At 56.5% G+C, this 141,401-nt stretch overlaps 3 protein-coding genes and 1 non-coding gene across 6 annotated transcripts; 1 reads left to right on the plus strand and 3 right to left on the minus strand.

Annotated features, from left to right (window-relative positions):
- The first annotated feature begins 15,177 nt into the window (after positions 1-15,177).
- On the plus strand, positions 15,178-35,206 carry DNAJB2 (DnaJ heat shock protein family (Hsp40) member B2). The gene is given in 11 exon segments (XM_029064377.1): positions 15,178-15,230; positions 16,140-16,217; positions 21,951-22,060; positions 24,318-24,371; positions 24,467-24,583; positions 25,879-25,971; positions 26,481-26,592; positions 27,295-27,365; positions 30,050-30,111; positions 30,113-30,275; positions 35,110-35,206. Coding segments are annotated over 10 exon segments (858 nt in total). The 5' UTR covers positions 15,178-15,230; positions 16,140-16,152; the 3' UTR covers positions 35,121-35,206.
- Positions 35,207-37,684: 2,478 nt separating this feature from the next.
- On the minus strand, positions 37,685-86,531 carry PTPRN (protein tyrosine phosphatase receptor type N). Of its 3 annotated transcripts, none has more exons than XM_029064289.2 (23): positions 86,354-86,531; positions 82,922-82,972; positions 80,030-80,143; positions 75,992-76,088; positions 75,304-75,457; positions 72,934-73,225; positions 70,274-70,390; positions 69,907-69,944; positions 68,601-68,851; positions 66,988-67,074; positions 63,748-63,827; positions 62,694-62,758; positions 61,559-61,813; positions 60,389-60,604; positions 59,751-59,898; positions 58,125-58,198; positions 55,480-55,557; positions 53,861-53,980; positions 52,993-53,159; positions 40,489-40,542; positions 38,536-38,600; positions 38,269-38,342; positions 37,685-38,011 (listed from the first exon to the last, which is right to left on the minus strand). In XM_029064289.2, exons 1-23 carry the CDS (start codon positions 86,466-86,468, stop codon positions 37,940-37,942), a joined length of 2,784 nt encoding a protein of 927 aa, XP_028920122.1. In that variant the 5' UTR covers positions 86,469-86,531; the 3' UTR covers positions 37,685-37,939. The 3 variants fall into 3 exon arrangements, with proteins under 3 accessions (XP_028920122.1, XP_028920112.1, XP_039769460.1); XM_029064279.2 differs by having other exon boundaries at positions 68,601-68,854; XM_039913526.1 differs by lacking the exon at positions 72,934-73,225 and having other exon boundaries at positions 68,601-68,854; positions 70,274-70,376; positions 86,354-86,529.
- MIR153-1 (microRNA mir-153-1) lies at positions 47,032-47,176 on the minus strand. The gene has a single exon (NR_034745.1). It is a non-coding gene; the product is annotated as a microRNA mir-153-1 (primary transcript).
- An 18,150-nt stretch (positions 86,532-104,681) lies between the features above and the next one.
- On the minus strand, positions 104,682-125,225 carry LOC100076041 (aspartyl aminopeptidase). Its single transcript, XM_029064329.1, has 15 exons — positions 125,177-125,225; positions 123,887-123,980; positions 119,701-119,789; positions 119,469-119,582; positions 119,039-119,164; positions 117,290-117,420; positions 116,490-116,565; positions 114,243-114,350; positions 114,047-114,124; positions 111,634-111,708; positions 110,006-110,166; positions 109,696-109,735; positions 108,625-108,726; positions 105,160-105,327; positions 104,682-104,851 (listed from the first exon to the last, which is right to left on the minus strand). The coding sequence occupies exons 1-15, from the start codon at positions 125,180-125,182 to the stop codon at positions 104,801-104,803; spliced, it is 1,419 nt and encodes a 472-aa protein (XP_028920162.1). The 5' UTR covers positions 125,183-125,225; the 3' UTR covers positions 104,682-104,800.
- Between the last annotated feature and the right edge of the window lie 16,176 nt (positions 125,226-141,401).

Below are 141,401 nucleotides of genomic sequence, written 5' to 3' on the forward strand. Positions count from 1 at the left end.
TCCCGGTCTTCATCCCCATATGACAGATGAGGGAACTGAGGCCCAGAGAAGTGAAGGGCAAGTCACTTAGCTGACAAGTGGCGGTCTCCTCTCTGATCTCCCTTCCTCCCGTCTCTCCCCGCCCCGGTCTATTCTTCACTCCGCCGCCCGGCTCATCTCCCTGCAGAAAGGCTCTGGGCCCGTCACTCCCCTCCTCAAAACCCTCCGGCGGTCGCCCATCGACCTCCGCACGAAACAAAAACTTCTCACTCTGGGCTTCGAGGCCGTCCATCCTCTCGCCCCCTCCTACCTGTCCTCCTTTATCTTTTTCTCCCGCCCACCCCACAGGCTCCGCTCCTCCGCCGCCCGCCTCCTCGCCGTCCCCCGTTCTCGCCCGTCCCGCCGTCGACCCCCGTCCCTCGTCCTCCCGCGGTCCCTGAACGCCCTCCCTCCTCACCTCCGCCAAACTCTCTTCCCCTCTTCCAAACCCTCCTGAGAGCTCGCCTCCTCCGAGAGGCCTTCCCACACTGAGCTTCCCCTTTTCCCTCTGCCCCCCCTTCACCTCCCCTCAGCCGAGCCCCCTTTTCCCCCCTTTCCCTCCGCTCCTCCCCCTCTCCCTTCCCCTCCCCTCAGCACTCTGCTCATTTGGATAGATTTTTATTCCCCTATTTATTTTGTTAATGAGGTGTCCATCCTCTGGACTCTATGCATCGTGATGACGTTGTCTTGTTTCTGTCCGTCCGCCTCCCCCGATTAGACCGTGAGCCCGTCGTTGGGCAGCGATGGTCTCTCTCTGTTGCCCGATTGTCCCTTCCAGGCGCTTAGTCCAGTGCTCTGCACAGGGTAAGCGCTCGATAAATACTATTGAGTGAATTCACCCCCGTTTTACAGATGAGGTAACTGAGGCACCGAGAAGCTAAGCGACTTGCCCAAAGTAATGATGGGATTCGTTAAGCGCTTACTACGTGTTCTAAGCGCTGGGCTAGATGCAAGGTCATCAGGTCGGACCCAGTCCACCTCCCAGTCCAGGAGCAGCGTGGCTCAGTGGAAAGAGCATGGGCTTTGGAGTCAGAGGTCATGGGTTCGAATCTCGGCTCTGCCACTTGGCAGCTGTGTGACTGTGGGCGAGTCACTTCACTTCCCTGGGCCTCAGTTCCCTCCTCTGTAAAATGGGGATGAAGACTGTGAGCCCCACGTGGGACGACCTGATTCCCCTGCCTCTACCCCAGCGCTTAGAACAGTGCCCTGCACATAGTAAGCACTTAACAAATACCAACTTTATTATTATTATTATTATTATCCCACCCGGGCTCACAACCTTCATCCCCATTTTCCAGATGAGGGAACTGAGGCCCAGAGATGTGAAGCGACTTGCCCAGGGTCACCCAACAGATAGGCGACGGAGCCGGGATTAGAACCCAGGTCCTCTGACTTCCAGCCCGGGGCTCTATCCGCTAGGCGAGGCTGCTCCTCACTGCTCGGTGGGGAAGGGGCCGGTCCAACTTCGGGGGCGTCTGCGGGGCTGAGGCCCAGGCGGGGGATGGCGGCAGCCGGTCCGGGGTCCCGTCCGGCCAGGGTCCCTTCCGGAATCGGTCGGTCAGTCGTGTTTATGATAATAATACTAATGATGGCATTTGTTAAGCGCTTACTATGTGCTGAGCACTGTTCTAAGCGCCGGGGGAGATACAGGGTCATCGGATTGTCCCACGTGGGGCTCACAGTTTTTAATCCCCAATTTGACAGATGAGGTCACTGAGGCCCAGAGAAGTGAAGTGACTTGCCCGAGGTCACACAGCAGACAAGTGCAGCAGCGTGGCTCAGTGGAAAGAACGTGGGCTTTGGAGTCAGAGGTCATGGGTTCGAATCCCGGCTCGGCCACTTGTCAGCTGTGGGACTGTGGGCAAGTCCCTTCACTTCTCTGGGCCTCAGTGACCTCACCTGTAAAATGGGGATTAAGACTGTGAGCCCCACGTGGGACAACCTGATCCCCCTGTGTCTACCCCAGCGCTTAGAACGGTGCTCTGCACCTAGTAAGCGCTTAACAGATACCAACATTATTATTATTATTATTATCAAGTGGCGGAGCCGGGATCGGAACCCAGGTCCTTCTGACTCCCAAGCCCGGGCTGTTTCCACTGAGCCACGCTGCTTCTCTTATTGGGTCCTTTCTGTGTGCGGAGCACTGGGCTGATGCTAATAATAACAGTGTTGGTATTTGTTCAGCGCTTACTACGGGCAGAGCGCCGCTCTAAGCGCTGGGGGAGATGCGGGGTCATCAGGTGGTCCCCCGTGAGGCTCCCGGTTAATCCCCATTTTCCAGATGAGGTCACTGAGGCCCAGAGAAGTCAAGCGACCTGCCCCACAGTCACCCAGCTGACGAGGGGCAGAGCCGGGAGTCGAACCCATGACCTCTGACTCCCAAGCCCGGGCTCTTTCCACCGAGCCACGCTGCTTTGCTTGGGAGAGGACAATACCACCGTCAACAGACACAGTCCCTGCCCACAACCAGCTGACGGTCTAGAGACAGGCCAGACGGAGGGGCAGGGAGGAGGTCGGCACGAGAGGAGCGGAGCGTGCGGGCAGGGCCGGAGGAGGAGGAGGAGGAGAGCGGCCGGGGCGGGGAGGACGGGGCGACCCCGGGGACGGCCTTTAAAGCCGACGGTGACGGGTCTCTGTCTGATGCGGAGGTGGATGGGCGACCACCGGAATTTCTCGAGGAGCGGAGAAACCCGGACTGAACGTTTTCACAGAAAGACGACGCGGGCAGCCCAGTGAAGTCCGCACCGGAGCGGGGAGAGACGGGAGGCCGGGAGGTCGGCCAGGAGGCTGAGACAGTCATCGAGGCCGGAGGGGAGAAGTGCTCGGATTAACGGGGTAGGAGGGAGGATATATAGATAAAATCCAAGTAAAATCTAAATGGATATAAACGTACCCAGTCTAGACAATAATATAAACAGATATATATAATAGAACATGATATGTTTATGTAAAATACAAGCCCTCTGCCCTTCTCCTCTTTGCCAACCGAGACAACCGGAGCAGAGAGGAGAAGAAATAGGAAGGCAGCTTGGCCTAGTGGAGATCAGTCCTGGGAATCAGAGGACCTGGGTTCTAATCCCGGATCTGCCCCGTGTCCGCTGGGTGACCTTGGGCCTGTCACTTCACCTCTCTGGGCCTCAGTTCCCTCATCTGCCAAACGGAGATTCAATCCCTGTTCTCCTTTCTGCTTAGATTGTGAGCCCCACTCTTAGAACAGTGCTTGGCACATAGTGAGCGCTTAATAAATAGCATTATTATCATCTTGGGTCTACACTGGAGTTTAGAACAGTGCCTGGCACCTAGTAAGCGCTGAACAACTAGCACAAGGATTATTATTAGGGACAATGCTTGGGCATAGTGCCCTTTCCAAAGAAAAAGGAAAACCCCTCCGGCCTCTGCCCCTTTCCTCAGCTCTCCTCGTTCATAATAATAATAAGGTTGGTATTTAAGCGCTTCATTCATTCGGTCGTATTTATCGAGCGCTTACGTGTGCAGAGGACTGTACTCAGCGCTTGGAAAGTACAATTCAGCAAGAGATAGAGAGAATCCCTGCCCAACAACAGGCTCACAGCCTAGGAGGGGGGAGTCAGACATCAAAACAATCCTCCTCACCTATTCTCCTTCTCCCAATCCTTCCCACTTCCAGGGCGAAAGGAATCCGAGCTACCTGTTGCTTCCCATAAATACCTCCCTAAAACTCCCCAACTTCCTGCCAGGGCAGCTGCTCTCTTACACTGGATTCTCCCGAGCGTTCGGTCCAGTGCTCTGCACGCAGGAGACTGTCGGCTTCTTCAATCGAGCGGTCGTATTTATTGAGCGCTTACTGCGTGCCGAGCACTGTGCTAAGCGCTGGGGAGAGTCCCACGTGACATGTAACGGACACGTTCCCTGCCCACAAGGAGCTGACCACATTAATATCAATAAACAGCAGATGGGGATGGAAATGGTGCGGGGTGGGGAGGGAGGATGAAGGAAGGGAGCGAGTCGGGGCGACGCAGAAGGGAGCGGGAGACGAGGAAAGGAGGGTTTAGTCAGGGAAGGCCTCCCGGAGGAGGTGGGACTGCAGTAAGACTTGGAAGCGGACGGAGAGTGGCGGCCTGTGGGATCTGAGGCGGGACGTGGGCCGGGGGTCGGCGGCGGGACGGGCGAGGGGAGGCCCAGGGAGAAGGTGCAGCGTGGCTCAGTGGAAAGAGCACCGGCTTTGGAGTCAGAGGTCATGGGTTCGAATCCCGGCTCAGCCACTTATCAGCGGTGTGACGTTGGGCAAGTCACTTCACTTCTCGGTGCCTCAGTTCCCTCATCTGTAAAATGGGGGTGAAGACTGGGAGCCCCACGTGGGACAACCTGATTCCCTCGTGTCTACCCCAGCGCTTAGAACAGTGTTTGGCACATAGTAAGCGCTTAACAAATAGCAACATCATTATTATTAAGGTGGGCCATCAGAGGAGCGGAGCGTGCGGGCCGGCCTGGAGGAGGTGGAGAGCGGCCAGGGGGCCAGCTGATGGACGGCAAGGATCACGCCTACTACGTTCCTTCATTCGTATTTATCCAGTGCTCACTGTGTGCAGAACACTGTACTAAGCATTTGGAAAGTACAGTTCAGCAATAAAGGGAGACGACAATCCCTGCCCGCCCCGGGCTTACAGTCCAGATCCACCGTCCTCTCCCAAGCGTTCAGTCCAGTGCTCTGCCTTGAGACTGTCAGCTCTGCGGGCAATAAGCACCCAATAAATAGCCCAGAGGGACTGAATGACTGAAGGAGTAACTCTGGGCTTCCCCTGCTTCCTGTGCCTCCTTTCCCACTCCACCTTCTGTTTCCCCCCCGATACCAGCAAACAGAGAAGACCAGGAAAGAGACGGATGTGCTCTTCCCTTCACGGCAAGAACGAAAATAGAAATAATACTCATTGAGCACCCCCAGAATACCCTTCATCGCACTGGGCCCTTTGGAAAGTTCAACACAAAGAATAATCATTAATGATCGCGCTGTTTGTTAAGCCCTCGCTATGTGCCAGACACTGTACTGAGCGCTGGGGTGGGCACAAGAAGATCGATGGATTGATGGATTCATTGAATCGTATTTATTGAGCGCTTGCTGTGGGCAGAGCACTGGACTAAGCGCTTGGGAGAGGACAATAGGACAGTAAGCAGGCACATTCCCTGCCCATAACGAGCTGACAGTCTAGAGGGGGAGACAGAGATGAATAGAAATGAAGAGGAAAGGAGGGCTCATTCATTCATTCAATAGTATTTATTGAGCGCTTACTATGTGCAGAGCACTGGACTCAGCGCTTGGAATGGACACATCAGCAACAGATACAGTCCCTGCCCATTGACGGGCTCACGGTCTAATCGGGGGGAGAGGCACAGACAAAAACAATAGCAAGAATAATTGCGGGATTTGTTAATGTTGGTATTTGTTAATGTTGATATTTGTTAAGCGCTTACTATGTGCCGAGCACCGTTCTAAGCGCTGGGGTAGACACAGGGGAATCAGGTTGTCCCACGTGGGGCTCACAGTCTTAATCCCCATTTTACAGATGAGGGAACTGAGGCACAGAGAAGTTAAGTGACTTGCCCACAGTCACACAGCTGACAAGTGGCAGAGCTGGGATTTGAACTCACGAGCCCTGACTCCAAAGCCCGTGCTCTTTCCACTGCGCCACGCTGCTCCTATTATTTGTTAAGCGCTTAGCGTGTACCCCACCTTGTACTAAGCACTGGGGTGGATAAAAAATAATCAGATGGGACACGGTCCCTGTCCCACCTGGATAGGGGATGTGTTTTTTGGGGTTTTTTGGGGGGGTTGGGGGGCAGGAGAGCTGGCATTGGGCCATCTCCATTTTTTACTGCAGGTAATAATAATAATAATAGTAATAATGTTGGTATTTTGTGAAGCGCTTACTCTGTGCAGAGCACTGTTCTAAGAGCTGGGGTAGATACAGGGTCATCAGGTCGTCCCACGTGAGGCTCACGGTCTTCATCCCCATTTGACAGATGAGGGAATTTTGAGGGCCGGAGAAGTGAAGTGACTTGGAAAAGGCCTCTTGGAGGAGGTGGGCCTTCAATATTTATTCACTCAGTCATATTTATTGAGTGCCTGTTGTGTGCGGAGCACTGGACTAAGCACTTGGGAGAGGACAATACAACAAGAAAGAGACACAGTCCCTGCTTCCAGTCTGAAGGGGGAGACTGATATTAATATAAATAAATATGAATAAATGAGGGATGTGGGCCTAAGCGGTGCGGGGCCGGGAGGGGGGATAGAAGAAAGGGAGCGAGTCGGGGCGACGCAGAAGGGAGTGGGAGATGAGGACAGGAGGGTTTAGTCTGGGAAGGCCTCTTGGAGGAGGTGGGCCTTCAGTATTTATTCATTCAATCGTGTTTATTGAGCGCTTACTGCGTGCAGAGCACTATATTAAGCACTTCATAATAATTATGGTATTTTCATCTTTTTAATTTTTAATTTAATTTTAATACGGTACGGGGTAGAGACGAGCAAGTCGGGTTAGACCCAGTCCCTTTCCCACGAGGGGCTCACAGTCTCCATCCCCCATTTCCAGATGAGGTCACTGAGGCCCAGAGAAGTGAAGTGACTTGCCCAAGGTCACCCAGCAGGCAAGTGGTGGAGCCGGGATTAGAGCCCATCACCTTTCTTTTTTTGGTCGTTGGTATTTGTTAAGCGCTTACTATGTGCAAAGGCTCTGTTCTAAGCGCTGGGGGAGATACAGGGTCATCGGGTTGGCCCACGTGAGGCTCCCGGTCTTCATCCCCATTTGACAGATGAGGTCACTGAGGCCCAGAGAAGTGAAGTGACTTGCCCACAGTCCCCCAGCTGACAAGCGGCGGAGCCGGGATTAGAACCCGTGACCTCTGACTCCCGGACCACCCTGCTCCCTGCCTACAGGGCGCTGACGATCCAGTGCGGGAGGCCTGGACTAAAACTCTGTAGGAGAACATGGTAGAGGTTTCTAGGCATGCATCTGGGGAGAAGGCAATAAGTTTGAAGACACAGTCCTCGCCCTCGAGGGACTGACGGTCTCCGGGGCGCAGAGCACTGTACTGAGCGCTCGGGAGAGGACGCTATAGTAGACACGATCCCTGCCCTCGAGGAGCCGACGGTCTACTGTGTGCAGAGCACTGGTGGCTAGAACCCGGACCCGGGAGTCAGAAGGACCTGGGTCCGAATCCCAGCTCCACCACCTGTGTATCTGGGAAGCAGCAGGGCTTAGAGGAAGGAACGGGGGCTTGGGAGTCAGAGGACGTGGGTTCGAATCCCGGCTCGGCCCCTCGTCTGCTGGGTGACCTTGGGCGAGTCACTTCCCTCCCTCTGGGCCTCAGTGACCTCATCTGGAAAATGGGGATGAAGACCGCGAGCCCCACGGGGGACGACCCGATGACCTCGTATCTCCCCCAGCGCTTAGAACAGTGCTCTGCACATAGTAAGTGCTTAACAAATGCCAATATTATTATTATTATTACCAGATCATCAGGATTTGAGCATCAGGCAATGCCAAGTGTGGAGTTCCTTTTCTAGCAGAGGAGGAGCGGGTGGTCCACTGGAAAGAGGCCGGGCCTGGGAGTTCAAGGACCCGGGTTCTAATTCTGACTCCGTGACTCATCTGCTGGGTGACCGCTTCACTTCTCTGGGCCTCAGTGCCCTCATCTGCATAATGGGGTGAAGACCGCGGGCCCCACGTGGGACAGGGACTGTGGCCCACCTGATTTGGCCGTAGCCACCCCAGCGCTTAGAACAGTGCCTGGCACACAGTAAGCGCTTAACCAATGTCACCGTTATTTTTATCATTATTATTGTCATTACTATTAGGAGCTCGGGCCTGGGAGTCAGAGGACCTTGGTTCTAATCCCGGTTCCGCCACTTGTCCGTTGGGTGACCTTGGACAAGTCACTTCACTTGTCCGTGGGCCTCAGTTCCCTCATCTGTGAAATGGGGATTGAGACGGGGAGCCCCGTGCGGGACAGGGACCGTGTCCAACCCGATGAACTTGTATCTACCCCATTTCTTGGCATATAGTGAGTGCTTAAGAAATACCCTAACTATTATTATTATTAACTCCATTGTATTGGACTCTCCCAAGCACTTAATCCAGCACTCTGCACAGAGTGAGCGCCCAGAAAACACCATGGATTGACGGTATCCATGTATTTAAGGGATGACGAGATCCCTGCTGAAGCTGGAGAACTTGTTTCTATTCTAGTACTGAGAAGGGTGCTTGACATATAATAACGCTCATAATTAAGTGACTCTAATAATAATGATAATAATAACGTGAGGAATGGCAGCGAGCGCCCCGGCTTCCTTCCTGCAATGCCGCCTGGCATTCTGGGGCCTCCTTCATTCGTTCAGCCGTATTTATTGAGCGCCTCGGCCCCCATGGGACTTTGAAGCCTCATCTCTGCCCCTTGTCAGCTGTGTGACTGTGGGCGAGTCACTTTGCTTCTCTGTCCTCAGTGACCTCATCTGGAAAATGGGGGTTAACTGTGAGCCTCACGTGGGGCAATGTTCACCCTGTGTCTCCCCCAGCGCTTAGAACAGTGCTCCGCACATAGCACGTGCTTAACAAATGCCAACATGATTATTATCATCTCTCGCTCCCTCCTCTCCGGCCTCACCCCTCTTAGCGTGGCTCAGTGGAAAGAGCACGGGCTTTGGAGTCAGAGGTCATGGGTTCGAATCCCGGCTCAGCCACTAATCAGCTGTGTGACTTTGGGCAAGTCACTTAACTTCTCGGTGCCTCAGTTCCCTCATCTGTAAAATGGGGATGAAGACTGTGAGCCCCATGTGGGACAACCTGATTCCCCTGTGTCTACCCCAGCGCTTAGAACAGTGCTCGGCACATAGTAAGCGCTTAACAAATACCAACATTAATTACATTAATTAATTAATTCTTAGCATCTCCTCGGATTCGCGTCCCTCCCAGCGAACCTTCCTACCCCGGCCCGGTCCGTCAGGCCGTCGGTTGTATTTATTGAGCGCTTACCGCGTGCAGAGCACTGGACTAAGCGCTGGGGAGAGGACAGTACAACAGTAAACGGGCACATTCCCTGCCCACGAGGAGGTGACGGTCTAGAGGGGGAGACGGACGTGAATAGAAAGCAATAAATGAGGGGGAGGGACACAAGTGGTGTGGGGCGGGGAGGGGCGGGTGAATGAAGGGAGCGAGTCGGGGCGACGGAGAAGGGAGCGGGAGAAGAGGAAGCAGCGTGGCTCAGTGGAAAGAGCACGGGCTTTGGAGTCAGAAGTCATGGGTTCGAATGCCGGCTCGGCCACCCCCTCAGCTGTGTGACTGTGGGCGAGTCACTTAACTTCTCGGTGCTTCAGTTCCCTCCTCTGTAAAATGGGGATAAAGACTGTGAGCCCCACGTGGGACAACCTGGTTCCCCTGGGTCTACCCCAGCGCTTAGAACAGTGCTCGGCACATAGTAAGCGCTTAACAAATACCAACATTATTATTATCATTATTATTAAGAGGAAAGGAGGATGCGGTCTGGGAAGGCCTCCGGGAGGAGGTGGGCCTTCAGGAAGGCTTCGATGGGTGGGGAGGGTCATCGTCTGTGGGATTAGAGGAGGGACGGCGTTGCGGGTCAGAGGCGGGACGGTCGACAGCGAGGTAGATGAGATGGAGGGGCAGGAGGAGGTCGGCATGAGAGGAGCGGAGCGTGCGGGCCGGGCCGGAGGAGGAGGAGGAGGAGAGCGGCCGGGGTGACCTCGATGGACGCCTTTAAAGCCGACGGTGACGAGTTTTTTCGTTTGATGCGGAGGCGGATGGGCAACCACTGCGGGGGCTGGGGGGGGTCTTGAGAGGCGGGGAGACATCTCCCGGACAGGGGAGGCCTGAGGATTGGCGTCTTCTCCCCAGATTGGGGGTGCCAGCCAGGTACCAGAGAGTCAGCTGGCCCAGCGGGTCCTGTGACCAACACTTAGTACAGTGCCTGGCACACCGTAAGCGCTTAACAAAGACCATAATTATGATCATCCGTGCCGGAGGCCCCCCGGGCGCTCGCTCCGTTTCCACCCGGCTGCCTGGGCCGCGGGCCAACAGGCCGAGGCCTGGGCCGGAAAACCACGGCAACGACGCCCTGGGGGACCTTCCTAAAGACGAAGCCCCCCCCCCCCCCCGGGTCCCGCCTCCAGCCCCCCGAGGGTGATCGCCCACCTGCTGCCACATCCTGATCACCCACTTCTCCGCAAGTCACTTGGGCAAGGGCGGGAGGAGGGTGAGTTTAGGGCCCAGAGAAGTGAAGTGACTCACCCCAGGTCACACGGCAGACAAGTGGCGGAGCCAGGATAATAATGTTGGTATCTGTTAAGCGTTTACTACGTGCAGAGCGCTGTTCTAAGCGCTGGGGTAGATACAGGGGAATGAGGTCGTCCCATGTGAGGCTCCCAGTCTTCATCCCCGTTTTACAGATGAGGTCACTGAGGCCCAGAGAAGTGAAGTGACTCGCCCACAGTCCCACAGCTGACAAGGGGCAGAGTCGGGATGAGAACCCAGGACCTCCTGACTCCCAGGCCGGCGCTCTATTCGCTTCACCACTCATCCAATCTTTTAATAGCATTTATTGAAGACTTAGAGCGTGCAAAGCACCGTACTAAGTAGATAGAAGATAATCGGGTGGGACCCGGCCCCACACGGGGCTCAGACTAAGTAATCATTATGAAAAACGAATAATGGCTTTTGTTGAGCACTTGATAACGGCAAATTCTGTTCCAGGCGCTGGAAGAGATACAAGGGAAGCCGGTGGGACACGGTCCCTGTCCCTCGGGGGGCTCACGGTCCTAAGTAGGAAGAAGAACAGGAGAACTGAGGCACTGAAAAGTCGAGCTCCTTGCCCGAGGTCACACGGGAAGCGTTCGGCAAAGCCAGAATCAGACTTCCAGGGTCCTCCGACTTCCCGGCCCACGTTCTTCCTATTAGGTCGTGCCGCTTCTCCAGTTTTCCCGTCCTAAAAACGGGGATTAGGGAAGCGGTGGGGTCTAGTGAAGAACCCGGGCCTGGGAGTCAGAGGACCTGGATTCTAACGATAATAATAATAATAATGTTGGTATTTGTTAAGCGCTTACTAGGTGCAGAGCACTGTTCTAAGCGCTGGGGGAGACAGGGTGATCGGCTTGCCCCCCGTGGGGCTCACAGTTTTAATCTCCATTTGACAGATGAGGTCACTGAGGCCCAGAGAAGTGACTTGCTCAAAGTCACCCAGCTGACAAGCGGCGGAGCTGGGATTAGAACCCATGACCTCTGACTCCCAAGCCCAGGCTCTCGCCACTGAGCCACGCTGCCCGCCTGTTACGGTCCGGGTGACCTTAGGCAAGTCACGTTGCTGCTCGATGCCTCGGTTTCCTCATTTGTAAAATGGGGGTTCGATATCTGTCCTCTCTCCTAGGCCGTGGGACAGGGACGATGACCAGACTGTTTATCTCGCACCCATCCCAGCGCTTAGTACAATACCTGGCGCGTAGTAAGCGCCGGGAGAAGCAAGAGAGCCCGGGCCTGGGAGTCAGAAGGCGCTGGGTTCTAATCCCGCCTCCGCCGCCTGTCTGCCGTGTGACCTCGGGTCAGCCGCTTCACTTCTCTGGGCCTCAGTTTACCTCATCTGTCAAACGGGGATGGAGACTGTGAGTCCCACGTGGGACAGGGGCCGTGTCCAACCCGATCTGCTCGTGTCCACCCCAGCGCTGAGCACGGCGCCCGGCACATAGTAAGCGCTTAACAAACACCATCCTCATTATTATTAACAAATATGAGTTTCAAAAGTCACTTTGCTTCTCTACCTCAGTTACCTCATCTGTAAAATGGGGATGAAGCCCGAGCGCTCCCTATGGAACAGGGACAATGTCCCCCCTCTTCATCTCGTATCCACCTCAGCGTTTAGTACAGTGCCTGGCAAAATAGTAAGCACTTCAACACCCTGAAACAAAAAAGTCATTTCGCTTCTCCACCTCAGTTACCTCATCTGTCAAATGGGGAGTAATAATGATAAAGTTGGTATTTGCTAAGTTGAGAAGCAGCGTGGCTCAGTGGCAAGAGCCCGGGCTTGGGAGTCAGAGGTCATGAGTTCGAATCCCGACTCTGCCGCTTGTCGGCTGTGGGACCGTGGGCGAGTCACTTCACTTCTCTGGGCCTCAATTCCCTCATCTGGAAAATGGGGATGAAGACCGGGAGCCTCACGGGGGACAACCTGATGCCCCTATGTCTACCCCAGCGCTTAGAACAGAGCTCGGCACATAGTAAGCGCTTAACAAATACCAACATTATTATGCGCCAAGCACTTTTCTAAGCGCTGGGGGAGATACAAGGTGTGTGAGAGAGAGAGAGGTGTGTGTGTGTGGGAAAGGGGTGTGTGTGGGAGAGACATGTGTGGGTGTGAGAGGCGTGTGGGTGTGAGAGAGAAGTGTGTGTAGGGGACAGAGATGGGGGTGTGAGAGAGATGTGTGTGGGGGGGACAGAAGTGTGTGTGTCACAGAGAGGGGTGTGGGGAGGAGGGGTGTGTGTGAGAGAGACAGAGACGTGTGTGGGTCACAGAGAGGGGTGTGTTTGTGTGTGTGTGTGTATGTGGGTGAGGGGACAGACGTGTATGAGAGTTGTGTGTTGGGGGGGGTGTGAGAGAGGAGAGGCGTGTGTGTGTATAGAGGAGAGGTGTGTGTGGGACAAAGAGATGTGTGTGAGAGAGATGTGTGTGTGTGTGAGAGAGAGAGAGAGAGAGAGGTCTGTGCGTGGAACTGAGACGTGTGTGTGTCACAGAGAGGGGTGTGTTTGTGTGTATGTGTGTGTATGTGTATGTATGTGTATGTGAGTGGTGTGTGTGGGGACAGACGTGTATGAGAGATGTGTGTTGGGGGGGGGTGTGAGAGAGGAGAGGCGTGTGTGTGTGTGTATGGGGGAGAGGCGTGTGTGGCACAAAGAGATGTGTGTGAGAGAGGTGTGTGTGTGTGTGTGTCTTTCCCTCTTCAAAACCTTACTTAAAAATCACCTCCTCCAAGAGGCCTTCCCAGACTGAGCTCCTCTTCCCCCTCTACTCCCTCCGCCATCCCCCCTTTACCTCTCCGCAGCTAAAGCCTCATTTTCCCCTTTTCCCTCTGCTCCTCCACCTCTCCCTTCCCATCCCCACAGCACCGTACTCGTCCGCTCAACTGTATATATTTTCGTTACCCTATTTATTTTGTTAATGAATCGTACATCGCCTCGATTCTATTTAGTTGCCATCGGTTTTTACGAGATGTTCTTCCCCTCGACGCTGTTTAGTGCCATCGTTCTCGTCTGTCCGTCTCCCCCGATCAGACCGTAAGCCCGTCAAACGGCAGGGACCGTCTCTATCCGTTGCCGACTTGTTCATCCCAAGCGCTTAGTACAGTGCTCTGCACATAGTAAGCGCTCAATAAATACTATTGAATGAATGAATGAATGTGTGTGTGTGTGTGTGTGTGAGAGAGAGAGAGAGAGAGAGGTCTGTGCGTGGAACTGAGACGTGTGTGTGTCCCAGAGGGGTGTGTTAGTGTGTGTGTTTGGGGGGACAGAGACGTGTGAGAGATGTGTGTGTGGGAGAGACGTGTGTGTGTCACAGAAAGAGGTGGGGGGGTGCGGGGGACACAGACGGGGTGTGGGGGGGCAGAGGGGTGTGTCTGTGTGTGAGAGAGAGGTGTGTGTGCGTGTCACAGAGAGGGGGGTGTTAGTGTGTTTGTGAGAGACACAGACGTGTGGGGGGGGGCAGAGATGTATATGAGAGATGTGTGTGAGAGAGAGACATGTGTGTGTGAGAGAGATGTGCGTGTGTGTGGGAGGGGGATGAGAGGGGTGGGGGTCACAGAGGGGCGTGTGTGTGTGTGTGTGTGTGACAGAGGGGGGGGTGTGTGTGAGTGTGAGTGTGTGTGAGAGCCATCTCTGTGTGTGTGGGAGAGGGAGAGAGACGTCTGAGAGAGTCCTCTGTGTGTGTGTGTGGGTGTGGGTGTGGGTGTGGGTGTGTGGGAGTGAGGGGGGCCTGTCAGTGTGGGATCACTGAGTGTGTGAGAGAGGGGTGTGTGATCATTGAGTGTGTATGTGTGTGATCATTGTGTGAGGGGGGTGTGACCATTGAGTGTGTGTGTGGGGGGGGTGTGGGATCATTGAGTGTGTGTGTGATCATTGTGTGAGAGAGGGGGGTGTGTGTGACCGTTGAATGTGTGAGGGGGGTGTGTGTGTGATCATTGTGTGTGTGTGTGGGCGGGGGTGGGATCATTGAGTGTGTGTGGGGGTGTGGGGGTGTGTGATCATTGTGTGAGAGGGGGGGTGTGTGTGACCGTTGAGTGTGTGAGAGGGGGTGTGTGTGTGTGATCATTGTGTGAGAGAGGGGGGTGTGTGGGGTCGTTGAGTGGGTGTGTGGGGTGTGTGTGTGTGTGATCATCATTGTGTGTGGGGGGGTGAGGGCTGTGTGAGTGTGTGATCATTGAGTGTGTGAGAGAGGGTGTGTGTGTGTGTGTGTCGGGGGGGGGGAGAGACGTGTGTGAGAGAGATGTGTGTGTGTAGGAGAGAGATATAATAAATAGTCATAATAATGTGGATATTTGTTAAGCGCTTCCTCTGTGCCGAGCATTGTTCTGAGCGCTGGGGGTCGTCCCCCGTGAGGCTCCCAGTCTTCCTCCCCATTTTCCAGATGAGGTCACTGAGGCCCAGAGAAGTGAAGTGACTGGCCCACAGTCACCCAGCTGACAGGGGCAGAGGCGGGATTCGAACCCGTGACCTCTGACTCCCCAGCCTGTGCAAGAGACAGACGGGGGAGGGGGGGAGACGCGCGCGCGTGAGTGTGTGTCACAGAGAGGGGTGTGTTAGTGTGTGTGTGTGGGGGGGAGAGATGTGTGTGAGTCAGAGTTGTGTGTCTGGGGGGGGGGGATGAGGCGTCTAGACCGTCGTGGGGCCGGGCTGGTCTCTCTCTGGGGCCCAATGGTCCCTTCCCAAGCGTTCAGTACAGCGCCCCGCCCCCAGTCAGCGCTCAGTAAACACCGTTGAATGAATGAATGAAGGAAGGAAGGATGGAGTGAGTGAATGAAGGTATGTGTCAGAGCGGGGGGGGGGGAGGGGGGGTTGTGCGTGCGTGCGTGTGTGTGTGTGTGCGTGTGGGGGCGGGGCGGGGCGTCACAGCGCGCGACGCCGCCCCTCCCCCTCCGTGTCCCCTCCGTGTCCCCTCCGGGTCCCCCCCCGTGTCCCCCGGGCCTTTCGGTAGGTGTCCGGCCGGCCTTGGGTGTCGGGGGGTGTGTGTGTGTCACTGTGTGTGTGTCGGGGGGGGTGTCTGTGTGCTGTCAGGGCGTGTGTCGGGGGAGTGTTTGTGTTAGGGGTGTGTGTGTGTGTCATTGTGTGTGTCGGGGGTGGGTGTCTGTGTGCTGTCAGGGTGCGTGTCGGGGGAGTGTTTGTGTTAGGGGTGTGTGTCTGTGTGTCATTGTGTGTGTCCGTGCGCTGTCTGGGTGTGTTGCGCGTGTGTCTGTGTCGTCCGGGTGTGTCTGTGTGTGTCATTGTGTGTCCGCGCGCTGTCAGGGTGTGTTGGGTGTGTGTCTGTGTCGTCAGGGTGTATCTGTGTGTGTCATTGTGTGTCCGCGCGCTGTCAGGGTGTGTTGGGTGTGTGTCTGTGTCGTCAGGGTGTATCTGTGTGTGTCATTGTGTGTCCGCGCGCTGTCAGGGTGTGTTGGGTGTGTGTCTGTGTCGTCAGGGTGTGTCTGGGTCGTTGTGTGTGCCCGCGCGCTGTCAGTGTGTGCGTGTGTTGGGCGTGTGCGTCAGGGTGTGCGCCTGTGTGTTGTCCGGGTGTGTCTGTGTGTGTCATTGTGTGTGTCCGTGCGCTTTCAGTGTGTGTGTGTTGGTGTGCGTTGGGGGGGGGGTGTCCTTGTGCGTCGGGGGGTGTGTCCGTGTGCTGTCTGTGTGTGTGTGTGTGTCGTTGTGTGTGTCAGGGTGTCGTCAGAGTGTGTGTCGTTGTGGGTGCCTGTGCGCTGTCGGGGTGTGTCGGTGCGTGTCACGGTGCGTGTGTCGGGGGGCGGGGGTGTGCCAGTGTGTGTGATTGTGTGAGCGTGTGATGACGCGGCGGGTGCCCCCCCCCCCGTGCCCCCCCCCGCGCCCCACGCTGTGCCCTCTGTCCCCCAGGGGCGTCGATGCCATGGCCTCCTACTACGCCGTCCTGGACGTGCCCCCCACGGCCTCCCCGGAAGAAATCAAGAAGGCGTAAGTGCCGCCCCTCCCCTCCCCTCCCCTCCCCCCCCCCCCGGGGGGCGCTCACTACGCTCCGGGCCTCGGGTCCCGGCGCTCATCGGAGTGTCCCGGCAGCTCCCGACCGCCCCACCGACGCCTCCTTTGCGCCTCACATCGCTCGGTACGGTGCCGGGCACGTCGTGGCCGCCTAAACGATGCGGCGGTGCTTGTCGTTAATATTATTCTTACCGCCTCGTATCCGCCCGAGCGCTCAGCACGGTGCCTGGCACATCGTCGGCGAAATCGTGAGAGAAGCAGCGTGGCTCAGTGGAAAGGGCACGGGCTTTGGAGTCAGAGTTCATGGGTTCGAATCCCGGCTCGGCCACTTGTCTGCTGTGTGACTTTGGGCGAGTCACTTAACTTCTCTGTGCCTCAGTTCCCTCATCTGCAAAATGGGGATTAAGACTGTGAGCCCCACGTGGGACGACCTGATTCCCCTGTGTCCACCCCGGCGCTTAGAACAGTGCTCCGGCACATAGTAAGCGCTTAACAGATACCGACATTATTAAATCGTCATTATGGCTGTGAAATCCTATCTGCCCTACCGCTTCGCACGAGGCCTGGCAAGGCCGAGCGCTTAAGAAGGACGATCATCGTGAATATTATTGCTGTTATCCGGCATCCACCCTACTGCTTCCTTCGAGGCCCGGCGCGTAGCGAGCGCTGAAGAGGGACAATTATTATTAATATTATGATTATCTCTATTATCCGGCACCTACCCTACTGCTTCGTACGAGGCCCGGCGCGTAGCGAGCGCTTACGAAGCATGATTTTCGCCATTATTAATATTATCATTACTATGATCCGGTATCTACCCTACTGCTTCGTACGAGGCCCGGCGCGTAGCGAGCGCTGAAGAAGGATGGTTATTATTAATATTATTATCATTGCTATTATCCGGCATCTACCCTACTGCTTCCTTCGAGGCCCGGCGCGTAGCGAGCGCTGAAGAGGGACAATTATTATTAATATTATGATTATCGCTATGATCCGGCACCTACCCTACTGCTTCGTACGAGGCCCGGCGCGTAGCGAGCGCTTAAGAAGGATGATTTTCGCCATTATTAATATTATCATTACTATGATCCGGCACCTACCCTACTGCTTCGTACGAGGCCCGGCGCGTAGCGAGCGCTTAACAAGAACGGTTATTGTCTTTATCGATATTATTATTGCTGTATCCGATATCTACCCTACTGCTTCGTACGAGGCCTGGCACGTAGCGAGCACTGAACAACTACGATTATTCTTCTTATTAATATTCTTGTCACTATTTTCTGGTATCTACCCCGGCGCTCAGTACAATGCCAGTTCCACAGTAAGGGCTTAACAAATACAATTATTGTCATCGTTATTATTATTATTACTACTGTCTCGTCTCTACCCTACCGCTTAGCGCACTGCCTGGCACGTAGCACGCACTTTACAGTTACTGTTATGATTGCTGTTGTTATTGCTATTATCTTATTATTAATGTTATTATTACTATTTTCTTGTATCTGCCCTACTCCTTAGTACAATGCCTGGCACATAGTGAGCACTTAACAAGTACAACTATTATTATTAATTTCATTATTATTACTACCATCTTGCATCTGCCCTACTCCTTAGTACAATGCCCGGCACAGAGTAAGCACTTAACAAGTCCAATTATTATTATTCATATTATTATTATTACTACCATCTTGTATCTGCCCTACTCCTTAGTACAGTGCCCGGCACATAGTAAACACTAAAGTGCAAATATCATCATGAATATTATTATCACTAGTATCTTGTGTCTGCCCTACTCCTTCGTACGATGCCTGGCACGTAGTGAGCACTGAAGTGCAATTATTACTATTGATATTATTATTATTACTACTATCTTGTGTCTGCCCTACTGCTCAGTACAATGCCTGGTACACAGTAAGCGCTAAATGAAAACGATTATTGTTATTATTCATATTATTATTACTATCGTGTATCTACCCGAGTGCTTAGTACAATGCTTGGCTCATAGCGCTTACCAGATACCACAGTTACTGTTGTTATTACCTTCGTATCTGCCCTAGTGCTTAGGACAGTGCTTGGAACATCATAAGCACTTAAATACCACGATTATTGTTATTATTGTTAATATTATCACTGTTGTTTTATCTTTTATGTCCCCCCAGTGCTTAGTAGAATGCCTGGCGTGTAGAAAGTGCTGAAAAAATACCACAGTGATTGTTAATATTATTATTATGGCTAGCTTGTACGTGCCCTGGTGCTTAGTACAATGCCTAGCGCGTCGAAAGCGCTTAACAGATACCGCGATTGTTATTATTATTAATATTATTATTAACTTGTATGTGCCCTAGTGCTTAGTGCGATGCCTAGCTCATAGAAAGCGCTTAACAGATACCACAATGATTGTTATTATTAATATTATTATTATGACTAGCTTGTACGTGCCCTGGTGCTTAGTACAATGCCTAGCGCGTCGAAAGCGCTTAACAGATACCGCGATTGTTATTATTATTAATATTATTATTAACTTGTATGTGCCCTAGTGCTTAGTGCGATGCCTAGCTCATAGAAAGCGCTTAACAGATACCACAATGATTGTTATTATTAATATTATTATTATGACTAGCTTGTACGTGCCCTGGTGCTTAGTACAATGCCTAGCGCGTCGAAAGCGCTTAACAGATACCGCGATTATTATTATTAATATTATTATTAACTTGTATGTGCCCTAGTGCTTAGCGCGATGCCTAGCTCATAGAAAGCGCTTAACAGATACCCCAATGATTGTTATTATTATTACGACTAACTTGTATGTGCCTTGGTGCTCAGTACGATGCCTAGCTCGTGGAAAGCGCTTAACAAATACCACAGTGATTGTTATTATTATGAATATTATTATTCTTACTAGCTTGTATGTGCCCTAGTGCTTAGTACAATGCCTAGCAGGTAGAAAGCGCTTAACATATATACCACGATGATTATTGTTATTATTATCATGTGTCTACCCTCCTGCTTAGTTCACTGCAGGGCACGTAGCGAGGGCTTAAATGCCACAATTATTATTATTATTTTGTTTCTACCCTAGTGCTTAGCAAAATGCCTGGCACATAGCGCTTAACAAATACCGCAGTTATTGCTATTATTAATATTAGGATGATCTTGTATCCACCCCAGCGCTTAGTACAGTGCCTGGCACATAGTAAGCGCTTAACAAACCCCACAATTATTATTATCGCTATTATTATTTTGAATCCACCCTGGTGCTTAGTAACGGTGCTTAGCACATAGTGCTTGATAAATACCACGGTTGGTATTATTATTTTGCCTCTACCCTAGAACTTAGTACAGTGCTTGGCACAAAGGATGTAAATACCATAAATATTATGATTATTATTATTTTGTATCTACCGTAGTGCTTAGTACAGTGCTTGGCACATGGTAAGCGCTTAACAGATACCACTATTATTATTATTATCTTGTATCTACCCTAGTGTCATAGCAGAGTGCCTGACATGTAGTCAGCACTTAACAAATCCCATCGTTTTTATTATTATTTTGTATCTACCCCAGCGCTTAGTACAGTGCGTGGCATCTGGTAAACGCTTAAGAAATACCACCGTTATTATTATTACTTCGTACCTGCCCCAGTGCTTAGGACAGTGCTTGGCACATGGTAGGCACTGAAGAAATACCACCATTTTTATTATCATTATTATTTTGTACCTACCCCAGCGCTTAGTACAGTGCTTGGCATACGGTAAGCGCTTAAGAAATACCACCGTTTTTATTATTATTGTTATTTGTATCTACCCCAGCGCTTAGTACAGTGCTTGGCATCTGGTAAGCGCTTAACAAATGCCATTCTTCTTCTTATTATAATAACGCTGGCATTTGTTAAGCGCTTACTACGTGCCGAGCACCGTTCTAAGCGCTGGGGGAGACCCAGGGGAATCAAGGTCGTCCCACGCGGGGCTCCCGGTCTTCATCCCCATTTTACAGAGGAGGGAACTGGGGCACCGAGAATAATAATGTTGGTATTTGTTAAGCGCTTACTACGTGCCGAGCACCGTTCTAAGCGCTGGGGTAGACATAGGGGAATCGGGTCGTCCCACGCGGGGGTTCGCGGTCTTGATCCCCATTTTACAGAGGGGGGAACTGAGGCCCAGAGAAGTGAAGTGACTCGCCCACAGTCCCACAGCCGACGAGTGGCAGAGCCGGGATTCGAACTCATGAGCCCTGACTCCAAAGCCCGGGCTCTTTCCACTGAGCCACGCTGCTTCTCCAGCCACGCTGAGAAGTGAGGTGGCTTGCCCAAAGTCACAAAGCTGACAAGTGGCAGAGCCGGGGTTCGAACCCATGACCTCAGACTCCAAAGCCCGGCCTCTTTCCACTGATATTATTATCATTATTATCTTGTAGCTACCCTAGTGCCCTGGTAGAGTGCCCGCCTGCCTAGAGAAGCAGCGCGGCTCAGTGGAAAGAGCCCGGGCTTAGGAGTCAGAGGTCCTGGGTTCGAATCCCGGCTCCGCCACCTGTCAGCCGTGTCGCCTTGGGCAAGTCGCTTCTCCGGCCCTCAGTTTTCTCATCTGGAAAATGGGGATGAAGACCGGCAGCCCCCCGGGGGACCGCCCGACGACCCCGTTATCTCCCCCAGCGCTTAGAACGGTGCTCGGCACTTAGGGGGCGCTTAACGGACACCGTCATCGTTATTATCCTGTGCCGACCCTGTTGCTTAGTACAGTGCCCGGCACATAGTAGGCGCTTAACAAACGCCAATATTTTTATTCAGTAGTAGTAGTAAGCACTTAACAGGCACCATCGTTATTATCTCGTGCCGACCCTATTGCTTAGTACAGTGCCTTGCACATAGTAGGCGCTTAACAGATACCGACATTATTAGTAGTAGTGAGCACCTAACAGACACCATCATTGTTATTATCTGGTGCCCACCTAGTAGCACGGCGGAGTGGGGAGAGCGCAGGCCCGGGAGGCAGAAGGTCACGGGTTCTAATCCCGGCTCCGCCCCTCGTCCGCTCTGTGACCTCGGGCGAGTCACTTTCCTTCCCTGGGCCTCAGTTCCCTCCTCTGGAAAATGGGGATTAAAAAACCGTGAGCCCCACGGGGGACAAGGGACCGTGTCCCACCCGATTCGTTTGTATCCACCCCGGCGCTTAGTACGGTGCCCGGCGCATAGCACGCGCTTAGCAAATACCGCCCTGATTATGAGAGAAGCAGCGGGGCTCGGCGGCTAGAGGCCGGGCTTGGGAGGTCGGGGGTTCGAATCCCGGCCCCGCCGCTTGCCAGCGGTGTGACGGTGTGACTTAACTCCTCGGTGCCTCGGTTTCCTCATCTGTAAAATGGGGATGAAAACTGGGAGCCCCCCCGTGGGACGACCCGATCACCCCCGTATCCCCCAGCGCTTAGAAGAGTGCTTTGCACATAGGCAGCGCTGAATTGGCTCAGCGGAAAGAGCCCGGGCCTGGGAGTCAGAGTTCGGGGGTTCGAATCCCGGCTCTGCCCCGTGTCGGCTGTGGGACCGTGGGCGAGTCGCTTCACTCCTCTGGGCCTCAGTGACCTCATCTGGAAAACGGGGATGAAGACCGTGAGCCTCACGTGGGCCGACCCGATGACCCCGTCTCTCCCCCCAGCGCTTAGAACGGTGCTCTGCACATAGTGAGCGCTTAACAGATACCAACATTAAACGTCCCCCCACAGGTACCGGCGGAAGGCCCTGAAGTGGCATCCGGACAAGAACGTGGAAAACAAAGAATTCGCCGAACAGAAATTCAAGGAAGTGGCGGAGGCCTACGAAGTCCTGTCCGACAGTAAGGGGGCTCCCACCTCCCGCCTCCCCCCGCGCCCCCTTTCCTCTCCCCGGGGCACAGGTCGCGGGTTCGAATCCCGCCGCCCGTCAGCCGGGTGACCTTGGACGGGTCGCTGCAAGCAGCGCGGCTCAGGGGGAAGAGCCCGGGCTTGGGAGTCAGAGGTCATGGGTTCGAATGCCGGCCCCGCCGCCCGTCGGCCGGGTGACCTCGGACGGGTCACCTCAAGCAGTTCCAGGTCTTGGGGTGATCATCTCTGCCCCCCGCATCTATGCACTTTTGCCGTTCGGCTCAGAGTTGAAACAGGGAGGCTTAGAACAGCGCCCAGCGCTTAGAACCGTGCTCAGCGCTTAGAACAGTGCTCTGCACACAGTAAGCGCTAAACAGCCGGGCTCAGCGGAAAGAGCGCGGGCTTGGGAGTCAGAGGGCGTGGGTTCTGATCCCGGCTCCGCCGCTTGTCCGCCGGGTGACCCCGGGCCAGTCGCTTCCCCGCTCTGGGCCTCGGTTCCCTCATCTGTCAAATGGGGATGAAGACCCGGGAGCCCCCCTTGGGACGACCTGATGACCTCGTATCTCCCCCGGCGCTTAGAACAGTGCTTGGCACATAGTAAGCGCTTCACAGATGCCATCATCATCGTCATTATTGTTATTCTTATTATTCTCCTGTGTCTGACCTGATTACTTGTATCTCCCCCAGCGCTCACAACGGTGCCTGGCGGACAGTAAGCGCTTAACAAATACCCTCATCATTATTGTTATTATTGTTATTATTATTCCCCTTGTCTGACTTGATTAGCTTGTGTCTTTCCCAGCGTTTAGAACAGTGCCTGGCCCATAGTAAGCACTTAACAAATACCACCATTATTATTATTATCCTTATTATTCTCCTGTGTCTGGCCTGATTAGCTTATATCTTATCTCCCCCAGTGCTCAGAACGGAGCCTGGCACATAATAAGTGCTTAACAAATACCATTATTATCATGACTGTTATTATTCTGTGTCTGACTTGATGAGATTTGTCTTGCCCAATGCTCAGAATGGTGCTTGGCACATAGTAAGCGCTTAGCAGATACCATTATTATTATTATTATTATTTTCCCCTGTCTGACCTGATTAGCTTGTATCTCCCTCAGCGCTCAGAACAGGTGCCTGGCACAGAGTAAGCGCTTAACAAATAGCATTATTAGTATTATTATTATCCCGTGTCTGACCTGATTAGCTTGCCTCTCCCCCAGCGCTCAGAACGGTGCCTGGCACATAGTAAGCGCTTAACGAATACCATCATTATTATTATTTTCCCCTGTCTGAGCTGATTAGCTTGTATCTCCCTCAGCGCTCAGAACGGTGCCTGGCACAGAGTAAGCGCTTAACAAATAGCATTATTATTGTTATTATTATCCCGTGTCTGACCTGATTAGCTTGCCTCTCCCCCAGCGCTCAGAACGGTGCCTGGCACATAGGAAGCGCTTAACACATCTCCTCGTCATTATTAGAGAAGCAGCGTGGCTCGGTGGAAAGAGCCCGGGCTTGGGAGTCAGAGGTCATGGGTTCGAATTCCAACTCTGCCCCTTGTCAGCTGCGTGACCGTGGGCGAGTCACTTCACGTCTCTGGGCCTCAGTGATCTCATCTGGAAAACGGGGATGAAGACCGGGAGCCTCCCGGGGGACGGCCCGACGACCCCGTATCTCCCCCGGCGCTTAGGACGGTGCTCGGCACATAGGGAGCGCTTAACAGATACCAACGTTAGGATTATGATGATTATTGTCCCGTGTCTGACCCGACTAGCCTCCATCTCCCCCGGCGCTCAGATCGGGGCCTGGCACACGGGAAGCGCTTAACCAACACCCTCATCCTCGTCACCGTTATTGTTAATAATGTAATAATAATGTTGGTGTTTGTTAAGCGCTCACCACGTGCCGAGCACCGTTCTAAGCGCCGGGGGAGATACGGGGTCATCGGGTGGTCCCACGGGAGGCTCCCACTCTTCATCCCCATTTTCCAGATGAGGGAACCGAGGCCCAGAGGAGTGAAGTGACTCGCCCCCGGTCCCCCAGCTGACGAGGGGCAGGGCCGGGAGTCGAACCCGTGACCTCCGACTCCGAAGCCCGGGCTCCTTCCAGTGAGCCGCGCTGCTTCCCCAAATTATTAGGACGATTACTGTCCCGCGTCTGACCCGATTAGCCTCCATCTGCCCCAGCGCTCAGAACGGTGCCTGGCACACAGTAAGCGCCTAACCAGTGCCTCCTTTGTCGTCGCAGAGCACAAGCGGGACATCTACGACCGCTATGGCCGGGAAGGCCTGACGGGAGTGGGTGAGTGCAGCGGGTCAGAGACCCCCGGGGAGGCGGGCGGGGGGCGGCGGGGGGCGGGGGCGATCGCGCGGTCACCACGTCGCGTCCCACCCCAGCAGGGAGAGGGTCCCCGCACCCGGCCGAGCCCGGGGGTCCCGCCTTCACCTTCCGCAGCCCGGACGAGGTCTTCAGAGAGTTCTTCGGGGGCCGAGACCCCTTCGCCGACCTGTTCGGTGAGTCGTCCGCCCGGCGGGGCTGCCTACTGGACGCCCACCGGGCGCGGGGGCACCGTCGCCCGGTGGTATCCGTCGCGCGCTCGCCGGGGACGGGGCACCCGGACGGCGCCTGGGAGGGCGGGGAGCCTTGGGGTCGGGAGACGCGAGCCCCTGCCCCCGAGGAGCCGACGGTCCGGCGCGGGATAGAGCGCTGCGCTGAGCGCTCCGGGGAGGACGGTGGAGTGGACGCGATCCCTGCCCTCGAGGAGCGTCCGGCCTACCGTGGGCAGAGCGCCGTCCCGACCGCTTGGGCGAGCGCGGGACGATCGCGTCGGCAGACGGGGGCCCTGCCCTCCATGAGAATGATAATAATGTCGGTATTCGCGAAGCGCCCACTATGTGCCGAGCACCGTTCTAAGCGCCGGGGGAGATACGGGGTCACCGGGTGGTCCCTCGGGAGGCTCCCCGTCTTCGTCCCCGTTTTCCAGATGAGGTCACCGAGGCCCAGAGAAGCGAAGTGACTCGCCCACGGTCCCACAGCTGACAGGCGGCGGAGCCGGGTTTCGAACCCGTGACCTCTGACTTCCAAGCCCGAGCTCTTTCCACTGAGAGGTGATAATCTACCGTGCGCAGAGCACTGTAGAGAAGCAGCGTGGCTCAGTGGACAGAGCCCGGGCCGGGGAGTCAGAGGTCGTGGGTTCCGATCCCGACTCCGCCCCTTGTCTGCTGGGTGACCTTGGGCGAGTCGCTTCGCCTCTCTGGGCCTCAGTGACCTCATCTGGAAAATGGGGATGGAAAGCGTGAGCCCCACGGGGGGCAACCTGATGACCTTGCATCTCCTCCAGCGCTTAGAACGGTGCCTGGCACTTAGTAAGCGCTTAACAAATGCCATCATCATTATTATTATTATTATTACCGGGCGCTTGATTATTTTTGATTATTATTATTATTATTATTGAGCGCTCACAAGGGGAGGACAGAGTGAGTAGTCACAATCGGTAGGTAGGTGATAGAGGCCCGTGTTGTTTGCCGCGCGGCTCAGCGGAAAGAGCCCGGGCTTGGGAGTCAGAGGTCCTGGGTTCGAATCCCGCCTCTGCCCCTCGTCAGCTGGGTGACTGTGGGCGAGTCCCTTCGCTTCTCTGGGCCTCAGTTCCCTCATCTGTCAAATGGCGATGACGAGTGGGAGCCTCAGGGGGGACAGCCCGATGACCCCGCGTCTCCCCCGGCGCTTGGAACGGTGCTCGGCACACAGTGAGCGCTTAACAAATACCCACATTATTATTATTATTATTTATTATTATTATTATTTGCAGATGACCTGGGCCCGTTCTCAGAGCTGCAGAGCCAGGGGATTCGGACGCCCGGCTCCTTCTTCTCCTTCTCCTCCTACTTCCCCGCCCACTCAGGTAGGTGCCTCCAGTTTCCCGGGCCCCCCGCCCCCGCTTCCCCATCGGTAGTATTTACCGGGCCCCCGCCGTGGGCAGAGCGTCGAACCCAGCGTTTAGAAGAGTCCAGTACATCCGGTAGTATTTCTTGAGCGCGCACCCGCCGCGTGCAGAGCGTTGAACCCGGTGTTCAGAAGAGTCCGGTAATAATAATGATGTTGGTACTTGTTAAGCGCTTACTATGTGCAGAGCGCTGTTCTAAGCGCCGGGGGAGATGCGGGGTCCTCAGGATGTGAGGCTCCCGGCCTTCATCCCCGTTTTCCACGTGAGGTCGCCGAGGCACCGAGAAGTGAAGTGACTCGCCCACGGTCACCCAGCCGACGAGCGGCGGAGCGGGGATCCGAACCCACGACCCGACTCCCCAGCCCGGGCTCTCTCCACCGAGCCACGCCGCTTCTCGTGAATGAATGAATGAATGAATGAATAAGAGGCTAATGATCTTTCCCCCCCCCCCCACCCCGTCATTCCAGCCCCGCCAGACTTTTCCTCCTCGTCCTTCTCCTTCAGCCCCGGGGCCAGCGCCTTCCGCTCCGTCTCCACCTCCACCGCCTTCGTCCGAGGCCGCCGCGTCGTCACCCGCAGGTATCGTTATCACGGCGTCCGCTGAGCGCTTACTGTGTGCCGAGCGCTGTTCTAAGCGCCGGGGACAGTTACGCGGTCATCGGGTGGTCCCGCCTGGGGCTCCCGGTCTTCATCCCCCTTTTACAGATGAGGGACCTGAGGCCCAGAGAAGCCAAGTGGCTCGCCCAGAGACACACAGCGGACGAGAGGCGGAGCCGGGATCAGAACGCACGACCTCTGACTCCCGAGCCCGGCCTCTTTCCGCTGGGCCGCGCTGCTTCTCTGTAATAACGTTAAGCGCTTACCGTGTGCCAAGCACTGTGCTGAGCACTGGGGGAGATGCAGGGTGATCAAGCTTGTCCCACGTGGGCTCACGGGCGTAGCGCCCGTTTGACAGGTGAGGTCCCCGAGGCCCAGTGAAGCGACTCGCCCAGAGTCGCACAGCGGGCGAGAGGCGGAGGCGGGATTAGAACCCGCGACCCGCGACTCCCAGGCCCGAGCCCCGTGCTCGCCGAGGCCCAGAGACGTCAGACGACTTGCCCGGGGTCACCCAGCCGATAGGCGGTGGAGCCGGGATTAGAACCCGGGTCCTCTGACTCCCGAGCCCGCCCTCTTGCCGCTCAGCCTCGTCGCTACCGCACGCGGGGCGCTGTGCCGGGTCCGGTCCGGGGGCGGGGGGCGGGCGGGGAAGAGGGCGGGCCCTAACGGGACCCTCCGGCTCAGGATCGTGGAGAACGGACAGGAGCGAGTGGAGGTGGAAGAAGACGGGCAGCTGAAGTCGATCCGGATTAACGGTGAGGAGCCGGGGGGGTCCCCGCCGCCCCGTCCCCCGGCCCCGTCCCCCCGCCCCATCCCCACATTTGGGGGACCCCCCAGCCCCGTCCCCCCGCCCCGTCCCCCCCCGCCCCATCCCCACATTTGGGGGTCCCCCTAGACCCGTCCCCCCGCCTCGTCCCCCCGCCCCATCCCCACATTTGCGGGGGTCTCCCTACCCCTGTCCTCCCCGCCCCGTCCCCCCTGCCCCATCTCCACATTTGGGAGGCCCCCCCAGCCCCGTCCCCCCGCCCCATCCCCACAATTGGGGGTCCCCCTAGCCCCGTCCCCCTGCCCCATCCCCACACGTGGGGGGTCTCCCTAGCCCCATCCCCCCCACCTCATCTCCCCTGCCCAGTCCCCACATTTGGGGGGGGTCCCCCTTGCCCCGTCCCCCCTGCCCCATCCCCACATTTGGGGGGTTCCTTCCCTTCCCCCCCCCCCCCCCCCCCCCGGGTTGGCCTCCAGGTCCACCAACCCAACCGGGCCCCGGGGGGACGGACACCCGCTCCGGCCGCCGACCCCTCGAAGGGGCTGGGGGTCTCCGGACGCGCCCCCCAGCTCCGGGACCCTAGAGACGAGCCGGCCTCTCGGGCGCGGGGCAACGGCAGGACCCTGGAGGACGGGGGCGGGGGGGGTAGTCCGTCAATCGCTAGGATCTATCGAGCACCGACTGGGGGGCAGGGACACTGTGCTGAGCGTTCGGGAGAGCCCCGAGTCGTTCGTTCGTTTGTATCGATGGCATTTCACCCCCCCTTCTAATAATAATAATAATGTCGGTATTTGTTAAGCGCTTACTATGTGCAGAGCACCGTTCTAAGCGCTGGGGTAGACACAGGGGAATCGGGTCGTCCCACGTGGGGCTCCCGGTCTTAATCCCCATTTTACAGACGAGGGAACTGAGGCCCAGAGAGGTTAAGTGACTCGCCCACAGTCACACAGCTGACAAGTGGCAGAGCTGGGATTCGAACTCATGAGCCCTGACTCCAAAGCCCGGGCTCTTTCCACTGCGCCACGCTGCTTCTAATAATGTCGGTATTTGCTAAGCGCTTACTATGTGCAGAGCACTGTTCTGAGCGCCGGGGGAGACACGGGGGAATCAGGTCGTCCCACGTGGGGCTCACGGTCTTAATCCCATTTTACAGATGAGGTCACTGAGGCCCAGAGAAGTGAAGTGACTCGCCCACAGTCACGCAGCAGACGAGTGGCAGAGCCGGGATCTGAACCCGTGACCTCTGACAGACCGGGAGCCCGTCGTTGGGCAGGGGTCGGCTCTATCTGTGGCCGAATTGGACTTTCCAACCGCTTAGCACGGTGCTGTGCGCGCAGTAGGCGCTCAGTAAATACCGCTGAATGAATGATAATACCAATAATCATGATGGTATATGTCGGGCGCTCACTACGCGCTCTTCCGAGCTCCGGGGTAGACGCGAGCTTGTCGGGTCGTCCCACGTGGGGCTCGTTATTGAGCGCTGACGGGGAGCCGCGTGGCCTAGCGGCGAGAGCCCGGGCTCGGGAGTCAGGTCCTGGGTTCTAATCCCGGCTTGTCTGCCCTGGGGCAAGTCACTGCGCTTCTCTGGGCCTCAGTCCCCTCGTCTGGGAAATGGGGATGAAGGCCGTGAGCCCCACGTGGTCCGACCCGACGACCTTGTATCCAAACCAGCGCTCAGAGCGGCGCTGGGCACCTAGTAGACGCTTAATAGAGACCATCGTCACTGTACCGAGCGCTTGGGAGAGTCCGACGGAAGAAGAAACGGGCCCATTCCCTGCCCGCAACGAGCCGACAGCCTCGAGGGGGAGGCAGACGTGAATAGAAAGAAAGAAATTCGAGTTGGGGGGTACGACCCCCGCCCCCTGGGACCTTTAATCGCCTCCCGTGTACGGAGCGCCGTACTGAGCGCTTGCAAGAGGACGGTCGAGCTGGTGTTCATTCATTCGACGGTATTTACGGGGCGCCCACTATGCGCAGAGCACCGTACTAAGCGCTCGGAACGGGCAGGTCGGTAAGAGATAGAGACGGTCCCCGCCCTCCGACGGGCTCACGGTCCGATCGGGGGAGACGGGCGGACGAGGACGGTGGCGATAAAGAGAGTCGAGGGCAAGAACGTCTCACGGACTCGATCCCTGCCCTCGAGGAGCTTACGACCCCGCCTCTCGTCCGTTCGGTCGTATTTACCGGAGCGCTCGCCGCGTGCGGAGCGCTGGACCGACCGCTCGGGACGCGCAGTCGGGCAACGGATGGAGACCGTCCCCGGCCGGCGACGTGGAGAGCGCCGTACCGTGAGCCCGTCGCCGGGCGGGGACGGTCTCTCTCTGTTGCCGAACTGTCCGTTCGAAGCGCTCCGTCCGGCGCTCTGCACCCAGTGAGCGCTCGATGAATACGATCGAGTGAATGAATGCATGAGCGCCTGGGAGAGGACGGTAGAGACGCTTCCCGTCCTCAAGGGGCCTGTGCTCGTTGCGGGCGGGGAACGTGTCCGTCGGTCTGTCGTCCTCTCCCCGGCGCGCCGTCGGCGCTCAGTAAATGCGGTGGAACGGATCCATCCGGTCGAAAGTATTTACCGAGCGCCCGGGGCGGAGCGGAGCGGAGCGGAGCGACGGGGGAGGGCTCCCCGCGGCCCGGCCCCCAACGGGCGGCGGTCAGCGACCGTTTCTTCTCCGCCAGGCATCCCGGACGACCTGGCCCTGGGCCTGGAGCTGAGCCGGCGGGAGCAGCGGGCGTCCGCCCCCCCCGGCCCCCGGCCCGCGCCGCCCCCCGCCCCGCCCGGGCGCCGGGCCCTCGGACGGCGACCGGTCCGAGGAGGACGACGACGACGACGACGAGGACCTGCAGCTGGCCATGGCCTACAGCCTGTCCGAGATGGAGGCCGCCGGCGGGAAGCAGCCTGCAGGTGGGCGGGGGGCCCGTCGCCGCCCCCTCCGCCCCGGGGGCGCCGGGGCGGCGGGTCGGGCGGCGGCCGGAGGGGCGGGGGGCGCCGCCCCGGGCCCCGGGCCCGCTCCGGACGAGGAGGAGCAGGCGGCCCGCTGCCTCATCCTCTGACCGGCCCCGTCCGGACCCACCCGGGCCTCCTCCTCCTCCTCCTCGGCCCCGGGGGAGTCGGGGAGGCCCGGCCCACCCGCGCGGCCGGGGGCTGGGGACCCCCGCCGCCCGCAGCCCGCCGCGCCGCCGCCGTGCCCCCTTCGGTCCGGGTTCCCGCTCGCCATGGAGGCCCCCCCGGGGGCCGGCGGGGGCCGGGGGGCGGCCCGGGGTCCACCCGTCTCTGCTATTTATTTAGCGCTCACGGCGGGCAGAGCACCGCGCCGAGCGCCCGGGCGGGTAGAGAGAGTCCACAGGTCGACGGCCCATCCGTCGGCGGTATCCGCGGAGCGCCTGTTACGGGCGCCGGACGAGAGGTTTCGGGGAGTAAAATCTAACCGAACCGGTAGATCCGCCCCCTGCCCCCGAGGAGCTTGCCGTCTACCGGCGGGCGCTATTTATCGAGCGCTCGCCGTGTGGGCGGAGCGCTGTACCGAGCGCTTGGGAGAGTAGACTAGAGCGGAGTCGGCGGACGCGCGCCCCGCCCCCGGGGAACCGACGGTCTGTCGATCGGGGGTATTTACGGAGCGCCTACCGGGGCAGAGCGCCGCTTCGGGGGGAGTAAAATCTAGCAGAGTCGGCGGAAACGTTCCCCCGCCCCCAGCGAGCCGACGGTCTGCCGATCGCTAGTATTTACTGAGCGCTTCCCGTGGGCAGAGCACTGGGCTAAAAACGTATCGGCGTGGGTAGACACGTTTCCCCCGCCCACAGGGAGCGGACGGTCTGTCATTCAGTGGTATTTACTGAGCGCTCACCGTGTGGGGCGAGCACCGTTTAGGGGAGTAAAATCCAACGGGGCTGGCGGACACGTTCCCCGCCCCCAGCGAGCTGACGGTCTATCTGATACGAGTATTTATTGAGCGCTTCCCGTGGGCAGAGCACTGGACTTAACGCTTGGGAGAGTAAAATTGGATCAGGGTGGCTAGACGCGTTCCCCGCCCGCAGGGAGCGGACGGTCCGTCGATCGGTTGTGTTGACGGAGCGCCTTCCGTGGGCAGAGCACTGGACCGAACGCCTGGGAGAGCCCGGTAGAAGAGAGTCCAACAGCGAGCCGAGGGTGTCCGGTGGTCTCTCCGGTGGGGTCGGGGGGGTCGGCGTCCGCCCCGGGACCCGCGTCCGGCGGGGGAGAAACCGATCCGAACCCGGGGCCCCGGTTGGATCGGAACCCCGGACCCGCCCCTCTCTCGCCCAATCCCGCCGCCCCCGTCCCCGCCGTCCCCCTCTCCCCGCCGGGCCGCTCGCTGCCGTGCCGCCGCCGCCGGAGGACGGTGGTATTTATTCGGCGCTCACCTGGTGCCAAGCGCTGACCGAAGCGCCGGAGCGGACGCCAAGGAACGAGGTCACCGCCCCCGGCCGCTGTCGGGGCCCCGAGTCGGGGCCGGGCGGGAGGGCAGGGTTTTAATGATGTGGGTATTTGTTAAGCGCTCACTATGGGCCGAGCACCGTTCTAAGCGCCGGGGGAGATACGGGGTCATCGGGTGGTCCCCCCGTGAGGCTCCCGGTTAATCCCCATTGGACAGATGAGGGAACTGAGGCCCAGAGAGGCGAAGTGACGCGCCCACAGTCACCCAGCTGACGAGGGGCGGAGCCGGGATTCGAACCCATGACCTCGGACTCCCAAGCCCGGGCTCTTGCCACTGAGCCGCGCTGGGTTGAGTGGGGACGGGAGGGCAGCGGGGTTGGGTGGCGTGAGGGGAGTCCGGGCTGCTTTCTACACTAATAATAATGACGGTGTCTCTCAAGCGCCTGCTGTGTGCCAAGCACTGTTCTGAGCGCCGGGGGAGATGCGAGGCGATCAGATTGTCCCCCGTGGGACTCCCGCTCTTCCCCCCCCCATTTTCCAGATGAGGGAACCGAGGCCCCGAGAAGCCAAGTGACTTGCCCAGAGTCACCCGGCCGATACTACTGTTGGTATTTGTTAAGCGCCTACTACGTGCCGAGCACCGTTCTAAACGCCGGGGTAGATCCAGGGTCATCGGGTCGTCGTCCCACGCGAGGCTCCCGGTCTTCATCCCCATTTGACAGACGAGGTCACTGAGGCGCAGAAAAGTGAAGCGACTCGCCCACAGTCCCACAGCTGAGAAGGGGCGGGGCCGGGATTCGAACCCATGACCTCGGACTCCCAGGCCCGGGCTCTTTCCGCTGAGCCGCGCTGCCATAGTATGTATTGAGCGCTTACTATGTGCAGAGCACTGAACTGAGCGCTCGGGAGAGGAGAACAGAGTTGGTAGACGTGTTCCCTGCCCACGACAAGCGTAGGGTCTATCGACGGCATTTGCCGAGAGCTCGTCAAGCCTAATAATGATCGTGGCGTTGGTTAAGCGCTCGCTACGTGCCGGGCACTGTACTGAGCGCCGGGGTGAATACGAGCTGATCGGGTTGGGCACAGTCCCCGTCCCACGTGGGGCTCGGAGGCCTTGGTGGGGGGGGGGGGGGTCAGAGGTCATGGGTTCGAATCCCGGCTCTGCCCCCTGTCAGCTGTGGGACTGTGGGCGAGTCACTTCGCTTCTCTGGGCCTCGGTTGCCTCATCTGGAAAAGGGGGATGAAGGCCGGGAGCCTCACGTGGGACGACCTCATTCCCCCGTATCTCCCCCAGCGCTTAGAACGGTGCTCTGCACGTAGCGAGCGCTTAACAGATACCGACATTATTATCGTGATCTCGGCCCGTCTCCCCCTTTCGGGCGGCGAGCCCGTCGTCGGGCAGGGATCGTCTCTCTCTGTTGCCGGACTGTCCATTCCAAGCGCTCGGTACAGTGCCCTGCGCCCAGTAGGCGCTCAGTAAATGCGGCCGAGCGAACGAGTGAACGAATCCCCGTTTTACAGATGAGGAAACGGCGGCTCAGAGCTGTGAAGTGACTCGGCCGAGGTCACGCCGCCGACGCGGGGTGGAGCCGGGATGGGAACACTCGTGACCTTCGGACTCCCAGGCCGGGCTCTATCCACTACGCTGCCTCTCGTAGAGCGCTGCGCTGAGCGGTTGGGAGAGTAAAAGCAGAGTTAGGAGACCCGTCCCCCCGCCCACAAGGAGCTTAGAGGCCTATCAGTCGGTGGTATTTATTGAGCGCTCCCCGAGGGCAGAACACTGTACTGAGCGCTCGGGAGAGGCCAGGAGAACAGAGTCGACAGGCGTGTTCCCTGCCCGCAGAGACGGTCGCGAAGGGGAAACACTTAGTGGTGTTTCATTCGTCCGGCCGTACTGATCGAGCGGCGCGGCTCAGCGGAAAGAGCCCGGGCTCGGGAGTCACGGGTCATGGGTTCGAATCCCCGCTCCGCCGCCCGTCACTTGGGTGACCGTGGGCGAGTCACTTCGCCCCTCTGGGCCTCAGTTCCCCCCTCTGTCAAATGGGGACGAAGACCGGGAGCCTCGCGTGGGACGACCCGATGACCCCGCGTCTCCCCCGGCGCTTAGAACGGCGCTCGGCACCTAGTGAGCGCGCAACAAATACCGACGTGATCATTATTACTGTGTGCGGAGCGCTGTCCCAAACGCTTGGGAAGGTACAACGCGACGATAGCCGGTGACGTTCCCCGCCCGCAGCGAGCTCACGGTCCAGAGGGGGTGTTTACTGAGCACTTCCTACGCGCAGGGCTCTGTACTAAGCGCTCGGGAGAGTGCGAAACAACGGAATGAGCGGTCACGTCCCCTGCCCGGAGCGACCTCCCGGCCTAGAGGGACGTGACTAGAAATCAATTACCGATTTGGCCGGAAGCGCCGTGGGGTCGCGGGACCGGGCGGGAGAAAGGGGGGGGGAGATCCAAGTGGAAGGTGACGCCGGAGGGAGCGAGAGAAGAGGAAATGAGGGCTTAGGGGTATTAAGCGCTTACTATGTGCTAGACACCGTACTGAGCGCTGGGGTAGATAGGAGCTAATCAGGGCGGACGCAATTTCCGCTCCACCTGGGGCTCCAGGTCTTCATCCTCCTTTTACGGAGGAGGGAACCGAGGCACAGAGAAATGCATTCTCCTGTTGTCCCCCCGCGGGGCCGGACGGAGGATTATTGATAATAAGAATGACGACGGTACTTGCTAAGCGCTTACTATGTGCCGAGCGCCGTTCTGAGCCCCGGCGTAGAAACCCGCCAGTCGAGGTCGGACACGGTCCCCGGCCCTCACGGGTCTCACGCTCTGATCCCCGTCTTCAAGACGAGAGGACCCAGAGCGGCGAAGTGACTTAGCCGAGGTTCCCCCGGCGGGCGCGGGGCTGGGATTCGAACCCAGGTCCCGGGGGGGGGCCGGAGCGGGGAAGGAGCCCTATCTGGGGGAGGCCCCCTCCGTCCCCTCCGGGAGAAGCGGCGTGGCTCCGTGGAAGGAGCCCCGGCTTGGGAGTCGGAGGTCATGGGTTCGAATCCCAGGTCCGCCCCTTGGCAGCTGGGTGACCTTGACCGAGTCACTTCTCTGGGCCTCGGTTCCCTCGTCTGGAAAATGGGGATGGAGACCGGGAGCCCCGCGTGGGACGACCCGATGACCCCGGATCTCCCCCGGCGCTCAGAACGGTGCTCGGCACGTAGTAGGCGCCTACCAGATACCAACGTTATCGTTATTACCGTCGGTGCTCCCGGCTGTGCCGGGGGCGACGGCGAGGGTCGGCCCGGGGCCCGGCCGCCGAGCCGCGGCCTCCTGTCACCCCGTCCTCGCTCTCTCTCCCCAGGTGTGTTCTGAACTGGACGCCCGGGACCCAGAGGCGCACCTCCGAGACGCCGCGCCCCCCCCCCCCCTTCCCCGGCCCTCACACCCCGAACCCTTTCCCTCCCCCGGCCTCCTCCGGGGTCTTGAGCTCCGGCGGCCGGAAGGCCTCGGGGTCGGAGGGAGCGGGGAGCAAGGTAGTGGTAGGAATAAATCCCCCCCGCCCTCCGGGTCCCTCTGGAACCGCAGCCGATCAAGCCGGAGTATTTATTGTGCGCCTCCTGGGTGCAGAGCACTGTACTCTGAACTTGGGGGTGGGGTGCAGGAGGACGAGGAGCGATGATGATATCTAACGATCTTGGTGTTTACGGGCCCGGCACGGCAATCGGTTTAGTTCTGGTCTTCAGCGCTCACTTGGGGCCAGGCGCTGTACTGAACGCCGGGGTGGATCGCAGCGAGTGGGGTCCCACGCGGGGCTCAGTCTGCGTCCCCGTTTCCCAGACGCGCCCGCCGCGATCCCCGCCCTCGAGGGGCTTTTGATGATGATTACCGTGATGAAGGTGGGATTTTTTTTTTTTTTAAGCGCTCACTGGGGGCCGGGCACCGTACTGAGCGCGGGTGGATCCCGGCGGTTCAGATCGGACACGGTCCCCGTCCCCCGTGGGGCTCACGGCGCCGACCCCCGTTTTCCAGATGAGGGAATCGAGACCCAGAGAAGTGAAATGACTCCCCCGAGGTCACCCGGGGGACGAGCGGCCGCGTGGGGATTAGAACCCAGGGCCTTCCGACTCCCGGGCCCTACCCACTAGTCCATCCCATTCCAGGAGAGGTTGCGGGGGGGGGGGGGGGGGCCCGGCATTCACCCGCAGCCGTCCGGGGTCTTCGGTTCCATATGCCAATAAACCCGCTTCGTGTGATGTACTAAACGCCGCTCTCTACCCCGCCTTCCCCGGACCTTCCGCGGGACAGAGAGTCACAGAGCCAAAGCCAGGGGAGGGGGCGGCCTTTTGGGGCATTTCTTAAGCGCTTACGTGGTGCCAGGAACTGTTCTAAACCCTGGAGTCATAATGATAATAATTAATAATAATAATAATAGTGATGTTTGTTAGGCGCCTACTACGTGCCGGGTAAGCGCTGGGATCGATGCGAGCGATTTGGGTCGGACGCAGTCCCGGGTCCCCGTCGCCGGCTCGATCGCCGTTTGACAGATGAGGGGACCGAGGCCCAGAGAAGTGACTGAGCCAAGGTCACACAGCAGGCGACTGGCGGAGCCGGGATTAGAACCCAGGACCTTCCGACCCCCCCGCCCCGGCCGGTGCCCCGTCCACCAGGCCACGCCGCTTCTCACAAAGCAGACGCAGAGCAGCGAGGCCGGACACGGTCTCCGTCCCGCCGGGGGGGGGTCACGGTCTCCATCCCCATTTTCCAGAGGAGGGAACCGAGGCCCAGAGAAGTGAAGGGACCCGCCCCAGGTCACACGGCAGACGAGGGGCGGGAAAGGGAACAGTGCCCGGCACATAGTAAGCGCTTAAAAGAAGCGGCCTGGCTCGGTGGCAAGAGCCCGGGCTTGGGAGTCAGAGGTCGTGGGTTCCGATCCCGCCTCCGTCACTCAGCTGTGTGACTTCTTTGTGCCTCAGTGACCTCATCTGGAAAATGGGGATGAAGACCGGGACCCCCCCCCCCCCGTGGAACAAGCTGATGACCTCGGATCTCCCCCCAGCGCTTAGAACAGTGCTTGGCACACAGTAAGCGCTTAAGAAATACCATCGTTACGAAATACCGTAAGGAAGTAAGTCACCCGGGTCTTCCTGACTCCCAGGCCGGGGCTCTACCCACTGGGCCGCGCTCCTTTCACCGCATTCTCTCCCCGAGAAGCCGCGAGGCTTAGCGGAAAGAGCCCGGGCCCGGGAGTCAGCGGTCGCGGGTTCTAATCCCGCCCCCGCCACCGGTCGGCCGGGTGACGCCGGGCCGGTCGCTTCCCTGGGCCTCGGTGACCCCCTCCGCAAAATGGGGACGGAGACCGTGAGCCCCGCGGGGCGGGGGGGGACGACCCGGCGACCTCGGGTCTCCCCCCAGCGCCCAGAAGGGTGCTCGGCCCGTGGTCGGCGCTTGGCTCGGCGCCTCAGCGGAAAGAGCCCGGGCCCGGGAGTCAGAGGTCGCGGGTTCGGATCCCGGCTCCGCCCCTCGTCAGCCGGGCGGCTTCGGGTAAGTCACTCCTCTCAGCGACCTCATCTTCAAAGGGGGACGAAGAGCGGGAGCCCCACGGGGGACCACCCGGTCACCTCGGGTCTCCCCCAGCGCCCAGAGCGCCGCGTGGCACATAGTAAGCGCTTCACAGATACCGTCGTCCTCTCCGGCCCCCCTTCCCGCTTCACCTTCCGGGCCGAGCCCACCCTCCCCACCCTGCCGGGGCCTCGGCTCCGAGAGGGTGATGAACGGTGGCGAGGGAGACGTCCGGGCGGCGGGGAAGGCCTATCTCTCGGTGGCACCGGGTCGGGGGGACCCGGCCGGCGCCGATAAACCCCCCCCGGCGGGGCGGGGCGGCGGGCCGGAGGACGCGCGGGGCACGGCCGATAAGGCCCGAGGAGCCGGAGGCCGGGTTGCATCTGCGGAGACGACACGACAGCTTTATTCACGTCGATACAAAATTAGATTTCTCTAGAAATAGCTCCGATCCACCCAAGGGAGGGCGGGCCGCGGCGGGCCCCCCGAGCTCGGGGGGCAAGGGGGAGACGGGGGCAGAGGGGGTCCCGGACCCCCCGCCCCGTCACGCGGGCGGGGGGGAGGCCCGGCGGGGGCACACAGACACGGAGGGGCGGGCCGGGGGGCGAGGACGGGCCGCAAGCGGGGGCTGCTCACTGAGGCAGGGCTTTCAGGATGGCGTTGACTTCCTCCGCCACGGCGGTCAGCGCGAACTCAAACTGGTCCTGGGGAGGGACGGCCGGGCGAGGGGTCAACCCCGGACCCCCTCGTCCTCTCCCCCACCCCCGACCCTCTCAGGCGGGACGCGGGTCGTCGGCCGGAGGAAGGCCGTCACGCTGGGCCGCGGGCCCGGGCGGGATTTAGGCGAGGACGTGGGGGCCGGGCCGGCTCCCCGCCCCGGGACGGACACCCCCGGGGGGCCGCCGGCGACCGGCGAGCCCGGGGGAGTCGGGGGGGGGGGGGGGCGCCCGAGGGGGGTCACCTTGGTGCGGACGAGGCCCGGTCGCTGGTCCCGGATGTGTTCCAGGGTGGCGGCGATGTCGATCTCCTTCACCCCTGGGGGACGGAAGGCCCGGGGTGGCCGGAGGCCGGACCGGAGGCCCGGGGCGGCCGGCGGAGACGGGGCGGAGGGGCCCAGCCGGGGAAGACCCTCCCTCCCGGGCGCGCCGGGGCGGGACCGGGGGGGGGGTGGGGGGGTGGGGGGAGACCGAGGAGCCCCGAGGGCGGGCGGGGAAGGGGGACGTCTCACCCTTGGCCATCCGGTTGAGCACCATGTCGATGAGGATGTAGGTGCCCGCCCTCCCCGCCCCGTCGCTGAAAAAGACGGCACGGCGGGCGATGACCCCGGTCGCCTGGTTTGGGGGCGCGGGGCGGCGTTGGGGGGGGGGGGTGGGTCGTGGGCGTAGATGAAATAATCTCCCGATGGGGAGGCGGGCCGTCCTGCCCCCCCGATGCCTCCTCCAGGCCGGGGGGGTCGGGGCAGGCCGCTTGGACGGCGGGCATTGGGGGTCCGGGGGGTCTCGGGGGGTGGGGGGGGGGCAGAGAGGGAGGGAGGGGCCCGAGGAGGAGGATGAGGAGGAAGAGGACGTCCCACGATCGCCCTCTGGGACTCCGCCGTCGTCCCGTCCCCCCCCAGGCCCCCATCGTCCATCCCCGCCCACGCCCCCCTCCTTCCCCCCGCCAGTTGTCATCCATCCCCCCCGCCCAACACACAGAGTTCCCCCCATCCTTTGTCATCCCCACCCCCCACCCACCCACACATTCATTCATTCAGTCGTATCTATCGAGCGCTTACTATGTGCAGAGCACTGGACTGAGCGCTTGGAAGGGACAGTTCGGCAACAGAGAGAGACGGTCCCCGTCCATTGACGGGACACGTACACACCTAGTGCCCTCCATCATTTGTCTTCCTTCCCCACCTCACACACACACACACAACACACAGAGTTCCCCCTGTCATTTGTCATCACCGCACACACAACACACACACAGAGTTCCCCCCATCATTTGTCATCCCCACTACACACACACACATACACACCTAGTTCCCCCACCATTTGTCATCCATCCCCACCACACACACACACACACACCTAGTTCCCCCACCATTTGTCATCCATCCCCACCACACACACACACACACACCATATACACACAAAGTTCCCCCCCGGCGCGGCTCCCCGGGCTTGGGAGTCAGGGGTCATGGGTTCGAATCCCCACTCTGCCACTCGTCAGCTGGGTGACTGTGGGCGAGTCACTTCGCTTCTCTGGGCCTCAGTGACCTCATCTGGAAAATGGGGATGAAGACCGGGAGCCTCCCGTGGGACCACCTGATGACCCCGTATCTCCCCCGGTGCTTAGAACGGTGCTCTGCACATAGTGAGCGCTTAACGGATACCGACATTATTATTATTGTCATCATCATTTGTCATCCCCCCTCCCCCCCGCAGAGTTCCCACCATCATTTTTCATTCCCAACACACACACACACACACACACATCTAGTTCCCCCCATCATTTTTCATCCCCCCCCACACCTAGTTCCCCCTATCATTTGTCATCCACCCCCACAACACATACAACACACAAACACACCTAGTTCCCCCCATCATTTGTCATCACCCCCCCCCCCACAACACACACACACACACACACACACATAGCGTTCCCCCCATCATTTTTCATCCCCCCCCACACCTAGTTCCCCCTATCATTTGTCATCCGTCCCCACAACACACACAACACACATACACACCTAGTTCCCCCCATCATTTGTCATCCATCCCCACCACACGCAACACAAACACAGAGTTCCCCCATCATATGTCATATACACACACACACACACACACAAACACCCCTAGTTCCCCCCGTCATTTGTCATCCATCCCCACCACAGACACACACAACACACCCAGAGTTCCTCCCATCATTTTTCATCCCCCCCCTCCACCTAGTTCCCCTTATCATTTGTCATCCGTCCCCACAACACACACGACACACATTCACACCTAGGTCCCCCCATCATTTGCCATCCATCCCCACCACCCACAACACACAGAGTTCCCCCATCATACGTCATCCCCACCACACCCACATACCCAGTTCCCCCCATCATTTGTCATCCAGCCCCACCACACACACACACACAAACACACACGACACAAGCACACTCCCACGCCCGGCCCAAGCCATTCATTACCTGCAGTGGACGATGACGGGACAGGAGCGACCCCGGTAACACTTGTTCACCTTCCTGAAACACAAACGGGGCGTCGGCGTCGGTCGGGGCGGCCGGGGCCGGGGGCCGGGCCCGGGGGAGGCGACGGGGAAGGGGACTCGGTCCCCCCCCGCGCCCCGCTCGTCTCTGGAGGCCGGGACCGGGGGTGTTATTAGTATCAATAAATTAACAATGGTATTTGTTAAGCGCTTACCGTGGGCCAGGCACGGTACCAAGCACCGAGGTGGATACAAGCAAATGGGGTTGGACGCGGTCCCCGTCCCACGTGGGGCGCCCGGTCTTCATCCCCGTTTTACAGCTGAGGTCCCTGAGGCCCAGAGAAGTGAAGGGACTCGCCCCAGGTCACCCAGCAGACGAGTGGTGGAGTCAGGATCAGAACCCATGACCTTCTGATGCCCAGGCCTGGGCTCTACCCACTACATCATGCTGTGTTAATAATAATGATAACATAGTAATAATAACGATATAATAATAACTCCGCATACAGTACGCACTTAACAAACGCCAACACTACCATTGCTACTAATAACGACGACGGTATTGGTTGAGCGCTCATCATATGCCAAGCACCGTTCTAAGCGCCGGGAGGGGATACAAGGTGATCGGGTTGTCCCGCGTGGGGCTCCCAGTCTTCATCCCCCTTTCCCAGAGGAGATAGGCCCAGAGGAAGGGAAATGACTTGCCCAAGGTCACGCAGTCGACCGGCGGCGGAGCCGGGATTAGAACCCGCGACCTCTGACTCCCAGGTCCGGTGAGCGATGAAGGTGGGGAGGGTCAGATCCCAGGGCCCTCCGGCCCCCTCCACGGACCTGTGGCAACCTCCAGCTCCCTCCGGTTGCCCGCGGGGCCTCGCAGTGCTCCCGGGGGGCCTCCAGCGCCCTCCAGTTCTCTACAGTGTCCTCCGGCTCCTTCCAGAGACCTCCGGCGCCTTCCGGGGGGCTCCAGTGCCCTCCGGCACCCTCCAGTTCCCCCCGTGGCCCTCCGGTTCCCTCCGGTGCCCTCCGGCTCTCTCCAGTGCCCTCTAGCACCCTCCAGTTCCCCCCCGTGGCCCTCCGGTGCCCTCCAGCTCTCTGCAGTGCCCCCCAGTTCCCCCCATGGCCCACCAGTTCCCTCCAGCTCTCTCCAGTGCCCCCCAGCACCCTCCAGTTTCCCCCGCGGCCCACCGGTTCCCTCCGGCTCTCTCCGGTGCCTCTCAGCACCCTCCAGCTGTTTCCAGTGCCCTCCAGCCCCCTCCAGTTCCCCCCGTGGCCCACCGGTTCCCCGCAGCTGTTTCCGGTGCCCCCCAGCAACCCTCCAGTTGCCCCCAGGGTCCTCCAGTGCCCCCCAGTCACCCTCCAGTTCCCTCCCAGGGTCCTCCAGTGCCCTCCAGTGGGCTCCAGTGCCCTCCAGGGTCCTCCAGCGCCTTCTAGGGTCTTGGAGTTAACCCGTCGATCAAGCGTATCGATCGAGTGCCTCCTGGGTGCAGAGCACTGGCCTAAGCACTGGGGCGAGGCCAATCGAACAACAGACCCGCCCCTGCCCACCACGAGCTCACAGTCTAGAGCGGGAGACGGACATGAATACCGATCAATAAGTGATGGCTATGAACGGATCGGCCCGGCCCCGCCCCGCCCCCGGTCTGCCGTGTGACCTCGGGTGAGTCACTTCACTGCTCTGGGCCTCACTTTCCTCCTCTGGAAAATGGGGATGGAGACTGGGAGCCCCACGGGGGACGGGGACTAGAGCCCGACCCCCTTTGTTTGGATCCATCCCGGTGCTTAGCATGGCTCAGTGGAAAGAGCCCGGGCTTGGGAGTCAGAGATCATGGGTTCGAATCCCGGCTCTGCCACTTGTCAGCTGTGGGACTGTGGGCGAGTCACTTCCCTTCTCTGGGCCTCAGTGACCGCATCTGGAAAATGGGGATGAAGACTGTGAGCCCCACGTGGGACGACCCGATGACCCCGTATCTCCCCCAGCGCTTAGAACGGTGCTCCGCACATAGTAAGCGCTTAACAGATACCAACATTATTATACAGTAAGCGCTTAATAAATACCACTATTATTATTACTAATTATTATTATTAGTGCTCTCCAGGGCCTTCTTTCTCCCTCCAGGGTCCCTTAGTGCCCTGCAGAGTGCCCCAGGCCCAGCGTGGCTCCGTGGAAAGAGCCCGGACTTGGGAGTGAGAGGTCACGGGTTCGAATTCCGCCCACTCGTCAGCTGTTGACTGAGGGGCAGTCGCTTCCCTTCTCTGGGCCTCAGTGACCCCATCTGTCAAATGGGGATGAAGCCCGTGACCCTCACGTGGGACAACCTGATCACCTTGTGATCCTCCCCAGCGCGTAGAACAGTGCTTGGCACATAGTAAGCGCTTAACAAGTGCCATCGTTATTATTATCATCCCCCCACTCCCTCCTCTGCCCACCCCCAGGTAGGATTAAGCCCGGCCCCGGGCGGACTGGAGAGAAGAGAAAAGACTGGAAACACCGGGCGACCGAGGCCTGTGGGCAGGGCACGTTCATTCATTCATTCATCCAGCGGTATTTATTGAGCGCCTACTGTGTGCGGAGCACTGCGCTAGGCCCTTGGGAGAGTCCGGGACGACAATAAGCAGACACGTTACTGTAAACCCGTCACTGGGCAGGGATTGTCTCTATCTGTTGCCGAATTGTATATTCCAAGCGCTTAGTACAGAGCTCTGCACATAGTAAGCGCTCAATAAATACTATTGAATGAATGAATGAACATTCCCTGCCCGCAACGAGCTTACAGTCTAGTGGGGAAGACGGATATTAAATTTAAAAAATGACAGATATGAACGTAATGCGTCTGTTTATTGTATTGTCCTCTCCCAAGCACTTAGTTGGGTGGTCCACACATGGTAATAATAATAATAATAATGAATAATAATAATAAATAATAATAATGATGATGGCATTTGTTAAGGAGAAGCAGCGTGGCTCAGTGGAAAGAGCACGGGCTTTGGAGTCAGGGCTCATGAGTTCGAATCCCAGCTCTGCCACTTGTCGGCTGTGTGACTGTGGGCGAGTCACTTAACTTCTCCGTGCCTCAGTTCCCTCATCTGTAAAATGGGGATTAAGACTGTGAGCCCCACGTGGGACAACCTGATTCCCCTATGTCTACCCCAGCGCTTAGAACAGTGCTCGGCACATAGTAAGCGCTTAACAAATACCAACATTATTATTAAGGGCTTACGACATGCAGTAATAATAATAATTAATAATGATGATGGCATTTAAGTGCTTACTATGTGCAGTAATAATAATAAAAAAAATAATAATGATGATGGCATTTTTTTAAGTGCTTACTACGTGCGAAGCACCGTTCAAAGCAAATTCTGGTACTTGTTAAGCACTTACTGTGCCAAGCACTGTTCTATGCGCAGGAGCACTGTTCTAAGAAGGCGCTCAATAAATACCGTCGAATGAATGAATCAGTGAATGACTGAATGGGCAGAGACCTGGAAGGGGCAGTGAGTCAGCCTCACCCAGCATTGTGACGTCTCTATCGCTCAGTCAGGCAGTGGTACTTATTGGGTGCTTACGGTGTGCAGAACACTGGACTAAGCGCTTGGGAGAGGGCAATAAACAGACACAGTCCCTGCCCACAACGAGCTCCCTGCTTCCTCACTCTTGCCCCCCAACCCCAAGAAGCAGCACGACCTAACGGGTAGAGCCCGGGCCTGGGAGTCCGAGGTCCTGGGTTCTAATCCCGCCTCCGCCACTTCTCCGCCGAGTGACCTCCGGCCAGCCACTCTGCTTCTCTGGGCCTCGGTTACCTCGTCTGTAAAATGGGGGTTGAGACTAAGAAGGGATTGAGTCAGCCTACTTCGTATCTACCCCAGCACTTAATAACAATGGCCTCGGTTAAGTGCTTACCATGTGCCAGGCACTGTACCGAGCGCTGGGATGGAAACGTGGAAATCGAGATGGGCGCGTCCCTGGCCCACGTGGGATTCGTGGTCTCCATCCCCGTTTTCCAGATGGGGGAAACTGAGGCATGGAAAAGTGAAGTGACTGGTCCAGGGTCACACAGCTGCCCGCTTCAGGTCTCTGCCCGTCCGTCCATCCATCCAATATTCATTCATTCATTCAATCAACCATTCATTCAATATTCATTCATTCAACATTCATCCACTCATTCAATATCATTCATTCAATATTCATTCATTCATCCAATCATTCATCCAATATCCTTCATTCAATATTCATTCAATATCCATTCATTCAGTCAACAGTCATCCACTCATTCAATATTCATTCATTCACTATTCATTCATTCAACATTCATCCACTCATTCAATATCATTCATTCATCCATCCAATCATTCATCCAATATCATTCATTCACTATTCATTCATTCACTGTCCATTCATTCATTCAACAGTCATCCACTCATTCGATATCATTCATTCATCCATCCAATCATTCATCCAATATCATTCATTCACTATTCATTCATTCACTGTCCATTCATTCATTCAACAGTCATCCACTCATTCGATATCATTCATTCATCAATCCAATCATTCATCCAATATCATTCATTCACTATTCATTCATTCACTGTCCATTCATTCATTCAACAGTCATCCACTCATTCGATACCATTCATTCAATATTCATTCATTCATTCAACATTCATCCACTCATTCAACATTCATTCATTCATTCATTCATTCATTCCTTCAACGTTCATTCAATGGGATGTATTGAGCACTTACTTGGAACACTGCTCCAGCGCTTAGAACAGTGCTTGGCCCAGTAAGCTCTAAACAAGTACCAGGATCCTCATAGAACAGTGCTTGGCATACAGAAGGTGCTAAACGAATAGCCAACACCATCACCACGATCACTCTATTAGTAGTAGGAGTAGTATTACTCTATCGTATGATAGATGAGCGGGCCCACGCGGCGCCTGCGCTGGGCTCAGTAGAAGCAGCAGGGCGGAGTGGGCGGAGGCGGGGGGGGGGCCTGGGAGTCAGCAGGTGGTGGGTTCTAATCCCGCCCCTGCCCCTTGTCGGCTGGGTGGCCTTGGGCAAGCCACTTCACTTCTCGGTGCGCCTCGGGGCCCTCGGCCGACGGAGGCCCCGCCCGCCGGCACGTGACCACGTCGTCCGCGCGCTCAGGCCCCGCCCGTCTCGGCCCCGCCCACCGGCACGTGACCACGCCCCCTCCGCGCGCGCTCAGGCCCCGCCCGCCGCGGCCCCGCCCGCCGGCACGTGACCACGCCCCTCCGCGCGCTCAGGCCCCGCCCGCCGCGGCCCCGCCCGCCGGCACGTGACCACGCCCCTCCGCGCGCCCCCGGCCCCGCCCACCTCCCTCGCGCCGCTCCCGCAGTCCACGCCCCCACCTGCCCCCTCCACGGGCCCCGCCCCCAACGCCTGGCCCCGCCCCCTCCAGCCTCGCCCTCGGAGGCCCCGCCCCTTCCCTGGGGCGTCTCCCGCGACCCCGCCCCTCGGAGACCCCGCCCTCCGTCCCCTGGCCCCGCCCCCTCTCCGGCCCCGCCCCTCCGCGACCCTCCCACCGTCCTGATGATGTTGTTGGTATTTGTGAAGCGCTTACTACGTGCAGAGCACTGTTCTAAGCGCTGGGGGAGACCCAGGGGAATCAGGTTGTCCCACGTGGGGCTCCCGGTCTTCATCCCCATTTTCCAGATGAGGGAACTGAGGCCCAGAGAAGTGAAGTGACTCGCCCACAGTCACACGGCTGACAAGTGGCCGAGCGGGGATTCGAACTCATGACCTCTGACTCCAAAGCCCGTGCTCTTTCCACTGAGCCACGCTGTTTCGCCGTCCTCTGAGGCCCCGCCCCCCTCCCCTCAGGCCCCGCCCTCTGACGCCCCGCCCTCATCTCTGTGATCTTCTCCGTTGCCCAATTATCCATTCCAAGCGCTCAGTCCAGTGCTCTGCACACAGTAAGCGCTCAATAAATACAATTGAATGAATGAATCTCTGGCCACGCCCCATTCAGGCCCCGCCCCTCAGGCCCCGCCCCCTGACGCCCCGCCCTCATCCCTGTGATCTCTGTTGCCCAATTATCCATTCCAAGCGCTTAGTCCAGTGCTCTGCACACAGTAAGCGCTCCATAAATACTATCGAATGAATGAATGAATCTCTGGCCCCGCCCCCTCAGGCCCCGCCCCCTGCCTCACTCTTCTTTGGCCCCGCCCCCCGGCGCGCCGTCATGGCAACGCCCCTCTGAGGCCCCACCCTCCACCTCCGACCACGCCCCTCTCTAGCCACGCCCCCTCTGAGGTCACGCTCTGCCCCTGACCCCGCCCCCTCCCGGCCCCGCCCACCGAGGTCCCGTGGTGTCCGCGCGCGCCTTGCTGGTGGCTCCGCCCCCCCGTGCCGCCCCAGCCCGCCCTCTAGCGGCCACTTCTGTCCTAGCTCTTCCCGGCCTCTTTCCCGGCCTCTTCCCTGCCTTTTCCCGGCCTTTTTTCCCGGCCTTTTTTCCCGGCCTTCTCCCCCGGGCTCGTCCCCGGGCTCTCCCGTCGGAACCGTCCGTGCAGCCGCCACACCTGCCAATGATCACTTTTGTGACTATGCAACTGGAGCCAGAGTACTAAGCTGCAGATCACAAAAATGACACTGGCAGCTGTGAGAGAGAGAGAGAGACAGAGAGACAGACAGGCAGAGACAGACAGAGACAGGCAGAGACGACAGCCAGCAGAGACAGAAGAAAGAGGGAGAGACAGAGAGAGAGACAGACAGAGACAGAGAGAGGCAGCAGAGACAGAAGTCCGAGGGAGAGACAGAGAGGCAGAAAAACAGACTGAGAGTGAAGACAGAAAAGGCAGGGAGTAGAGACAGACAGAAGAGAGAGACAGAGAGACAGAAGGGGTGACAGAGAGACAGAGAAGGAGACAGACAGAAAGAGACAGTGAGAGAGAAAGAGACAGTGAGAGACAGGGAGAAAGAGGGAGGCAGCAGAGACAGAAGGCAGAATGAGAGACAGCAAGAGACTGGGAGTGAAGACAGAAAGGCAGGGGGTAGAGACAGACAGCAAGAGACAGAAAGAGACAGTGAGAGAGAAAGGGACAGTGAGAGACAGACAGAGACAGGGCAAAAGAGGGAGAGGCAGGCAGACAGAGAGGGGCAGCAGAGACAGAAGTCAGAATGAGAGACAGACAGAGACCGAGAGTGAAGACAGAAAAGGCAGGGAGTAGAGACAGACAGAAGAGAGACAGAGTAAGAGACAGAAGGGGTGACAGAGACAGAATAAGAGACAGACAGAAAGAGACAGTGAGAGAGAAAGAGACAGTGAGAGACAGACAGAGACAGGGCGAAAGAGGGAGAGGCAGGCAGACAGAGAGGGGCAGCAGAGACAGAAGTCAGAATGAGAGACAGACAGAGACCGAGAGTGAAGACAGAAAAGGCAGGGAGTAGAGACAGACAGAAAGAGAGAGACCGAGAAAGAGACAGTGAGAAAGAGACAGTGAGAGACAGACAGAGACAGGGAGAAAGAGGGAGGCGGCAGAGGCAGAAGGCAGAATGAGAGACAGCGAGAGACAGAGAATGAAGACAGAAAGGCAAGGGGTAGAGACAGACAGAGCAAGAGACAGACAGAAAGAGACAGTGAGAGAGAAAGGGACAGTGAGAGACAGGCAGAGACAGGGCGAAAGAGGGAGAGGCAGGCAGAGAGAGGCAGCAGAGACAAAAGTCAGAATGAGAGACAGAGAGAGAAAGACAGAGACCAAGAGTGAAGACAGAAAAGGCAGGGAATAGAGACAGACAGAAAGAGAGAGACAGAGAGACAGAAGGGGTGACAGAGACAGAATAAGAGACAGACAGAAAGAGACAGTGAGAGAGAAAGAGACAGTGAGAGACAGAGACAGGGCGAAAGAGGCAGACAGGCAGACAGATAGAGGCGGCAGAGACAGAAGTCAGGATGAGAGACAGAAAGACAGAGACTGAGCGAAGACAGAAAAGGCAGGGAGTAGAGACAGAAAGAGAGAGACAGAGTAAGAGACAGAAAGAGACAGTGAGAGACAGAGACAGGGCAAAAGAGGGAGAGACAGGCAGAAAGAGAGAGGCAGCAGAGACAGAAGTCAGAATGAGAGACAGAGACCGAGAGTGAGGACAGAAAAGGCAGGGAGTAGAGACAGACAGAAAGAGAGAGACAGAGAAAGAGACAGTGAGAGACAGACAGAGACAGGGCGAAAGAGGGAGAGGCAGATAGAGAGGGGCAGCAGAGACAGAAGTCAGAATGAGAGACAGAGAGACAGAGACTGAGAGTGAAGACAGAAAAGGCAGGGAGTAGAGACAGACAGAAGAGAGACAGAGTAAGAGACAGAAAGAGACAGTGAGAGAGAAAGGGACAATGAGAGACAGGCAGAGACAGAAGTCAGAACGAGAGACAGAAAGACAGAGACTGAGAGTGAAGGCAGAAAGACAGGGAGTAGAGATAATAATAAAAATAATGTTGGTATTTGTTAAGCGCTTACTATGTGCCGAGCACTGTTCTAAGCGCTGGGGGAGATACAGGGTCATCAACTCTTCCCACGTGAGGCTCACAGTTAATCCCCATTTTACAGATGAGGGTAGTGAGGCACAGAGAAGTCAAGTGACTTGCCCACCGTCACACAGCTGACAAGTGGACAGAAAGAGAGAGACAGAGTAAGAGACAGAAAGAGACAGCGAGAGAGAAAGAGACAATGAGAGACAGACAGAGACAGGGTGAAAGAGGGAGGCAGCAGAGACAGAAGTCAGAATGAGAGACAGAGAGAGAAAGAGAGACAGAAAGAGACCGAGAAGGAAGTCAGAAAGAGAGGGAGTAGAGACAGAGACAGAGACAGAAAGGGAGAGAGAGAGAGACAGAAAGAGACTGAGAGTGAAGTCAGAGACAGGAAGTAGAGACAAACAGAGACAGAAAGGGTGACAGAGGGAGAGACAGAGGAAGAGACAGACAGAAAGAGACAGTGAGAGAGAAAGAGACTGTGAGAGACAGAGACAGAAAGGGCGACAGAGGGAGAGACAGGCAGGCAGACAGAGGCAGCAGAGACAGAAGTCAGAGCAGAGGGCCAGAGACAGAAAGACAGAGACAGAAGTCAGGGTGAGAGACAGAGAGGAAGTGAGAGACAGAGACTGAAGAAAGAGTGAGAGACAGAGAGGGAGTGAGAGAGACGGAGATGGAGAGACAGGAAAGTGAGAGACGGAGAGAGAGTCTGAGACGGAGACCCAGAGACAGAAGACCGAGCGAGAGACAGAGAGTGACAGAGACAGAGAGCGAGAGACATAGAGAGCGAGGGAAGCAGAAGCGGTGTGGCTCAGTGGCTAGAGCCCGGGCCTGGGAGTCAAGAGGACGTGGGTTCTAATTCCGGCCCCGCCATCTTTCTGCTGTGTGACCTTGGGCAAGCGACTTCACTTCTCTGGGCTTCAGTCTCCTCATCGGGAAAATGGGGATGAAGACTGTGAGCCCCACGGGGGATGGCCTTGTGTCTACCTCAGTGCTTAGAACGGTGCTTGGCACATAGTAAGCGCTTAACAAATACCATCATCATTATTATTCTAAGGAGGTAGAAGGAAAGAGGAGAAGAAAATCAGAGGTAAATGAAAGGGCCGTGAGATAGAGAAGCAGTGTGGCTCAGTGGAAAGAACCCAGGTTTGGGAGTCAGAGGTCATGGGTTCGAATCCCGGCTTTGCCACTGGGCAGCTGGGTGACTGTGGGCGCGTCACTTCACTTCTCTGTGCCTCAGTGACCTCATCTTAAAATGGGGATTAACTGTGAGCCTCACGTGGGACAACCTGATTATCCTGTATCTACCCCAGCCCTTAGAACAGTGCTCGGCACAGAGTAAGCGCTTAACAAATACCAACATTATTATTATTATTATTATTAGACACACACAGGGGAGAGACAGAGAGAGAGAGGGATGGGGTGGGGAGACTGAGGAAGGGCAGGAAAAAAGAGCGAGATGGAAGGGGAGGGGACAGACTGACAGACCTTGAGACAGACATGGCTCAGGGGATGGGGAGAGGGGCCGGGGGTGGGTCCAGCCTGGGCAGACTCATGTCACCAGGGAAACCGACCATCCCGGGGACTCAAGGATCCACGGAGGGGGGCATTGGGGCGTTCAGAATATCCCCTCTCCCCCTGTTCAAAGCCTTGCTGAAAGCCCATCTCCTCCAAGAGGCCTTCCCTGCCTGCGCCCTCCTTTCCTCTTCTCCCGCTCCCTTCCGCGTCCGCCCCGACTCGCTCCCTTTCTTCATTCCCCCCATCCCAGGCTTGCACCTCTTACACCCACATCCCTCATTTATTTCTTTCTATTGATGTCCATCTCCTCCGTCCGCTCGTTGTGGGGAGGGAATGTGTCTGTTTGTTGTTGTATTGTCCGCTCCCAAACCCTTAGTACGGCGCTCTGCCCACGGGAAGCGCTCAATAAACACGATTGATTGATTGATTAAAGGAAAGCACGGCTTCAGGAGCTGAGATCTGACCGAGTGGGGGCCGGCGAGGGCCTTCCCTCTTCCTGACAAGGAGAAGCCCCTCACACTCCCAGATCTCTGCCTCTTTTTCCTAATGCGGTATTTGTTAAAACGCTTACTATGTGCCAGGCCCTGTACTAAGCACTGGGCTGGATCCAAGCTAATCAGGTTGGACACAGTCCCCGTCCCACCCGGGCCTCACAGTCTCAGTCCCCATTTTCCAGAGGAGGGAACTGAGGCCCAGAGAAGTGAAGTGACTCGTCCAAGGTCGCGCAGCGGACAAGCGGCGGAGCCGGGATTAGAACCCACGGCCTTCTGACTCCTCTGAGTCCAGGATAAGGGGATGGGGGTGGAACCCCCCCTCCTCTCTCTTCCCTTCCCACCCCCTTCTCTCTCCTCCCCCCTACTCCAAAGATATTTTCTACCCTTCCGCCTCTCAGGGAGGGATGGAAACGTGATTATTTTGTATCCGTCCCAGCGCTTAGCACAGTGCTCAGTTCATAGTAGAAGCAGAGTAGGCAGAGGACCTGGGTTCTAATGCTGACTCTGACACTGGCTTGCTGGGTGACCTTGGGCAAGTCACTTCACTTCTCTGTGCCTCAGTTCCCTCATCTGGAAAATGGGAATTAAGACTGTGAGTCCCAAGTGGGACAGGGACCATGTCAACCAACCGGATCGTCTTGTGCAGTGTGGCCTAGTGGATAGAGCCTGGACCCGGCTTCTAATCCCGGCTCCGCCACGTGTCTCCTGTATGACCTTGGGTAAGTCACTTCACCTCTCTGGGCCTCAGTTTCCCCAAATGTAAAATGGGGATTCAGACTGTGGGCCCCATGTGGGACAGGGACTGTGTCCCACCTCATTATCTCTTATCTACCCTAGCGTTTAATACAGTACCTGGTACATAGTAAGCGCTTAACAAATACCACTATTATTATAATCTACCCCAGTGCTTAGTACAGAGCCTGGTACATAGTAAGCGCTTAACAAATACCACCATTATTATAATCTACCCCAGTGCTTAGTACAGAGCCTGGTACATAGTAAGTGCTTAACAAATACCACCATTATTATGATTATGATTATAATTATCTACCCCAGCGCTTAGTAGAGTGCCTGGTACATAGTAAGCGCTTAACAAATACCACTAATATTACTGTTATTATCTACTCCCATGCTTAGTAGAGTGCCTGGTACATAGTAAGCGCTTAACAAATACCACAGTTGTTATTATTATCTACCCCAGTGCTTAGTACAGTGCCTGGTACATATTAAGCGCTTAACAAATACCACAATTATTATTATTATTATCATCTACCCCAGTGCTTACTACAGAGCCTGGTACATAGTAAGTGCTTAACAAATACCACCATTATTATAATTATGATTATAATGATCTACCCCAGCACTCAGTAGAGTGCCTGGTACATACTAAGCACTTAACAATTACCACCATCATTATTATTATTATTATTATTATTATCTGACCCAGCGCTTAGTACAGTGCCTGGCACTTAGCGCTTAACAAATACAATTATTGTTATTATTATGCTTATAATCATCTACCCCAGCGCTTAGTACAGTGCCCGGTATATAGTAAGCGCTTAACAAGTACAATTATTGTTATTATTATGCTTATAGTCGTCTGATCCAGCGCTTGGTACAGTGTACAATCATTGTTATTATTATGCTTATAGTCGTCTGATCCAGCGCTTAGTACAGTGCCCGGCCCCTAGTAAGCGCTTAACGAATACAATCATCGTTATTATTATGCTTATAATCGTCTGACCCACCGCTTAGTGCAGTGCCTGGCATCTAGTCAGCGCTTAACGGCTACCGTGATATAATGATAATAGTAATAAGGATTGCAGAAGTAAGCGCTGGAGCGACACCCTGATTAGGATGATCCTTATCCTCCGTCCCCCAGGCCTCGTCTCCCATCCCGCGTCCGGCCCCCCGCGCCCCAGCGGGGTCCCCCCGGCCCCCCCCCGGCGACCCCGCCGACCCCGTCGTCCCGCCCCGGCGGTGCCCCCTGACCTTCGGAAGTCGAGGAGGGGCCTTGTGGAGGCCGGGGTGCCGTGGGCCGGCCAGCTGAGGAAGTGGAACTGGGTGAGCGTGCGGCTCTCCTGGCTCTGCACGTTCTTCAGGTAGAAGCTGCGCACCAGGAAATCCTCGCACCAGATATGCTCCGACACCAGGTTCACCTGCGGGGATCCAGACGTCCCGGGGTGGCCACGGTCCGGCCGAGCCAGGCCGCGCCGGGCCGCGCCAGGCCGGACCAGGCCGGGCCCGGCGACGTCCGTCAGTGATCATCCGCGATATTATCGTGGCATTTATCCCCTGGCTGGGATTTGTTCGGTAATAACAATCATGTCATTTGTTCAGCGCTTCCTAAGTGCCGGGCGCTGTAATAATGACGTTGGCATTTGTTAAGCGCCGACCGTGCGCCGAGCACTGCTCTAAGCGCTGGGGGAGATCCGAGGTCATCAGGTCGTCCCACCTGAGCCTCCCACCTCATTTTCCAGATGAGGGAACGGAGGCCCCGAGAGGTGAAGCGACTGACCCAGAGTCACCCAGCTGACGGAGGGCGGAGGCGGGATTAGAACCCAGCACCTCTGACCTCTAAGCCCGGGCTCTCTCCGCCGAGCCACGCTGTAACTAATAAGAATAGCGATGATGACGATGGTATCCGTTAAGCGCTTACTATGCGCCGAGCACCGTTCTAAGCACCGGGGAGGGATAAAAGGTGAGAGGGTCGTCCCCCGTGGGGCTCCCAGCCCTCATCGCCATTTTCCGGATGAGGAAACCGAGGCCCAGAGACGTGACGGGATTTCCCCACAGCAGACCAGTGGCGGAGGCGGGATTAGAACCCACCACCCCCCGCCTCCCGGGCCCGGCCGCTCACCTCGTAGATGTGGTAGAGCGAGGACCCTTCGTCCGGCCAGTAGCGGTCACACTGCTTGACCCCGTCCTCCACCAGCGGCGTCAACATGACGATGACCGTGCAGCCGTTTTCCCACACCATCTGCAATTCAGTCAACGGTACTTATTGAGCGCTTACCGTGTGCGGAGCCCTGGGCTGAGCGCTCGGGAGAGGACAGCAGAACGAGAGAACTGACACATTCCCTGCCCACAGCGAGCTCGCCGGCTAGAGGCGGACCTTAATGGAAAGCCGTCCATCCATGCTATTTACCGAGCGCTCACTCTTTGTGGAGCACTGTGCTAAGCGCTTGGGAGAGGACGACGCGACAATGAACAGCCACGCTCCCTGCCCCCAGTGAGCTGACAGTCTAGCGTGGCTCAGCGGAGAGAGCCCGGGCTTGGGAGTCAGAGGTCATGGGTTCGAACGCTGGTTCTGCCCCTTGGCAGCTGGGTGACCGTGGGCGAGTCACTTCACTTCTCTGGGCCTCAGTTCCCTCATCTGGAAAATGGGGATTAACTGTGAGCCTCACGTGGGCCAACCTGATGACCTTGTATCCCCCCCCAGCGCTTAGAACAGTGCTCTGCACATAGTAAGCGTTTAACAAATGCTCATTTGTATATGTTTTTATTCCCCTATTTATTTTGTTAATGAGGTGTCCATCCCCTTCATTCTATTTATCGTGATTACGTTGTCTTGTTTTTGTCCCTCTCCCCCGATTAGACCGTGGGCCCGTCAGTGGGCAGGGACGGTCTCTCTCCGTTGCCGAATTGTCCATTCCAAGCTCTTAGTCCAGTTCTCTCATAGTAGGCGCTCAATAAATACTATTGAATGAATGAATAAATACTAACATTATTATTATCATTGGGGGGGAGGCAGACATGAATAGAAATGAATAAATGAGGGAGAGGGACGGAAGCGGTGCGGGGAGGGGACGGGGGGCGAGGGAAGAGAGCGAGTCGGGGCGACGCAGAAGGGAGTGGGGCAAGAGGACGGCGGGGGCTCAGTCAGGGAGAAGGGTCGAGGCTTATTGTCCTCTCCCAAGCGTTCAGTAGAGTGCTCTGCGCGCCGGAAGTGCTCAATAAATACGATTGAGTGAACGAACGAAGGGCATCACCCCCAACGCCTGGCCCGGCCCCTCGTCTTCCCTCCGTAATAATACTACTGTGAGCCCGTCACTGGGCAGGGGCGGTCTCTGTCTGTCGCCGAATTGTCCATTCCAAGCGCGCTTAGTCCAGTGCTCTGCACATAGTAAGCGCTCAGTAAATACTATTGAACGAATGAATACTACTACTACTAATAAAGATGGCATTTGAGAAGCACTTACAGTGTGCCCGGCACTGTTCTAAGCGCTGGGGGGGATCCAAGATATTCCGGGTTGGACACGGTCCCTGTCCCACATGGGACTCCCAGCTTTCATCCCCGTTTTCCAGAGGGGGGAACTGAGGCCCAGAGGAGCGAAGCGACTTAAGGTCACGCAGCGGCCGAGTGGGGGAGCGGGGATTAGAACCCATGACCTTCTGATTCCCGGGGCCGGGGTGAATGGGGGGAGGAGGATGGAGGGAGGGGGTCCCCAGGTGGTCCCCCCCGCCCCGATCGCTCACCTGCCAGAAGTCGGCGATGGTGTGGGACAGCGGGCCCTGGGTGGCGATGTAGGCCGGCATCCGTGGATCGTGTTCAATCTGGGGGAGGGGAGGAACGATTCCGGGGTTCGGGGGGCTGTCGCGGGGGCCGGTGGGTAGCCGCGAGGGGGTGGGGGGCAGCCTGGGGGGTGGGGGGCATCGACGGGGCGCCGGGGAGCAGCACTGGGGGCGGGGAGGCCCGCACGGGGGCTGGAGGTGATTGTGCACGTGGACAGAGAGAGGCCATCTTGATCATCAGAATTGCGGTATTTGTGAATAATAATGTTGGTATTTGTTAAGCGCTCACTATGTGCAGAGCACTGTTCTAAGCGCTGGGGTACATAGAGGGTCATCGGGTCGTCCCACGAGAGGCTCGCAGTCTTCATCCCCATTTTACAGATGAGGGAACCGAGGCCCAGAGAAGTGAAGTGACTTGCCCAAAGTCACGCAGCTGCCAAGTGGCAGAGTTGGAATTCGAACCCATGACCTCTGGTTCTCAAGCCCGGGCTCTTTCCGCCGAGCCACGCCGCTTCTCAAGTGAAGGGCCTACTGTGTGCCGGGCACTGTACTGAGCCCTGGGGTGGAGACGAGCAAATGGGGTTGGACACGGTCCTCGTCCCACGTGGGGCTCACGGTCGCCATCCCCATTGTACGGAGGAGGGAACTGAGGCCCAGAGAAGTGAAGTGACTCGCCCAAGGTCACCTAGCAGGCAAGTGGCCGAGGCGGGATAGGAAGCCAAGTCCTTCTCATTCATCCAATCGTATTTATTGAGCGCTCAACGGGGTGCGGAACGCTGTACTGAACGCTTGGGAGAACACAATATGACAATAAACAGACTGACTTCCAGGCCCAGGCTCTATCCACTAGGGGGGCCCCTGCTTCCCTTGCCATCCAGGGTAATAATAATAATAATAATAATAATAATAATAGTATGTGTTAAGCAATTACTATGTGCCAGACCCTGTGCTAAGCACTGGGGAAGATACAAGCAAATGGGGTTGGACACGGTCCCCGTCCCACATGGGGCTCACGGTCTTCAGCCCCACTTTACAAGAGAGGGTAACAGTCCCAGAGAAGTCGCCGAAGCTCCCATGCAGACAAGCGGCAGAGCAGGATTAGAACCCAGATCCTTCTGACTCCCAGGCCTGGGCTCTACCCACTAGGGGGCGCTGCTTCTCAGGGGGGCAGAGGGGCAGAGGGCAGGATTGCTGAGACCACTGGGGTTCACTGTCCCTGCTCCCTCCTCTGTCAAATGGGGGTGAAGACCTTGAGCCCCCTGTGGGACAGGGACCGTGTCCAACCCCATTTGCTTGTCTCCACCCCAGCGTTTAGTACAGTGCCCGGCACATAGTAAGCGCTTCACAAATGTCACACTTATCATTCCTATCACTGTTTCATCTCCCTGAGCCTCAGTTCCCCCAACTGTAAAACGGGGGTGAAGACCGTGAGCCCCACCTAGGACAGGGACCGTGTCCAACCCCATTTGCTCGTCTCCACCCCAGCGTTTAGTACAGTGCCCGGCACATACTAAGTGCTTCACAAATGTCACATTTATTATTCCTATCACTGTTTCATCTCCCTGAGCCTCAGTTCCCCCAACTGTAAAACGGGGGTGAAGACCGTGAGCCCCACCTAGGACAGGGACCGTGTCCAACCCCATTTGCTTACATCCACTCCAGTGTTTAGCACAGTGCCTGGCACATAATAAGTGCTTAATAAATACCGTAATAATAATAATCACAATAGGGGATAGAGCACAGGTCTGGGAGTCAGTCAGAAGGACCTGGGTTCTAATCCTGGCTTCACCTCGTGTCTCCTGTGTGACCTTGGACAAGTCATTTCATTTCTCTGGGCCTCAGTGCCCTCATCTATAAAATGGGGATTGAGGCTGTGAGCCTCAGGTGGGATAGGGACTGTGTCCAATCCGATTTGCTTGTATCCCTCCCCCCCCCGCCAGCGCTTAGTACAGTGCCTGGCACATAATAATAATGTTGGTATTTGTTAAGTGCTTACTATGTGCAGAGCACTGTACTAAGCTCTGAGAAGCGCTTAACAGAAACTGCAATTATTATTACATCATCCTCTCCCAAACTTTCGGCGAGAAGCAGCGTGGCTCAGTGGCGAGAGCCCGGGCTTGGCGGGCAGAGGACGTGGGTTCGAATCCCGGCTCCGCCGCTTGTCAGCTGGGTGATTTTGGGCAAGCCGCTTCACTTCTCTGTACCTCAGTGACCTCATCTGGAAAATGGGGATGAAGACTACGAGCCCCACGTGGGACAACCTGATGACCTTGTATCTCCCCCAACGCTTAGAACAGTGCTTGGCCCATAGTAAGCGCGTAACAAATACCGTCATTATCATTATTATGCTCTGCACACAGTAAGCGCTCAATAAATACGATTGAATGAATGAATGAATGACCGTTACGGGGCTCGATGAATAGGATCGTTGGATCGATCGATGGACTGACCGTCGCCTGAGGGGTATCTGGGGTTTGGGGAAGCGGGGTGGGGGGAGAGGAATTTGGGGGGCCGCGGGCCGGGTGTTGAGTTGGGTGGAGGGAGGTGGGGGGAAGGGGTCGGGGTGGGGCAGGAGGTCAGAGGTCAGGGGCCGGGGCGAGGCCGCTCACGATGGGACTGGCGTTGATGTAGTCGCTGTGGGTCGGGCTGCTCTCCACCTTCAGCTTGATGCGCACGTGGTCATCTGCGGAGACCCCCGGCCCCCGGTCATCCACAAAGCCTCCCGGCCCCCCGATCCCGCAACCCGGACGTTGAGGCTCCCGAGGAAGGGGCGGGGGGGCTCGTGTCCTCGCCGGGGAGGTCACGGCCAGAGTCGAGGACCAACAGCCCCCTCCCCTATAGCCTCCCAGTCCTCCTGGCCTTCTCCTCCCCCCCCACCCAGTGTGGCTCAGTGGGCTTGGCAGTCAGAGGTCATGGGTTCAAGTTCCGGCTCAGCCGCTTGTCAGCCGTGGGACTTTGGACAAGTCACTTCACTTCTCTGAGCCTCAGTGACCTCATCTGGAAAACGGGGATGAAGACTGGGAGCCCCAGGGGGGACAGCCTGATCACCGTGTATCCCCTCCAGCGCTTAGAACAGGGCTTTGCACATAGTAAGCGCTTAACAAATGCCATCATTCATTAACCATCCTCTCCCAAGCACTCAGTACACTGGAAGCGCTCCATAAATATGATTGTTTTTCTATCGTCCGCTCCCAAGCGCTTCGTCCAGTGTTCTGTACACAGTAAGCGCTCCGTAAATACGATTGATTGACTATTGCTCTGTCGTCCGCTCCCAATCGCTTTGTCCAGTGTCCTGCACACGGTAAGCGCGCCATAAATGCGATTGAACAAATGAGTGAAAGAAAAGTGGGATTCCGGGCCCTGCTTAGGCAGTGTGGCTCAGTGGAGAGAGCCCGGGCTTGGGAGTCAGAGGACTTTATAATAATAATAATGTTGGTATTTGTTAAGCGCTTACTATGTGCCAAGCACTGTTCTAAGCGCTGGGGGAGATACAAGATCATCAGGTTGTCCCACTTGGGGCTCACAGTCTTCATCCCCATTTTCCAGATGAGGTCACTGAGGCACAGAGACGTGAAGCGACTTGCCCAAGGTCACACAGCTGACATGCGGCGGAGCAGGATTAGAGCCTACGACCTCTGCCTCTCCAGCCTGGGCTCTTGCCCCTGAGCCACGCTGCTTCTCAGGGGTGGGGTTCTAATCCCCCCCGCCATTTGTCTGCTGTGCGACCTCGGGCGTGTCACTTCCCCTCCCTGGGCCTCGGTTCCCTCATCTGGAAAATGGGGATAATAATAATAGTATTGGTATTTGTTAAGCGCTTACTACAGGCAGAGCACTGTTCTAAGCGCTGGGGGAGATACAGGGCCATCGGGTCGTCCCACGTGAGGCTCCCGGTCTTCACCCCCATTTGACAGATGAGGGAACTGAGGCCCAGAGAAGTGAAGACACTCGCCCACGGTCACACAACTGACAAGCGACAGAGCCGGGATTCGAAGCCATGACCTCTGACGCCCAAGCCCGGCCTCTTTCCACGGGGCCACGCTGCTTCTCTGGGCTTCTCTCTGCTTCTCATTTCTCCCGGATGAAAGCCCGGGAGCCCCCCGTGGGAGAGTCTGATGACCCTGTACCTCCCCCAGTGCTCGGAACAGTGCTCGGCACCTAGTAAGCGCCTAACAAATGCCATCGCCATCATCGGGCGGGGGCAGCCCGGGGGCGGGGGGCGGGGGGCGGTCACTCACAGGGCACAGAGTCGGGCAGCCGGTTCTTCTTGAGGTTGGCGGGGCCTTGGGCCACTTTGCAGGAGTTGGGCTCCGCCTGGTAGCCACACAGGGCTTGCCATTCCTGAGCCAGTCGGCCACGGTTTTTCAAGTGGTCTTCCATGTACGCCTTGGCCCAGGGGTGGGAGAGGGGGAAACCGAGTCACGGGAGTCCCCTCCTCACTCTTCCCCTCCCCCCAGCTCGAGGACACCACCCCCCGTCCCGGTCCGTCCCCTTCTCTCTCCCAAATGCTTAGCAGAGTGCTCTGCACGGAGGAAGCGCTCAGTAAATATGATTCTACGGATTGATTTCACCTCTACGCCGTCAGCTCCACGTGGGCAGGGACCTCGCCTGCTAATTCTGCTGTACCGTCCCCTCCCGAGCGCTTAGGACAGTGCTCCGCACGTAGTAGGCGCTCACTAAGCACCGTGGATCGACTGAGAGCCGATCCTCTGGACCGTGAGACCGTCGTGGGCGGGGAACGTGTCTGCTTATTGTTGTATCGTCCTCTCCCAAGCGCTCGGTACAGTGCTCTGCACACGGTGAGCGCTCAATAAGCGCCGGGGATGGACCGACTGGTTTCCGGGAGCCCGGCCTCCACCCGCCCCGGCCCTCGCACCAGGATCATGTGTCCGGTGGAGATGTCCATGTTGGCGGGCGCGGGCTCCTCGCCCCAGGACGGGGTGCTGCTGTGGGAGCTGGGGCTGGGCTGGGCGGCGTCGCTGAACTGGGAGGACACGCTGCTCACGCGGGACGTCTCCCCCGGGGGGCCCTCCGTCCCCGCCGCCCCCCGGCTGAACAGAGACTTGGCTGCCATGTGCTGGCGGCACAGCTCCTGCGACAGGGGACGGGGACAGAACCGGGGGCAGGGCAAGGGAGGGGTCGCCGCGCTCCCCGGGGGCCGGGGGGCCGGGGCCTCGCCGACCCCCGCAACGCGCCCGCTCGGCATCCCGTCCCCCGGACCCAACGCCGCTCCCTTGGCAGTGACTGGGCCCCGATCCACCCTCTGGTCCGGCCTGGTGCTCCCAGTTCCCCCAGCTCCCGCAGCTCCCCCCATCCCAGCTCCTCCCAACTCCTCCCCGCTTCCCCCCTCGAGCGCGGGCCTAGTCCTCCCGGCTCCCCCAGCTCCCCCCAGCCCCAGTCCTCTCTGCTCCCCAGATTCCCTCCCCCCCAGTCCTGGGCCCTGTGCTCCCAGCTCCTCCCAGCTCCCCCAGTTCCTCCCAACCCCAATCCTCCCCGCTCCCGCAGCTCCCCCAGTTCTTCCCAACCCCAATCCTCCCTTCTCCCAGTTGGCCCCCGGACCTGGGCCCAGACCTCCCAGCTTCTCACTGCTCTCTCTGCCCCTCCAGTCCTGGGTCCAGACTTCCCAGCTCCTCCCTGTTCCCCCAGCTCTCCCAGTTCCTTCCAACCCAATCCTCCCAGCACCTCCCAGCTCCCCCCGGTCCCAGGCCCAGACTTCCCAGCTCCCCCAGCTCTCCCAGTTCCTTCCAACCCCAATCCTTCCAGCTCCTCCCAGCTCCCCCCGGGTCCCAGGCCCAGTCCTCCCAGCTTCTCATGGCTCTCCCTGCTCCTCCAGGTCGGGCACCAGGCTTCCCAGCTCCTCCCTGCTCCCCCAGCTCCCCCAGTTCCTTCCAACCCCAACCCTCCCAGTTCACCCCAGTCCTGGGCCCAGACCTTCCAGCTCCTCCTTGCTCTCCCAGTCCTCCCCAACCCCATTCCTCCCAGCTCCTCCCTGCTCCCCCAGTTCCTTCCAACCCCAGTCCCCCCAGCTCCCCCAGCTCCCCGTTACCTGGTACTCGAAGGTGGTGTCGGCGGAGGCGGCGGCCCCCTCGGGCCCCAGCCCCGCCAGGCGGTCCTTGCGACGCCCGTGGCCGTGGCGGCGCTGGGCCAGGGCCACGGCCACGGCCACCACCAGCCCGGCGGCCCCCGCCACGCCCACCAGGGTCAGCGCCACCCAGCGCGGCCCGGGAGCCGGCCCGGGCGGGCGGCCCAGGCCCGGGCCCGGGGCCGACGCCGCCGAGGCCACCGCCGACGGCTCCTCTCGCTGGGGTCCGCGTGGCGGGGGGCGGGAGGGGACAGGGAGGACGCGTCGGTCGCGGGACCCGGGCCCACCCGCCACCCACCGACGCCCCGGCCCCCGCACCCGGAGATCCCGGCTCTCCCTCCTTTGGCTCCCGCTCCCCCGGTCTCCCGCCCTCCGACCCCGGGGCCTGCACTTGGACCGAAGAGTCCGTCTCCCTAACGATAATATTAATCGTATTATTCATTTTATTATTAGCAATAATATCTTTAATAATGAAATTATTATTATCGTGGGTGCGTTAAGCGCTTTCTAGGGGCCAGGCGCTGCATTGAGCGCTGGGGGAGATACGAGGTCATCAGGTGGGACCCGGCCCCTGGCCCGCGTGGGGCTCCCAATCTAAAGGGAAGGGTGAACGGGTATTGAAGCCCCATTTTGCGGACGAGAGACCGAGGCCCAGAAAAGCGAAGGGACTTGCCCGAGGGCACCCGGCAAGATCACCGGGGACTAGGACCCGGGTCCTCCACCTCACGCTCTTTCCGCTAGACCCCCACCCCCTCCCCCTCCATTCCCATTCCAGAATCCCACGGACCCAAGGAGGTGGGCTGAGAGGACTGGGGCAGGGGAAGGATTTGGGGTTATAATAATCGGGTGATCTGTGAAGCGCTTACTTTGTGCCAGGCACTGTACTACGCGCTGGGGTGGAGACAAGCAAATGGGGCTGGACCCAGTCCCTGTCCCACGTGGGGATCCCAGCCTTAAATCCCCATTTTCCCGATGAGGGAACCGAGGCCCAGAGAAGTGAGGTGACTCGCCCAAGGTCACCCAGCAGACAAACGGCGGAGCCGGGATTAGAACCCACGTCCTCCGACTCCCAGGACCGCGCTCTTTCCACTATAGATACCTGGCCCACTCCGGTCTGCATGATCTGGAAACCCGCCTCTGCCTCCAGCTCTGATTTCACCAGTCCTGTAAGGTCAAACGGGAGAGAGACAGAGACACAGAGACACAGAGAGACAGAGAGAGAGATACAGAGAGAGAGAGAGAGAGAGCCCCTCAGGGGAAAGGTCTCTTGGAAATGGAGAGAGTGGGGGTCAATTCGGTGCTGGATGAGGGGAATAATAATAATCGCGGTATCTGTTAAGCACTTATTATGTGCCAGGCACTGTATTAAGCGCCGGGGCGGAGCCGAGCAAATCGGGTTGGACGCAGTCCCTGTCCCACGTGGGGCTCCCAGTCTCCATCCCCATTTTCCAGATGAGGGAACCGAGGCCCAGAGAAGTGAGGCGGCTGGCCCACGGTCACCCCGCAGCCAAGGGGCGGAGGCGGGATTGGAACCCACGTCCTCTGACGCCCATGCCTGTGCTCTTTCCGCCGAGCCGGGCTGCATTTATGAAGGACTTACTACCTGCCAGGCACTGTACTAAACGCTGAATGATAACGATGATGATTAGAGAAGCAGCGTGGCTCAGTGGAAAGAGCCCGGGCTTGGGAGTCAGAGGTCGTGGGTTCGAATTCCCACTCTGCCACTTCTCAGCTGCGTGACTGTGGGCAAGGCAATCTGTGGGCAATCTGTTACCGATTTGTCCATTCCAAGCGCTTAGTCCAGTGCTCTGCACATAGTAAGCGCTCGATAAATACTATTGAATGAATAAATGAATGAAAGGCACTTCACTCCTCAGTGCCTCCGTTCCCTCATCTGGAAAATGGGGATGAAGACCGGGAGCCTCACGGGGGCCGACCCGATGACCCCGTATCTCCCCCAGCGCTTAGAACAGTGCTCGGCGCCTAGTAAGCGCTTAACAAATACCAACGTTATTATCAATGATGATGATCGTAATGAGTCAAGCGCTTCCTATTGGCCAAAGCAACGATGATAGCCCTCCTCATCGGAAGAACGGTATTCGTGAGGCACTGACTCCGCGCAAGGCGCTGTACTAAACGCCCGGGCTACTCACCGGCCTGCTGGGTGACCTCCGCCAGGGACAGGTTCTGCTCGTTGTGCCGGACTCTGAAGGTGACCGCCGGGCCCACCACGCTGCGGACAGATGCCGCCCCCCCCGTCAGCGCCGGACCCCGGAGAGGATCAGGCCTGGGCCCCGCCGGGGAGGGCCCGGCTGCCTGGGCCTGGCCGGGGGGCATTATCGCTGTGAGAGTCACCGTTAATATAATAATAATGATAATGTTGGTATTTGTTAAGCGCTTACTATGTGCAGAGCACCGTTCTAAGCGCTGGGGGAGATACGGGGTCATCAGGTTGTCCCAAGTGGGGCTCCCAGTCTCCATCCCCATTTTCCAGATGAGGTCACTGAGGCCCAGAGAAGTGAAGTGACTTGCCCACGGTCACACAGCTGACAAGTGGCAGAGCCGGGATTCGAACCCATGATCTCTGACTCCCAAGCCCGGGCTCTTTCCACTGAGCCACGCTGCTTCTCTATATCAATCCTATTATCACACAACCAGAAAAGTCCCGATAAGGGTAATTGGGAAGCGCTTACAAGGCGCCAGGCCCTGGACTGAGCGCTGAATTATAATGATACTGGTGTTTGTCAAACACTTACTATGTGCCGGGCACTGTACTGAGCCCTGAATAATAATAACGATGAGGATATTTGTGAAGCATTTAATATAATAATAAAGTTGGTATTTGTTAAGCGCTTACTATGTGCAGAGCATCGTTCTAAGCGCTGGGGTATAAAGGGTCATCAGGTTGTCCCACGTGAGGCTCACAGTCTTCATCCCCATTTTACAGATGAGGTCACTGAGGCACAGAGAAGTGAAGTGACTGGCCCACAGTCACACAGCTGCCAAGTGGCGGCGCTGGGATTCGAACCCATGACCTCTGACTCCCAAGCCCGGGCTCTTGCCACTGAGCCACGCTGCTTCTCTATGTGCCAGGCACTGTGCTAAACCCTGAAGAATAATAATAATGATATTTGTGAAGCATTTAGTATGTGCCAGGCACTTGTACTAAGTGCTGAGTAATAATACTTGTGAAGCACTTACTATAGCCAGGCACTGTACTAAGCGCTGAATAATAATAATAATAATAATAATGATATTTGTGAAGCACTTTGTGTCAGACACTGTACCAAGTGCTGAATAATAACAATAATGAAAATAATGACATTTGTGAAGCATTTAATATGTTCCAGGCACTGTACTAAGCCCTGAATAATAATAATAATGACATTTGTGAAGCATTTAATATGTTCCAGGCACTGTACTAAGCCCTGAATAATAATAATAATAATAATGATAATAATGACATTGTGAAGCATTTAATATGTGCCAGGCACTGTACTAAGCCCTGAATGATAATAATAATTATAATGATATGTGTGAATCACTTACTTTTTGTCAGGCACTGTATTCAGTCCTGAATGATAATAATATTTGTGAAACATTTACTTTGTGTCACCCCCTGTGCTAATTACTGAATAATAATAATAATGGCATTTGCGAAGGACTTACTTCATGCCGGGCACTGTATTGGGCACTGAATAATCATCATCATCATCATCATCATCATCATAATGATATTTGTGAAGCCCTTACCATGTTCCAGGTACTGTATTAAGCACTGAATAGTAATCATCATCATCATCATCATAATGATATTTGTGAAGCCCTTACTATGTGCAAGGCACCGTACTAAGCGCTGGGGTAGATATCATGAAATCAGTCCCCTTCCCACATGGGGCTCACGGTCTCCATCCCCATTTTCCAGAGGAGGGAACTGAGGCTCAGAGAAGTGAAGCGACTCGCCCAAGGTCACACAGCAGACAAGTGGCGGAGTCGGCATGAGAACCCGGGTCCTTCTGACGCCCAGGCCCGGGCTCCATCCTCTACACCATGCGGCTTCTTAATAGTATTTGTGAAGCGCTTATCGTGTGCAAGGCGCTGTACTAAGCGCTGAGGTAGATACCGTCTAATAATAATAACAACAGTAATGGCATCTGTGAAGCACTGACTATAGTCAGGCACTGTACTAATCGCTGAATAATAATAATAAATAATATTTGTGAAACATTTATTATATGCCAGTCACTGTACTAAGCCCCACCGGGGCTCACCGTCTTCATCCCCAATTGACAGAGGAGGGAACTGAGGCTCAGAGAGGTGAAGTGACTTGCCCACAGTCACACAGTAGACACGCAGCATAGCTCAGTGGGAAGAGCCCGGGCTTGGGAGTCAGAGGTCGCGGGTTCTAATCCCGGCTCTGCCCCTTGTCAGCCGTGTGACTGTGGGCATGTCCTTTCACGTCTCTGGGCCTCAGTGACCTCATCTGGAAAAAAGGGATGAAGACTGGGAGCCCCACGGGGGACCACCTGATGACCTCGTATCAGAGAAGCAGCGTGGCTCAGTGGCAAGAGCCCGGGCTTGGGAGTCAGAGGTCAGGGGTTCGAATCCCAGCCTCTGCCACTTGTCAGCTGGGTGACTGTGGGCGAGTCACTTCGCTTCTCTGGGCCTCCGTGACCTCATCTGTCAAATGGGGATGAAGACCGGGAGCCTCACGTGGGACGACCCGATGACCCTGTATCTCCCCCAGCGCTTAGAACGGTGCTCTGCACGTAGTAAGCGCTTAACGAATACCAACATTATGATTATTATTATTACCCCAGCGCTCAGAACAATGCTTCGCCCATAATAAGCGCTTAACAAATACCATCATCATCATTATTATTCTTATTAAAATGGGGATGAAGACTGTGAGCCCCACGTGGGACGACCTGATGACCTCGTATTCCCCCGGCGCTTAGAACAGTGCTTGACCCATAGTAAGCGCTTAACAAATACCAACGTTATTATTATTATTATTCCCCCGGCGCTTAGAACAGTGCTTGACCCATAGTAAGCGCTTAACAACTACCAACGTTATTATTCTTATTAAAATGGGGATGAAGACTGTGAGCCCCACGTGGGACGACCTGATGGCCTCTTATCTCCCCCAGCGCTTAGAACAGTGCTTGGCGTATAGTAAGCGCTTAACAAATACCAACATTTATTTTATTTATTTTGAACGTGACGGAGCCGGAAGGAGAACTCAGGTGTTTCTGCCTCCCGGGCCCGGGCTCTGCCCAGTAGGCCGCGCGGCCTCCCCGGTTAGCCCGGGCGCCGGGTTCGAGGGCCCCTCCTAGCCCACCTCGCCCCTTCCCCCCCACCCCGTCCCACTCGGCGGTCCCCCCCCTTCCCACCTGATGTTGATGAAGCTTCCGGAAGAGAGGTGGACGTGAGCAGCCAGCAGCTCCAGCAGCCGGACCCCCGCCGCCAACCCTAGGGGCCTGGGGAGCCAGCGGCCGGCGGGCCGGGCGGAGGAGGAGGGACACAAGAAGAAGAAGAAGCAACTCATTCGTTCATTCGTCCATTCGATGGCATTTATCGAGCGCCTACTGTCAGCCGAGCCCTGTACTAAGCGCTTGGGAGAGGACCGTTCGACAGTAAAGAGGCACGGTCCCCGCCCACGGCGTGCCGGCGGTCTAGAGACGAAGTCAAGGAGCGTGTCGGCCCACTCGGTCGGATTGGACTCACCCAAGCGCTTAGTACAGTGCTCGGCACGTAGGAAGCGCTCAGTAAAGATCACCGATCGATGGATTTGCCGTTCCCCCGGAGTGTAAGCTCGCTGTGGGCGGGGGACGTGTCCGCCCACTCTGTTGGATTGGACTCTCTCAAGCGCTTGGTGGTAAATGATAATAATAATGATGATGGCATTTGTCAAGCGCTTACTATGTGCCAGGCACTGTTCTAAGCGCTGGGGGACACAGAAGATAAGACACGAGGTACAAGATAAGAGAAGCAGCGTGGCTTAGCGGCAAGAGCGCAGGCTTGGGAGTGAGAGGATGTGGATTCTAATCCTGTGAGCCCGTCCTCGGGCAGGGACGGTCTCTATCTGTTGTCGAATTGTCCATTCCAAGCGCTTAGTACAGTGTTCTGCACATAGCAAGCGCTCAATAAATACGATTGAATGAATAATCCCGCTCCACCACTTGTCTGCTGTGTGACCTTGCGCAAATCACTCAAGTTCTCTGAGCCTCAGTTATTCCATCTGCCAAATGGGGATGAAGACCGGGAGCCCCACGTGGGACAACCTGATGACCTTGTATCTCCCCCAGTGCTTAGAACAGTGCTTGGCACAAGTAAGCACTGAACAAATACCATCATTATTATTATTATTACGGGGTCAGCAGGTCGGAGGCAGACCCCGTCCCACGTGGGGCTCTCAGTCTTCACCCCCACTTTCCTGATGAGGTCACTGAGGCCCAGAGAAGGGAAGTGACTGGCCCAAGGTCACACAGCGGACAAGTGGCGGAGCCGGAACGATGATAATAATAATAATATTGGTATTTGTTAAGCACTTACAACGTGCCAAGGACTGTTCTAAGCGCTGGGGGAGATACAAGGTGATCAGGTTGTCCCACGTGGGGCTCACGGGCTTCATCCCCATTTTCCAGATGAGGGAATTGAGGCCCAGAGAAGTGAAATGACTTGTCCAAAGTCCCAAAGCTGACCAGGGGCGGAGTCGGGATTAGAACCCACCACCTCTGACTCCCAAGCCTGTGCTCTTTCCTAAGCCACCTGAGAATCCAGGTCCTTCTGACTCCAGGCCCGGGCTCTACCCGCTAGGCCCCGCTGCTTTTCAGGGAACCTGTTGACTGACTCCGTTGTACCGTCCTCTCCCAAGCGCTCAGTACAGAGCCGGATGCCGCCGATCGGTTAGAAGGCTGGAGCCCAGAGCCTCGGTTTCCCCCAAAGGGTCCCCTGACCTGGCCGCCCCCAGGCCCACCCTCTCCTCTCCCTCCCAAGGTCTCACGTTTGGTCGGTGACGATGTAGCCGTACTCCTCCACCGGGCGAGGCGCTGGGGGCCGGGGAGCCCGGGGGCCGCCGCGGTCCGGCGGGGGGCTCTTCTTCTCCAGCGGGACGGGCTCGGCCGGCGGGGCGGTGGGAGCCGGAGCGGCCGAGGGGGCCGGGGCCGTGGAGTTGGGCTCCTCCGGCTCCCGCCTTGGGGTGGTGGGGGCCGAGATGGTCCCGGGGTCACCGTGCTGCATCTCCCCCTCCATGGCCTGCTGTGGTGGGAGACGACGGAAACCTGACGCTTTATAATAATCATCATCATGAGGGCATTTGTTAAGCGCTTACTAGGTGCCGAGCACCGTTCTAAGCGCCCCCCGTGGGGCTCCCAGGCTTCATCCCCATTTTCCAGGGGAGGTCACTGAGGCCCAGAGAAGGAAGTGGCTCGCCCAAGGTCACCCAGCAGACAAGCGGCGGAGCCGGGATTAGAACCCACATCCCCCGACTCCCAAGCCCGGGCTCTTTCCGCTAAGCCGAGCCGCTTCTCCACCCTCATCGGGCCCCACGTCCTCACCCGCCACCGGGCTAGGGATTGACGCCGAGGTTGGGGGACGGGAGATAATAAGAATAGTAATAATTGTGGTTGTTTGTTAAGCGCTCACTATGTGCCAGGCACTGTACTGAGCGACAGGGTGGATACAAGCGATTCAGGTTGGGCCCAGTCCCTGCCCCACGTGGGGCTCACCGTCCTCATCTCCATTTTCATAATAATAATAATACTAATGATATTTGTTAAACACTTATTAGGTGCCAAACACTGTTCTAAGCACTGGGGGGGAATACAAGGTCATCGGGTTGTCCCACGTGGGGCTCACAGGCTTCAGCCCCATTTGACAGATGAGGGAACTGAGGCCCAGAGAAGTGAAATGATTAGAACCCAGGTCCTTCTGACTCCCAGGCCCGGGCTCTATCCATAGTAAGCGCTTAATAATTTTTTAATTTTTGAATGGTATTTGTTAAGCACTTACTGTGTGCCAGGCACTGTACTAAGCGCTGAGGTGGATACAAGGAAATCGGATTGGACACAGTCCCTGTCCCACGTGGGGCTCACAGTTTTCCAGGTGAGGGAACTGAGGCTCAGAGAAGCGAAGCCATTGCCCCACGTCACCCAGCAGACGGGTGGTTGAGCCGGGATTAGAACCCATGACCTTCTGACTCCCAGGCCCGGGCTCTACCCAGTAGGCCATGCTTTAGTCCTCTCGCAAGCGCTTAGGTCAGTGCTCGTCACACAACAAGTGCTCCGTAAATGCGATCGAGCGAATCCTACCTTCTGGGTCTCCCCGGCGGCGGCATCTTCGGAACCCCCTGTGGGAGAATAATAATAATAACCACAATAATGTTGGTATTTGTTAAGTGCTTACTGTGTGCCAAGCACTGTTCTAAGCGCTGGGGGGGATACAGGGTCATCAGGTCGTCTCACGTGGGGCGCACAGCCTTCACCCCCATTTTCCAGAGGAGGGAACTGAGGCCCAGAGAAGTGAAGTGGCTGGTCCAAGGTCGCCCAGCTGAGAGGTGGCGGAGCCGGGATTAGAACCCACGTCCTCTGACTCCCAGGCCCGGGGGGCTAGCGAGGATTCCCACCTCATCCCCACCCCCGGGGTCACCGGGGGGGGGGGTCTCCCCCAGCCACTCACCCGGGGCCGTGTCCGGCGGCAAGAGCTGCAGGAGGGTGGACAGGATGACCAGCTGGTCCTTGGTCAGTTCCACCCCGGGGCCCGCGGTCCTGGATGTCGGATTCTGAGGGAGCGACCCTGCGGCGGGGGAATCCATCAGTCAGTCGGTCGTATTTACTGAGCGCTTCCTCTTAATAGTAATAATCGGGGCATTTGATGAGCGCTTGTTATGTGCCAGGCCCCGTCCTGAGCGCGGGGGTGGATGCAGGCCGGGTTGGATCCAGTCCCTGGCCCACGTGGGGCTCACAGCGTCGACCCCCATTTTACAGATGAGGGAACTGAGGAACGGAGAAGTGAAGTGACTCGGCCAAGGTCGCACGGCAGACAGAGGGCGGAACCGGGATTCGAACGCGGGTCCTGATGACTCCCAGGCTCGGGCTCTGCCCACTAGGCCGTGCTGCTTATTGGGTGCAGAGCACTGGACTAAACGCTTGGCGGAGGATGATGGAATTCTCCACACTGGACCCCCCATTTTACAGGTGAGGAAACTGAGGCTCAGAGGAGTAAAGGGACTTGCCTTAGGTCATATGATAATAATAATAATGATGGCATTTGTTAAGCGTTTACTATGTGCCAAGCACTGTCCTAAGCTCTGGTGTGGGCAAGTCACTTCGCTTCTCTGTGCCTCAGTTACCTCATCTGTCAAATGGGGGTTAACTGTGAGCCTCACGTGAGACGACCTGATGACCCTGTATCTCCCCCAGCGCTTAGAACAGTGCTCTGTACATAGTGAGCGCTTAACAAATACCAGCATTATCATTATTATTATTATTACAAGGTATTCAGGTTGTCCCACGTGGGGCTCACAGTTTTTAATCCCCATTTTACAGATGAAGGAACTGAGGCACAGAGAAGTGAAGTGACTTACCCAAAGTCCCACAGCTGACAAGGGGCGGAGGCGGGATTAGAACCCACGACCTCTGACTCCCAAGCCCGGGCTCTTCCCACTGAGCCACGCTGCTTCTCGTAGGAAACTGGGCTGAGCCCGAATGAGAACCCCGGTCTTCCGACTCGCGGGCCCGGGCTCTTTCCACCAGGCTGAGAAGCGGCATGGCCTAGTGGGTAGAGCCCGGGCCTGAGACTCAAAAGGACCTGGGTTCTAATCCCGGGATCGCCACTCGTCCGCTGTGTGACCTCGGGCAAGTCACTTCTCTGAGCCTCAGTTTCCTCCTCTGTAAAATGGGGATGGAGACCGTGAGCCCCATGTGGGACGGGGACTGCGTCTAAATTGATTAGCTTGTAATCTACTCCCGCGTTCGGTACAGTGCCTGGTACATAGTAGGCGCTTAACACATAGCAGCGTGGCTCAGTGGAAAGAGCCTGGGCTTCGGAGTCAGGGGTCATGGGTTCGACTCCCGGCTCTGCCACTTTGCAGCTGTGGGACCGTGGGCGAGTCGCTTCACTTCTCTGTGCCTCAGTTCCCTCATCTGTAAAATGGGGACGGAGACTGGGAGCCTCACGGGGGACAACCCGATGACCCTGTATCTCCCCCAGCGCTTAGAACGGTGCTCTGCACAGAGTGAGCGCTTAACGAATACCTACATTATCATTATTATGATGATGATGTGATGAGCTTCTAGTTTAGAGGGGGAGTCGATTCCTTCAACGACTCTCCTACCCCAGGTTCCCTTCTTCCGCCTCACAGCATTTCTGTCCATATCTCTAATTTATTTATTTATATTAATGTCTGCCTCCCCGCCCCGCCCAGACTCGTTGTGGGCAGGGAACGCGTCTGCTTATTGTTGTATCGAACTCCCCCCAGCGCTTAGTACAGTTGTCCACACACAGCGCTCCATAAATACGATGGAATGAATGCTTTTGGGTGGGGATTGGGATACAGCATGATCCAGTGGCTAGATAATAATAATAATAATTATTATTATGGTATTGGTTAAGAGCTTACAATGCGCTGAGCACTGTTCTAAGCGCTGGGGTGGATACAAGGTCGTCAGGTTGTTCCACGTGGGGCTCACAGTTTTAATCCCCAATTTACAGATGAGGTCACCGAGGCCCAGGGAAATGAAGCGGCTTGCCCACGGTCACCCAGCCGACAAGGGGCAGAACGTGGATTCGCACCCATGACCTCTGACTCCCAAGCCCGGGCTCTCTCCACTGAGCCACTCTGGGGACGAAGACCGTGAGCCCCACGTGGGCCAACCCGATGACCTCGTACCTCCCCCGGCGCTTAGAACGGTGCTCGGCCCATAGCCGGCGCTTAACAGAGACCATCGTGATTAGAGAAGCAGCGCGGCTCAGTGGGGAGGGCCCGGGCTTGGGAGTCAGAGGTCATGGGTTCGAATCCCGGCTCGGCCACTTGTCAGCTGGGTGACTCTGGGCAGGTCACTTCACTTCTCCGGGCCTCAGTTCCCTCATCTGGAAAATGGGGATGAAGACCGGGAGCCCCACGGGGGACCACCTGATTCCCCTGTGTCTACCCCTGCGCTTAGAACGGTGCCCGGCACGTAGTAAGCGCTTAACAAATACCAACGTTATCATTACTAGTAGTAAGTGCTCGGCGAGTGCCAGCGCTTAGAACAGTGCCCGGCCATAGTAAGCGCTTGACAAATATCATTATTACCGTGATGATGATGACCTCGACGATTTTTATTGGATGGAGTTACCTGGTTGGCGGGCGGAGGGCGGGGGCCGCCGGGCCGGGGTCCTCCCCTGCGGGCCGGGACCCCTCCGGCCGCCCTCCCCGGGGCTCTCCGGACCACCCCCGGCCGGGGGCTGCCCCCTCTTCCCGCCGTCTCTGCCTCGATGGCCCCGCGGGGCCGGGGGGGACAGGTAGAGCAACCCCACGTCTGGTTCTGGGGGGGCCCCGTAGGAAGGGCCCGGATAAGACCCCAACAGGGTCTTGGAGGAGGCCCTGCCGAAGACGGGAGGGGGCTCGGCCTTGGGAGGCCCCCCGAACTGTAGAGAGAAGGAGACGACAATTATAATAATAATCGCGGTCTACGCGAAGCCCTTACTGCCCGTCCCGAGCGCTGGGGTGGATCCGAGCGCATGGGGTCGGACGCAGGCCCCGTCCCTAGTGGGGCTCCCTAGAGCCCGGGCTTGGGAGTCAGAGGTCATGGATTCGAATGTCGGCTCTGCGACCCGTCAGCTGTGGGACTGTGGGCCAGTCGCTTCACTTCTTTGGGCCTCAGTGACCTCATCTGGAAAATGGGGGTGAAGACTGGGAGCCTCACGTGGGACACCATGATTCCCCTGTCTTACCCCAGCGCTTAGAACAGTGCTCTGCACGGAGTAAGCGCTTAACAAATGCCAACATTATTATTTGCCAGATGAAGCGACTGAGGCCCGGAGAAGTCAAGCGACGCGCCCGAGGTCACCCGGCAGACGAGTGGCGGAGCGGGGATTTGAACCCGTGACCTTCCGACTTCCCAGCCCGGGCTCTAGCCGCTAGGCCACGCTGTTTGTAAAGACGGGGGTCGGGGGGCGAGGGGGAGTCTTGCCCTCGGGGGGCTCGGCGCCTTCTCCTCCCCTGCCGACCTCAGGCTCCATCACCCCGGCGGTCCAAATCGCCCGTGACGTCGATAATAATGCTAATAGTATCCGTTAGACGCTTACTATGTGCCAAGCCCTGTTCTAAGCGCTGGGGCAGAGACAAGGTCATCAGGTTGTCCCACGTGGGGCTCGCCGTCTTCATCCCCATTTGACAGATGAGGTCACTGAGGCCCAGAGAAGCGAAGCGGCTGGCCCGAGGTCACACGGCAGACGAGCGGCGGAGCCGGGATTCGAACCCACGTCCCCTGACTCCCAGACCCGGGCTCTTGCCGCTGAGCCACGCTGCTTCTCCGCCTCGAGCATGGATGGGGGCCGAGCACCTGCTGAAGGGGGAGCACTGTGTGCGGAGCACTGCGCTGACCTCTTGGGAGAGTACGGTCAGGTTTAACTGTTGCGTCGAGAAGCGGCGTGGCTCAGTGGCAAGAGCCCGGGCTTGGGAGTCAGAGGTCGTGGGTTCGAATCCCGGCTCCGCCCCCGGTCAGCGGTGCGACTCTGGGCAAGTCGCTTCGCTTCTCTGGGCCTCAGTGACCTCACCTGTCAAATGGGGATGAAGATCGTGAGCCCCACGTGGGACAACCTGATGACCTTGTATCTCCCCCAGCGCTTAGAACAGGGCTTGGCACATAGTAAGCGCTTAACAAATACCATCGTCGTCATCGTCATATATCATCATCATTATTATTAAGGAGCTGATAGCGTGGCTCAGTGGAAAGAGCCCGGGCTTGGGAGTCAGAGGTCATGGGTTCTAATCCCGGCTCCGCCGCCTGTCAGCTGGGTGACTGTGGGCAAGTCACTTCACTTCTCCGGGCCTCAGTTCCCTCCTCTGGAAAATGGGGATGAAGGCTGGGAGCCCCACGTGGGCCAAGCTGGTGACCTCGTATCCACCCCAGCCCTTAGAACAGTGCTCGGCACATAGTAAGCGCTTAGCAAATACCAACATTATTATTATTACTGTGTGCGGAGCACTGTTAAGCGCTTGGGAGAGCACAACCCAGTAGACCGACCCCCGCCCTCAAGGGAGCTGACAGTCTAATGATAATAATAATAATAATGATGGCATTTGTTAAGCGCTTACTATGTGCCGAGCACTGTTCTAAGGGCTGGGAATGATACGAGGTGATCAGATTGTCCCACGTGGGGCTCCCAGTCTTCATCCCCATTTTACAGATGAGGGAACTGAGGCCCAGAGAAGTGAAGTGACTGGCCCTAAGTCACACAGCTGACAGGCGGCGGAGCGGGAATTTGAAGCCATGATCTCTGAGTCTCCAGCCCGGGCTCTTTCCACTGAGCCACGCCGCCTCAGTCTAGGGGGAGCAGGGCACTGGACCGAACGCTCGGGAGAGCACAACCCAAGTAGACGTGAAGCCAGGAGGTCCCGATGTAGGGGGAGGGATGGAAGGGGGAACCCAGGTGTAGGCCTGAGGTTAGGGTGACCCTCCCTGACCCCTGACCCCCGGCCCGAGGTGGGACGTCGAACTCACCTGGTGGAACAGGTAAGGCTGCAGCAGCAGGTTTTCCAGGAGCGGAGGGAAGAGCGCCGGGCCTCCTCCGGCCGGGCCCGGGACCCCCGCTCCCGCCCGCCCGGCCGGACCCCGCCACCCCCGGGGGACGGCGGACCTCCTGGAGGCGGCCGACCTGCGGGGACAGGCCGGACGGCGGTGAGGTCGAGGCAGGGAGGCCAGCGGACGAGGACCAGAGGCCGGCCGGAGGGTCGGGAGTCGGGGGGGGTGGGAGGGGGTGGGAGGCCGCCCCGTTGTCGCACGGGGGAGACCCTTCCTCTTCCGCGGGGGACCTCTCGGAGCTGCCTCGACCGCCCGCGTGCCCGAGGAAGAGGACGGCTGGAGGTGACCTTGGGATATCTAGCCCGGGAGCCCGTCGTTGGGTAGGGATTGGCTCTCTCTGTGGCCCGGCTGTACTTTCCAAGCGCTTAGTCCAGTGCTCTGCCCACGGTAAGCGCTCAGTAAATAGGATCGAACGAATGGATGAATCGCCCCGTGCTAAGAGCGCTGCGCTAACTGCTTGGGAGAGCGCACCCCAAGGGACAGGAATCCGTGCCCTGGCCTGGGGTTCGGAAGGCCTCCGTTCTTCCCCCCGGCCCCCTCCCTCACCCCCGGGGGGTCCCCCTTGCCCCCCACCCCCCGGGAGTCCGGGGTGGGAGATGGGCCTTACCTGTCCCCGGAGCCGGGATCTGGTGGGGGGAGGCGGGGAATACGCTCCAGCTCCTGGGAGATGACCAGCTGGGTGAGATCATCCTGCCAGGATAAGCCTGGGGGGTCGGAGGGAGAGGGGTGGGTCACAGCAGGCGGAGGAGGGAGGTGGACCCCCGGGGCCTGACCCACTGGCGGCCCATCTTAATAATAATAATAATAATGTTGGTATTCGTTGAGCGCTTACTCTGTGCAGAGCACCGTTCTAAGCGCCGGGGGAGACACGGGGTCATCGGGTTGTCCCACGGGAGGCTCCCGGTCTTCATCCCCATTTTCCAGATGAGGGAACTGAGGCCCAGAGAAGTGAAGTGACTCGCCCACAGTCCCCCAGCTGACAAGGGGCGGAGCCGGGATTCGAACCCATGACCTCTGACTCCCAAGCCCGGGCTCTTGCCACTGAGCCACGCTGCTTCTTAGTAATAATAATAATAATAATAATAGTGATATTTGTTAAGCGCTTATTATGTGCCAGCCACCCTTCTGAGCGCTGGGGGAGATAGGAGGTCATCAGGTTGTCCCACGTGGGACTCCCGGTCTTCACCCCCATTTTATAGATGAGGTCGCCGAGGCCCAGAGAAGCCAAGTGACTCGCCCAAAGTCCCACGGCTGACCGGCGGCGGAGCCGGGATTGGAACCCACCACCTCTGACTCCCAAGCCCGGCCTCTGTCCACTAAGCCATAATAATCAGGGGATTTGTGAAGCGCTTCCTATGTGCCCGAGCACCGTTCTAAGCGCCGGGGGAGATACGGGGTCATCGGGTCGTCCCACGTGGGGCTCACGGGCTTCGTCCCCCTTTTACACATGAGGGCACCGAGGCCCAGAGAAGTGAAGCGGCTCGCCTAAGGTCACCCAGCAGGCAAGTGGCAGAGCCGGGATTCGAACCCACGACCCTCGGACTCCCAAGCCCGGCCTCTTGCCACTGAGCCCCGGCTGCTTCTACTAAGCGCCGGGGTGGATACGATCAAATCGGGCTGGACACAGTCCCTGTTATTTATTCATCCCTTCAATCGTATTTATTAAGCGCTCACTGGGTGCAGAGCGCTGTACCGAGCGCTTGGGAAAGTACGGTACGGCAAGAGAGTGACGATCCCTGCCCTCAACGGGCTCACAGTCCAGAGGGGGGCGAAGACAGACCTCAAAACGAGAAAAACAGACATCGCAATAAACAACCGGTCCGGTAATGCTATTTATGGAGCGCTCACCGTGTGCGGAGCACTGTACTAAGCACTGGGGAGAGCACGGTACAACAGACGGGCACGTTCCCTGCCCTCAGCGAGCTTCCCACTCCCCCACAGGCCTGATTTCCGATCCTGAGCTCTGCCCATGGGGCCACCCTGCCTCCTCTCTTCCCCCTCGTCCTCCGCGTCTCATCTCTCCCTCCGACCTGGGGTCGGTGGGTGACGAGAGAGTCGTTCGTTCAGTGGCATTTATGGAGCGCTCACTGGAAATGTGGCTACCAGCTCCGTTGCAGGCTAGCGGAGATAGCCCGGGCCCGAGGACCCGGGTTCTGATCCCGCCTCTGCCCCGTGGCTGCTGGGTGACCCTGGGCCAGTCACTTCTCTGGGCCTCATCTAGAAAACGGGGATGAAGACGGGGTCAGGGCCTGTGTCTGCTCATTGTGGGAAGGGATCTGATTGCCTCTATTGCTGTATTGTACTTCTCCAAGCGCTTAGTACAGTGTTCTGCACGCAGTAAGCGCTCAATAAATACGATGGAATGAAGGCAGAGCACTGTACTAAGCGCTTGGGAGAGGACAGACCCCTGGCCCACGTCCTGCCCTCCCTCCTCAGATCGGACAGTGACTCGTCCTCGTTTCTAAAGCCCTACTGAAGGCCCACCTCCTCCAAGAGGCCTTCCCTGACTACGCCCCCCCCTTTTCCCTCAGCGCTAAGAACAGTGCCTCGCACATAGTAAGCGCTTAACAAATGCCATTATTATTATTATTCCTCTTGTCCCTCTCCCTTCCGCATCGCCTCGACTCACTCCCGTCCTTCCACGCACCCCACCCAGCCCCACACCACTTAGGTCCACATTCCTCATTTAAGAGCCCGGGCTTGGGAGTCCGAGGTCGTGGGTTCTAATCCCGCCTCTGCCACTCGTCAGCTGGGTGACTTTGGGCGAGTCACTTCACTCCTCTGGGCCTCAGTGACGTCATCTGGAAAATGGGGATGAAGACCGGGACCCCCTCCATGGGACAACCCGATCACCTTGTATTTACCCCAGTGCTTAGAACAGTGCTTGGCACATAGTAAGCGCTTAAGAAATACCATCATCATTATTATTGTTCTTATTTTTAATTTCTCTTCATGTCTGTCTCCCCCTCTAGGCTGTCAGCTCTCTGGGGGCAGGGATGTGTCTGATGTTCTGTTGCCTCTCCCAAGCGCTTAGTACAGTGCTTTTCACACAGTAAGTGCTCAATAAATATGATTAATAATAATAATAGTGTTGGTATTTGTTAAGCACTTATTATGTGCAGAGCACTGTCCTAAGCACTGAGGTAGATACAGGGTCATCAGGTTGTCCCACGTGGGGCTCCCAGTCTTCCTCCCCATTTTCCAGATGAGGTCACTGAGGCCCAGAGGAGTGAAGTGACTTGCCCACAGTCCCACAGCTGACAAGTGGCAGAGCCGGGATTCGAACCCATCGTGATAATAATAATAATAATAATAATGAATAAAATGATGGATATGTACCTAAGTGCTATGGGGCAGGGAGAAAGGGGAGGAGCAAAAGGAGCAAGTCAGGGCAACGCAGAAGGGAGAGGGAGATTTCTCTCTCACACGGGGTTCCCAGGCTTCATCCCCATTTTCCAGATGAGGGAACTGAGGCCCAGAGAAGTGAAGGGACTTGCCCAAGGCCACACAGCTGACAAGTGGCAGAGCCGAACCAGGAGCGGTGTGCCCTAGTAGATATAGCCAGGATGAGAAGGACCTGGGTTCTAATCTGCTGTGTGAAGCAGCATGGATTAGTGGAAAGAGTCCGGGTTTGGGAGTCGGAGGTCATGGGTTCGAATCCCGGCTCCGCCACTTGTCAGCTGGGTGACCGTGGGCGAGTCACTTCGCTTCTCTGGGCCTCGGTCACCTCATCTGTATAATGGGGATGAAGACTGTGAGCCTCACGTGGGGCAACCCGATGACCCTGTATCTACCCCAGCTCTTAGAACGGTGCTCTGCACAGAGTAAGCGCTTCACAGATACCAACATTATTATCTCCGGGCCTCAGTTCCCTCATCTGGAAAATGGGGATGGAGACCGGGAGCCCCACGTGGGACAGGGACAGGGTCCAACCTCATTTGCTTGGACCCACCCCAGCGCTTATACAGGGCCTGGCACAGAGTAAGCGCTTCTAATCCCGACCCCACCACCTGTCGGCTGTGTGACTGAGGGTGAGTCCCTTCACTTCTCTGGGCCTCAGTTCCCTCATCTGTAAAATGGGGAGTGAAGACTGGGAGCCTCACATGGGACAACCTGACGACCCTGCATCTCCCCCGGCGCTTAGAACAGTGCTCTGCACGGAGTAAGCGCTTAACAAATGCCAACATTATTCTCTGGGCCTCAGTGACCTCATCTGGAAAAGGGGGATGAAGCCTGGGAGCCTCACGTGGGACAACCTGACGACCCTGCATCTCCCCCGGCGCTTAGAACAGTGCTCTGCGCGGAGTAAGCGCTTAACAAATGCCAACACTATTCTCTGGGCCTCAGTGACCTCATCTGGAAAATGGGGATTAATTGTGAGCCTCACGGGGGATAACCTGATGACCCTGCCTCTCCCCCAGCGCTTAGAACAGTGCGTTGCACATAGTAAGTGCTTAACAAATACCAACATTATCATTATTATTATTATTAATAATAATAAACACGACAATTATTATTATCGTTAGGGTTCTTTTGGGGGGGGGGGGAACGACACACCCGACAGAAGCATGGATCCCAGCCCCCTCCCACACCTCCCCCCTCCTCCTCCTCCTCCTGGGGGTCCCCGCCCGACCCGGGATTTGACCTTGAGCCATGAGCTGCTGCAGGACGTCTTGAAGGCGCCGCAGGACGGGAGAGGTCACCTGGAGGATGGACCGTGACCCCCCTGGGCCCACCTGGCATTGCCCAAACAGACCATCTGGGAGATAGAAGAATAATTAAATGCTAATATCGATCGATGAATCACAAATCATTGATATTACCAATAAAAAATAGCAACCAAATAGTATTAATAATAATAAAAAAACTGAGAAGGCAGAGGCTGAGACCCACCCCCCCCCCCCCCCCCCCCCCCGGCCACTAACCACCAGATTGACAATGATAATGGTGGGATTGATTTAGGGTGTTTTTATGGCATTCGTTAAGCGTTTCATCGGTGCCATTCATCCATTCATTAAGCCGTGTGGCGCCGGGGCAAGAGGCCGGACTTGGGAGTCAGAGGTCGCGGGTTCTGCTCCCGCCTCCGCCGCGTGTCTGCTGTGTGACCTTGGACAAGTCCCTACACTCCTCTGGGCCTCAGTGACTCATCTGGAAAACGGGGACGAAGCCCGGGAGCCCCACGCGGGACAACCTGATCGCCTTGAATCCCCCTCAGCAGTTAGAACGGTGCTCTGCACATAGTAAGCGCTTAACATGCCATTATTATTATTATTAAATAGACTTTACCGAGCGCTTACTGTGTGCAGGGCACCGGACTAAGCGCTTGGAAAATACAATTCGGCAAGAAAAAGAGACAATCCTTGCCCATGTCGGGGTTACAGTCGAGGAGTGGTATTTGTTGAGCGCTTACTCTGTGCCAGGCACCGTACTAAACGCTGGGGTGGATACAGGGAGATCAGGCCGGATACAGTCCCTGTCCCGTGTGGGGCTCAAAGTCGCCATTCCCATTTTCCGGATGAGGTCGCCGAGGCCCAGAGGAGTGAAGCGACTTGCCCGAGGCCACGCAGCAGACGCGTGGCGGAGCCGGGATTAGAACCCACGACCTTCCGACTCCCGGGCCCGAGTTCTGTCGTCATCGCTGAGGTACTTGCTTACTGTGCATCACCGTTCATTCATTCCAATCGTATTTACTGAGCGTTTACTGTGCTAAGCGCTTGGGAGGGGACAATACAACAACAGACATATTCCCTGCCCACCATGAGCTCCCGGTCAAGAGGGGAAAACAGAAATTAATATGAATGAATAAATACTCAGTGCTGGGGTAGATCTGCCCAGGGTCACCCAGCCGACCAGCGGCGGGGGCGGAATTAGAACCCAGGTCCTTCTGGATCCCGGGCCCGGGCTTTATCCGCCACGCCCTGCCGCTTCTTCATAGTAGTCGTTAAGCGCTTACTTTGTGCGAAGCACTGTACTGAAGGCCGGGGTAGGTACCATATAAGCGGGTTTGACCCAGGCCCCGCCCCCCGTGGGGCTCCCCGTCTTCACCCCCGTTTTCCAGATGAGGGTGAAGACCATTTTCCAGAGAAGCAGCGTGGCTCAGCGGAAAGAGCCCCGGCTTGAGACCCCCGAGGTCACCGGTTCGAATCCCACCACTTGTCAGCTGGGTGACTTTGGGCAAGTCACTTAACTTCTCCGTGCCTCAGTTCCCTCCTCCGTAAAATGGGGATGACGACTGTGAGCCCCACGTGGGACAACCCGATCACCTCGTATTCCCCCAGCGCTTAGAACGGTGCTTTGCACACAGTGAGCGCTTAACAAATGCCATTACCATTATTTTTACGAGGGCACTGAGGCCCAGGGAAGTGAAGCGACTTGCTGAAGGTCACACAGCAGACACGGGGCGGGACGGGGATTAGAATAAGAAGAAGGGTGGTATTTGTGAAGCGCTTATTATGTGCCAGGCACTGTACTAAGCGTTGGGGTTGATTCGAGCCAGGGCGGTCGGACCCAATCCCCGAACCACGTGGGGCTTCCGGTCTCCATCCCCATTTTCCAGATGAGGGAACTGAATGGATACAGCCCGGGCCTGGGAGTCAGAGGTCGTGGGTTCGAATCCCAACTCTGCCGTTGTCAGCTGTGTGACCGTGGGCAAGTCGCTTCACTTCTCTGGGCCTCAGGGACCTCATCTGGAAAATGGGGCTGAAGACTGGGAGCCCCACGGGGGACGACCTGATGCCCTTCCACCTCAGCGCTTAATAATAATCATAATAACTGCGGTATTTGTTAACCGCTTACTCTGTGCCAAGCACTGTTCTAAGCACTGGCAGTACATTGCCTGGCACACAGTAAGCAGTTACTAATGACGATGGTACTTGTTAAGCTCTTCTTACTATGTGCCAAGCACTATCCTAAGCGCTGGGGAGATACAAGCCGAGTGCTTGGCACATAGTAAGCGCTTAACGGACACCATATTTTTGAGACTGTGCGCCCGTCACTGGGCAGGGATTGTCTCTTTCCGGGGCCGGATTGTCCATTCCAAGCGCTTAGTCCAGCGCTCTGCACCTAGTAAGCGCCCAGCAAATACTAGCGAACGAAAATACCAAATAGAAAATTAAGATTGGAATTAAAAAACCAACCAAGACTTCTCCCTCCATCCTTCCCAGCCCAGTTGGGGAAAGGGCTTGGTTGGGTCAACGGCTGACTCAGCCGTTTCATTCATTCATTCATTCATTCATTCATTCATTCATTCATTCATTCATTCATTCATTCATTCGTATTTATTGAGCGCTTACTAGGTGCAGAGCACCGGACTGAGCGCTTGGAATGGACAAATCGGCCACAGATAGAGACGGTCCCTGCCCTTTGACGGGCTTACAGTTTCCTGGGCATCGGGGCAAAAGTGGGGGTGGTCCACCCCCGCCCACCCGGCCCCCCTCTCTCCCCCTTACCATTAATTCATTCATTCATTCATTCATCCGGTCGTATTTACTGAGCGCTTACTGCGTGCAGAGCACCGTACTAAGCGCTTGCCACTCACCTTGAATGCAGATCTCCTGATGAGAGCAGAGCCTGTGGTCGAAGAGGCACCCTGGAGGTGGGCAGAGGATTGGGGGGGCTCAAAAGGAGAGGAAGGGGCTCATGTTGGGGTGGGGGCCGTTGGGGAGGGGGGACGGAGCAGTGGTGGACGCCCCCAAACAGGTTCATTCACTCCCCCGGGGAAGGGATGGATTCTGGCTGGACAGGGATGCTGAGAACGGGGCTTCGCCGCGGCCTCAGTTTCCCCTCTCTAACAGTGGGGAGCAAGGGGACTCCCCCAAGTCCTCCCCTCCACCCCCCCCATTCCAGCCCCCTCCTCCTCCTCGCCTACTAAGGGGAAGCAGCGTGGCTCAGTGGCAAGAGCCCGGGCTTGGGAGTCAGAGGTCGTGGGTTCGAATCCCGGCTCTGCCCCTCGTCAGCTGTGGGACTGGGGGGCGAGTCGCTTCCCTTCTCTGGGCCTCAGTGACCTCCCCTGTCAAATGGGGATGAAGGCTGGGAGCCTCACGTGGGACAACCCGATGACCCCGTGTCCACCCCAGCGCTTAGAACAGTGCTCTGCACAGAGTAAGCGCTTAACAAATACCAACATTATTATTATTATTATTACTAAGGCTGCTTCGGGGTTCCCTCATCCCCCCCGCAAGACTGGAAGCTCGTTGTGGGTAGGGAAGCAGCGGGGCTCAGCGGCAAGAGCCCGGGCCTGGGAGTCAGAGGACGTGGGTTCTAATCCCGCCTCTGCCGCGTGACCTCGGGCCGCTTCCCTTCTCTGGGCCTCAGCGACCTCATCCGGGAAATGGGGATGGAGCCCGCGAGCCCCACGGGGGCCAACCTGATGACCTTCTCTCGCCCCCAGCGCTCAGAACAGCGCTTGGCACAGAGTAAGCGCTTAACAAATACCATCAGCATCGTCATTATTAACAACGTTGGTATCTGTATGATATAGGATATATTTGTATTATATATCTTTGGTATTATTAGTGATGATCATATGTCTGTTTATCGTTGTGCTGTCTTATCCCAAGCACTCAGTACAGTGCTCCGCACACAGTAGGTGCTCAGTAAATACCACTGAAGGAATGAATGACTACCATCCGGGGGTCGGCTGGACTCTGGTCTTAGAGGGTCGACTGGGAGAGGGAAAGAGGGGGGATGTGGGGGTGATTTTGGGGGGGGGGGAGACCGGAGCCCCCTCCCCAAAAACTGGGGGGGGAGGGCGACTACAGAGACCAGAGAACTCAGTGCTCTACTGCTCCGTGCTCAGCGCTCTTGTGCTCAGTGCTCGATGCTATTCATTCATTCAGTAGTAGCCATCGATAGCATAGATGCTACGTGCTTGGTGCTCAGTACTCTAGTGCTCAGTGCTCCGTGCTCTAGTGCTCAGTACTCGACGCTCAGTGCTTGGTGCTCGGTGCCTAGTGCTCAGTACTTGATGCTCAATGGTCCCCGCTCGGCGCTCTAGTGTTGTACTGCTCCCAGCTCCATGCTCACTGCTCCATGCTCTAGTGTGCAGTGCTCTAGTGCTCCGTGCTCAATGCCCTAGTGTACAGTGCTCTAGTGCTCCATGCTCTAGTGTGCCGTGCTCTAAAGCACAGTGCTCTAGTGCTCAGTGCTCCGTGCTCAATGTTCTAGTGCGCAGCGCTCTAGTGCTCCGTGCTCAATGCTCTAGTGTGCAGTGCTCTAATGCACAGTGCTCTAGTGCTCAGTGCTCCGTGCTCAGTGCTCTAAGCAGCGTGGCTCAGTGGAACGAGCCCGGGCTTGGGAGTCAGAGATCACGGGTTCCAATCCCGGCTCTGCCCCTTGTCAGCTGTGGGACTGTGGGCGAGTCCCTTCACTTCTCTGGGCCTCGGTTTCCTCCTCTGGAAAATGGGGGTGAAGACCGTGAGCCCCACGGGGGACAACCCGATCACCTTGTATTCCCCCCAGCGCTTAGAACAGTGCTCTGCACATAGGAAGCGCTTAACAAATACCGACATTATTATTATCGTTATTCTTAGTGTGCGGCGCTCTAGTGCTCCGTGCTCTAGTGCTCCAGTGCTCTAGCGGTCCAGTGGTCGGTGCCGTAGCGGTCGGTGGTCTGTGGGCTCCCCGGCGCCAGCGGCGGGAGCAGGAGCAGGAGCAGGAAGAAGAGGAGGGGGCTTCATCCCGGGGGGGCGGGGAGGGGGGCTTCAGGCGCCCCCTTCCCTCCCGGGGACCCTTCGCATCCCGCCCCTCCCTTGGGGAGATGGGGAGGGGGACAGCTGGGGGGTCCCGAGGGGAGGAGGAGGAGGGGGAGAGCTGGGGGTCCCGGGGAGGGGGAGAACTGGGGGCTCCAGGGAGATGGGGAGGGGGAGAGCTGGGGGTCTGGGGAGAGAGAGAGAGGGGGAGAACTGGGGGTCCTGGGGGGATGGGGAGAGCTGGGGATCCCGGGGAGGCGGGGGAGAACTGCGGGTGCGGTGAGGGATGGGGAGGGGGACGGCTGGGGGTCCCGGGGGAAAGCTGGGGACTCCAGAGAGATGGGGAGGGGGAGAGCTGGGGGTCCCGGGGGGAGGGAGAGGGGGAGAACTGGGGGTGCGGAGAGGGATGGGGAGGGGGAGAGCCGGGCGGTCCCGGGGGGAGGGGGAGGGGGACAACTGGAGGCTCCAGAGATGGGGAGGGGGAGAACTGGGGGTCTCGGGGGGAGGGGGAAGGGGGGAGCTGGGGGTGCGGAGAGAGATGGGGAGGGGGAGAGCTGGGGGTCCCGGGGGGAGGGGGAGGGGGAGAACTGGGGGCTCCAGAGATGGGGAGGGAGAGAACCGGGGGCCCCGGGGGGAGGAGCCGGGGGGATGGGGAAGGGGGAGAACTGGGGGTCCCGGGAGGGGGAGGGGGTAGAGCTGGGGAGGGGCAGAACTGAGGGTTGGAGGGGTATCGCAAGGGGGAGCCGGGCGGATGGGGAGGGGGAGAGTTTTAGGGGTGCGGGGGGTGGGTTGGGCGGGTCCCCCCCGCCCCCCGCCCCCGGTGTGCGTGTGTGTGTGTGTGTGTGTGTGTGTGTGTGAGTCAGCGCTGAGCCAGCGGTGAGTCAGCGCCGGGCCCGGGCAGGGGACCTAGGAGGGGGAGACCCCCCCCACCCCATCCCTCCCTTCCTCCCTCCCAGCCCTCCGGACCCCCCAAACTGGACCCCCCTCGCCCCCCGCCCCCCCCTTTCCCCTCCCTTCCCCCAGCCCGGGCCCCCCTTGGGGCGCTCCCGGATTCCGGCCCCCCCCCAAAGACCCCCTCCCAAACCCCCAGACCCCTTCAGGGAACAGATGCCGGGGGTCCCCATCGCCCCCAGCACCGGCCCCCGGCCCCCGCCCCCCTCCCCATGACCTCCCCGGGGCCCTCCCCTAGCCCCCCAGGCCCTGCCCCTTTCCCCAGAGACCCCCCAGGAGACCCCCCGGCACCCCCCCCTTCCTCCCCCAACCCGCCTGTCCCTCCTGACCGTGGGCACTGGCCGAGTCGCTGCCCCTGAGTTGGCCAACCAGCAGCAGGAGGCCGTAGAGGGTTCGCAGGGGTCGCGGGGGTCGCGGGGGTCGCGGGGGTCGCGGCCTCCCCATCTCTCTGGCTCCGGGCCTCCCCGCCTCCCTCCCCGGCCAGGACCGCCGAGGCACCGGCCGGAGGCCGGGGGCTGGGGGTGGGGGGGCGGGACCTGTCAGAGAGACCCCCCCCTCGACACCCCCAGAATCTCCCAACCAATCCTAGGCCTCTCCGGCTCCGAAGCCCCCCATCCTCGGTCCCCTCCCCTCCCTCGGCCTCCCCCCTCCCCAAGTCCGGGCCCCTGCGTCACCGAGAGCGTCACGGCCCCGGCCCCCCTCCCCCCTTCTCCGGCCCCCCCCCCAAGATCTCGTTCGGGTCCATCCTTCCATCCCCTTCAGGGAACGCTTCCTTGCAGGCCCAACCTGGCCTAAAGGCCCGGGGACCACTAGAAATAATAAGCGACGACGATCGGGGACCGCTAGAAAGGATGAGCGTCGACGATGGGGCCTGTTCATTCCTTAGGTCGGTGTTCGTCGAGCGCTCGCCGAGGGCGGGATGCTGCGCTAAGCGCTCGGCGAGTCCGCTCCGGCACCGGACAGACCCCATCCCTGCCCGACGACGGGCTCGCGGTCCAGAAGCGGGGAGACGGACGATCGGAGAAACCGGGTGGACGGGCATCGCTACCCTCTGTGTAAAGAAATGGAATTAGAGATATCTGCCCGTGGTTAATACAATGAACAGAGGAGCAGCGCGGCTCAGCGACGAGAGGCCGGGCCTGGGAGTCGGAGGTCCTGGGCCCGGCCCTGCCGGTGGTCGGCCGTGGGACTTAATAATAATAATAATGATGTTGGTATTCGTTCCTGGGAGTCGGAGGTCCTGGGCCCGGCCCTGCCGGTGGTCGGCCGTGGGACTTAATAATAATAATAATGATGTTGGTATTCGTTAAGCGCTTACTGGGTGCCGAGCACGGTTCTAAGCGCTGGGGTAGACAGAGGGGAATCAGGTGGTCCCCCGTGGGGCTCCCGGTCTTCATCCCCATTTTCCAGATGAGGGAACCGAGGCCCAGAGAAGTGCAGTGACTCGCCCACAGTCCCCCAGCCGACGAGTGGCGGAGCCGGGATTCGAACTCATGAGCCTCGACTCCAAAGCCCGGGCTCTTTCCACTGAGCCACGAGTCACTTCGCGTCTCTGGGCCTCAGTTCCCTCATCTGGAAAATGGGATTCAAACCACGAGCCCCACGTGGGATAAGCCGATTACCGTCTACCGACCCCAGCGCTTAGTCCGGTGCTCTGCACACAGGAAGCGCTCGATAAATACGACCGAATGAATGAATGAATGAATAATAGATATGGACGCGTATGTATTTGGGAAGGGCTTACTATGTGCTGGGAGCTGTACTAAGCGCTGTAGAAGCAGCGTGGCTCAGTGGAAAGAGCCCGGGCTTGAGAGGCAGAGGTCATGGGTTCGAATGTCGCCTCTGCCACTCAGCTGGGTGACTGTGGGCGAGTCACTTCACTTCTCTGCGCTGGCTCACTTCACATCTCTGGGCCTCAGTTCCCTCCTCTGGAAAACGGGGATGAAGACCGGGAGCCTCACGTGGGACAACCCGATGACCCCGGATCTCCCCCAGCGCTTAGAACGGTGCTCTGCACATAGTGAGCGCTTGACAAATACCAACATTATTACAAGCAAATCGGATCGGACGCAGTCCCTGTCCCAACTCGACCTCACGGTCTCCATCCCCGTTTTCCAGAGGAGGGAACTGAGGCCCAGAGAAGTGAAGCGACTCGCCCAAGGTCACCCAGCGGACAAGTGACGGAGCTGGGATTAGAACCCACGACCTTCTGATGAGGCGTGTTGTATCGTATTCATTCATTCATTCAATCGTTTATTGCTACTGTTTTTGTTTTATTGCTATTGTTTTTGTCTGTCCGTCTCCCCCCATTAGACTGGGAGCCCTTCGATGGGCAGGGACTGTCTCTGTTACCGATCTGTCCATTCCAAGTGCTTAGTCCGGTGCTCTGCACATAGTAAGCGCTCAATAAATACGATTGAATGAATGAATGAATGAATGAATGAATGAATGAATCATAATTATGGGACTCTTTAAACTCTTAACTCTACTTGCCAGTATTTATTAAGCGCTTACTGTGTGCAGAGCACTGTACTGAGCGCTTGGGAAAGTACAATACAACCATAAAGAATGACAGCCCCTGCCTACAATGAGCTCACAGTGCTCTGCACACAGTAAATGCTTAATAAATACAATCGAATGAATGAATGAACGACAAGCTCACTTGACTTCTCCGTGCCTCAGTTCCCTCATCTGTAAAATGGGGACGAAGACCGTGAGCCCCACGTGGGACAACCCGATGACCCCGTATCTCCCCCGGCGCTTAGAACGGTGCTCGGCACGTAGTAAGCGCTTAACAAATGCCATCATTATCATTATTATTAGAGGTGTGGAGACAGACGTTAATAGGCATCATTATCATTATAATTCCATTTATTTTTATTAATGATGCATCTATCTCTAATTCTATTTATTTCTATCGATGCTGTCGATGCCCGTTTACCCGTTTTGACGTCTGTCTCCCCCCACTCTAGACTGTGACCTCTGACCCGGCCTCCACCCCAACTCTGGGAATCCCCGCCGACCCTCCCCGTTTTTGTAATATTTGTTAAGCGCTTCCTTTGCCAGTCAATCATATTTACTGAGCGCTTACTGTGTGCAGGACACTGTGCTAAGCACTTGGGAGAGGACGACAGGACAGTAAAACAGACACATTCCCTGCCCACAGTCCCAGCCCCCCAGCAATTATGTACATTCATTCAATGGTATTTATTGAGCACTTACCGTGTGCAGAGCACTGGACTAAGCGCTTGGAAAGTACAACTCGGCAACATAAGAGGAGCAGCACGGCCTCCTGGCTAGAGCCCGGGCCTGGGAGTCAGAAGGACCCGGGTTCTAATCCTGGCTCCGTCATTTGTCCGCTGGGTGACCTTGGGCAGGTCGCTTCACTCCTCTGGGCCTCAGTTCCCGCATCTGTAAAATGGGGATGGAGGCCGTGAGTCCCACGTAGGACAGGGACTGCGTCCGACCCGATTTGTTTGTGTCTACCCAAGTGCTTAGAACAGTGTCTGGCACACAGTAAGCGCTTTCACAAACATCATTATTATTGTTACTAAGTCCGTAATTTATTTATTCATATTAATATCTGTCTCTCCCTCTAATGGTAATAATGTTGGTATTTGTTAAGCGCTCACTATGTGCCGAGCACCGTACTAAGCGCTGGGGGAGATACGGGGTCATCAGGGTGTCCCACGTGGGGCTCACACACTTTGAATCCCCATTTTCCAGATGAGGGAACTGAGGCACAGAGAAGTGAAGTGACTTGCCCACAGTCACACAGCTAAGTGGCAGAGCCGGAATAAGAACCCGTGACCTCTGACTCCCAAGCCTGTGCTCCTTCCACTGAGCCACGCGGCTTCTCTTTTGGACGGGGAATGTGCCTGTTTATTTTTCTCCTGTACTTTCCCAGGCGTTTAGCACAGTGCTCTGCACACAGTAAGCACTCGATAAATATGACTGGCTGACTGACTTCCAGTCTAAAGGGCTAAACACTCTACTAAGTGTTAGGGAAGATTCAAGCTAATAAAATCGGACCCAATCCCTGTCCCGCTTGGGGCTCACAGTCCAAGTAGGAGGGAGAACAGGGATTGAATCCCCATTTTAGAGATGAGGAAACCAAGGCCCAGAGTGGTGAAGTGACTTGCCCCAGGTCACCTAGCGGGCAAATGGCGGAGCTGGGATTTGAACCCAGGCCCGGGCTCTATCCACTAGGCCATGCCGCTTCCCCTCTGATCTGTCAGCCCCCCGCAGAGACGGTGGCTGGGCCAGGGGAGAATTAGAGTTAGAGAAAAGCAGAGTGGCCTAGTGGGTAGAGCTCGGGCCTGGAGTCAGAAGGACCTGGGTTCCAATCCTGACTCTACCACTTGTCTGCCGGGTGACCTTGGGCAAGTGACTCACTCCTCTGGGTCTCAGTTCCCTCCTCTGGAAAAGGAGGTTTAAGCCTGGGAACCTCAGGGGGGCAGGGATTGTGTCCAACCTGATTACCCCGTGTCCGCCCCAGCGTTTAGAGCAGTGTTTACACGTAGTAAGCGCTTAACAAATACCATGAGAAGGCGGGCGGAGAGTTAGAAGAAGCCTTGGGGACTGGAGGAGAGAACACAAGCCTGGGAGGAGGAACACCTGGGTTCTTCGAGACTGGAAGCTCTCTGTGAGCAGGGAACATATCTACCAACTCTTTCTGTACTCCCCCAGGTGCTCAGTACACTGTTCTGCACCCACAAAGTACTCAATAAATTCCACTGATTGATTGATTCATTAGGAGTCAGAGGTTGTGGGTTCTAATCCCGGCTTTGAGCAAGTCACTTAAGTTCTCGGTGCCTCAGTGACCTCATCTGGAAAATGGGGATGAAGACTGTGAGGCCCACATGGGACAACCTGATGACCTTGTATCTCCCCCAGCGATACTAAGCGCTTGGAAAGTGCAATTTGGCAACAGAAACCATCCCTGCCCAACAACAGGCTCACAGTCTAAAAGGAGGGAGACCGACACCGAAACGAAACAAGTAGACAGGCGTCGATAGCATCAAAATGAATAGAATTGTAGATAGATACACATCATTAATAGAATAAATAGAATTATAGATCTATACATACATACACAGGTGCTATGGGGCCGGGAGGGGGTAAAGCAGAGGGAGGGAGTTGGGGAGACGAGGACAGGAGAGGGAGCAGAGAAAAAGGGGGGCTCGGTCTGGGATCGTTGAGCGGTTCCCCACCTGCCACTTGTCTGCTGCGTGACCTTGGGCGAGTCATTCACCTTCTTTGGGCCTCAGTTTCCTCATCTGGAAAATGGGGATTCAACCCCTGCCCTCCCTCCCCCTCAGACCGTGAGCCCCATGCGGGACAGGGACTTTGTCCATCCTGATTTTCCAGAATCGATTCCAATGTGCCTTTTCCTGATTAAGCTCTCAATTCTCCTATTCCCACCTATTATCTGAACCCTTTGAGAACTTTGGTTTTTTATCCGGTTCCCATCAGCACTTATGTATAAATCCAGCTGTTAATTTATTGTAATATCTGTCTCCCCCTGTAGACTCTAAGCTTCTTCTGTGCACACAGGAAGTGCTCAGCACGATTGAATAATAATAGTAATAATAATAATGACGGTATTTGTTAAGCGCCTACTATGTGCCAAGCACTGTTCTTAGCTCTGGGGGAGATACAAGGTCATCAGGCTGTCCCACGTGGGGCGGGCTTCATCCCCACTTGCCAGATGTGGCTCAGAGAAGTGAAGCGACTGGCCCAAAGTCACACAGCTGACAAGTGGCGGAGTCGGGATTAGAACCCATGACCTCCGACTCCCAAGCCTGGGCTTTTTCCACTGAGCCTCGTGGCTTCCCATTGAATGAATGCGGGGGTCCTGTTTATGTGCGTATCCATCTGTTAATTTATTTTAATATCTGTCTCCCCCGCAGGACTGTAAGCTTCTTGTGGGCAGGAGATTATGTTTATGTATATACATCTTATGTATATAAGAAGCAGCATGTATACTTATGTATACTGAAGTATGCTTAATAATAATATATTTGGTATTATTATGGTATGGTATGATTATGGTATTTGTTAAGCATAAATAAATATCCGACTCTGCTACTTGTCAGCTTTGTGACTGTGGGCAAGTCACTTCACTTCTTTGGACCTCAGTTCCCTCATCTGTAAAATGGGGATTAACTGTGAGCCTCACGCGGGACAACCTGATGACCCTGTATCTACCCCGGCGCTTAGAACAGTGCTCTGCACAGAGTATGCGCTTAACAAATACCAACATTATGATTATTATGGTATTTGTTTATAACAATAATAATAATAATGATGATTATGGTATTTGTTAGGCACTTCCCCCGTTTAGACTGTGATCTCATCAGTGGGCAGGGATTGTCTCTCTCCGTTGCCGAATTGTACATTCCCAGTGCTCTGCACATAGTAAGCGCTCAATAAATACTATTGAATGAATGAATGAGTGAATGAATTTGTGCCAGGTGCTGTACTAAGCACTGGATACTTATGTAAATTTACTTATGCACGTCAAAATTTATAAATTTAATTATGTATAAATTTACTTCCTATGTATGTTAGTATACGTACTTATGCATGCATGTATGTACGTATACATTCTTAGGCATGTAAGAAGCGGCATGGTGTCATGGATAGGCCTAGGAGTCAGAAGGTTATGGGTTCTAATTCTGGCTCGGCCACTTGTCTGCTGGAACCTGAGAGCTCACCTCTTCCAGGAGGCCTTCCCAGACTGAGCCCCCCTTTTAATAATGATAATGTTGGTATTTGTTCAGCGCTTACTATGTGCCGAGCACTGTTCTGAGCGCTGGGAGAGATACAGGGTCATCAGATTGTCTCACGTGACGCTCCCAGTCTTCATCCCCATTTGACAGATGAGGGAACTGAGGCCCAGAGAAGTGAAGTGACTTGCCCACAGTCACACAGCTGCCGAGGGGCGGAGGTGGGATTCGAACCCATGACCTCTGACTCCCAAGCCCGGGCTCTTGCCTCTGAGCCACGCTGCTTCCTCAGTTCCCCCTCCCCATCGCCCCGACTCCCTCCCTCTGCTCTACCCCCCTCCCCACCCCTCAGCACTGGTGTACATATGTACATATTTATAATTATAATTCCATTTACTTTTATTAATGATGTATATGTATCTACAATTCTGTTTATAATGAGGCTATTGATGCCTGTTGACTACCCCAGCGCTTAGAACAGTGCTCTGCACATAGTAAGCGCTTAACGAATACCAACATCATTATTCTTATTTTGCTGTCTGTCTCCCCCCTTCTAGACTGGGAGCCCGTTGCGGGCGGGGATTGTCTCTCTCTGTTGCTGAAGTGTACTTTCCAAACGCTTAGGACAGTGCTCTGCACACAGGAAGCGCTCAATAAATACGATTGAAGAATGAAGTCGCTTCACTTCTCTGTGCCTCAGTTTACCCCATCTATAAAATGGGGATTGAGAATGTGAGCCCCATGTGGGACAGGGACCGTGTCTAACCCGAGTTTCTGGTATCTACCCCACTCCTTAGTACGGTGCCCAACACATAGCGCCTAACGAATAAACACCATAATTATGATTATTATATATTCACCTGTAATTTATTTGAATGTCTCCCCCTCTAGACTGTAAGCTCCTTGTGGGCAGGGAACGTGTCTGCCGACTCTGTTGTATTGTCCTCTCCCAAGTGCTTAGCTCAGTGCTCTGCACACAGTAAGAGCTCAATAAATATCATTACGGATGGGTTACCATTAGCATCTTCATCATCCTCGTCACTAGTGTTCATTCATTCATCCATCCATTCATTCATTCAGTTGTATTTATTAAGCACTTACTATGTGCAGAGCACTGTACTAAACGCTTGGGAAAGTTCAATACAACAATAAACAGTAACAACAAGCTCACAGTCTGGGGGGGAGACGGACATCAATACAAATAAATAAAATGACAAATATGGACGTAAGTGGTATGGGTGGCTCAGTGGAAAGAGCCCGGGCTTGGGAGTCAGAGTTCATGGGTTCGAATCCCGGCTCTGCCACTCATCAGCTGTGTGACTGGGGGCAAGTCATTTCACGTTTCTGGGCCTCAGTTCTCTCATCTGGAAAATGGGGATTAACGGGGACCCTCACGTGGGCCAACCTGGTTCCCCTATATCTCCCCCAGCGCTTAGAACAGTGCTCTGCACATAGTAAGCGCTTAACAAATACCAACATTATTATTATGGGGAGAGCAAACGGAGCGAGTCAGGGCGAGGCAGAAGGGAGTGGGAGATGGGGAAAAGGGGGGTTTAGCCTGGGAAGGCCTCTCAGAGGAGGTGGACCTTCAATAAGGCTTTTGTGGGGGAAAGGAATTGCCTGGTGGATTAGAGGAGGGAAGGCCTTCCGGGCCAGAGGCAGGACGTGCGGCCGGGGGTCGGCGGCGGGCCGGGCCAGCTTGACGCCCAGGGAGGAGGTGAGTGGCACCGGAGCAGCCAAATAATAATGTTGGTATTTGTTAAGCGCTTACTATGTGCAGAGCACTGTTCTAAGCGCTGGGGTAGATACAGGGTCATCAGGTTGTCCCAGGTGACGCTCCCAGTCTCCATCCCCATTTTCCAGATGAGGTCACTGAGGCCCAGAGAAGCGAAGTGACTCGCCCACAGTCCCACAGCTGACGAGTGGCAGAGCCGGGAGTCGACCCCATGACCTCTGACTCCGAAGCCCGGGCACTTTCCACTGAGCCGCGCTGCTCTGTGAGGGCCGGGTTGGAGAAAGAGAGAAAGCTTACTGGTGGCATCGCCAAGATCCGCCCTTTCCTCTCCATCCACACTGCTACCTTGCTGGTACGAGCTCTCCTCATATCCTGACTGGATTATGGCATCAGCTTCCTCTCGGATCTCCCTTCCTCCCGTCCCCCCTGGCTCCGGTCTATTCTTCACTCTGCTGCCTGCATCATCTTCCTGCAGAAAGGCTCTAGGCCTGTCACTCCCCTCTTCAAAAACCTCCAGTGGTTGCCTATCAACCTCCTTATCAACCACCTTGACCCCTTTCTCACCTTCCTTCTCTCCTTCTCTCTGCCCACTCTGATCCTTGGAGACTTCAACATCCATACGGATGTACCCGACGACTCCTCTGCCGCCCGCCTGCTATCCCTCCTCGACTCTGCCGACCTCCTCCTCCACCATACCGCGCCCACTCACCGACTCGGTCACACCCTCGATCTTGTCATCTCCTACCGCTGCACTATCTCCTCACTCACCAACTCTGAAATCCCTCTCTCGGACCATAACCTTCTCACCTGCCTCATCTCTCACACTCCCTCCCCCTGCAAATCTTCGCTACTGCCCCACAGAGACCTCCGCTCTCTCGATCCCATCCGTCTTTCCAATAGCATCTCGCCTCACCTTGCCGCCCTGTCCTCTCTTCCCACTCTCGACGATCAGGTCTCCGCTCTCAACTCCACCCTCACTACTCATCTCGACTCTCTCGCCCCCCTTTCCCTCCGCCGCTCTCGCGCCACTAACCCACAGCCCTGGATCACCTCCTCCGTCCGCCTCCTACGCTCCTATGCTCGAGCTGCTGAGCGCCGCTGGCGAAAGTCCAAGCACCAAGCCGACCTCACACACTTCAAATTTATCCTTTCCTGCCTTAACTCTGCCCTCTCCTCCGCCAGGCAAAGCTTCTTCTCCTCCCTCATCGACACCCATGCCCGTCACCCCGCCGATTGTTCCGGACCTTTAACTCTCTCCTTAGGCCCCCTGTTCCTCCCCCTCCCCCATCTCTCACCCCTAATGATCTGGCCACCTATTTCCTCACGAAAATCAACACGATCAGGTCTGAGCTCCCAAAGTCACCCCTCCGCCTCTCCCCTCCCCCCCACCAACCCCCTCCCCTACTTTCCCATCCTTCCCTGCAGTATCCTCAGAGGAGATCTCCTCCCTCCTCGCAAGTGCCACCCCTCCACCTGCGCCTCGGACCCCATTCCCTCTCACCTTCTTAAAACCATCGCCCCTGCCCTCCTCCCTTCCTTAACTTCTATTTTTAACCACTCAATCTCCAAGGGCTCCTTCCCCTCTGCCTTCAAACACGCCCACGTCTCCCCCATCCTAAAAAAACCCGCTCTTGACCCCACTTCCCCCTCCAGTTATCGTCCTATCTCCCTACTACCCTTCCTTTCCAAAATCTTAGAACGAGTCGTCTACGATCGATGCCTAGAATTCCTTAACTCCCATTCTCTCCTAGACCCCCTCCAATCTGGCTTCCGTCCCCTCCACTCTACCGAGACTGCTCTCTCTAAGGTCACCCGTGACCTCCTTCTTGCCAAATCCAATGGCTCCTACTCCATTCTGATCCTCCTTGACCTCTCTGCTGCCTTTGACACTGTTGACCATCCCCTCCTCCTCCGTACCTAATCTCACCTTGGCTTCACGGACTCTGTCCTCTCCTGGTTCTCCTCTCACCTCTCTGGCCGATCATTCTCGGTCTCCTGCGCTGGAGCCTCCTCCCCCTCCCATCCTTTAACCGTTGGAGTTCCTCAAGGGTCAGTTCTTGGCCCTCTTCTGTTCTCCATTTACACTCACTCCCTCGGTGAACTCATTCGCTCTCACGGCTTTGACTACCATCTCTACGCAGATGACACGCAGATCTACATCTCCGCCCCTGTCCTCTCCCCGTCCCTTCAGGCTCGCATCTCCTCCTGCCTCCGGGACGTCTCCACCTGGATGTCTGCCCGCCACCTAAAACTCAACATGAGCAAGACTGAGCTCCTCATCTTCCCTCCCAAGCCCGGTCCGCTCCCAGACTTCTCCATCACCGTGGATGGCACGACCATCCTTCCCGTCCCGCAGGCCCGCAATCTCGGTGTCATCCTTGACTCGTCCCTCTCGTTCACCCCACACATCCTATCCGTTACCGAGACCTGCCGGTTTCACCTCTACAATATCGCCAAGATCCGCCCTTTCCTCTCCACCCAAACGGCTACCTTACTGTTACGGGCTCTCGTTATATCCCGGCTAGACTACCGTGTCAGCCTTCTCTCTGACCTCCCTTCCTCCTCTCTCGCCCCGCTCCGGTCTATTCTTCACTCCGCCGCCCGGCTCATCTTCCTGCAGAAACGATCTGGGCATGTCACTCCCCTTCTTAAACAACTCCAGTGGTTGCCTATCGACCTCCGCTCCAAACAAAAACTCCTCACTCTAGGCTTCGAGGCTCTCCGTCACCTTGCCCCTTCCTACCTCTCCTCCCTTCTCTCTTTCTACCGCCCACCCCGCACGCTCCGCTCTTCTGCCGCCCACCTCCTCGCCGTCCCTCGGTCTCGCCTATCCCGCCGTCGACCCCTGGGCCACGTCCTCCCGCGGTCCTGGAACGCCCTCCCTCCTCACCTCCGCCAAACTGATTCTCTTTCCCTCTTCAAAACCTTACTTAAAAATCACCTCCTCCAAGAGGCCTTCCCAGACTGAGCTCCTCTTCCCCCTCTACTCCCTCTGCCATCCCCCCTTCACCTCTCCGCAGCTAAAGCCTCATTTTCCCCTTTTCCCTCTGCTCCTCCACCTCTCCCTTCCCATCCCCACGGCACTGTACCCGTCCGCTCAACTGTATATATTTTCGTTACCCTATTTATTTTGTTAATGAATTGTACATCGCCTCGATTCTATTTAGTTGCCATTGTTTTTACGAGATGTTCTTCCCCTTGACGCTGTTTAGTGCCATTGTTCTTGTCTGTCCGTCTCCCCCGATTAGACTGTAAGCCCGTCAAACGGCAGGGACCGTCTCTATCTGTTGCCGACTTGTTCATCCCAAGCGCTTAGTACAGTGCTCTGCACATAGTAAGCGCTCAATAAATACTATTGAATGAACAAAAACTCGTCACCGTTGACTTCCAAGCCCCCCATCCCCTCACCCCCCTCCTCCCTCCCCTCCCTTCCGTCCTCCTCCGTCCCGGGCCGCACACTCCGCTCCTCTGCCGCCGCTCGCCTCCTCCCCGGGCCTCCGGCTCGCCCGGCCCGTCGTCGACCCCCGGCCCGCGACCTACTGCAGCCCGGGACGCCCTCCCTCCTCACATCTGAAGCAGCGTGGCTCAGTGGAACGAGCCCGGGCTTGGGACCCAGAGGTCACGGGTTCGAATCCCGGCTCTGCCACTAGTCAGCTGGGTGACTGTGGGCAAGTCACTTCACTTCTCTGGGCCTCAGTTCCCTCATCTGTAAATGGGGGTTAAGATTGTGAGCCTCACGTGGGACAACCTGATGACCCTGTATCTACCCCAGTGCTTAGAACAGCGCTCTGTACATACTAAGCGCTTAACAAATACCAACATTATTATTATTATCTGCCAAACTAACTCTCTTCCCCTCTTCCAAGCCCTCCTGAGGCTCCCCTCCTCCAGGAGGCCTTCCCACACTGAGCCCTCCCTTTCCCTCCGCTCTTCCTCCCCGTCGCCCCGACTCCCTCCCTCTGCTCTACCCCTTTCCCCTCCCCACAGCACTTTTGTATATTTGTGCACATTTATTACTCTTATTAATGATGTAACGAATTAACGAATACCAACATCATTATTCTTATTTTGCTGTCTGTCTCCCCCCTTCTAGACTGGGAGCCCGTTGCGGGCGGGGATTGTCTCTGTTGCTGAATTGTACTTTCCAAACGCTTAGGACAGTGCTCTGCACACAGGAAGCGCTCAATAAATACGATTGAAGAATGAAGTCGCTTCACTTCTCTGTGCCTCAGTTTACCCCATCTATAAAATGGGGATTGAGAATGTGAGCCCCATGTGGGACAGGGACCATGTCTAACCCGAGTTTCTGTTATCTACCCCACTCCTTAGTACGGTGCCCAACACATAGTAAGCGCTTAACGAATAAACACCATAATTATGATTATTATATATTCACCTGTAATTTATTTTAATGTCTCCCCCTCTAGACTGTAAGCTCTTTGTGGGCAGGGAACGTCTAAATCTATTTATCTATCTATATTGATGGTATTGATGCCTGCCTACTTGTTTTGTTTTGTTGTCTGTCTCCCCCTTCTAGACCGTGAGCCCGTTGTTGGGCGGGGATGGTCTCTATCGGTTGCCAAATTGTATTTTCCAAGTGTTAGACCAGGGCACACAGTAAGCGCTCAATAAATACCAATGAATGAATGCTCCGCACACAGTAAGCGCTTAATAAATACGATAGAATGAATGAATCGATATTGAGAGAAGCAGCGTGGCTCAGTGGAAAGAGCCTGGGCTTGGGAGTCATAGGTCATGGGTTCGAATTCCCGCTCCGCCACTTGTCAGCTGTGTGACTGTGGGTAAGTCACTTTAACTTCTCTGTGCCTCAGTTCCCTCATCTGTAAAATGGGGATTAAGACTGTGAGCCTCGTGTGGGACAACCTGATGACCCTGTATCTCCCCCAGCGCTTAGAACAGTGCTCAGCACATAGTAAGTGCTTAACAAATACCAACATTATTATTATTATTACTAAGCAGTTGAGAGAATACGATACAATAGAGTAGGTGGGCATGATCCTTGTCCACAGTGGGAAGAAGCAGAGCCTGGAAAGTGGAAAGATCCCAGGTCTGGGAGTAAGGGGACCTGGGTTCTATCTGGTTCTGCTTGCTGTGCGACCTTGGACCGGTCTCTTCACTTCTCTGTGCCTCAGTTACCTCATCTGTAAAACCTCTTGCCCCTAACGATCTGATAACCTACTTTTATTGAGAAAATTGTACCTATCCGGCATGTTCTCCCTAAAATTTTCCCCGCTCCTCTGCAGTGACTCCCGTCTCCTGCCCCTTCCTCAACTCTCCCCTCCTTCCCGGCAGTATCTCAAGAGGAAATCTCCTGCCTTCTCTCAAAATCCACGCCCTCCACCTGCACATCAGATCCCATCCCTTCACATCTTATCAGATTTTCCCTGCTCCTCTTAAGTGACTCCCTTCTCCTGCCCCTTCCTCGACTCTCCCCTCCTTCCCGGCAATATCTCAAGAGGAAATCTCCTTCTTCCTCTCAAAATCCACCCCCTCCACCTGCGCATCAGATCCCCTCCCTTCACATCTTATCAAGCCACTTGCCCCTTCCGACCCTCGCTGACCGCCATCTTCAACTGTTTAGCACTTACTACGGTGCTCTGCACACAATAGGGAGTCAATAAATATGATTGGATGAGGAAACTGCTCTCCAGTGGCTTCTTCCCCACTGCTTTCCAACACGCGTCCATCCTCCCATCTTAAAAAAAACCCTTCTTGACCCCTTGGCTCCCTCCAGGGATGGTCCCAACTCTCTCCTTCCGTTCTTCTCCAAACTCCTGGAGCGAGTCTTCGACACCCGCTGTCTCAAATTCCTCTCCTCCGATTCTCTCCTGGACCCTCTCCGATCTGGCTTCCGTCCCCTCCGCTCTCTCTCCGAGGTCACCGATGGCCTCCTTCTCGCCAAATCCAACGGCTCCTACTCCGTCCTCATCCCCTTCCACCTCTCAGCTGCCTTGACACCGTGGCCCACCTCCTGCTCCTGGAAATGTTATCCCACCTCGGCTTCACTGACTCCGTCCTCTCCCGGTTCTCCTCTTATCTCTCTGGCCGCTCCTTCTCAGTCCCCGTCACGGGTTCCCCCTCTGCCTCCCACCCTCTATCTGTGGGGGTCCCTCAAGGCTCCCTTGGGGAACTCTTTGGATCAATTCAATTCAGTAGTATTTATTGAGCGCTTACTATGTGCAGAGGATGCTTTTGTCTGTCTCCCCCGATTAGACCGTAACCCCGTCAAAGGGCAGGGACTGTCTTTATCTGTTACCGATTTGTCCGTTCCAAGTGCTTAGTACAGTGCTCTGCACAAGTAAGCACTCAATAAATACTATTGAGTGAATGAATGAATACTAAGCACTTGGAATGGACAATTCAGCAACAGATAGAGACAATCCCTGCCCAACGATGTGCTTACAGTCTAGTCGGGGGAGACTAGACTGTCCCAGGGCTCAAGCTACCACTGCTATGAGGATGATTTCCGAATTTCCCTCTCCAGCCCTGATCTCACCCCCTCTCTGCGGCTTCGCATCTCCTCCTGCCTTCGAGATGTCTCTACTTGGATATCCTGAGTATTCCTCAAATTTAAAGTGTCTAAAAGGTTGTCTTGTTCTATTAACTTGTCTTGTTTTTGTCCGTCTCTCCCCCGATGAGACTGTAAGCCTGTCAGTGGGCAGGGATGGTCTCTATCTGCTGCCAAACTGTCCATTCCAAGCGCTTAGTCCAGTGCTCTGCACATAGTAAGCGTTCAATAAATACTATTGAATGAATGAATGAATAAAACTGAGCTCCTTATCTTCCCACCCAAACCCTGTCCTCCCCCTTGACTTTCCCATCACTGTAATGATAATAATCAAAATATTGGTATTTGTTAGCGCTATGTGCCAAGACTATTCTAAGCGCCGTGGACACCACCATCATCCTTCCCGTCCCCCAGGCTTGTAACCTTGGCATTATTCTTGACTCATCTCTCTCATTCAACCCCCCTACTCAATCCATCACTAAAACCTGTCGATCTGACCTTCCCGACATCGATCCGCCCTCTCCTCTCCACCCAAACGGCTACCTTACCGCTACGGGCTCTCGTGATATCCCGGCTAGACTACCGTGTCGGCCTTCTCTCTGACCTCCCTTCCTCCTCTCTCGCCCCGCTCGGGTCTATCCTTCACTCCGCCGCCCGGCTCATCTTCCCGCAGAAACGATCTGGGCCTGTCACTCCCCTTCTTAAACAACTCCGGTGGTTGCCTATCGACCTCCGCTCCAAACAGAAACTCCTCACTCTGGGCTTCGAGGCTCTCCATCACCTCGCCCCTTCCTACCTCTCCTCCCTTCTCTCTTTCTACCGCCCACCCCGCACGCTCCGCTCCTCCGCCGCCCACCTCCTCGCCGTCCCTCGGTCTCGCCCGTCCCGCCGTCGACCCCCGGCCCGCGTCCTCCCACGGTCCCGGAACGCCCTCCCCTCCTCGCCTCCGCCAAACTCATTCTCTTCCCCTCTTCAAAACCCTACTTAAAACTCACCACCTCCGAGAGGCCTTCCCAGACCGAGCTCCCCTTCTCCCTCTACTCCCTCTACCACCCCCCCTTCACCTCTCCGCAGCTAAACCCTCTTTTCCCCCTTTCCCTCTGCTCCTCCCCCTCTCCCTTCCCCTCCCCTCGGCACCGTACTCGTCCGCTCGACTGTCTATATTTTCGTTACCCTATTTATTTTGTTAATGAATTGTACATCGCCTCGATTCTATTTAGTCGCCATCGGTCTTTACGAGATGTTCTTCCCCTCGACTCTATCTATCGCCATCGTTCTCGTCCGTCCGTCTCCCCCGATCGGACCGTAAGCCCGTCAAACGGCGGGGACCGTCTCTATCTATTGCCGACTTGTTCGTCCCAAGCGCTTAGTCCAGTGCTCTGCACATAGTAAGCGCTCAATAAATACTATTGAATGAATGAATAAAATCCACCCTTTCCTCTCCATCCTCCCTCCTACCACGTTGATCCAAGCGCTCACCCTCTCCCGCCTCGATGACCGTCTCAGCCTCCTGGCCGACCTCCTGTCTTTCTCCACTCCGGTCCAGACTTTGCTCTGCGGCCCCGGTCATTTTTCTACAGAAACGTTGAGGCCGTGTTTCCCCACTCCTCAAGAACCTCCAGGGGTTGCCCGTCCACCTCCACGTCAAACAGAAATGCCTCATTTTTGGTTTTAAATCAATCGCTTCTCCCCCTCCTACCTCACCTCGCCCGTCTCCTCCTCCGGCCCGGCCCGCGCGCTCCGCTCCTCTCATGCCAACCTCCTCCGTGGGCCTCCATCTCGCCCGTCCCGCCGCCGGCCCTCGGCCCCCATCTCGCCTCTGGCCCGGAAGGCCCTCCCTCCTCAAATCCCACAGACGATGACTCTCCCCCTCTTCAAAGCCTTATTCAGTAGTATTTATCGAGCGCTTACTCTGTGCAGAGCACTGTACTAAGCGCTTGGAATGGACAAAGCCTTATTGCAGGCCCATCTCCTCCAGGAGGCCTTCCCTGACCTAGCCCTCCTTTCCTCTTCTCCCACTCCCTTCTGCGTCGTCCTCTCCCCCTTCCTTTCAGTGGAAAGAGAGCGGGCTTGGGAGTCGGAGGTCACGGGTTGTAATCCCGACTCCACCGCCAGTCAGCTGGGTGACCTTGGGCAAGTCACTTCACTTCCTCTGTGCCTCAGTTACCTCATCTGTAAAATGGGGATGAAGACCGGGAGCCTCATGTGGGACGACCTGATGACCTTGTATCTCCCCCTGCGCTTAGAACAGTGCACGGCACATAGTAGGCACTTAACAAATGCCAACATTATTATTATTATCTCCTCCTCCCAGCTCCACAACACTTAAGTACATATCTGTAATTTACTTATTTCTATTAATGTCTGTCTCTCCCTCTAGACTGTCAGCTCGTCGTGGGCAGAGAATGTATCATTTATTGTTTTGTAGTCCTCTCACTCATTCATTCAATAGTATTTATTGAGCGCTTACTATGTGCAGAGCACTGTATTAAGCACTTGGAATGAACAAGTCGGCAACAGATAGAGACGGTCCCTGCCGTTTGACGGGCTTACGGTCTGATCGGGGGAGACGGACGGACGAGAACGATGGCAATAAAACAAGAACAAGGGCAAGCACCTGCAACAGTGCTCTGCCCACAGTGAGCGCTCAATAAATACCACTGAATGAAAGACCTTCCCAAAACCCTCATCTCTTCTTTTCCCACTCCCTTCTGCACCGCCCTGATTTGCTCCCTTTCTTCACCCCTCCCTCAGCCCCACACCATTCATTCAGTCGTATTTATTGAGCTCTTACCGTGAGCACTGTAGTAAGCGCTCGGAAAGTCCAATTCGGCAACAGAGACCATCTCTATCCAAAGACGGGTTCACGCCACTTAACGCCCGTAGCCGTAATTTATCTTATACCGATACTTGTTCCCCTCTAGATTGCGAGTTCGACGTGAGCCGGGAACGTGTTTACTGGCTCTGTTCCATTCTACTCTCCCAAGTCCTCGTACAGTGCTCTGTACTCAGCAAGCGCTCAATAAGTAGCACTGAGGGATGGATCGAAGCCCCAGAAAGCGATCAGTCTCCGAGCTGGTCGGTCCGGGAGGACCGGGGAAGAGAACGAACGACGGCCGGTGACCGGAGTCGATTGCTAGGACAGGCGACCCTGCTGCACTAGCCAGAAAGGAGTCGTATCTCCCCCAGCGCTTAGAACAGTGCTTGGCACATAGTAAGCGCTTAACAAATACCATCATTATTAACTCGCGTCCTTCTGACTACCAGTCCCTTGTTCTATCCACTACGCCATGCCGCTTGGGAAGCAGCGTGGCTCAGTGGCAAGAGCCCGGGCTTGGGAGTCAGAGGTCATGGGTTCGAATCCCAGCTCTGCCACTTGGTAGCTGGGTGACTGAGGGCGAGTCACTTCACTTCTCTGGGCCTCAGTGACCTCATCTGTCAAATGGGGATGAAGACTCTGAGCCTCACGGGGGACAACCTGATGACCCTGTATCTCCCCCAGCGCTTAGAACAGCGCTCTGCACAGGGTAAGTGCTTCACAAATACCAACATTATTATTATTACAGAGGGTTGAATTTCCCCCCCCCACCACAACGTCTCGTCTCCCTTCCCCAACCCCGGCTAGTCCCCTTTCAGCCTTTCACCCCCCCAGAGGGCACGACTGAGTGAAAAATTCATTTTAATAATCCATTCCTCCATCCGGCCGGGATTTCTCCATCAGACGGGGGAGGGGAACCCCGCCCGCCGCCGCGCAAGTGGGGAGGGGGTGCGAGGCGAGGACTCAATCCAGCACCATGTTGTGGCTGACGGCAGGAAAGAGTTCAAAGAAGCCCTGAAAGGGAGAGGATCGTAGTTAGAGAGAGAGAGAATTTCCCCGTAACCCCACTCAATGATAGACGGGGGTGAACGGCACCCCGATTTCCACCCACGCGTCCCCGACGGCGGCTCTGCCGAGAGGCGGGAGGACCCGAGCGAGGGCCGGGGGGGGGGGGCCGTCTTCCGCGTCTCCATCCCCGCCGTCATAGCAACCCGCCCGTCACTCGGCGCCGGGGACGTTGCCCCGGCAACCGGCGGGGGCCCCGAGGCCGCGGCGGCAACGGGGGATGGAGCGGGGCAGGGGAGGGGCCGGAGGGCGGCTACCTTGAAGAGGGTGATGGTCTGCAGCACGCCGGACGTGCAGGCCATCTCCCGCACCGAGTGCATGGCCAGCTGCGGGCTCCCCAGGTCCAGGACGCGCAGGCCGAGCCGGGCCGCCAGGATGGGCCCGATGGTGGTGCCGCAGGGAGAGTCGTTTCTCACCATGAACTCCTGGGGCGGGCGGGGAGAAGCAGTCGGGGGGGACGTCCGGGCAGACTCCAGGGCCCACCTCCTCCCGGAGGCCTTCCCTGACTGCCCCCACCCCCCCCGTCCTCTTCTCCCACTCCCTTCTGCGTCCCCGTGACTCGCTCCCTTCCTTCATCCCCCACGCCCAGCCCCGCACCACTTCTGTCTGCATCCCCCATTTATTTCTTTCTCTTCACGTCGGTCTCCCCGTTCTTGTCTAAGCTCCACAATTATTCTCCACCTGGTTCAAAGGCTTATTGCGGGCCCACCTCCTCCCAGAAGGCTTCCCTGACTGCGCCCTCCTCTCCTCCCGCTCCCCTCCGCGTCGCCCGGACTCGCTCCCTCGCTTCATCCCCCCCTCCCGGCCCCGCACCGCTCATGTCCCTCTCCCTCATTTATTCACGTCTATTAAGGTTGGTGTCCCCCTCTTGACTGTAAACTCCATAATGACTCTCTTCCCCTGGTTCAAAGCCCTACTGAAGGCCCATCTCCTCCAAGAAGGCTTCCCTGACTGCGCCCTCCTCCCCTCTTCTCCCGCTCCCTTCTGCGTCGCCCCGACTCACTCCCTTCCTTCATCCCCCGTCCCAGCCCCGCTTACGTCCCTATCCGACATTTATTTATTCATTCATTCTATAGTATTTATTGAGCGCTTACTATGTGCAGAGCACTGTACTGAGCGCTTGGAATGGACAAATCGGTAACAGGCGGAGACAGTCCCTGCCCTTCGACGGGCTTACGGTCTAATCGGGGGAGAATTGCTGTCTGTCTCCCCCTCTGGACTGTAAGCTCGTTGTGGGCAGGGAATGTTGTTCTATTGCCCTCTCCCAAGAGTTTAGTACAGTGCTTTGCACGCAGTAAGTGCTCAACAAATACGAGTGAATGAATGAACGACCCCCACCATCCACCATGGGCCCTTGGATAGAGCCTGGGCATCAGAAGGATGTGGATTCTAATCCCACTTAATAATGTTGGTATCTGTTAAGCGCTTATTATGTGCAGAGCACTGTTCTAAGCTCTGGGCGAGATACAGGGTCATGAGGTTGTCCCACGTGAGGCTCCCAGTCTTCATCCCCATTTTCCAGATGAGGCAACCGAGGCCCAGAGAAGTGACTTGCCCACAGTCACACAGCTGACAAGTAGCAGAGCCAGGATTCGAACCCCTGACCTCTGATTCCCAAGCCCGGGCTCTTTCCCCTGAGCCACGCTGCTTCGTCAGTGGCGTGACCTTGGACAAGTCACTTCTCTCTGCCTCAGTTCCCTCATCTGCAAAATGGGGATTAAGACCGTGAGCCCATGTGGGGCGGGGCCCGTGTCCAGCCTGGTTAGCTTGTATCCACCTCAGCACTTAGAAGAGTGCTTAGCACATAGTAAATGCTCTGCAAATATCATCACTATTATTATGAGAAGCAGTGCCTGGAGACAGAGTTCAGGTTTGGGAGTCAGAAGGACCTGGGTCCTCATCCCGGCTCCTCCACGTCTGCTGTGTGACCTTGGGCAAGTCACTTTACTTCATTGGGGCTCAGTGACCTCATCTGGAAAATGGGGATTAAGAGTGTGAACCCCAAGTGGGACAGGGATTGTGTCCAACCCGATTACCTTGTAATGACCCCAGCATTTAGGACAGTGCCTGGCACATAGTAAGTAATAATAATTATTATTATTAATGGCTAGAGTCCAGGCCTGGGACTCGAAAGGACCTGGGTCCTAATCCCGCCTCCGCCACTTTCCTCTTGACTGACTTCACGCCTCTGGGTCTCAGATCCCTCACCTCCAAAATGGGGATTAAGACCGTGAGCCCCCGTGTAGGACATTCATTCATCATTCAATAGTATTTATCGAGCGCTTACTCTGTGCAGAGCACTGTACTAAGCACTTGGAACGGACAATTCGGCAACAGATAGACACAAACCCTGCCCACTGACGGGCTCACGGTCTAATCGGTGTCCGACCCCATTAGCCCGTACCCACCCCAGCGCTTAACACATGGTAAGCGCTTAACAAACCATCATCATCAAGTGCCGTCGAGGCGTTTCCGACTCTATGGATCTATTTCCTCCAGAACGTCCTGTCCTCCGCCTTAACCCGTCACCTTTCTGACGGTTCTTCCGATGCATGTCGTTAGGGTCTCTCTGTCTGCCTCTTCCACCTTTTCCTTGGATTTTTCCTAGCTTGACTATATTTTCCAGAGACCCCGTCCTCTTCCTCGTGTGTCCCAAATCTGCTCATCCGAGTCCTGTCCTCTGGCCTTCCAAAGACCAGTCTGGCTCCTCCATCTCGCCGCCGACCCCCGAGAGGACCGGATCGTCTGCCCTAAACGGATTCAGGCTCAGGGCCGGTAGCTTTCTTGCAGATATTGAGAAGCAGCGTGGCTTAGTGGAAAGAGCCTGGGCTTGGGAGTCGGAGGTCATGAGTTCGAATCCCACCTCTGCCACTTGTCAGCTGACTGTGGGCAAGTCACAACTTCTCTGTGCCTCAGTTCCCTCATCTGTAAAATGGGGATTAACTGTGAGCCTCACGTTGGACAACCAGATGACCCCGGCGCTTAGAACAGTGGTCTGCACACAGTAAGCGCTTAACGAACACCAACATTATTATTATTATTCTACGGCCGGCACGTCGTATGTCCGATGCCCTTCGGACCTCTGCTGACGATCGTCTTTTGTGATTAAGTGCTATTTCTACAGCCCATCTTCCGCTGAAAAATGCCTATTTTTGTTTTTGACTTTGAGAGCGCTGATTCACCGTTGGCCTTTCCACCTCTGGCCCGGAAGGCCCTCCCTCCTCAAATCCCACAGACGATGACTCTCCCCCCCTTCGAAGCCCTACTGAAAGCCCACCTCCTCCCGGAGGCCTTCCCTGCCCGCGCCCTCCTTTCCTCTTCTCCCGCTCCCTCCCGCGTCGCCTCGACTCGCTCCCTTTGCTCTTCCCCGCCACCTCCCCGTCCCACGGCCCTTTCGTTTACATGTAGAGATCTATAATTCTGTTTATTAATATTGCCGCCTGCCTACTTGTTTCGATGTCTACCGCCCCCCGCCCCAGCCTGTGAGCCCGTCAGGGGCAGGGACCGCCTCTCTCGCTGCACTGTTCCTTCCAAGCGCTCAGTACAGTGCTCTGCACACGGTAAGCGCTGCACAAAATACGACTGAACGAATCTACAGTCGTATTTGCTTTCCGGGCACCCGCAGAGCTCAACGAACGCCGTTCCCACCGACTCCCCGACTCCGCCGGCGCCCCCCAGCCCGGACCCGGGACCCCCCCCCCCCCCCGAAACCAAGTCCTCACCTGCAGGGGCACCCCGACCTGGGCAGCCACCTGCCGCATCAGGGCCTCGGAGACGGCATTGGAGGCGTAGCGCTGTTTGCTGTTCACTTTGATGACGGGGCCCTGCGGGCGACGACGGGGTTGGGGAGCCTGGACCCCGGGCGGACGCGCTGGACGCCCCCACGGCCCGAGGGGCGGTCTGAACTAGCGGAAGGACCGGCAGGCCGGGCACCTGGCGTCTCGGCCCAGCTTCGCCGCCGGCCGCGGGGGCAAGAGAACTCTCTCTGGGCCTCGTTTTCCTCACCGGTAAAACGGGGAGAAAACTGAGCAGCAGCGCGGCTCAGTGGGCGGAGCCCGGGCTGGGGAGTCCGAGGGCGTGGGTTCGAATCCCGGCTCCGCCGCGGGACCTTGGGCAGGCCGCTTAGCTTCGCATCACCTCGGTTCCCTCATGTGTAAAATGGGGATAAGGCCGTGAGCCCCACGTGGGACAACGGATCGCCTTGTTTCTCCCCCAGCGCTTAGAACAGTGCTTGGCACATAGTAAACGCTTAACAAATACCAACAATATTATTATTATTATTCTCTGTGCCTCAGTTCCCTCCTCTGGAAAATGGGGATGAAGACTGTGAGCCCCACGTGGGACAACCTGATCGCCTTGTATCTCCCCCAGCGCTTACAACAGTGCTTGGCACAGAGTAAGCGCTTAAATACCGGCATTATCATCATTACAAAATACCTGCTTAGGCAGTCAACTGTATTTATCGAGCGCCCATCTGGGAAATGGGGATTAAGCGTGTGAGCCCCAGGACTCCCAAGCCGGGGCTCTTTCTACTAAGCCACGCGGCTAAGCCCTCTCCCCTTCTTAGACTCGGAGCCCCGCGGGGGACGGGGACTCCGTCCGAGCTAACCTGTGTCTATCCCAGTGCTTAGCGCACAGTAAGTGCTTAGTAAATGCTACTGTCACTGGATAAGGAGAGAGGAAGGAGCTTGGAGAGGGGGTTGGGGAGGGATGAGCAAGAGAGGGGAGGAGGAGCTGGAGGGGTGGGATGGGGAGGAATGGTGGGGGACAGGGGCTGGGGGTTCGGGTCTCACCTTGTGGAACAAAGGGCGGTGGTTCTCCTCGTGCTTATCCCTGAAAGAGAGGTCTTGAATGCAACTCGGGGCTCCGGACCCTCCCCGTGCGGGTTGGGGTGGGGGGTAGGAGGGGAAGGGGTCCGGCGGAGGTCGAGGGTCAAGAGCAGGGCGCGGCTAAGGGGAGAGGGGTCAGAGGGGGCTTCCTGGCGACCCCCGGGGCCCCTCCCCGACCCGGGCTCAGCGAGAGGCGAAGAGACGGGGGAAAGGGCGGTAGGTGGGCCGCACACCGAACGCGGGGTGGGGTGCCCGGGACGGCGGGCGGACTCACGCGTAGTTGGGGTGGACGGCGTGGGCCATGTCGGCGCTGACCATGAAGGACTTGGCCACGGCCTCCTCGAAGGCCGTCAGGTGCTGGGCCGAGGCCGAGATGCGGCGCAAGACCAGCTCCGTCAGCAGGGACTCCGCCCCCTGAGCGCTCTGCGACCCCACCTGGGTGACGGGGTGGGGGGCGGCGGCGGGGGTCAGCCCCGAGACTCCCCCCCCCCCCGACCGCCCCCCGACCCGGGGCTACTTGCCCCGCCACCCTCTCGGCCCTCTGGACTCTCGGCTCGTTGCGGGCGGGGAACGTGTCCGCTATTGCTGTTCCTTTATTTGCGTTATTATTATAAACAATAATCGGATTTATTGAGCGTTTACTGTGCGCAAAGCACTGTACTAGGCGTTTGGGAGAGTAGAATATGACATCAGTCCCTCAGGTCTTTTGGGCCTCAGTTTCTTTCCCCGTAAAATGGGGGGAGGTAGGTTCCCGCCTTCCATCTCTCTTAGGCTGGGAGTCCTGCGTGGGTTGATGATGATAATATTGATGGTATTTGTTAAGCGCTTACTGTTCATTCATTCAGTAGTATTTATTGAGCGCTTACTATGCGCAGAGCACCGGACTAAGCGTTTGGAATGGACAATTCGGCTTACTATGTGGCAAGCACTGTGCTAAGCGCTGGGGGAGACATGAGGTAATCGGGTGGTCCCTTGTGGGGCTCGCAGCCCTCACCCCCATTTTCCAGATGAGGGAACCGAGGCCCAGAGAACTGAAGGGACTTGCCCAAGGTCACACAATGGACGGGTGGTGGAGCCGGGATTCATAATAATGATAATGATAATAATAATGTTGGTATTTGTTAAGCGCTTACTATGTGCACAGCACTGTTCTAAGCGCTGGGAGAGATACAGGGTCATCAGGTTGTCCCACGTGAGGCTCACGGTCTTCATCCCCACACCTGAGGCACAGAGAGGTGAAGTGACTTGCCCACAGTCACACAACTGACAAATGGCAGAGCCTGAATTCGAACCCATGACCTCTGACTCCCAAGCCCGGGCTCTTTCCACTGAGCCACGCTGCTTCCTTCTGACTCCCAAGTCCGGCCTCTATCCACTAGGCCACCCCGCTCCTCGGGATCCACAGGGACCAGGGTTGGTCTGACTCTCCACCCCGGCGCTTAGCACAAATCCCCGGTATTTACTGAGCGCTCACTGTGGACAAGCACTGTACTAAGCGCGCCAGAGAGTACGACCTAATCGTCCTCTGCTGCCCACGAGAAAGTCTGCCTAGAGCGAGCGAGGCTTTGTGGCACGAGCCCGGGCTTGGGAGTCAAGAGGTCGTGGGTTCTAATCCCCGCTCCGCCACTTGTCTGCTGGGTGACCTTGGGCAAGTCACTTCACCGTGCCTCAGTTCTCTCATCCGCAAAACGGGGACGAAGCCCGTGAGCCCCACGTGGGACCACCTGATGAGCTTGGATCCCCCCCAGCGCTTAAAACAGTGCGTGGCACATAGTAAGCGCTCAACTACAGGCGTTATCATCATTATTATTAGTAATAAAATCCCTCAGAAAATCCACAGGGGAAGGGGGAGGAATGGGAACGGAACCGGCGACCCCCCAAACTCCCAGCCCTCCCGCTCACCTCTTCGTGGTCGTAGAGAGCGATCAGCCGCACGTGGGGCTCAGCGTTCAGGGATCCGCACGAGTCGATCAAGGCCTGGGGGAGGGGGGACGGGGGCGGCCATCATTTCGCTGACCCCCGAAACGGGTGGGTCGCCCCCCAAACGCCCCAAATCCTCCTCCCTCCCCAGCCCCGAGGGCAGCCGGGGGGCTTGGTGGTCTTCCACCGCCCGGTTCCGCCCACCTCGACCCTCGCCCGACCGCCCCCGCGCCCGGGCCGGGTAGCGCCCCCCGAGATTCGCCCTCCCCGGGGTCCCCTGAGGGCCCCGGTGCACCGTACCGGCCACCCTCCGGCTTAGCCGGTAATAATAATAATAATCATGGTCCTTGTTGGGCGCTTACTACGTGCCAAGCACTAAGTGCTGGGTAGATACGAGGAAGGACGCGGTCCCTGCCCCACGTGGGGCTCCCACTCTTCATCCCCATTTTCCAGATGAGGGAACTGAGGCCCAGGGAAGTGAAGCGACCGGCCCGAGGTCACGCAGCAGACACGTGGCGGGGCCGGGATTAGAACCCAGGTCCTTCTGACTCCCGGGCCCGTGATAATAATAATAATAATGTTGGTACTTGTTAAGCGCTTACTATGTGCCGAGCACTGTTCTAAGCGCCGGGGTAGACACAGGGGAATCAGGTTGTCCCACGTGGGCTTCACGGTCTTAATCCCCGTTTTACAGAGGAGGTAACCGAGGCACAGAGAAGCGAAGTGACTTGCCCACGGTCACCCAGCTGACAAGGGGCAGAGCCGGGACTGGAACCCATGACCTCTGACTCCAAAGCCCGGGCTCTTGCCACTGAGCCACGCTGCTTCATTATCTGCAGGGCTGGGGGACGGGCCGCCGCTAGCCAGTGCGGTCGCGGCGGGAGGGCTTTTAAATAATAATAATTATAGGTTTTTGTTAAGCGCTTACTACGTGCCAAGCACTGTTCTAAGCGCTGGGGTAGAGACGCGGTAATCAGGTTGGACCCAGTCCCTGTCCCACATGGGGCTCACAGTCTTCATCCCCATTAGGGAAGCAGCGTGGCTCAGTGGCAAGAGGCCGGGCTTGGGAGTCAGAGGTCATGGGTTCGAATCCCGGCTCTGCCACTATCAGCAGGGTGACTTTGGGCGAGTCACTTCACTTCTCGGTACCTCAGTGACCTCATCTGTAAAATGGGGATGAAGACCGTGAGCCCCACGTGGGACAACCTGATGACCTTGCATCTCCTCCAGCGCTTAGAACAGTGCTTGGCACATAGTATGCGCTTTACAAATACTGTCATTATCATTATTATTTTCTAGATGAGGGAACTGAGGCCCAGAGAGGTAAAGGGACTCTCCTAAAGAAGCAGCGTGGCTTGCTGGCAAGGGCCTGGGCTTGGGAGTCAGAGGATGTGGGTTCTAATCCTGGCTCCGCCACTTGCCTGCTTTGTGACTCTGGTTAAGTCACTTCACTTCTCTGAGCCTCAGTGACCTCATCTGGAAAATGGGGATGAAGACTGTGAGCCTCACGTGGGATAACCCCAGCGCTCAGAACAGTGTTTGGTACTTAGTAAGCGCTTAATAATAATAATAATAATAATAATAGTATTTGTTAAGCGCTTACTATGTGCCAAGCACTGTTCTGAGCGCTGGGGGGCATACAAGGTGATCAGATTCCATGTGGGGCTCACGGTCTCCATCCCCATTTTCCAGATGAGGGAACTGAGCCCAGAGAGGTGAAGCCACTTGCCCCAAGCCACCCAGCTGACAAGAGGCGGAGCTGGGATTAATAATAATAATAATAATAATAACGTTGGTATTTGTTAAGCACTTACTATGTGCAGAGCACCGTTCTAAGCACTGGGGGAGATACAGGGTCATCGGGTTGTCCCATGTAGGGCTCATCTGTCAAATGGGGATGAAGACTGTGAACCTCACGTGGGACAACCCGATGACCCTGTATCTCCCCCGGCGCTCAGAACGGTACTCCGCACATAGTAAGCGCTTCGCAGATACCAACATTATTATTATTCTTATTAGGGCTCACAGTCTTCATCCCCATTTTCCAGATGAGGTCACTGAGGCCCAGAGAAATGAAGTGACCTGCCCCAAGTCACACAGCTGACAGGAGGCGGGGCCAGGATTAGAACCCACGACCCCCCAGCCCGGCCTCTTCCCACCGAGCCCCCCCTTAACAAACACAGATAAAAACGTGCTTAACAAATATCCTCATCATTATCATCGGCCAAGCGGCGGAGCCGGGATTAGAAGCCACGTCCCCCGACTCCCCAGCCCGTGACCCACCCACCGGGCCACCCTCCTTCTCTAGCGGCGGGGCTCGGGGGGACGGAGGGGACGGACGGGCCCCCGCGGTCCCAGTGGGAGGGCCGCCCCCCGCCCCCCGGCCCCCAACTACCTGCAGGGCACAGAAGCAGCTGTGGAGGTTGTCCAGCCGCGGGGAGAAGATGAATTCCTCGTAGGCTCCGCCCAGGGCCTGCACGGAAGACCCCCTCAATCCGCCGCCCCCGCGGCCCAGTCTCGGGGTCCCGCTCCCCGAGGGACCCCCGTCCGGGCCCCCCCGCCGTCCTCCCGCCGCCTCCGCTCCCCCTCACCCCGGGCTGGGTGTCGGCCAGACAGAGCTCCATCTCCACGATGTCCTCGGGGGTCAGGCCCAGCTGGGCGCAGAGCAGGGCCAGAAGCGCCGACTGGTGCCGCTCCGTCTGCGGGCCGGGGGGTGGGGGGCAGGAGACCATCGGTCGGGGCGGGCCGGGGGGGGGGGGCCTCGCCATCCCACAGGCCCTTCTGAGATCCATTCGGTCGTATTTATTGAGCGCTTACCGGGGGCAGGGCGCTGGACTAACCGCTTCCTTCCTTGCCCTTTCCCCTCCTGGGGCAGGGGCTCAACGGGGCCCCTACCCACCCCCCCGGGCCCCCGCCTGATGGGCAGCACGGCAGAGTGGATAGAAAGCCCGGGCGTCGGAAGGTCGGGGGTTCGGATCCCGGCTCCGCCGCTCGTCTGCTGGGTGGCCTTGGGCCAGTCGCTTCCCTTATTCATCCAACTGTACTTATTGAGCGCTTACTGTGGGCAGAGCGCTGGACTAAACGCTTGGCAAGTACAATTCGGCAATAAGGAGAGACAATCCCTGCCCACAGCGGGCTTACGGTCTAGAGGTGGGGAATAACTGTGCTATTTAATAATAATAATCATAATGTTGGTATTTGTTAAGCGCTTGTTATGTGCAGAGCACTGTTCTAAGCGCCGGGGGAGATACAGGGTCATCAGGTTGACCCACGTGAGGCTCACAGTTAATCCCCATTTTACAGATGAGGGAACTGAGGCACAGAGAAGTGAAGTGACTTGCCCACAGTCACCAGCAGGGATTCGAACCCACGCCCTCTGACTCCCCAGCCTGGACTCTTTCCACTGAGCCGCGCTGCTTCTCTATCTATTGAGCGCTTCCTAAGAGTCAGGCACCGTACTCAGCGTCCGGGTAGACACGAGCCGAACGGGGTTGGGCACGGTCCCCGTCCCCCGCCGGGCTCGCCGTCTCCATCCCCGTTTTACCGACGAGGGAACCGAGGCCCGGAGAAGTGACGTGACCGGCCCAAGGTCACCCAACAGGCAAGCGGAGGAGCCGGGATTAGAACCCAGGCCCTTCTGACGTCCGGGGCCGGGCTCTAGCCATTAGGCTACCAACTCCCGGGCGGGTGGAAGGGTGAGGTCCGGTCCGGGGCTCTAATCGCCTCCCCCCCAAATCCAAGGGGCTGGTGTTCGGGGGGGTCTCAGGGGGCTTCAATCACCCGCACCCAACTCCGGGGGGCAGGAGGGGAGACGGGCTCCGGGTTTATTGATTATTGAGCCCTTACTGTGTGCCAAGCACCGTCCTAAGCGCCTGGGAGAGGACGACATGACGACAGACAGGCACGTTTTCCCCGCTCACAACGGGCTCACAGCCTGGCGGGGGGCGGGGGAGACATTAATACAAATCGATAAATAAAGGACAGATCTATACCGATCTATAGATATGTGCCGGGGGGGCTGGGAGGGAGGATGGATGAAGGAGCGAGGCAGAGCGGCCACGGAAGGGAGCGGGAGCAGGACGGTGTAGTGGACGGAGCCCGGGCCCGGGACTCAGAAGGTCACGGGTTCTAATCCCGGCTCCGCCACTGGTCTGCTGGGCGGCCTGGGGCACGTCGCTTCGCTTCTGCGGGCCTCGGTTCCCTCGTCTGTAAAACGGGGATGAAGACCGCGAGCCCCGCGTGGGGCAGGGCCTGGGTCCCACCTGATTGGCTGGGATGCGCCCCGGCGCTCAGTAGGGTGTCTGGAGCATCATAGAGCGCTTGGGAAGCAGCGTGGCTCAGTGGAAAGAGCCCGAGCTAGGGAGTCGGAGGTCATGGGTTCGAATCCCGGCTCCGCCACTTGTCAGCCGTGTGACTGTGGGCACGTCACTTCACTTCTCTGTGCCTCAGTGACCTCATCTGTAAAATGGGGATCAACTGTGAGCCTCACGTGGGACAACTGGATTACCCTGTATCTACCTCAGCGCTTAGAACAGTGCTCTGCACATAGTACGCGCTTAGCAAATACCAGCATTATTATTACCAAACCTCCACCGTCATTATTATTATTGCTATTATCAGAAGAGGAGAGGAGGGCTCAGTCAGGGAGGGCTTCCTGGAGGAGACGGGCCGGCCCAACTGGATTTTCCAGGTCCGGTGCTGTGCAGGCAGTAAGCGCTCGAGAAATCCGACGGAATGAAAGGCCGAGTGGGGTCCGGCCCAACCCCGGGGGGTGGGGAAGGGGGTGGGTGTCCTCAGTGGGGTTCGGCCACCGGGGATCGGGGGGCGGCGGGTCCTACCTGGGAACCCGGAGCGCCCGGCTCCGACGACCCCTTCTCCAGCTCTTCCTGGACGGCCGTGGCCAAGACGGGTGTCCTGTGGGGAGGTCAAGCCCGGGGCGGGAAGGGCCGGGGGCGGGACGGGGGAGCCGGGGGACCGACCGAGCAGCCCCCCGCCCCCAGGACCCGGGGCTGGTCTTCCTTCCGGCGCTCGGTACGGTGCCGGGCACCTGCTGAGCGCCTTAACCGATAACAATAACGTTGGCATTTGTTAAGCGCTGACTAGGTGCCGAGCACCGGTCTAAGCGCCGGGGGAGCTACGGGGTCATCGGGCTGTCCCCCGTGAGGCTCCCGCTCTTCATCCCCATTTTCCAGAAGAGGCCCTGAGAAGTGAAGCGCCTTGCCCAAAGTCAACCAGCTGACAAGCTGCGGAGCCGGGATTCGAACCCACGTCCTCTGACTCCTAAGCCCGGGCTCTTCCCGTTGAGTCATGCTGCTTCTCTACTCATTAATATTATTATTATGATTATGGGAATATAATAGCAACATCGTTATTGCTACCGCCACCTGTCAGCAGTGTGACTTTGGGCAAGTCACTTCCCTTCTCTGGGCCTCAGTGGCCTCATCTGGAAAATGGGGATGAAGACCGGGAGGCCCACGGGGGACGACCTGATGAGCTCCTCTCCGCCCAGCGCTTAGGACCGCGCTGGGCCCACAGTAGGCGCTTACCACGTACTAAAATTATTATTATCGGCGGGCGCCGCCGTCGCCTCCCCGGGGGCGTTCCCCCCCGTCCCGCCCGCCCGGGGTCCCGCTCTCACAGGTGGGTCTCCGCGTTGGGTCCGAAGCTCTCGTTGACCCCTCGCTGGAGGTGGATGGCCAGGTGGGGGACGCGCAGGATGGGACGCTCCACGTGCACCAGCCGCTGTTCCAAGCGGCCCGAGGTCGGGCACTGCCAACAGACGCCCCCGCTTTCGTTTCCGGTACTTACCGAGCGCCTACTGGGTGCCGAGCGCCGGACTCGGCGCTTGGGGAGTACGACTCGGCGACGGCGAGAGGCCGTCCCCGCCCACGCCGGGCTCACAGTCTAGACGGGGACCTCGAAGCGAGCAGACGGGCATCAAGAGCATCGATGGAAATAAATAGAATTATAGATGCGGACCTATATACGCAAGTGCTGCGGGGCGGGGGGAGAGCAAAGGGACGGGTCGGGAGAAGGGGAAGTCGAGGAAAAGGGGGGGCTGAGCCCGGGAGTCTCCCACTTCCGTCGGGATCCGTCTCCTCCGCAATAAACAGGATTTCTGTTTATTTCTAGCATTTGCCGAACGCTCACTCTGGGCCAGGCCCTCTATTAAGAACTGGGATAGGTCCGGCTTCAGAGAAGCCGCGTGGCTTTAGTGGACGGATCCCGGGTCTGGGAGTCAGAAGGACCTGGGTCCTCATAATAATAATAATGCTGGTATCTGTGAAGCGCTTACTATGTGCAGAGCACTGTTCTAAGCGCCGGGGGAGATACGGGGTCATCGGGTCGTCCCCCGTGAGGCTCACAGTCTTCATCCCCATTTTACACATGAGGTCACTGAGCCACAGTGAAGTGACTTGCCCACAGTCACCCAGCTGCCAAGTGGCAGAGCCGGGATTTGAACCCATGACCTCTGACTCCCAAGCCCGGTCTCTTTCCACTGAGCCACGCCGCTTCTCAGTTTAATGTTATATCGTACTCTCCCAGAGAGTCCAGTGCTCTGCACACAGTGAGCCCTCAATAAATACAATTAACTCTTACTTTGTTGTTTTCTCCAAAGTGCTTAGGCCAGTGTTCCGCCCACAGTGAGCACCCAATAAAAGAATTAACTGACACATTGTTATATGGGACCCTCCCAGGCGCGTAGGCCAGTGCTCTGCACACAGTGAGCGCCCCCAGAAATACAATTAACTGACTGTTACATTATTATATCGTACTCTCCCAGGCGCGCAGGCCAGTGCTCTGCACACAGTGAGCGCCCCATAAATACAATTAACTGACTGACACGTTGTTATACTCTCCCAGGCGCGTAGGCCAGTGTTCTGCACACAGCGAGCGCCCAATAAATACAATTAACCGACTGACTGGAACATTATCATATCGTACTGTCCCAGGCGCGTAGCCCAGTGCTCTGCACGCAGTGAGCGCCCCCAGAAATACAATTAACTGACTGGTACATTATTATATCGTACTCTCCCAGGCGCGTAGGCCAGTGCTCTGCACACAGTGAGCGCCCCAGAAATACAATTAACTGACCGACACGTTGTTATACTCTCCCAGGCGCGTAGGCCAGTGCTCTGCACACAGTGAGCGCCCCGGGAATACAATTAACTGACCGATACACTGTTATACTCTCCCAGGCGCGTAGGCCAGTGCTCTGCGCGCAGTGAGCGCCCCCAGAAATACAACTGTCTATTGCTCTACCGTGTTCTCCCAAGGGCTTAGGCCAGTGCTCTGCACAGAGTGAGCGCTCCAAGACTACGACTCGAGCGAACGGATGCAACCTGCGGGCCCCCCCACCCCCGCCTCGGACCCCCGCGGTCCCCACCTGAACGATGACCCTCCCGGCCACGGTGAGGTCCCGGTCGAACCAGGTGCTCCATATCCCGCCGCCGTACGGCTCCACGCCCACCTGGAGGTAGCCCAGCTGGCCCCGGCGGGATCGGCGCTTCACCTGGGAGGGGACGACGTGGTCGGGGGCCTGCCGGGAGGTCCCCCCGCGCCCCCCGATCCCCTCCGCGCCCCAGCCCACCATTAATAATAATCATCTTCGTCATAATAACGGCATCTGATGAGCGCTTACTACGTGCCGAGCACCGTTCGAAGCGCTGGAGAGGACACAAGGTGATCGGGGAAGGACGAGGGAACCGAGGCCCGGAGAAGGGAGGCGACCGGCCCGGAGTCACGCGGCTGCCGAGCGGCCGAGTGGGGATTTGAACCCGCGACCCGGACCACCCGCCCCCGGGGCGCGGCCTTACCCGGAGGCAGGGACTGTCGGTGTGGGCGCCGATGAGGCTGAAGCCGTTTCCGGGGCGGAACTGGCCGCCGACGGCGAAAGCGATGATGGTGGAGGAGTTCCTGGTGACAAAATACTGGGCCGGGGGGACGGGAAGGCCGGGTCGGCGGCAGGCCGGAGGGGTTCGGACTCTGCCCCCCACTCTCCCCCGGGGGTTGGGACTCCGCCCGCCCCGGGCCTCGCCCCACACGCACCTTGTGCTGAGGTTGAAGGTCCCAGCTCTCCGTCTCCTTCAGCTCCTGGAAGCCAGCCTGGAGGAGGCGACGGCGGCACTCGCCCACCACTGAGGGTGGAGAACACCGGCTCCCGTTAATGATGATGATAATAATGGTATTTGTTTAGCGCTTACTACGTGCCAGGCACTGTTCTAAGCGCTGGGGCAGATACAAGGTCATCAGGTTGTCCCCAGGGAGGCTCACGGTCTTCATTTTACAGATGAGGGAACTGAGGCCCAGGGAAGTCAAGTCACTTGCCCAAATAATAATAATGATGGTATTTGTTAAGCGCTTACTATGTGCCAGGCACTGTTCTAAGCGCTGGGGCAGACACAAGGTCATCAGGTTGTCCCCCGTGGGGCTCACGGTCTTCATCTTCATTTTACAGATGAGGGAACTGAGGCATGGAGGAGTGAAGTCATTTGCCCAAACAATAATTGTTAAGCGCTTACTATGTGCCAGGCACTGTTCTAAGCGCTGGGGTGGATACGAGGTCATCGGGTTGGCCCCAGTCTTAATCCTCATTTTACAGATGAGGTCACTGAGGCACAGAGAACTGAAGTGATTTGCCCCAATAATAATAATAACGGCAATGGCATTTTTTAAGCGCTTACTATGTGATGAGCTCTGTTCTAAGCGCCGGGGGCGATCCGGCGCTTAGTACGGTGCCTGGCACGTCGTAAGCGCTTCACAAATACCAGAATTACTAATCACAAGCGAATCGGGTTGGACGCAGCCCCGTCCCACGTGGGGCTCCCAGTCTTCAGCCCCATTTGACTCACGAGGGAACTGAGGCTCACAGAAGTGAAGTGACTCGCGCAGGGTCACGCAACAGACAGGTGGCCCAATCAACCAGTTCTATTTATTGAGCGCTTTCTATGTGCCCGGCACTGCGCTAAACATCCGGAAGAGTAGGAGGGTGAGCCCTGTGTGGGACGGGGACCGATTGATTACCTTGTAGCTACCTCAGCGCTTAGAACAGTACCTGGCACTTAGTAAGCCCTTAACAAGTACCACAATGATTATTATTACGTCTATTAGTATTATTGTAGTTACTATCATTACTATATTATAATAATTATAACAATCATGTTATAATTATAAATACTCTCGCATACAAATATAATGATAATAATGATAGTATTTTTTGTTACGCGCTTACTCTGTGCAAAGCCCCGTTCTAAGCGCTGGGGTTGATACAAGGTCATCGGGTCGTCCCACGTGGGGCTCACAATCTTCACCCCCATTTTACAGATGGGGGAACTGAGGCCCAGAGAAGCGAAATGACTTGCCCAAAGTCACACAGCCGATAAAGTGGCGGGGCCGGGATTTGAACCCATGGCCTCTGGCTCCCAATTCTGGGCTCTTTCCACTGAGCCACGCTGCTTCTGCTGTAAATATACTACAGCAATAGAATCCTATAATTAATTGTATTATAATTACTAGTATTCTAGTAGTAAAATGATTACTACTACTAATCGTGGTATTTATGCAATAATAATAATAATAAAAAACAGAATCAGCCGACTCATTCCCCGCCCCGCACGGGCTTCTAGAGGGGGAGACGGACATTACTACGACTTCTAAGACGTCAGCTCACGCCGCGGACCACGGCGCCCCGGGCTTCGGGGTGGGGCGAGCATCCAATGTCCAAAAGTCACAGATCCAAGCGCGGAGATAAGGCGGAAGGGAGCGGGAGCTCATTCGAACTCATGACCTCTGACTCCCAAGTCCGGGCTCTTTCCGCGGAGCCACGCTGCTTCTCTTGGATGGGGGAAGCCTTCCCGGAGGAGGTGTGACCTCAGTAATGCTCTGAAGGTGGACAGCGCGTTAACGGAGGGGGTGGGAGGGCCCGGCCACGGGAGGGGGTCGGCATAGAGGGGCGGAGAGGTGCGGGCAATAATAATAATAATAATGATAATGTTGGTATTTATAATAATAATAATAATAATGTTGGTATTTGTTAAGCGCTATGTGCCAAGCACCGTCCTTTGCGCCGGGCGAGATCCGGGGGTCACCGGGTCGTCCCACGTGAGGCTCCCACTTTTAAATCAGCACGGCTCAGTGGAAACAGCCCAGGCTTGGGAGTCAGAGGTCATGGGTTCGAATCCCACCTCTGCCCCATGTCAGCTGGGTGACTGGGGGCAAGTCACTTCACTTCTCTGTGCCTCAGTGACCTCATCTGTCAAATGGCGATTAACTGTGAGCCTCCCGTGGGACGACCCGATGACCCTGGATCTCCCCCAGCGCTTAGAACACTGCTCTGCACGTAGTAAGCGCTTAACAGATACCAACATTATTAAATCCCCATTTTCCAGATGAGGTCACTGAGGCACCGACAGCGACCTGCCCAAAGTCGCCCAGCTGACAGGCGGCGGAGCCGGGATCAGAACCCGTGACCCCTGACTCCTAAGCCCGCGCTCTCGCCACTGAGCCACCCGACGGGGCGGCTGTACTTTTAGGGGAGGGTGGGGACGGGGCCGGCTCACGGCCGCCGGAACTTCAGCGGGGGGAGGGTGGTTCGTGGGGGCAGGACTGAGGAAGACGAGGGTATCTGTTAAGCGCCTAGTAGGTGTCAGGCACTGTACTATGTGCTGGGGGGGATACAAGCTCATCAGGTTGGACCCAGTCCCCCGTGGGGCTCACGGTCCTCATCCCCATTTTACTGATGAGGTCACCGAGGCCCGGAGAAATGGAAGTGACTGGCCCAAGGTCACACAGCAGACGAGGGCCAGAGCCGGCATTAGAACCCATGACCTTCTGACTTCCAGGCTCGTGCTCCAGCCGTTCATTCATCTAACGGCATTTCTGGAGCACTTACTGTGTGCGAAGCACTGTACGAAAAGTTGGGGAGAGGAAAATAGCTCTAGCCACTAATAATGATGTTGGCATTTGTTAAGCGCTTCCTATGGGCAGAGCACCGTTCTAAGCGCTGGGGGAGAGACGGGGGTCATCGGGTTGTCCCACGTGAGGCTCCCAGTCTTCATCCCCATTTCCCAGATGAGGGAACTGAGGCACAGAGAAGCGAAGTGACTCGCCCACAGTCCCACAGCTGACGAGTGGCAGAGCCGGGATTCGAACCCGTGACCTCCGACTCCCAAGCCCGGGCTCTTTCCACTGAGCCACGCTGCTTCTCTGGGCCGTGCTGCCTCCCTGCTTGGAGGTAGGTTTAATCTCCCAGCGAGGCCACACAAATAAATCACCTCACTTCCCCGTGCCTCAGTTTCCTCCTCTGTAAAATGGGGATCCCCCCCCCCCCCCTTACCGTCCCGCCCTCTCAGACTATGTGCCCCGCCAGGATCGGGGGGCCCCGGTCGACCCTGATTACTTTGTGCCCACCTCAGTGCTCGGGACCCGGCTCTTGCTCCCAGGAGGTGCTCGATAACTCTTCCCCGGCTGTATCCCCGGCGCTTAGAACAGTGCTCTGCACATAGTAAGCGCTTAACAAATATCATTATTATTATTATCATTACATTACCCAGGGACTCCTCCCTATTGCCTTTAAGGCACCCGATCGACCCGTCGATCAGAGCAGCAGCGTGGCTCAGTGGAAAGAGCCCGGGCTTGCGAATCGGGGGACGTGGGTTCGAATCCCGGCTCTGCCCCTTGTCAGCTGGGCGACCGTGGGCCAGTCACTTCACTTCTCCGGGCCTCTGTGTAAAATAGGGATAAAGACTGTGAGCCTCACGAGGACCAACCCGATGACCCCGTATCTCCCCCAGCGCTCAGAACAGCGCTCTGCACAGAGTAAGCGCTCAATAAATACTATCGAAGGAATGAATAAAATGGGGAGTAAGACCGTGAGCCTCACGTGGGACCACCCCGATGACCCCGTATCTCCCCCAGCGCTTAGAACGGTGCTCCGCACCCAGTAAGCGCTTAACAAATACCCCAACGTTATTATTATCATCATCACTGAGCGCCTCCTGTGCGCAGAGGACCGGACCGAGCGCCGGGGAGAGGACGGAAGGCCACTAAACGGACCCGTTCCCGGCCGGCAACGGGCCGGCAGCCTAGAGGCGGGGAGACGGGCACCGACGGAAATAAATCGATACTGTTTCGCGGTGTGCTGGACGACGGCTGTCCATTCCAAGCGCTCAGTCCAGTGGTCTGCACGTAGTGAGCGCTCGATAGATAGTACCGAACGAACGAACGAACGACTGACCGTGGAAGGGCGAGGGTCCGCGGTGGATGAAGGCGAGGAGCTCCCGGGCCGCCGCCTGCACCGCCTCTCTCGGGGCCTTGGCCGCCATGGCCACCTGCGGGACGGAGGACCGGTCCGGGGGTCCGTAATCGTCACCGCTGGGGTGATGTGTTAAGCGCCGGGCGCCGGACCGAGCGCCAACCAGGTCGGACGCGGTTCCCGTCCCACTTGGGGCTCGCCCTTTCATCCCCATTTGACGGAGGAGGGACCCGAGGCCCGGAGAAGGGAAGGGACCGGTCCGAGGTCACCCGGCGGACAAGTGGGGGAGCCGGGAGGGGAACCAGGTCCTTCCGACTCTCAGGCCCGGGCTCTGCCTACTAGGCTGCACTGCTTCAGGTGATTCCCCCCGCCCCCGCCCCCGCCCCCAGGACCCCAGGTGACCCCCGAACCCAGGCCCCCCGCCCACGGTGACCTCCGACCCCAAGACATCCGCCCACAATGAATGAATGAATTCCCCCGGTGACCTCCCCCCAGCACCTCTGGACCCCCCACCCCCGGTGACCTCCGACCCCGGGCCCCCGGTGACTTCCCCCCAGCACCCCTGGACCCCCACCCACAACGAATGAATTCCCCCGGTGACCCCTGACCCCAGGACCGCCCGGTGACCTCCCCCCAGCACCTCTGGACCCCCCACCCACGGTGACCTGCGACCCCGGGCCCCCGGTGACTCCCCCCCAACACCCCTGGACCCCCACCCACAATGAATGAATGAATTCCCCCGGTGACCCCTGACCCCAGGACCCCCGGTGACTTGCCCCCAGCACCCCTGGACCCCCACCCACAATGAATGAATGAATTCCCCCGGTGACCCCTGACCCCAGGACCCCCGGTGACTTCCCCCCAGCCCCCCCCGGACATCCCCCCCGTTGACCCCTGACCCCAGGCCCCTGGAGACCCCCCAGCCCCCCTGGACCCCCGCTCACGGTGACCCCTGACCCCCAGTGCCCCTCCCAGCCCCCCTGGATCCCCGCCCACGGTGACCTCCGACCCCAGGTGACCCCCCAGCCCCCCTGGACATCCCCCCGGTGACCCCTGACCCCAGGACCCCCGGTGACTCCCGTCCAGCACCCCTGGACCCCCACCCACGGTGACCCCTGACCCCAGGTGACCCTCCCAGCCCCCTAGGCCCCCCGCCCCCCATCTGCCCCGCCCGGGGATTTCACTGCCACTTGGGGATCCATCCGGGGGTCGCCAACCCCCTTCCCTGACCCCTGACCCCGGCTTTCCCGCCCCCCGCGGGCCCCCACCGACCTGCATGGGTCCCGCCCGCAGCTCCGCCGCCTGCTCCCCTCCCCCCTCCCCCCCGCACGCACGCACGGCGCGCACTACGTCACGGACACGCCCCCCTCACCCGGACTAGGCGCCCTCTGCCGTCCAACAGATGCAAGGACACGAAGCTCAGCGCGGCGCTCGGCCGCCCCTTCCCACACGCCCCCCGGACAGGCGCCCTCTGCCGTCCAAAAGGCGCAAGGACACGGGGTTCTGCTCGGCGCTCGGCCACCGGGCCCCCGCCCCCGGACAGGCGCCCTCTGCCGTCCAACAGGCGCAAGGACACGGGGTTCTACGCGGCGCTCGGCCGCCCCCCACCCGCGGACAGGCGCCCTCTTCCGTCCAACAGGCGCAAGGACAGGGGGCTCGGGCGCTCCTCATTTATTCATTCATTCATTCATTCATTCATTCATTCATTCATTCATTCATTCATTCATTCATTCATTCATTCATTCATTCATTCGTTCGTTCGTTCGTTCGTTCGTTCGTTCGTTCGTTCTGTTCGTTCGTTCGTTCGTTCATTCATTCAATGGTCTTTAATAATAATAATGATGTTGGTATTTGTTAAGCGCTTACTATGTGCCGAGCACTCTTCTAAGTGCAGAAGGAGATACAAGGGAATCAGGTTGTCCCACGTGGGGCTCACGGTCTTCATCCCATTTGACAGATGAGGGAACTGAGGCACCGAGAATAATAGTAATAATAATAATAATGTTTGTTGGCAGTTGTGAAGCACTTATGTGCCAAGCACTGTTCTAAGCACTGGGGGAGATCATCAGTTCATCAGGTTGTCCCACGTGAAGCTCACAGTCTTCATTCTCATTTGACAGATGAGGGAACTGAGGCACCGATAATAATAATCATCATCATAATGTTTGTTGGTAGTTGTGAAGCACTTCTTATGTGCCAAGCACTGTTCTAAGCGTTGGGGGAGATACAGGGTCATCAGGTTGTCCCACATGAGGCTCACAGCCTTCATCCCCACTTTACAGATGAGGGAACCGAGGCCCCGAGAAGTGAAGCGACTTGCTTAAAGTCACAGAGCTGACAAGCGGCGGAGCTGGGATTAGAACCCATGATCTCTGACTCCCAGGCCCGGACTCTTTCTATAAGCCACGCTGCTTCTCTAGAGAACTGTAAGCCCATCGGTGGGCAGGGAATGTCCCTATCTGTTGCCGAATTGTCCATTCCAAGCGCTTAGTACAGTGCTCTGCACATAGCAAGCGCTCAATAAATACTATTGAACGAATGAGAAGTGACTTGCCTAAAGTCACACAGCGGACAAACAGCGGAGCTGGGATGAGAACCCATGAACTCTGACTCCCAGGCCCAGGCTCTTTCCACTGAGCCACGCTGCTTCTCTAGAAAAGTGAAGTGACTTGCCCAAAGTCACACAGCTGACAAGTGGCGGGGCCGGGATGAGAACCCATGACCTCTGACTCCCAGGGTACAAGGTGCCAAGAGACCCCGTGCTCTTTCCACTGAGCCACACTGCTTCTCTGTGCTTTATTGAGCACTTACTATATGCAGAGCACTGGGCTGAGCGCTTGGAATGGACAACTGGGCAACAGAGGGAGACCATCCCTGCCCGACGGCGGGCTCACGGTCTAAACGGGGGAGACCGACAGCAAAACGAAACAGGACAAAATAAATAGTGGGGCGGAAATGCCATCAAGATCGATAGACTCACAGATCTGAACACATCATTTACAAAATAAATAGAGGAATAAATAAGACATAGAAATATGTCTTATAGAGAAATATATAATAGAAATAGAATAGAATATATAATAGAAATAGAGAGATATGTCATAGAGAAGCAGCGTGGCTCAGTGGAAAGAGGCCGGGCTTGGGAGCCACAGGCCATGGGTTCGAATCCCGCTTCTGCCACTTGTCAGCTGGCTGACTGTGGGCAAGTCACTTCACTTCTCTGTGCCTCAGTTCCCTCATCTGTAAAATGGGGATTAACTGTGGGGATTAACTGTGAGCCTGATGTGGGACAACCCGATTACCCCGTATCTACCCCAGCACTTAGAACAGTGCTCTGCACATAGTAAGCGCTTAACAAATACCAACTATATTATTAAATATGCACAGTGCTGTGGGGAGAGGCTCTGCACATAGTAAGCGCTCAATAAATACTAGAGCCCGGGCTGAATTCTAATCCCAGCTCCACCACTTATCAGCTGTGTGACTTTGGGCAAGTCACTTCACTCCTCTGGGCCTCAGTCCCCTCATCTGTAAAAGAAGGATGGAAACTGTGAGCCCCACATGGGGCACCCTGATGACCTTGTATTTCCCTCAGTGCTTAGAACAGGGCTTGGCACATAGTAAGTGTTCATTCAATAGTGTTTATTAATAATAATAATAATAATAATGTTGGTATTTGTTAAGCGCTTACTATGTGCAGAGCACTGTTCTAAGCGCTGAGGTAGATACAGGGTCATCAGGTTGTCCCACGTGAGGCTCACAGTTAATCCCCATTTTGCAGATGAGGTCACTGAGGCCCAGAGAAGTGAAGTGACTTGCCCACAGTCACCCAGCTGCCAAGTGGCAGAGCCGGGATTCGAAGCCACGACCTCTGACTCCGAAGCCCAGGCTCTTTCCACTGAGCCACGCTGCAGCGCTTACTATGTACAGAGCACATGTTTCGGAACAGCACTCCGAGGATAGCGGCTCTTGATCTACATGACTCTGTTCTCGAGAAGAGAATGGAACTAAAAAAGCAGTGGGGATTCGAATCCAAGGTGGTGACACAAGCAAGGAAAAGTAACACTCGGAGACAGCGCTGGAGAGATCAGAAAGGGAGGAATATGACCGAGTGCCACAGGGGCCCCCCTCTCCAGTTTGGCTGGACCTTTATTTACAACATATAGGAGAACTAGCCAATGACCAAAGAACTAGGACAAGTGTGTTTTCTTCTACGACAAAAGAGACTCTTCAAGCAGGCCTTAGCTGTTTTGGGTAAGAAGCAATCTCCTGTCCCCCGGAATTTGCGGATGTGGTGTACATCCCACCTGAAATGGGAGACTTCCTTCTGAGACAAAAACAGAGTCATTTAGATCAAGAGCTGCTATGCTCCGAATGCCGTTTTTAACAATCCCCCCTTTTGATCCCAGCAGTGACCCTGTGGGGATCACATGTCCCTCCTCGAGGTACATTCATTCATTCATTCAATAGTTTTTACTGAGCGCTTACTATGTTCAGAGCACTGGACTAAGCGCTTGGAATGTACAAATCGGTAACAGATAGTGACAGTCCCCGCCCTTTGACGGGCTCACAGTCTAATCCGGGGAGGCGGGCCGACAAGAACAATGGCAATAGAGTCAAGGGGAAGAACATCTCATTAAAACAATGGCAAATAAACAGAATCAGGGTGATGTACATCTCATTAAACAAAATAAATAGGGTGATGAAGATATAGACAGTCGAGGGGACGAGTACAGTGCCGAGGGGGTGGGACGGGAGAGGGGGAGGAGGAGAGGGAAAGGGGGGAGAAGAGGGTTTAGCTGTGGAGAGGTGAAGGGGGGAGATAGAGGGAGCAGAGGGAAAAAGGGGGGGGGAGCTCAGTCTGGGAAGGCCTCTTGGAGGAGGTGAGCTTTAAGTAGGGATTTGAAGAGGGGAAGAGAATTAGATTGTCGGAGGTGAGGAGGGAGGAGGTACTGAGGTCTTCCGGGAGAAACGGCGCCTATGGGGAGCTGTAGGTCTTGTCCGAGCTCTGGGTCATCTCGAGAAGGTCTTCCCATGTGAGGGGTGCTCCTGACGGGCGCAACAGCATGATCCTATCGGGCCGCCTTTTGGAAAATCAGCTTAAGAAGATGAACGACACAGCAAACCAGGAAAAGGGCACATATAATAGGGAGGACAAAGGCAATTAGTCCACTGGTCAAATTTTCCAACCAAACAGGCGTGTTCTAGAGTCCCAACCAATCCCACCAGGACCCAGAAGCGTAGTCGTGCTGGGAAGGCAGGCGACCCATTTGAGTTGTGATTTTCTGAACGTCAGTCTCGATGCGACTCGACTCATCCCGGTAGAAACAACAGGACTGGTTTAGGACCACGCAGACCCCTCCCTGATTGGCGAGGAGTAGGTCTAAGGCCATTCGGTTCCTTAGGGCCACACGGGACGGGGAACTTAACTCCGACTGAAGGGCGGTGATGGCGTCTCCCGTGGAGTTGGCTGACAGATGGAGCTCAGCGGAGAGATTGAAAAGGGAGCGAGAGAGACTTTCCATGCCCACAGTGGGGAAAAAGGCCTAAAGCAAAGACATGCCATCTAGAAAAGGAGAGGTTCTGATGTACAGACAGTCCTGGCACAAATTCCAGAGTCCTCATTTAAATTGCCATAGAGAATCAGACAATTTTTCAAGTTCAGTGGTCCTCGGGGAGTTTCTGGGTGCCTGGGTTACCAGGACCTTAGCTGCATTGTCCTGTCGCATAGTCTCTACATGACGAGCCGTCCCTCTGAGTTCGGTAAGGGGCTTAGAACTCCATCCGGGAATAAATTTATCAAAATAATTAGATTTCCCTCGTTTAACAAAGGTAGTAGCCAGAGCCTTGATGTCCTGATCATTATCCAAATAATAATGACGGTATTTGTTAAGCGCTTACTCCGTGCAGAGCACTGTTCTAAGCGCTGGGATAGATACAGAGTAATCAGGTTGTTCCATGTGAGCCTCACGGTCTTAATCCCCATTTTACAGATGAGGTCACCGGGGCACAGAAAAGTTAAGTGATTTGCCCAAAGTCACACAGCTGTCAAGCAGCAGAGCCGGGATTAGAACCCACGACCTCTGACTCCCAAGACCGGGCTCTTTCCACTGAGCCATGCTGCTTCTCTATTTGCTTTTCCAGATTCAACTGTACTAAAGTCTCAGCCGCTTCACTTAATCGATTGAAGAATTCGTCTGAGGTCTCTATGTCCTTCCGCCTCAGCCCATGAAAGAAATCCCAATCAGGAGGTTTTCTACCTATCTCCTGAATGGCGATTAATACGGTCTGACGAGCCTATGTGAGGCGTTGCCAGTCTCCTTCCACATTCAAGTTCCAGTTAGGATCCGCAATTGGCCAAGCCACATGGGGCTGGCCTTCACTTTCTAATTTTACGGTCTGGGAGCGTATATGCTGCCTCTCATCTCTAGTAAAAAAAACTTCCAACAGCTCCTCTGCATCTGCCCAGGTTGGAGAATGGGTCCTAAAGATGCCCAAAACTCGTCTATGGACCTCCGTAGGATTTTGGGCTAAGGGAGGAGTATTCTGTTGCCACAGCAACAGTGTCTGGGGCTGGAATGGGATATGGGAGCGAAAGGAAATGACGATTAACTGTCCACCCTCGACAGGGATCTGTCGATGAGATACCTGGACCGGGGCCATGACTGTGGGTGGTGGCTGCACCGATGGGAGATAGGACGGTGGGGAAGGGCTAAGTGAGGGGGCAATGGGCAACTGAGGATATAGTCCAGGTGGCTGAGGAGAACTGCACCCAAGAATAGAAGTTTCAGGGGTAGCTAGTGCTCCGGGAACACTGGCAGGATTTTCTCGTGTTCCCGCCTCGGCCCATAAATACCAGCAACACATATCCCAGGCACGAGAGACACAGAGGATGTCCCGGAGTCTTTGGAGAATTTGAGGATCAAAGGAACCTCCTTCAGGCCAGGTATAATGGCCGGTTTGATCTTGAAACTGGGTCCGTACTTTATGACACGGCAATAATTTTTTTCCTGTCATTCCTTTTTGTACCAGAAGGACACCCTCGTCCGTCCGCAATATAGTTAAACATTCATTAGGCTTACTGTGACCTGACTCCATATTGATCAACCGTCCCACCTAAATGATTAGGATCCCGGGATGTCTCCCAGACCCTACCCTGGGCCATCCCAGACCCTCTGCTCTTCCCCCTCTCCCTTCCCCTCCCCTCAGCACTGTGCTCATTTGCTCATATGTATATATTTTTATTACCCTATTTATTTTGTTAATGAGATGTACATCCCCTTGATTCTATTTAGTGCTATTGTTTTTGTCCCTCTGTCTCCCCCTATTAGACTGTAAGCCCGTCAATGGGCAGGGATTGTCTCTATCTGTTGCCGAATTGTTCATTCCAGGCGCTTAGTACAGCATTCTGCACATAGTAAGCGCTCAATAAATACTATTGAATGAACAAATGAATGAATATAGGGTAATCAGGTTGTCCCACGTGAGGCTCACAGTCTTAATCCCCGTTTTCCAGAGAAGGGAACGGAGGTCCAGAGAAGCGAAGTGACTTAATAATAATAATAATGTTGGTATTTGTTAAGCGCTTACTATGTGCCGAGCACTGTTCTAAGCGCTGGGGTAAACACAGGGGAATCAGGTTGTCCCACGTGGGGCTCACAGTCTTCATCCCCATTTTACAGATGAGGTCACTGAGGCACAGAGAAGTTAAGTGACTCGCCCACAGTCACACAGCTGACAAGTGGTAGAGCCGGGATTCGAACCCATGACCTCTGACTCCCAAGCCCGTGCTCTTTCCACTGAGCCACGCTGCTTCCCTAATGTCATCTCGCGCAGTCAGCGTATCTGCCTGGGACTGCCCACTCGCTGTTTTGGGGCCATTCCTCTGTATCCGCCCACGGCCACCCTCCCTCAGTAGGACGTGGGCAGGAACTCCTTCCCCACACACAGTCTGAGTACCCCAACTTTCATTCATTCAGCCAGTCGAATTTATTGAGCACTTACTGTGTGCCAAACACTGTACTAAGGGCTTGGGAAAGTACAATACAACAGTAAGCAAATTCCCTGCCCACAACAAGCTTGCAGTCCAGAGCGGGGCAGAGGGGCATCAATAAAAACCATGACCTCTGACTCCCAAGCCCGGGCTCTTTCCACTGAGCCACCCTGCTTCTCTACAGTAGCTCTGGGCCACCTTCAGAACGCAGCCTCCTAACAGAACAAGAACACATAACGGGAGTAGGGAAGTAAGTGTGCTCCTCAGGAGCGTCCGGATCCATCCTGGCCTAGAGGAGAAATCTAGCCAGGCCCACCAGGACCAAGAGGTTCCCGTGCCAGGTGCAGCAGGGTGAGAGGTTCTGAAGGCCAACTGTTGGAGTTGAGAAACATCTGCAAGGATCCGGCCTTGGCGGAGCAGAAGTGGCAAGATAGATTTGATTGCGGCACAGACAGCACCCTGAGCCCCTAGGAGCAGATCCAAGGCCATGTGATTCCACGAGACCACCTCGTAGAGGGAGGATACCTCCGTCTGTAGGTCCGAAAGAGATGAGCCAGTGAGATTAGATAGCGTAGAGAGCTCGGCTGAAAGATTATACGAGGACCGCGCCAATAGATCCGAGGCGAATGGCAGGATGCCAAGAGCAAATGGGTACCGGGGTCGTAGGTGAGATGCGGAGCCCAGTTGACCATTCATTCATTCAATAGTATTTATTGAACGCTCACTATGTGCAGAGCACTGTACTAAGGGTTTGGAATGGACAGTTCGGTAACAGATAGAGAGCATCCCTGCCCACTGACGGGCTTACAGTCTAATTGGGGGAGACAGACGGTCAAAAACAAGACAACTTAATCACGATAAATAGAATGAAGGGTATGGACACCTCATTAACAAAATAAATAGGGTAATAAAAGTATATACAAATGAGCACAGTGCTGGGGCGGGGGGAGGGAGGGGGGAGGAGCAGAGGGAAAGGGGGGAAAAGGGGCTTAGCTGAGAGGAGGTGAAGGGGGGACACACCACAGGATGGCGTTGGCCTGGGTGGCCAAGGTTACGGACTTCCAGGCCAAGGGAGTGGGTAAATTGAATGGGTGGGGAGAGCAGCCCCAAAGCACAGGGTACACTTGGGAGACGGGAGGCACTGAGGCAATGGAAAGCCAGAGAGCCACCAAGGAGGTACCAGAGAGAAGGTAGACAGAGATGACCCCCCGGTGTTGGCCTAGAACTGCGACACAGTGGCCTTGTCTTGCATCTACATATAAATGGAATGGCTTCTCTAGGTTTGGGAGTGCCAACGCAGGCAAAGAGACGTCGTTTCAAGGTCTTGAAGGCCGTTTCCCGATCCGGGCCCCAATCCAAGTGATCTTGGACCGAGGCCTCGTACATGGGTTTAGCAATTAGGCCAAAATTAGGGATACATAGCCTACAGTAGCCTGCCATTCCTAGAAAGGCGCGGAGTTGCCGGGAAGTCAGCAGTTGGTCGTATTCTTTCAGGGCCCAAGGACCTACATCCGGGGGTAATAATATTGCCTAGGAATAGTACTCACCTTTGGCATCAGTGGGCCTTTTTTCTAGAGACCCGATATCCCGCCTGGCACAGGTGGTTTAAAGTCTGCACGGAGGCGTGCCTGGCCATTTCTTCACTGGGGCTACAGATAAGGAGGTCGTTGACGTACTGATTAGAATGCTAGGGCTAAGATCAAGAGTGTCAAATCCTTCGCTTGGCCCAACCTGAGTAATTGTGGGCTATCCCTAAACCCTTGGGGAGCACTGTCCATGTATATTGGCGGCCCCCCAAGTAGAGGCAAAGAGAATTGTGATTCTGGGGCTAAGGGAATACAAAAAATGCGTCTTTTAGGTCAATGACTGAGAACCATGTCGCGGTGGCTGGGGAGAGAGGATAACGGATTGTCTGGGTTTGGAACCACGGGGTGGATAGGGCCTACGCTTTCGTTCACCCCTCTGAGATCTTGCACGAAGCGATACGTGCCGTCTGGCTTTTGCACTGGGAGCACCGGGGTATTACAGGGTCATTGGCGTGGCCGAATCAGTCCATGCTGGAGAAACCTTTCCACAGTGGGTCTCAGTCCCTCCCAGGAGGCAGATGGAAGGGGGTACTGAGCCTGGCAAGGGTAAGCAGCTCATGGTTTAAGGGAGATACGCACAGGCTCAGGGTGGACTGCCTGCCCTGGCACGCCGGTGTCCCAGACCTGAGGACTGATCTCTTCATCCAGTGGAGATTTGCTCCCTTTTCCTACGGCTTCCCCTATTAGGGCCTGCAGGGAGAAAGTAGAACCCAATTTAGACATAATATCCTGGCCTAGCAAGGCCACTGGACACGTCGGAATGATTAGGAAAGAATGGGTAAAGAGGACCCCTTCCTCTGACAAGCAAGGGATCGGGGCCGTAGCCCTGCATGGTCTCTTTCTCCCGTCTATCGCCATGACAGTTACCTCCGATGGTTCCATTCCACCCCCAAAAGAAGATAATACCGAGTAAGTAGCCCCTGTATCAATTAAAAAATTGAACGGTCTTACCCACGATCTCCATCTTCACCCTGAGCTCGGCCTCCGTGATCATCTCCCAGGGCCGGCCGGCCCCAGGGACCCGTCAATCTCAGTCCGGGTTTCCTGCATTTATACCAGGTCTGTGCGGTCTCCGATCCCTCTTTTTGGTTTGCCGGGCGAATCCCCAAGGCAGCCACGATCATGTTGGTCTGAGTGTGGGCTTGAAGCCGGATGCTGGAGTCTTTTCTTCGCTCCCGATCTTCCTCGCGGTTGTTATAGACCCTGAAGGCCTGGGCAAGATCTGCCATCGGGGTTTGGGGGCCCAGCTGCATTTTCTGCAGTTTCCCACGTATATCCCCTGCCTAGAATTCCTTAACTCCCATTCTATCCTAGACCCCCTCCAATCTGGCTTCCGTCCCCTCCACTCTACCGAGACTGCTCTCTCTAAGGTCACCCGTGACCTCCTTCTTGCCAAATCCAATGGCTCCTACTCCATTCTGATCCTCCTTGACCTCTCTGCTGCCTTTGACACCGTCGACCATCCCCTCCTCCTCCATACCTTATCTCACCTCGGCTTCACGGACTCTGTCCTCTCCTGGTTCTCCTCTCACCTCTCTGGCCGATCATTCTCGGTCTCCTTCGCCGGAGCCTCCTCCCCCTCCCATCCTTTAACTGTCGGAGTTCCTCAAGGGTCGGTTCTCGGCCCTCTTCTGTTCTCCATTTACACTCACTCCCTCGGTGAACTCATCCGCTCTCACGGCTTTGACTACCGTCTCTACGCAGATGACACGCAGATCTACATCTCCGCCCCTGTCCTCTCCCCCTCCCTTCAGGCTCGCACGCATCTCCTCCCGCCTCCGGGACGTCTCCACCTGGATGTCGGCCCGCCGCCTGAAACTCAACATGAGCGAGACCGAGCTCCTCATCTTCCCTCCCAAACCCGGTCCTCTCCCAGACTTCTCTATCACCGTGGATGGCATGACCATCCTTCCCGTCTCTCGGGCCCGCAATCTCGGTGTCATCCTTGACTCGTCCCTCTCATTCACCCCACACGTCCTATCCGTCACCGAGACCTGCCGGTTTCACCTCTACGATATCGCCAAGATCCGCCCTTTCCTCTCTACCCAAACGGCTACCTTACCGTTACGGGCTCTCGTTATAGCCCGGCTAGACTACCGTGTCAGCCTTCTCTCTGACCTCCCTTCCTCCTCTCTCGCCCCGCTCCGGTCTATTCTTCACTCCGCCGCCCGGCTCATCTTCCCGCAGAAACGATCTGGGTGTGTCACTCCCCTTCTTAAACAACTCCAGTGGTTGCCTATCGACCTCCGCTCCAAACAGAAACTCCTCACTCTAGGCTTCGAGGCTCTCCATCACCTCGCCCCTTCCTACCTCTCCTCCCTTCTCTCTTTCTACCGCCCACCCCGCACGCTCCGCTCCTCCGCCGCCCACCTCCTCGCCGTCCCTCGGTCTCGCCCGTCCCGCCATCGACCCCCAGGTCACGTCCTCCCGTGGTCCCGGAACGCCCTCCCTCCTCACTTCCGCCAAACTGATTCTCTTTCCCTCTTCAAAACCCTACTTAAAAATCACCTCCTCCAAGAGGCGTTCCCAGACTGAGCTCCTCTTCCCCCTCTACTCCCTCTGCCATCCCCCCTTTACCTCTCCGCAGCTAAAGCCTCATTTCCCCTTTTCCCTCTGCTCCTCACCTCTCCCTTCCCATCCCCCACCGGCACTGTACTCGTCCGCTCGACTGTATATATTTTCGTTACCCCTATTTATTTTGTTAATGAATTGTACATCGCCTCGATTCTATTTAGTTGCCATTGTTTTTACGAGATGTTCTTCCCCTCGACGCTGTTTATTGCCATCGTTCTCGTCTGTCCGTCTCCCCCGATTAGACCGTAAGCCCGTCAAACGGCAGGGACCGTCTCTATCTGTTGCCGACTTGTTCATCCCAAGCGCTTAGTACAGTGCTCTGCACATAGTAAGCGCTCAATAAATACTATTGAATGAATGAATGAATGAATGAATGAATGAATGAATGACTGGCTGATAAAAAGCATATTCAGAACCACCGAGCCCTCAAGAGAATCTACATTCACATTCGTATATTGTCGGATAACGAGTCCGTTAGTCTACCCCGGAACGCAGCAGGATTTTCGTCCTTCCCTTGAATAACCTCTTTTAGTTGGTCTTAATTCACTTGTTTCTTAATTCCCTTTTCCTTTTCAAGGAGTAGGGCTACCATTATGTCTCTCAACCTCCTATCCCTGCTCCCTTCCTGATAATCCCAGTCTGGTTTTTCCCGCCGTGGTTCCAATCTGGTGGCATCCTTGAGATTCCACCATCCGCTTATCTCCTTCCTGGACTGCCAGATTCCACACCATCTTCTTATCAGGGAGGGTCATACAGGTGGAGAGAAGCATATTCATATCTTCCCAGTATAGATCGTATTGAAGGGTCAGGCGTTGGAACTCATCCCTGAAGCGGTTAGGCTCCTGGGTGTATGAGCCCATTTGATTTTTCGCCTGGGTTAATTCAGTTAAGCTAAAGGGGGCTGGCACGCTCAAAACCCTATTACCTTCCCCTGCAACCTCACAAAGTGGACAAAGGAGGTTTTTGTTGTGGAGATTTTTAGTCAGTGTCCCCGGGAGTCCAAATTGGGTGCCCTGTCGAGTATGTGGTGGGCTCAGATGCGGCGTCGGGGCTTGTGAAGGGGGAGACGGGGGAGGGGGATAGAGCAGTGGGTTTGGGAGCGGTGGGTAAATAATAGGGGTAGTGGGCGCTGGAGAGGTCTGAGGTGCCGGCAGAGGGGAGGGGAAGGAGAAGAGGAAGACGGTTTCATTGAGTGGGGTTTCAGATCCAATAGTAAATCTCCCTCCTCCCCGGCCGAACCCGCGGTCGAGGGTTTGGGAGATCCAGTAAAACAAATATGGCACCCCTTACCCTCCGGACTCAGACTGAGTGCCATGAAAGCCTGGACATCCAAGAGGCCTTCCCAGACTGAGCTTCCCTTTTTCCCTCTGCTCCCTCTGTTCCCTCTCTACCCACCCCTTCACCTCCCCTCAGCTAAGCCCCCTTTCCCCACTTTCCCTCTGCTCCTCCCCCTCTCCCTTCCCCTCCCCTCAGCACTGGGCTCATTTGGATACATTTTTATTACCCTATTTTTTTTTGTTAATGAGGTGTCCATCCCCTTCATTCTGTTTATCCTGATTAAGTTGTTTTGTTTTTGTCCGTCTGCCTTCCCCGATTAGACTGCGAACCCGTCAATGGGCAGGGATGGTCTCTATCCGTTGCCGAATTGTCCATTCCAAGCGCTTCGTACAGTGCTCTGCACATAATAAGAGCTCAATAAATACTATTGAATGAATGAATGAACCTCCGACCGCTTTCCCAGCTGCCTACAGAACAGGTCCAGCTGGAGAACCGTATTATAATTTAGAAACTCATGCTCTGGCCAGATTTCTCGATCCTCGAGTTTGTACTGGGGCCACTCGGTTGTGCAAAGAAAGATTAAGTGTTCAGTCCTCAAGGACGGAAGGCCAAATTTATCTTTATTCTTAGGATTCAGTAAACAACCGAGTGGGGAGTCGGGGGGAATAGAAGGGCCCTGCCCCGTGGTGTCTTACCTGAGCTGTAAATCCACCTTTGCCTCTCAAAGTCACCCAGGCCTCGCCCGCAAATCCGCAGTCCCCGACTGCCACAGTCCTCAACTGCAAATGCAGTCCTTGGCGGCGTCCGGTCTATCGTCCCTTCGGACAACCCCCTATCCAAGGGCAACACCGAGGGGGTCTGAACTGACCACTCTCCCCACCCTCAGGAAAGAGACTCAATGGGACCCCTCGAGCCCCACGTTGGGGGCCAAAAATGTTGGCGATCCCTTACCGACTACCACGCTTCAGGACCTTGGTGAGGAAAGAATTACTCCGAGGGGCTAAACAGGCCCAAAGCAAGTTTATAAAAATTGTGGTATTTGTTAAGCGTTTACTATGTGCAAAGCACTGTTCTAAGCACGGGGGGGATACAAGGTGATCAGGTTGTCCCACGTGGGGCTCACAGTTTTAATCCCCATTTGACAGATGAGGTCACTGAGGCACAGAGAAGTCAAGTGACTTGCCCAAGGTCACACAGCTGACTAGCGGTGGAGCCGGGATTAGAATCCGTGACCTCTGACTCCCAAGCCCGGGCTCTTTCCACTGAGCCACGCTGCTTCTTTATTCCACTCCCGACTCCCACCCCCCCGTCCCAATTATAACGCCAGGAATTTAAAAGTGGCGGGCCATCCCTCGAGCAGAGGGAAAGGCTCCAGGTCCTTTGTTCTTCTCCTTTTATTCATTCAATAGTATTTATTGAGCGCTTACTATGTGCAGAGCACTGTACTAGTTGTCATGCCCCTAGGTATTGTGTCGCTTCCCGATCGGCCTGAGTGTTTGTGGCAGCTCCAGGTCAGCTCGCCCTTTGATGACGAACCATTATTCACCCTTAGGTGCTGGGGGAAACCTCGTGCTCGGGGCTTGAAACTGCCCCTAATAACAATGTTGGTATTTGTTAAGCGCTTACTATGTGCAGAGCACTGTTCTAAGCGCTGGGGTGGATACAGGGTCATCAGGTTGTCCCACGTGAGGCTCACAGTCTTCATTCCCCTTTTCCAGATGAGGGAACTGAGGCCCAGAGAAGTGAAGTGACTTGCCCACAATAATGATAATAATAATATTGGTATTCGTTAAGCGCTTACTAGGTGCAAAGCACTGTTCTAAACGCTGGGGTAGATACAGGGTCATCAGGTTGTCCCACGTGAGGCTCCCAGTCTTCATCCCCATTTTCCAGATGAGGGAATGGAGGCCCAGAGAAATGAAGTGACTCGCCCACAGTCACCCAGCTGACAAGTGGCGGAGTCGGGATTCGAATCCATGACCGCTGACTCCCAAGCCCGGGCTCTTTCCACGCTGCTTCCCTAGTGTCCTCTCGCGCAGTCAGCGTATCTGCCTGGGACTGCCCACTCGCTGTTTTGGGGCCGTCCCTCTGTATCCGCCCACGGCCACCCTCCCTCAGTAGGACGTGGGCAGGAACTCCTCCACACACAGTCCAAGAACCCCAACTTTCATTCGTTCAGCCAGTCGAATTTATTGAGCACTTACTGTGTGCCAAGCACTGAACTAAGGGCTTGGGAAAGTACAACAGTAAGCAAATTCCCTGCCCACAACAAGCTTGCAGTCTAGAGTGGGACAGAGGGGCATCAATTAAAAATAAATTACAGAGATGTAAATAAGTGTTATGGGGCTGGGATAGGGGGAAGAATCCCAGCTCTGTCACTTGTCAGCTGTGTGACTGTGGGCAAGTGACTTCACTTCTCTGGGCCTCAGTTCCCTCATCTGGAAAATGGAGATGAAGACTGGGAGCTTCATGTGGGACAACCTGATGATGTTGTATCTACCCCGGCGCTTAGAACAGGGCTGTGCAGATAGTAAGCGCTTAACAAATACCAACATCATTATTATTGTATTACTGGAGAAGCAGCGTGGCTCAGTGGAAAGAGCCCGGTTTGGGAGTCGGAGATCATGGGTTCGATTCCCGGCTCGGCCACTTGTCAGCTGTGTGACTGTGGGCGAGTCACTTCACTTCTCTGGGCCTCAGTGACCTCATCTGGAAAATGGGGATGAAGACTGGGAGCCTCACGTGGGACAACCTGATGACCCTGTATCTCCCCCAGCGATTAGAACAGTGCTCAGCACATAGTAAGCGCTTAACAAATACCATTTTTTAAAATTATTATTAACAGAGGACACCACCACTCCAGCCACTCGCCCGGGTAGTGGCCTCCTCCATCCGGGCCCACCCCGGCCTCTGACCAAGCCCCCTTTCCTACTCCTGCCCCGCACAGCCCTCCGACCTCGTCCCATCTCCCCCAGGCCAAGCCCCCTCCCCCTCCCACCACACCCACCTTAATTCATTAATTAATTATGGTATTTGTTAAGCACCTAACTGTGTGCCAGGCACTGTACTACGCTCTGGGGTGGATAGACTGTAAGCCCGTCAATGGGCAGGGATGGTCCCTGTTGCCGAATTTATTGAAGCGCTCAATAAATACTATTGAATTGAATACTCATTCATTCATTCATCCAATCGTATTTACTGAGCACTTACTGTGTGCAGAGCACTGTACTAAGCGCTTGGAATGGATAATTGGACAACAGAGAGAGACAAGCCCTGCCTAATAACGGGCTCACGGTCTAGAAGGGGGAGGACAGACAGCAAAACAAAGCAAGTAGTCACCAGGCATTCAATATTATTTACTGAGCGCTTACTGTGGGCAGAGCACTGGACTAAGCGCTTGGAATGGACAGTTAGACAACAGAGAGAGACAATCCCTGCCTAATAACGGTCTCACAGTCGAAAGGGGGGAGACCGACTGCAAAGGCAAAGATAGAGAAACAAAACAAGACATCATCAAGATCAGTAGAATCATGGAGCTATACACCTCATTAAGAAAATAAATAGGGCAATAAATAATCTATTCAAATATGCACAGTGCTGAGGGGTGGGGAAGGGGGAAGATCAGAGGGCCGGAGAGGGGGCAAGCGGAGGGGAGGAGGAGCAGAGAGAAAGGGGGGGTCAGTCTGGGAAGGCCTCCTGGAGGAGGATACAAGCAGGTCGGGTCGGACACAGTCCCGGTCCCACGTAGGGCTCACAGTCTCCATTCCCATTTGACAGATGAGGCCCAGAGAATATTCATATTCATATTCAATCGTATTTATTGAGCGCTTACTACGTGCAGAGCACCGTTCGAAGAAGCAGCGTTGCTAACTGGAAAGAGGCCGGGATTGGGAGTCAGAGGTCATGGGTTCGAATCCCGACTTTGCCCCTTGTCAGCTATGTGACTGGGCAGGTCACTTCACTTCTTTGGGCTTCAGTTCCCTCATCTGTAAAATGGGGATGAAGACTGAGCTTCACGTGGGACAACCTGATGACTCTGTATCTACCCCGGCGCTTAGAACAGTGC

The sequence above is a fragment of the Ornithorhynchus anatinus genome, chromosome 1, assembly GCF_004115215.2.
Source record: "Ornithorhynchus anatinus isolate Pmale09 chromosome 1, mOrnAna1.pri.v4, whole genome shotgun sequence".
Classification (NCBI taxonomy): Eukaryota; Metazoa; Chordata; class Mammalia; order Monotremata; family Ornithorhynchidae; genus Ornithorhynchus; species Ornithorhynchus anatinus.

Bases quoted from the DNA above. Each gene is read 5' to 3' on its own strand.
- PTPRN (XM_029064279.2), bottom strand. From the start codon at position 86,468: ATGGGGAGGCCGCGACCCCCGCGACCCCCGCGACCCCCGCGACCCCTG. The intron at 40,543-52,992 runs GTCAGGGGGCAC...TTTGTGTTTCAG, and splicing joins CCCCTCCTCGACTTCCGAAG to GAAGGTGAACAAGTGTTACC. The intron at 38,343-38,535 runs GTGAGACGTCCC...TCCGTCCCCCAG, and splicing joins GCTCAACCGGATGGCCAAGG to GGGTGAAGGAGATCGACATC.
- LOC100076041 (XM_029064329.1), bottom strand. The intron at 117,421-119,038 runs GTGGGGACCGCG...GTCTGTTGGCAG, and splicing joins CCGGGAGGGTCATCGTTCAG to TGCCCGACCTCGGGCCGCTT. The intron at 111,709-114,046 runs GTAGTTGGGGGC...CCCCTCCCCCAG, and splicing joins GCTGCTTCTGTGCCCTGCAG to GCCTTGATCGACTCGTGCGG.